Here is a 142976-nt window from a genome sequence, read left to right as displayed (position 1 = left end):
GGTAGGTCAGCTGGGGAGGAATCAGGGAAAGGAAGGATAATATAATATAAAATAACATAAAAATTAGGAAGCATCAAATAAAGCTAACAGAGCAGGTTCAAAGCAAAAAATAGTTCACACGACCTGGCATCTGTGGTACTCCTTACTGCAGGACTCCGTAGATCCTAAAAGTATTGAAGTGTTAAAAAAAGCACTCCAACAAATTTGTTGGTGAAAAGCCTCTCAAAAGCTATAAAATATATATGTTAAAGACAAAAGCTTCCCTTCTTTGGCTCTAGAATTTCTTGAGCTGCAAATTATTAGTGTCTGGGGGAGTATTACAGAGTAGTGCCACTAAATCTTCACCCTGCTTTTACACTGCTCCCTAGGCACCCTCTGTTGTTCACTGTCAGAGAAATACAATAGATGGGGAGCCCACAAGCTGGATCCAGCATGGGCTTTTTTTATACAGAGCTCATGCTTCCACTCATCAAGACTTGTTCATGCCCTGAGATCCTCCTTGAAATAATTCTTCTGAGATATTTGCCTTGCTGCACTTCTTAGTTGTCTTGGAGAAGATAAGGTGTCAGCCTCATCACTTTAGTAGCAGTGCCATGTATCCATGTATCGTGTGGGTCAAGGAGAATAAAGCCTGTTCTCTTCCTTTTTCATTGAAAATACTTTCATGCTGGCAAATACAGAGAGGAGCTTAATGGGATTTCTTACAGGTTCTGTATCACATCTCTTGTAGGGAATTGCCACAAAGCTGGTGATCAGCTAGATCACTGCTAGAAAGGCTGGGGTTTGTGGGCAGTTTCCTGTGAATCCCAGAGCTGACCCATGCTGCTGTTAGGCTGAGGTTTGCTTTGCAAATCAGCAAGATGGTTTTCCGTGTGCCCAGTGTGTGTTGGTGTGGGGGAGTTTAAATTCACGCCGACGGGAGAGGCTGGGAGAAGAAAATGCTTTGCCTCTTGGTGACACTGAGTTCCCAGTCTGGGCAAAGGTCCCGCTGAGCTCATGTGGGACCAAAGAGCTTCACAATAACAGTGGGGCTGAAAGGGAAGCGCGGGAGCACCCACAAACCATAACACCTCCTGTCATCGGGAATAGGGTCCCCTTGCCTGGCAGAGGCTGTCGGAAGGACATGCAAACCTCCTGCATTAGGACAGAGGGGTACACCAAGTGCGTGTTGTAGTGAGCTGGAAGGAGCCCTGCAAGTCTAGCTAGAGTGCATCAAACTTGTGCCTCCTATGTCTGAGCCTTTGGGTGTTTTCCAGCATCAGTGGTGGTTGCCATTACGTTGTGCTGCCCCAGCTATTTCTGTCCTGCTTCCTCTCATCCCTCAGCTTTGCTGGATCAGCGCCATCAAGCCCGGCAGATTTACCCTGGGCTGAGACGAACTCTAGAAACCACACGCACACTGGGTTTGTCTCTTCTACAGCCTGCAGAAGGTTTCGATCTGGAGAAATAAAGGGGGTGGTTATTTAATCTGTAACCTCTGTGCAAGAGCCTGCCTCGAGCCCATTGAGAAGCTGCACGCAGAGGGCTGTCAGAGTGAGCAAGATGATCCCTGCTTGCTCTTCAGCTCCTCTGCTCAGCTTCTTGGCTGCCTTTAATCCTGGTGGAACAACGGAGCCAGGATAACCTGGACTTCTGTGGTTTGTCTTTGGAAGTAAAGCCCAGGAAAAGGCCAGGCATAGCTGGCTTTATGCAGGGTTTTTTGTATGCTGGAGAGCTGCAAGGGCCCAGAGTGGTCTTTGGCACAGACATGAAAAAATATTGTATTGCTGGAACTACTGAAAGTCTCCATGAGCTGTCAACGGTGTTACCGATACACCTCCCAAACATGCCCCCATGCCAGGCTGGTGGTGCTACAGCATCCTTGATCCAAAAAAAGGATGGACAAAACTCTCCAACAGTCCTTTAGGATTTTCTTTCATTTCTACAGGCTTTCAGAGCTACCAACTATCTCAGAGCACTTGGGGTGCCAAGACACAGCCACCCATGGGTCAGGATCCATAGCAGGAACTATTAGACCTTTTATGTAATTCAGTAAAGCGGTTCGCAGAGACTTATAAACAATTAATGAGCAGGTCAGCCCAATCTGCTGTCACGCCAGGGAGGTCTCAGAGCAGGTATACTGCAAGGACACCATCCCTCCCATGTAAGAAATTGCTCCTCTCCAGCACAATATGGGGGAAGCTTTGCCTGGTGATGCCACCAGTGCTTGTGGGTGATGGGGCAGGTCCTTGTCCCACGGTGAGGAGAGTTTCTGAGAGTGCAGCTGTGTTACTCCAGCAAGGCACTGAGATGCTGCTTTCTCCACTGCTAAATGTCATGCCTGCACCCAAAGCATCAGGGGGGAGACAAGAGAGCACCCAGTGATCTTGGCCAAATTGCTGTGAGAGCCATGTCAGCTTGGGATACCGTGATGGGGCAAATCAGGACTTCTGTTCTTTCAGGTTAATTGTACCAGTACAGATTAGGGTGGTGGGTAACAGAGGGTGAAAGCTGTTTGGGCAACCTTACTGCTCTCAGAAATAACCTCTGGATCTCCCCTAGTGCCCTGTTCTATCTGGTTTTTGCACACAGCAGACTACTGTTTGGAGTAGCAAACCAGGTCCTGTCCTCCCAGTGCTGAGCTCAGCAATCAGGGAAGATATTAAATAAAAAGGGCTGGAACAAAAGTCAAGCTTTTCAGGTGAGGCTGTGATGTTGAACTCAGCCCAGGGAGTGAGACTTGTCTCCAGAAAACACCCATTTCTTATGTGTAGCTGAGAGCAAATCACAAATAGCAACAGCCACCCCTTTCCTCGGAGGAATATCTCAAAATACTGCAAACACGGGTGGGAGCAGAGCAGCTTGTTAAAACTGGAATAAATTAAGTACCTGATTAAAGCTGACTTGCTCATCTAGTCTGATTTCCATAGGAAACAAAGTTTGTGTGGTCACACTGCCTGTCTCTTTAGATGTGTCACCTAATCATGGTAGTTTGTTAAGCAAGTTCACTCCAAATTTGACAGAGCTGTAGCAAGGAAATGAAGTTCCTAGGCACTTCATAAAAATAAGCAGGTGGGCGTGGGAGAAAACTAGCACCCTGCAGCATGATGCCAGCTCCCTTCAGAGAGCCCAGGTAGGGTGAGACACTGTCCTGGATGCCCTACCTGCAGGAAAGGCTTCTTGGGGGGACTATGACCTATTGACTGCCAAGAAATCTTATTGTTTGGAGTTTCATGTTTGTAAATGAGGCTTTTGTTAGCTCTGCTGCTTGCAGAGGGACTTCTATCATTATTTTTGGCTCTGCTCTTCACCAGGTGGAAACTTGGCATGGAGCAAAGTCACTTCACCTTCTGGAGCCTCCAGTTCTTTTGCCCATCCAGGCTGCTTGGGGATGCACTGACTTTTACTTTATGCCTGTGCAACACCTAACATATCATAGAATCATAGAATGGTTTGGGTTGGAAGGGACCTTAAAGATCATCGAGTTCCAACCCCCCTGCCATGGGCAGGGATACCGTCACTAGACCAGGTTGCTCAAAGCCCCATCCAGCATGGCCTTGAACACTTCCAGGGATGGAGCATCCCCAATTTCCCTGGGCAACCTGTTCCAGTGTCTCACCACCCTCACTGTAAAGAATTTCTTCCTAATATCTAATCTAAATCTACCCTCTCATATGCACTTTAGTCTAACTCTGGTTTGGCAAAGACCTATAAGCATGACTTCAGCTCAGCCAGGTGATGCCCTTGAGAGCATGGAGCTGAAGACCATGTGCTGAAGCACACCTAGCGACTCACTACACCACCAAAACGTGAAGAGCAGTAGATGGAGCAGTAAACAGCCCCCGTGACTCAGTTGCCCCAGCTGCAAAATTAGTATAACATTTTGCATGTGCAGCCAATGAGTCAGGGACCGTCTGTCCCCCTTTCATCCGGGCTATTACAGAGCTGATGTCTCCCAGCACTGCCTCATGCTCCCCTGAGGGATGCGATGGTGATTGCACCAAAGGCACCCTGGAAGGGCAGAGCAGAGTCTCTACTTAATTTGTACAGTCCCTGTTCAAGCAAAACACCCTCTGGAGTCATCAGGAGGCTCAGCAGGATAAAACAGGGCTGGTATCTTCTGATTTGAACCCACTTAATCCTACTAGTCCCTGCATTTCGAGGTTGACCCCGGCCTCTCTGAAGGGCCGTCCTGAATTTCTCCAGGACCACGAGAGATAAGAGGATAGTGTCGGGGCAGGCGGAGGGAGGATTTCACCGAAAATCCCAGCAAAGGGGTTCCTGCTGAGAAAAAACCTTGCAGGATTATAACAGCTTGCAGAAGCCCTGCTCCAGCCAGCACTAATAGCACTGAAAGGAGAGAGATCGCACAGCTGAGGCCAGACCATTAGGGACCAGCAAGAGTAGAGGGTGAGACAGCCGCTTATTAGGACAATTTAAGGACAGAGAAGAGCAGGGGAGCTGCCTTTATTAAAGGCGTTTTGATCTGGAGTCATAGGCACAGACTTGGGTGTCTGCAAGAGGCACATCGCACCTTCCTAGTTCTCCTGTGTGACCTTGGGGAAAGTCACGTCTTCCCTGCATGCCTCAGTTTCCCTCTGTGTGAAATGAGGATAGCATCATCCCCTCCTCCATAAATAGGCTGGGATTTGTGAGGGAATAACACAGCATAATAGCTTCCTGGAGTGATTACTAAAATGGTGGCTGCAGTAAAAATTCTCTTTAACAAACCTTTCTATAGCAAAAAAAGCAGCAGTGGGTTAGTAATTAAGTTATTGGACTGACATTAGTCTGGCGTTCAGATCTTACCTCTGCCATACGTTGGCTGGGTGGTGGCAGATCATCTAGAAACTGTTTTAAATGGGAGCACTTCATGGGACTTAGAAAGAGCCCAAGTACCTAAAGCCCTCTGAAACCACTTCAGGAACAAGGTCCAGTGTGCCATGGGACAAATCACCTGATACCCCATAAATTGCATTTTGGGGTCCTGGTCCAAGCCTGCAATGGGTGCAGTGCTCCTTCTCCTGCCTTCTGTCTTGGAGCAAGGCCTGTGGTCTGGTAGATTCATGAGATAGAAAGCTTGGAGGGCCAAGGAGATGATCCAGTCCAATCTCCTTCACAACATGTCCCAGTTATTCCTAACTGGAGCCAGTAACATAGGATTGGCCAGAGTGTATATCTAGGGGATATATATATCATTCTATAAAGGGTATGTATACATGTATACACATCTTCCCTTGGATCTTCATGATGCTGTTCTCAGATTATAGATGCAGTCTTTGTAGCTGCCTGAGCAATACAACCAAAGGATTAAACCTGCATCTGAGCTAAGGGCTACTGGCTGTGGTTCAACTGCAGGGCTGGCAGAGCCCGGATGGCTGAGAAGGTCGCTGCCTCCTGAACCTGGCCCAAAACAGGACATGCCACACAGGAATCTCCTGCCAAATTCATGCATTCATTGTAAAACATATCAGCCTGAAGTCAACCACCGCATCTGTGTGTATACTTTGCTCTGTCAGTTGCAGGGGTTGAGCAGCCCATGAAGGAGCAGGTCCATGGTGACCCCACCAACACTTGTTGGTCTGCTCAGCCCCGGCTAGTTGGGGTTCCCTGAGCATGGGTGGGCAGGATCTGAGCTCTGATCTTGGCACAGTGGTGCGCAGAGGTCTTGGTGTGCTCAAGACCAGCAAGGGGGCTTCCAGTACAGCCCAGCAGTGTGCAGGACAGCCCTGCTCCAAGGAGGAGAGTCTTGAGAGCATGTTCATGTGCTAAATCACCCTCAATTTCAAATACAGACTTCATTTCTAATTTGTTCTTGTCATGTGCCAGGCCCTATGTGTAGACACTAGCAAAACTGGAAGTTCATCTATGGATAAAGATGAGATGAAAACAGATTGCAAACACTGTTTGGCCAACCTGCAAGTGCAGCATTTTGCCTAGATCAGCTCAGCCTCCTAGGTCTAGATTATGCTGAAATTACACCTGACCGCTTTGCAAAAGGATACTTTATTTGATTAATTATTGTGGCTGCTGAAAAATACTCAGTCGTTGGTAGAGGCTGGTGCACAAAGGGAAATTGCCCTCCTCGGGAGGCTGTGCTAAGCACTCTGCGGCGAGCAGGGATCGGATGCCACCGTAGTCCATTGTTCTGCTCTGGCTACATGAAAGCACAGGGAAGGAGAAAAGGTCAGGTCTTTTGTTCAGCTTCTCTACCTGCTGGGCTTTTTGGAGGGATTGAATGCAGGGCAGATCTATTGAACTTCCTGCTGGAGGCTTAAAAAATTGATGTCCGTTTCCTGACTATCAGATGAACAGAGGCTACATATTGATTCTGTGACTTTCCAGAGGAGGGAGTTTTCTGTGGTTTTTTGCTCTAATGTAGCCTTTTTGGCTGGGACTCATTCAGATGAGGTGTCTCTCTTGGTGGCACTGCTACCAAGACCCTTCAAATGGTGGTTTGAGGGCCAAACCAGTCCCGCAGAGTCGGCTAAGTGGTCTTTTGACATATTCCCAGCTGCTCAGGGAGCAGAGGGAAGGGAGAGAGGAGGGGACATCCAAATGTAACCAGTCATCTCAGGCTTCCTTGGTAGTCAACGGGGAGTAATAATGCTGACTTCTCCAACAGACTGAGTGAATGGGTTCTTGGAAGCACCTGTTAGTCCCCATAGTCATGGAGGTGATCTTGATTGATTTGATCAAATGCTGTGTCCACATCTGAACAGCTCCGTCCCAATTTGGGTGTCAGATGGGACTTAGAGCACAAAAAAAAAGATCGAGAGCCACAAAGTCACCTAAATGACAACACTATCACTGGTGCGAGGACAATGTGTGCCGATTTGGCGCAGAAAGCCACATAGAGATGTGTAATAATGAACTCCCATTCTAGGATTTGCATGCTTCTGTCTTACTCCATGGTCCCCAGGCTCATGTGGATAAACACCAGTGACACTGATACTAGCTCCCAGCTCTCTTTTGATCCATGCACATGGCCAGGAGGAGGCAAGGAAATGCTCAGGCATTGCTTTGAACCATTCTTAGGTAGTAAGTGCATCACACAACGTGCTCTTGGCTTTGTTGGAAGCTTTAGCTTGTGTCTTGAGCTCTGTTTAAAATCTCATCCTGATGTCTGCAGTATTTTGGCGTTAGTTTTGTTTCCTTTAATATTGTGAGGCATGTCCTGTGAAGACATCATGTCAACGCAGAGTGTTGCACTCTTGCACCCTCAGTATAGCTAAACACACATGCGGTGTCAGCCTCACTGGGGAATTGTCTATCTTGTCCTAATCCGAAATATGAAGGAGTTTGGGTAACTCTGTTAGGAGATTGGTACTGGCATGCAGAGGACTAAACAAGCTCTGAGATCCTGCAGCTGGAGTTGAGTCTCCATGGTCCTTTCACTCACCGATGCGGTGCTTAGCAAAGGCGAATAGGATGGCACAGCCTGGAGCTGTCATTGCAGGCTGTGATTAATGCCTGCAGCTCCTGGTGGAGGAAGGCACAGAGGATCACATTCCTTTCACTTGCTGTCTTTTAAAACCCTTCACACCCAGTCTCCGGAGAGATCACCACCTCAGCATTTCGTGGCACCCGGATTCTCAGCATGTGGAAATCAGCACGGTTGCACTGAAGTCAGTTGTAGCTCAATCATTTCATGCTGCTGGGGGTCTGGCCAGTAAGTTGTTTTAGCTGGGTCCAAAGAAACAACAGTGTTTACGTTTTTAGCTGATGCATAGTCAACCTGACCAATGAGGAGAGCTCAGGACATGGTTTAACTGCTCAGTTTTCAGGGAGAAGCCAGATATTTCAGAAGCTTTCTGTTCTACCTGAGATCTGTTGAAAATCATGCCCTGATTTTGGGTACTGAAGTCTTTGGCTGGAAACTCTACCTACTGCACAACCCTGACACCTCTCTGTCACTCATGTTGAGTAGATTACACCCTATTTATTGGTGGTTTCTGTTACAAGCATCATTTCCCTGGGTTTCAGTTGCACTTGCAGAATGACAGACTGCAGTGTGCATTAGCACTGCAGTTTCTTCCTTGAGCTACTTGCACAAAGAAAACCCTAGTGTACAGAAAGGCAAAGTATCTGTGTATCTAATGCATCAAGACTACTCCCACCCTGGCCTGTTTTACTACAGTAAGCCACCTTGGCATCTGCAGTCTTTTCTCCCTATAGTTCTTCGGCTAATTGATTAGCAGGTTGGCTGTGTTCTTCTGTCTAGGAAAGGCTGTTTTTACTTTGAGTAGCTGGAAGTTTCTGGGTTTGGAGATCCCAGATCTGCAGGATAACTGGAACATCCCTTTTTGTAAAAAAAACCCCAACAAACAAACAAACAAAAAACCACCAAGCAAACAAACCCCCCAAAAACCAACAACAAACTACCAGGTCTTCCCTGCGAACAGCATCCGCCCACCAGAAGGAGTAGCCCGACGGGAGTACCCTCAAATCTAATTAGTACCTAATCCTGTGGCTCTCATCACCGTAAGGCTGAACACTGCAGGAATAGCTAGAGAAAAATCTGCATGTTCCCTAAAACAGCCCTTGCAGGCTGTTGTGTAGCTGCCTGGTGTTGCATCCATGACTGGACACCGAGGAGCCTTTCTGAGGATCCAGGGCTTCACAATGGATCTTTACCCCCACTATCACCTACACCTTTTTGCGTCAGCTTGCAGCTCCGCTTGAATCTCTCTTTTTCCCTCAGTTGTCCAGGCAGCCGGACCCACAGCTGACAGGGAGGTAATTCTTTACACCAAAACATACCTCTTGTTCAAAGCAGCTATTCCTCTGTCTCCTGATACCAGCACTGGCTGGAAATCCGTTGGCCACCCAAGGTCTGATCCAAAGGCTTTTCTTGACTTTCAGTGAACTTGGATCAGAGTTTTTCCAGGAAAACACGCTCTGTGCTGATCACGTCCCAGGACATGCAGAGCCAGCCAGGTAGGCTGTGTCACGGATGCACCGGTCACATGAGAAATGGTAATTCTAATGTTTTCTGCAGCTTATTGCTGTTGTGACCTGCCTTGCTGAGGTGACAGCTTCCTCGCATTCCTCACGTCACCTGTCAGCACGACCTCAAGCTGATCCGTCCATGCGGAGGTGGCAATTAAGACATAAACAAGGGAACTTTCTCAGCATGGTGGCAGGCAGCGTGCTGGCCAGGTGGTGCTCACCGTGTCCCCACATCTCCATCACAAGAGTCTCATACTTGTAAAAACTCAGGGAGTGCCTTCCTCTGTGTGGAAAAATCAGCACATCCTCTGGGTGAATTCCTGTTGCCATTGCATTCAGCGCAATACTGTTGCTTTTAATGGGAATGCATCTTTTCCCCACATGAAAAGAGATGATGGGTAACAAAATCAGGACACTGGATTTTACTCTCCATGTAATCTGCACTGGAGGAGTTAGAAATTATTATTTCTTCTTGCGAGGATGAAGATATTCGTGCCACGGGAAGGGAAGGTGTAAGTGAATGGCCATTACCAGGAACGTTTCAGTCCAAAGCTCAGGAGGGAGATGCTCATGTTTTAAGCAACACCCCAGTAGCTAAAGCACTCTTCTAGCAAGATCCAAAATCTGGGCTCTCCTCCACCAAGGTGGGGGTTTAACTCGAGTTACCTACGTCTCAGCAAGTCCTGGACAGCCAACCTTCACATAGGCTTTGAGGGCAAACCTGAGCAGATGGGAGAACTCACCCTTATTGCAGAAAAGGAAGCAAAATGGGAGGCTGCAGCCCAAGGAGACAGGGGTGTCCCAGTCAGCACTGGATGGCAGGAGATCAGATGTATCTATCTAAGATTTATCCAAGATGGGCTCAGAAACCATGGCAGGTGGTCTGAAGTTCTTACTGTTGAGAGCCTGAATGTTCAGTTCATTGAAAAGCAGAGAACTGATGGGAGCAGGCTGTAAGTGCCTTCACAGGCAGCAGATACCAGGTGCTCAAGCTCTGACAAACCAGTAGACACAGGTCATACCATGAAGAGGGCCCAGCCTGATGTCAAAGCAAGGGCACATGCCTCTTGCAAAGAGTTTCCCAGACATGGCATATCATCCTGGCCTCCCTCTGCTCCATGCCCTGGTCAGCGCTCCAAGCCAAGTGGGGCATGAGACCTTGGCACGAGGGAAGTGGAGGTGCAGCAGTGGGTCAAAACCCCAGTTGGGAAGCTGAAGGCAAATGCAGTTGAGGAGAAGATACTTACCTCATTTTAAACACTAAGGATGATTTGACCTTTGACCTAGAGAAGTAGTGGGTTGTCTCTGTTGAGAGCTTGCTTGTTGATCAAGCTAGAAGGGAAGAGACTTGTTAGCCAAGAAGAAGATGGATGGCTGCCATATTCAGACTAATATCTTCTGACCTCAAAGCCCTGGTTCTGATTCAGGGCTCTAGGAAGAATGGGAAAATGCAAACTGTCATAGCTTCCCAAGCATGCCAGCTTCCACCAGGACAAAGAGTAGAAGGAGTGGTACCGTGACATTGCCTTCTTCCTCTCTGCTCGCTGTCATGCACATTCAATGTTTAGAGATGCCAAGGATGGGTTTGTTAGTTTAACCTCATTCAAGAGCCATTGTTTTTCTTCCTGAGCTGTATCGTGGTTTTGGTAAGGACAAAGGCTCTTGTCTCCAAGGGTGTAGGTCTGAGCTTTCTAGTCACCATTTCTCAGATGAACAGTAAAATACATTGCAACATCTTTAGTTCTTCCCAGGTCCCCTGCTGGAGGGCAGGAGGTGAAAGCAGCAGCGTGCAGAGAGCATTGGTGTGTTAAATCTCTTTGTTCAGCTAAGGTGATGCATTACGTGTCTGCCAGTCAAGTGAAGTAGACATAAGGCAGTGAGTGAACAGCCACCTCTCTTGTTTTTTCACACTATTAAGTGCCCAGGGTGTTCTCCAAAAGACAGGCTCTACACCAAGCTGGGTGTGGAGTGGGACTGGCTGTCATTGAATGTGAATGCACACACCCCCGTAAATTAATTATTCATTTTCTTTGCTGCATTTGCAGACAGGAAAATCACGTGGGATGTGGAACTAAAGGAGAAAGGAACAGAATTTGCATTTAGAATGAAATACCTGAATTTCTCCTAACCAATGCTTAATGAGCACATGCTCTGGAGGATTAGCACTGTGGAGCGATCCCCCAGGCAGTACGGCCAGTCATGCGGTTGGACTCTGGTCCTGAAGTGCCAACAAGGAGCACAAAAATTAAACAGATTAGGGTAGCAACCCCCTTCTTTGCTGTTGCAGGATAATGGCTTCATCCAGGCTCCTCAGGCTTTCTCCCTCCAAAGTCGAGCTCTATTGGCTTCCTCTTGCATTTGGGGTCTCTTCAGAATCAGCAAGAAAGCCATGGGGTAGGTCACCGTGGTGGAGACCTTGTACTGAAGCACTCCTTGACTTCTGTTGACTGCTTCTTGCAAGCCAGTGGCACGTATAGTTCCGTGTCACACATCTCTGCATCCACAAGTAGTTTAAAGGATTTTTTAGCCCCTTCAGCTTTACCCCACTGACTCCCTCAGATGCTCTGTTCAGAGGATGCTCAGCTAGTGATGCCCAGAAAGCTGCAAAATGAACCAAATTTACAAAAAATACGCTTTCCAGAGGAGTGCCTTTGTGCTCTTGTGTGACATGTGAGTGATTTGGGAGAGGTGCTGGGTACATTTTGTTTAGTTCAGCTCGTTTCCTATAGCACAAGCAGCTGTAGAGCTTCACATAGGAGATGAAGGTGGGAATGGAGTCCCCTACGCTCACCAGCCAGGAAGGACTGGAGGGTCCAGATGGCCAGTTCATTCTACCAGGGCTCCCGTGAATTAGCGGGCAGCTGATCTCCCTGGTGCTCAGACAAGCCCAATCCTTCTTACTGATCCCTGTGGGAAGAACAGAGGGCAGTCTACTGCTCCCCTGCCCTTCCGTTTTGGGGTTTTCCCTGCTGAGCAAGCAGTGGGGAAAGCTGGCTGCCCGTTGTGTACAACCTCCCTTGCAACAGCATCACAAGGGGACTTACAAAGCACTGAACAAGAGCAAGCCTAGTGACTTGGGCTGAAGGATAGACCTTCAGAAAAGTTAAAAAAAAACCACAACAGGCTCCGGGTACCAAAGTCCTCTTTAAAAGCAGACTGTGCTGGGTATGTAGATGCTCTTCCAAGTCTGGCACAACACCTATTCAGCATCACCACAGGCTGGGCTGAGCAGGATGCCCGTGCACAGGGCAGTTTTTATGCTGGGAGCCAGGCCAACAATGTGGCAGTGCTTTGCTTCAGCAGCAGGAGGATGAACGGCTGAAGGAGCAGTTCAGAGACCTGAACCTGGTGCTCTAGCCCAGTCTGTGGGAAGAGATCCCCCATGCATGGCTTTTGCAACACGGACACCCAATGGTACAAGCTCACCGAGGCCATTTGGCTGATTAGCATGCAAATCAATAATGACTGGAATACTTAGGAGCTCCCCTGTTGGGTGAGATCTCTGTTTTTCAGAGAGGGAAACTGAGGCAAGAAATTATAAGATGACCTGTCCATTGCAGATGTCCTTCAACCAAGGAACTCAGACTGCTACCCAACCCAGTATTCATCACTGCCCCTATGATCATCATGTGACAGATCTGGGAAGGACCTCTGGACAACCTCACCCAGTGCCTGCTCTGAGCCAAGCCAAGATTTCACTGACTATTCCCGATGGAGGAGACTCGTTAGCATCCCTAGGCAGTCTGTCTCAGGGCTCATTACTTGGCTGGGGTTAGAAACTTATTTTCAAGCCATATGAATTAAGGAGAAGAGGAATAATTTAATGTGCTACAGAGAAGACTCAAACTGAGAATTAGGAAAATTGCCTGACAGCCTTTCAGATATTAAAGTGGGCACATGATTTTCCACCAGTCATCTATCTTCTAGGAAAAGCAAAATTAATTTATTAAATATGGTCCATGGCCAAAATTTGTGTAGTGAGTATTTCCTAATGAACAGTGATGCCTTGGCTGCTCTTAGGACACCAGTTCCTTTTCCGGGCAATGCAGAGGGACATGTAGATGGTTTCAACAGCTGGATGTTTTCATTAAGGTGGTGAAGGCACTTAGATGGCAAACTCCTACAGCTTTCAGTGGGGTAGTTCAAATATGTGGTCGATAAAATGTAGAGGTGGTGCAGGCAGTGTGGTGAGGAAAAGGGGAATAATTGGAAATGCTGTTGAGCCTTTGCAGTCCCTGCAGGAGCTAATAGAGATAAATAATGCCTTTCTAGCTAGGATGGGAACATCCATGTTTCCCACTGCAGCTGAGAAGCTACAGAAAATTCAGCCAGCAGGATCAGCACCAAAGGCTAAGTCCTACATTACTGAATGGGATGAGTGCAGTTGGTGCTGGCAGGGAAGAGAGATCACTCTCCTTGGCATGAGGAATGTGCGTTGGGACACTGGCACAGGGCATTATCACTCCTTTTTTTTTTTTGCAAGACTGAGCCTGTCCCATATTGTGTCTCTTTGGGTCATCTCATCTGAAGATGGTTGAGGGGGGGTGGAAAGACTTTACTCTTCCCTCCCATCCCCTCAAGAAATGTTCCCCTTTTTGAGGGGAAAGCACAAAAATAAAAATTATGGCTAAAACCTGAAATGAAATATTTAGGACTGTATGATGAGTCTGGACTGTTTTGTCACTGTGAAGGGAAGTGTCTTGCATCCTGCAAGACCATCTTTAATCAGCCTTCACATCCCCAGTGTCTCATGGGGGTTATACCTCTCAGATAGAGTGCCTTTTCACCTGCCTTTTAAGTCATGAGAGTTTTTACCATACTGGAAAATGTTCTACATCATAAATATAACAATTACTGATTGCCATGTAGCAAGGATGACTTGGAGATTAAAAGCTGCAGAAATTAAATTCTTTGAAAGCGTTTTTTTGCAACCCATTGAAAATACATCTGTAAATCACACAAAGATACAATTTGCACAACAGGCGGGAGTGGAGTGTGGAGATACTCAGTCCAACACAGGTATTAGTTGCAGGCTATGGTGGAGGGCTTGGTATTTTCTTTCCTCTCCTGAAAGCGGTTTTGATAGAAAGATGATAATCCATCCAGTCTTGTGGGCTCTAAGGACAGGGCTTCCCTTCTCCATGTGCTTTAATTCGTACCACGGGATCTGATGACACATGTAATAAATCAGCATCAGTCTGTTTGCTAGGTTAATCCTTGGATAACTTTCTAGGACTCAGTTTACAAAATATTACTTGCGTAAGCAACCTCCAGTCCCGGTCTCATTCACCACGGTGCAGGCATTAATCTGGATGTATTAGAGGATTGTCTCTCACTGTCTGGAATTAATATTATGAAAGCGTTGGGAGTTTAAGTGCTCCTAGCCCTCTTCCACACCTAGGGGCTGCATCTGTCCCTTTAGGGTTGGGACAGTCCCTGAGCTGGGGTCTATGAGTCAGGGTGTCAGCTCATTAATTGCCGATTTCTTTTGGTTTAGGTCCATTCCTGGTGATTGCTGATGTGTTTATACAGGAACCATGGTCATTCTACGACAGGTAAGTGAAGCATTCCTCTCTTCAGCATTTCTAATTTTACTGCATCACCCCAAGGACTAATAAAAGTCTTTTTTTTGAGGGGGAAGGGTCAAGTCAGGCTATTTTTATCCTATTCTATTTCCCTAAAAGGACTGTTACAAGATGCAGAGATACTCATTAGCCTTAATCCTTGATTGGCTTAGAGGAAATCATTGCTCTGTGTGTGTAGTCCAGATTAACCTCGTGCAATGTTCCACTTCTATTTTCTCATCTGGGATGGCCCAGAAGCTGCACGTGAGTCCTGGATATGCAGAAGAATAAAACAGCTTATTGCTTGCCTTGAAGAAGGATCTAGTCAAGAATTGATTTTCAACTTCCAGGAACAGTGCTGCTTTGGTTGTGTAAAAACGGAGTCCTTCTGCACATTTAAAAAGACATTGAATTGAAGAATGAAGTTGTATGGCAGGTCTCGTGTAGATTCTGAAATAACTTAGGGCTTCAAATTGTAGTGTTTTCCCTGTGTCTAGGCATAACATGTCTCTCACTCTCAGCTTCTGGGTTGTCTCATTGCCATGTCTCACCTGGGGAGGACTGACAGTACTGCCACATGTCCTGGGTTGGGGCTGCAGATTGAGACTCAAATATGTCAACACAGTCAGGCATTGAGGCAATGGAGCAAATCTACCCAACAGTTTTGATTCAACTCCGTGTCTGTCTTGGCAAATATGCTTTTGGCTGCAACTGGGCAGAAAGCTCTGGACCTTTGAAGCTGCATGTAGGAACTTACGTGGTACCGGTTTATACCACTGACAAGAAGAGCTGAGGATAGCTTTGGGGGTGGAAGGAATGCCAAAGATTTCATGGAGCAACTGAAATGCTCTTCACAGTGTCGCCCTGACCTGGGAGCTGTGGCCCAACAAAAACAGGCTGCACTTCGGTAGGGGAGATAAGGAGGTCAGTCCTCCTTCCAAAAGGCTCAGAGGTGTTGGCCCCATGTTGCAAGCTCTGACTGATGCGTTTTGCGGTACCAAGGAAAACAAGTGTGGAAATTAAAACAAAGTAAATTCGTATGCTAATCTGAAAGCTCAGAATAGCAGTTGTGGCTCTAAAAAATACCCTATAACAACTCTGTCTAGGATGGTATCACTCCAGGCTGCCTGTAATGTCTCTCTGCTGGAGGTTACCCCTCTGTGGTTCAGCTACTAGTTCATAGTCTTCTGTATTGGTCTGAATTCACCCTTTGCAGAGCTTTAATCATATAGACCATCTTCCTAGTTATCTAAAAACAAGGTGTCTCATCTAGGCAGGGAAGCAGGGTGCTTCCGAAGTCATTTCCTTCCCACCTGTCTTAGGGTAGGATGGATCTCCTTTCTGGAGATGTCTCTCTCCCTCGTCTACCTAAGCGCTAAGCAAGACTAGCTTAGGCATTTGCCATTTAGATGGACCCAACTGTGAATGGAGAGCTGTGGTGCAGGGACATCGTTCTTTTCTTCTGTCACCTCTGTTATCATGGAAGTAGCTTACAGCAAAGGGGACAAGTAGATGGCCCCAATAACATTATCAAGGATGGCACTTTATGCCATCCATCTAGACGCTAATTAGCCAGTCCCAGGACCTAGTCTGGGATTTGGGTCCTTATTAAAACTTCAGGATGTGGTTGGTCTGGTGTGAAAATGGGGCTGAATTCTTGGGCTTTTATCTCTCGTGTCTATAGTGTTACAGCAGTAAAGCTGGAGCAGAGCAGGAATGACGCTGCCCTTATGTTAGCAGATGAGGGGTTACTTCTAGAATGTTACAATGGAAGGAAAAACGTAGTGGTATTTCTGTACTGAAAGCTGGATGCTGGACAATAAACCTGGAGCCGTTTGTTATTGATTTGTTTGTATCACCCGAGTGTTCAAAGCCCATCACCTCCAGGCAGGTATTACAAGAACTCTTTAACAGCGAACCCTTAACATTCCATGTGCATGTTCAGTCTGCTATAGGCTTTTTTAGAGAAGATACTAATTTTTTTTCCATACAAACATCTTTTCGTTCATAAGGACTGGGTGTCAAAAGCGTATAAGGAATCTCCAAGTGGACTCCCAGAAGTTATCAACAATATTTGATACATTACTTTGGGATTAAAGCTTCTTATTATTAAACAAGAAAAACCCTAGCCCCCTAAAACAACCTGCAGTTTTCAAAAAGCTCTTCCATTTCTTGCTGTTCTCGATAGTTTTGAGAGAAACTCTTCCTGTGGGTTCAGATGCTGAGCAGGTGCTGACAAATATCAGGGAAATATGCTTGTCTAGAACTTGTTGCTTACTGCAAACATCTCTCTGCAGCATGGATAAGGTGAGCAAGGACCCCTCCGTAATGAAATGAGGGAAGTTGCCCGGTTGCTAGCAGATACAGGCTCTTTCTGAGGGCACTTCATACCAGTTTACCCCATCTAAAAGTCTAGTCTGAGTCACACTTGAATGACATTGCTCTCTGTGGTCCAAAGAGCTGCTGTTTATGGTGGTGCTTAGTTGCAAGTAGCCGCAATATATGTATTTTGCCTCCTCCAGTTTTGCTGAAAGATTTTAGAAATATGTCTATGCTGTTCCTGATCGGTATGACTTTCCAGAGAGCTTTCCCTCTGTCTTGTCTTTTTTTTTTTCATTCGTGAATGTGCACAACATGCTTACGGTCCTCCCATCTGACACCTTTTCCCCTGAAAACTTTCTCCAAGAAGATCAACCAAAATTGCAAACCATTGCTCAGGCTAGATCAGCGCAGAGCTTTTGGTCCCTACAGCTTGGTGTTCCTGTCTTTACCCAGCTATAAATCCAGGAATTTTGAAGATGAGCCCGTGGCATTGCACCCCTTCCACTCTCCCATCAAAATGGTTCCCACTAGGATCTCGCTTAGAGGTTGCCTCTGGGCAGCTGAGCATGGAGGGCAGTGCATGGCTCCGAGCAGGGAGGAAAAAATGCACAGAGCTCCTGCCCTGTGTCTTCCACCCAGTAATTCAGAAGAAAAGCCAATATTGTTCCCCAGCGGGAGCCTGCAGGGAGCCAAACTTATCAGCTTTAGTCGCTAGCAAATTACTCATGGCAAGTCCATTTCCATGCACAAAGAAGGGGAAGAAGAAAAAGAAGGGCTTCCTAAATTCCTGTCTCAGCAGCCTGACAAGTTCGTTTGGCTCCACAGCACAGCAGCAGCTCGTTCCTACGTGTTCTGTCTTTTATTTAAAGCAGAGATGTTTTTAGAGCTGGAGTGGAGATCAGGAGGGTGTGGTGGCCCCGGCTGCAGATGACCACACAGCCTGGCGAGGGGCATATCACTGCTCCAGGGAGAGGGCTTTGCTGAGGCCACCGCTGTCCTGGTGGCAAATAGCGAATGTTTGCTGCTTGCCACATGGCTGTTTTTGCCAACTCCATCTTTTCACTCATGTAAGCAACCCTCATATAACCTGATCTTAAAGCCAAGGTTTCCCAGTGCTGCAAATTTCCTGCTGCTGGGCCAGACTGGCAGAGATCAAAGCTATTTATCTGCTGGGGAATAAAGCATGCTCACAAAATTTAAGTATTTCATGCAGGACCAAATTCAGCATCCCACAAAGTTCATCCACTAAACTAGACTTGGCAGAAGATTATACCTGTAACCTGACCACGTCCAGACCATGTGAGGAGCACTGCTGCTGTTACGGGTTTCTCCCAGCCTTAGTGGCCTCCCAACTTGCTCTTGGGGTTATAGGGAGAGAAGTAGAAATAGGACTGAAAAGAAACAGTGGAGACCTAAGCTAAGCAGATAAAGGAGACCAAAGCTCAGCCAGCAATGAAGGTCCTGAGGGATCAAGTACTGTGGATGCCTCATGCTATAAAGCTCTTTTTAGTTCGACACAGGGCAAAGAAGGTGTCTCTAGCCTGAAGCTTTGCAGGAGCCAAGGCTTGGTCAGAGACCTCAGCTCTGCTCCCCTGGCTCGGCAGTGCTCCTGGTGGCGTGACTCTTGGGGGCAATGCCAAAACCTCACAGTTTCTCTGCAATCATGCATTCTGCAAAGTCTGTGCCACCTCTGGCATTTCTTTGAGCATAAAACCCCCAATACTGCTTCAGCTTTAAACCCCACAAAATGAGTCCTACACGAACAAGACTGTCCTTGATATGTTCACATCAGTGTTTTCTGAGGGTATTATTTGTGGCTTCCTGTTATTGTGCCAGGACTGGCTTTTAGCTAAAATTGTCCTTTCCCCTTCTTGCCATTTCTCAGGTGTTTGTATAGAGAGCAATCACTTTGCTTCCTAGCCTTGGTATTGACCAAAATCCTACAAAACCCTGTTTTTTCCCCTTGTAAAACAAGCTCTGCAGCCCTCTCATGATGGTGGCAGCCCTTTCTGCACCTGCTCCAGCTTAATTTCTTCTTGCTAAGACCAGAATTGCACATTGCACTGCAGGTGAAAGGGATTTGTGCAGTTCATTAACGAGCAGGAATAGATTTTGTGACCGCTGGCGCTTACAGAGACTCGTTTTGATGCTCCAGGAGATGTTTTCCCTTGGTGGGAGTAAGAATAACAGACACCACATTTTGAAATCTTTCAGTCCGTTCACAGACGTCTCCCAGCTGGGCCCCCAGCTCCAGTTTTACCTGGAGCTGACATACACTATTTTGGATGTTATTGGATAATATGCATTCAGCTTTGCTAAGTGATTCATTGTGCTATATATTTTGTTAGGAAAGAGGAAGGGGTGGGGGACAAAACCAACATTATTGTATGTCTTCTCAGGGCTGATCTGTCATCATGTTATTATAAAAAGCAAAGTGTAAGTCCACTGTTTGGATTCTCTTTCTCATAAACAGTGAATAATTTAAGTCTTCCCCCATTTATGTCTTGTATCTGTCTGATCTATGAGTCTGAGGCTTCCCTGGATAGCTGTAATGCAGCAATGAAAAGTCCAGCACAAGCCAACCAAAGGGCACATTTGCATATAGATTGAAACATGAATTGTTGGGAGCCATTCATTAGTTGCAGTGCTCAAGACATTTGGCATTTTCACAGCTCTCTGCATCAAATCCTTTCCATCAAATTTATGGGACAATTAAAGTGCTGGGGTAGCTGTGTGCAGAAAATGAAGCTGCAGGCTAGGGAGATGTACTTGCAGTGCTATGGCTACGGAATATAAATTGCATGATGTCAAATAAAGGCAGAGCGAGCAATCTCAGCCCTGGTGTGGAGATACCCTGCCTCTTAGAGAGCCTATCTGAAATGCGCTCGTTCCTGCTTTTTGATACCTTAGACAAGCTCTCAGGATCTATCTTCCCCAAAGTATATGCACCAAAAGCTTCATCTATTTGATCTCAAGATAGAGAAGTCTTGGAGTGAGACTTATTATATGTGTGGGTGAGTTTAGTTTTGCTTTTTTAAGAGGCAGTAGCAAAATACCCAGCCAATGGGACATTCATTTGAGGGTATAGGAAACTCCAAAGGACTCAATAACAAAATTTACCTTGAATTAATCTTGGAACCTTAGGTTTCCCCAGGGAAAATCTCCATCCTCAGGCACAGGTCTTACACAGCAGCTCTTGTCTTCTTGATGGTAACTTCTCCATATCTGTCAGAGCCCTTAAAGATGGGATTTAACTTGCTGAGACCTGAAGTCTGGAGCAAGAAGAGAGAAATTCAGCCCCTCAAACTGCCTCTTTCTCTTAAGTGCTCCAACTCCTCATGGCCTCAAGTTGCGCCAGGGGAGGTTTAGACTGGATATCAGGAAAAATTTCTTCACCAGAAGGATTGTCAGGCATTGGAACAGGCTGCCCAGGGAAGTGGTTGAGTCACCATCCCTGGAGGTATTTAAAAGACGTGTAGATGTGGTGCTTAGAAAACATGGTTTGGTGGTGGACTTGGCAGTGCTAGGTTAATGGTTGGACTTGATGATCTTAAGGGTCCTTTCCAACCTAAATGATTCCATGATTCTATGATTCTACACCCTGATTCTGAAGAAGTCTTGCTGTTTGTATATGCTTTCTGTAAAGAGAAAGTAATGAATCTTGAATGTCACATGGCCATTGTGCACCCCAGCAGCTGGGGCTGCTGGCCCTTCTATCAACCCCTTTGCAAGAGTGAGGTTCAGGGAGGGAGGTCAGAAATCCTTCACTCGCACCCACCCCCATCCCACCCCACATCTTATCCTGCTGCTAGGGATCAACACAAGGGTTGATTTCCCTTGGTCCTCACTCCAGCCATTGAGCCTCTGATTACTCTTCATAATGGGAGGAAGCATCTTCATCCCAGCTGTGCAAACAGAGCAGAGCAAAGGATCTCCTGTCCTGTCCCACCCCCATCCCCACACTCCCACCTTCCTCTGTCTGCCTTCCACTCCCTTCCAGATGTGTGATACAGCTGTTGGCTGGACCACGTTGTCCGTAATTTCACCAAAATCATAGGACTTACGAGTACTTTAAAAAACCTTCAACATAATTTATTATTTCTTACTTATTGCTGTTATTTTTACTCAGATCAGCTCTCAGATGGGATATAGGGAGTGACAGTTGGAGGGGTTTGCGTAAAAGGTAGACATTTAAGCCAGCTTGGCTGCTGTAAGAAATGTTTGTGGTATGACATCCTTAATGGAGTGTGGGACCATGCTTTTAATCTGCTCCTTGTACAGCAGGCTGTGCAGCAGGCAGGCGGCTCTCCCTGTTCGAGGTGACCTTCCTCTTCATCAAATTCCTCTTGCAAAATAGGAAAACATTCAACTGCAAGGCATTAAAAAGGAAGCCCTCAACATTTCATGGATTTGGGGTCACAGGCACATCTGTGGAATGACCCTGAGGTATACTTGTGAAAGATTTGGCCCTCATGGTGTAAAATTCATTCCTTTCAAGCCACAGCATCATTTGCCAGTGTAGATTTGACAGCTGTTTTCCTAAAAAAAACCCTTAGCTCTGGCTTTCTGCAATCAGGTTCAAGAAGCTGTGCGCAGTTCCTGGGGCCCAGGGGAAGGAAAGCAGTAACAGACCTTTTCAATAGCACAAATTGAAAAATGGCATTTCTTTCTCAGGAAAAAGTTGAGCTGGGAGCACAGAGACTGTCTGCTGAGATGTCATTGCCTGGTCAATAAATAAAACAATTTTATTGGAATTAAAAGCTGACTTTGAAGACAGAAGTCCATGTCAAAATGATACACTCCATGTCAGTCTTTAGCCAAACTCAAGTGTTTTCATGAAAAGCTTTGTTTCTATGTTTTTCCTGTTGCATTTTAGGTTTTGGTGAAATGGCATTCTCTAAGGAAGATTTCCAGTAAGAATTTTGGAGAAGTAAATCTATTTTTAGTTGTTTTATAAATGCAACCAAAACAGAAGGAGGATTTGGATGTTTGCTAGAATACACATAAGGAGACTGTTCTGAAAAAAAAATCTGTTTAAAAGCAGAGAAAATTCAATACTGTGAGTGAAATAGCCCAAGACATGCTGGTAAGCCAGCTGGCACTTTAGATACCTCTACTGGGGCTTTCAACAGTGGGGAAATGAGATTAATTAGTGTGGACTGGGACTTGGGAATTTGTACGCTGATGCTTTTGCATTTCCATTTTGCCACTCCTGGGTATATTTACAGATATTGCTCTAGTGGTCAGCCGTACTGACTGGCTCATGCAGGGGTTATGCATGAGACTGTTGCAATGTAAGGGAATTGCCTTTTCCCTGTTGACCACATCTACGGGGATCTGAGTTTTGCAAATGTGAGAAGGTGATACAGTGGATCAGTCCTCCTCTCCTTCCCAAATCACCCTTGCTGCTATCTGCACAAGGGAGGTGGCGTTGGCCGAGGAATGCAGCTGCTTTCTTGCACTGGGAAAAGGTCAATCTTAAAAGTTTACAAGGATTTCATCCTCCATTAGGCAATTTTGTGAAAGGAGAAAACTTCACCAGATATAAATTATGAGTTCTGTTCCTGAACAGAAATTATTATAAAATTCTGAACAGAGTTACAGTGTGCTGAAGTTGGGAACATACCCAGGTCTGTCCCAGCTGGTATTCTGAATCCAAACAGACTGTTGATGAAAACCAAGGGACGAGTAAGCATACAGTGTAATTTCCTCACAATATTTTCCCATCCTTCAGCTAATTCCTGGCCTCCACCTATGAACTTTCAGCTCTGGGATTTCCCAAGCCTGATGTGATTTATTTTGTTAGTAGTCCCTAATGCATCTTCCTTCCAAGCACTTGTCCAGCTTCTTTACTTCTCCAGGTATCCTACCCACCTCCATTGCTTTTTGTTGAACCTAGTCCCTACTGACTTCAGTTGGTGTCCCCTTATTTTTGGACTGGAAGAGTATTTTAAAGAAGTATCTCTACAGAATTGTCCACTCTGCTCTAGGCATCCACATGGGCAACTGGTGAAGATAAGATGCTAGCCTAGATGGTCCTTTGGTGCACCTTAACCTTGCACACCCATTTTCATGTCCTGCCTGAGGCAATTCCACTTACCAGCTGAAAGTATTGCTCCCTCCCCACTCTTTTACCAAGAAGCAGATGCCCTTCACCCTTTCCCCAGAGTCACTTTAGCAGAACCCAGGAGAAAAAGAGGTTGGCTTATTTTGCATGCTGAAGAAGAAAGAGCCAAATGCTGCTTGCTTTTAAGATTGGGAAGAATGCCTGTCTGGGACAGAGCCTTGCTGGTGATTTGCACACTACAACTTGGAAGCCTTTTGTGCAGCCAGTGTGAATGCAATGTGAGCAATTTATGTGTATCTCCTACCACCCAGCCAGACATTTTATTGCCAGCACCATTGCTGGCAAATGACTCTTAAGGTCACACACTGCATTTTCATGATCTGCAAATCACTTTGTAAAGGCATTTTACTGCCCTTTAACCCCATAAAATTGCTAGAGTCAGTGCAAGGCAGACAGGCAACCCTTTCCCATTAAGTAGATGCTTGAAGTTAAACAGCATTTGCATCCAACAAAATGCAATGGAGGCATTAACCATATTTCCATGCTGATACTCTCTCAGCCCATTCCTTACAGAAACACAGGCATAATTAATACATCTATGTGATAATACTCTTGCAGTCTCAAAATCAAGGCTATATGGCAGTTATTGAGTTTCTCAAAACAAGTATAAAATTGATGAGCATTCTTCACATGAATTAATTTCCCTTTACATGATTTTCACACAAGCACCAACCAGCTGCCTGTTGCTGGACCAGGATCTCTGCCATGCTAGGCACCTTGCAAACCCGCAACAAAACCCAAAGTTTGGTTCCAGGAGTAACATTTAACAAACCCCATTTGTAATGTAACCCTTTTCATCATAAAGCAGATAAAATGTGAAATAAAACTGCTTTGGAGGCCACATCCCCCCTACGCAGACTGTGCAGTGTATGCAGAATGGACTGTCCATGTAATAAAATCCCCAGGAGGAAAATAAGAAGTCCGAAGAATACAGGAATTAGTTGCTGTCCCAAAAGCATGCAGAACTTATTTCTTTTATGGTTTTATTCTTCTAGCTACTGGAGTTCTTATCAGCTACTGGCAATCTTATCAGCTACCATTCCTTGATATTTTCATGTAAGAAATAGGTCCAACTTGCTTTTTCAACCTGTGGCTACTGCTTTGTTTTTAATGGCTGGTGATTATTTAGTGGGACTTGGATTTTGAAGCAGGTTTCTCTGTGTGTGTGCTCATAAAGGACTGGTGTTCAGGGTCTGGCTTCTGATTGCTCTCTGAAAGCCGAGTCTCTTCAATATGTGCCCAACGAGCTATAAACCATTAGCTGTAAAACTGTCCCAAGCTCACAGTTTGAAGGCATCCACAGTGCACATCTGTACACGTACTGATGCAACAAGGCAACCATCCTGGGTCTGCCAACTACAACTGATTTGAATAGTGATGATTTTCCCTATCTCTATCATCTTGTGCCAACCTAGAAACTCCACTCTTTCTCTGCAACCTCTAGGTTAGGGTTTGTCTAGCTGGACTTGCTGACTGGTTCCTTCAGACCCTTAATTTACGTGGTTGGCCTCTGTGGTCCCTACCTTCTTCCAGAGCCTTCTGGAATTTCACACCTTCCACAGCCCAGCTATGATGGTGTGAAATTTGGGATTAAAATGCACACTCTATCACTTCTCGTTCTGCTTAGGGTACTATTAGCATGAAAGTTGAATTAAAACCCATGGAGAAATCATCAGAAACAAACCTCCTGCTGCACTTGGTAATTCCAGAGAGTTACAGCAGATGGGGCTGGTATTGTGCTGCCGGGAGCTCACCGCACAGCTCTGCAGCTGGTCCACCTCCTCCCTCAGAGGGACCCACCACCAGCAGTTTGGGAAGTTTTCCAAACACGATAGGCAGAGGGGCTTGAAGAATCCAGGCAAGTGGCTGCAATTACCAACCTGCTCTGGGTTTCTGTTTCAAGGGTGGTCTTGCATGGAGCCAACCCTGGAGTCTCCAAACCCATGAAGCAAGCAATGAAATATGGATGATTTTGCTGGGTTTTAATAAATGCGAGTAGGATTTTTTGTTATCTGTTTCCTGATGACAAAAAAGTCCAGGTGCTTCATGTTCTCAAGATTTTTTTGACATCTGGGAGTATCTTTTCTCCTTTTGGAAGGACGCTACTTGTATTGCAGCATCTCTGCCTCCTTGTGGCTGGCACCTAAGGAACAAAAACCAGTATCAAGATGTTTTAGATTGCATCACAAGCATTGCCAGCATGATTTTTTTTTTGTTTTCCATTATGCTTTCTCCTGCCATTCATTCCTCTCAGGAACTGGCTTTTCAAACACACCCCTGGAGCAATCCACTTCTCCCTTAAGCAGTCTCACAAATGCCCTCAAGATGCTATTGACTGAGCTGCAAACTAACCTTCCTCCAGACCCCCTCACTCTCCTCAGTAACCAAGACAACCTTCATAGATAAGCACAGGGACTGTGTAAAAAGGGCAGCGCTGCTCAGATCCGGCATGGCAGTGAAGGAAAAGCAGCATTACTCCCCTTTCATTCAATATTTCCGAAGATGAGACATGATATTTTAAATGATAGGGCTTGTCTAGACATATCAGTGCCGCTTTGGCTAATGCAGACCCTTAGCACAGACACGTTTCTGGTGGGAAAACTGCATTTACATGAGTATAGATTACTCCTATATGGGAAAAGAATACATTTTTACTAGGAATAAGCACTTCTTTGCACTATGTCTACATTTCTGTTTATGCAGGAATACCCATGCAGATTACAATAGTCCCACATCTATTTGGTACACAGGAACTAATAGCAGACTAGGTCTCAGTGAGGTTACAAAAAGGCAGGAGGAGGGACAGAGGAGCCTGAAGTAAAGAAATGAAGGAGAAAGGATCTTTCCAGGACATGAAGATGAAGCTGCCTCCACCAGCTGAAACTCTGAAAGAGAATTTGACAGATTGCATATGAAAAGTAAAAGAGATTTTTATCTCAGATGGTGGAAAAATCCTGTTTTGTTTCCCCAGGAATAAAATCAGGTAAAACAATTGAATTCATATGGTCGCTTTTAGGCTTCTTTGAACAGCCTTTCTGAGACAGGATGAAAAACATCCCTTCCAATTTACATTTCTGTGTATGACTTTTTTTTTATTTTTCCCCTTCATCAGTACTGTACGTTGGAATTCAAACTGTGTCCTGTTTGTGAATCATTGTGAACTTGAAAAGGCTGTATGCCTCAGAGGCAGAAAAATGTTGGGTGGAAATACCTGATTACCTCCATCTGTTGCATAGTTCTGCAGCTCTCATGCTCATCAGCTGGGACTCTTCTTTCATTAATCAAATCAAACAGCTCTCTGCCTTCACCCGGGGAATACAGCTCATCCGTGAGCGAGGCAGAGCCTCCATCAGCACCACTCAGTGATGCCACAGCAGATACCTGCGCAGGCAGCAGCTCTGCTCCCCCGGCCATGCGGCCAGCTGCACATTCCTGCTGCTCTCCCTGCTCCTTCACCAGGGCTTTGCTGATGAGCCAGTTTGGGGGCTAAACCAACAAAACATTTTGCAAAAACACATGAAAATGTTGCTGCTGGGTTAACTCCCTAAGCCAGTTCGCTATGGGATCAAATCAAATAAATGGTTGGGAGCATGCAACTCAGTTGTGTTGTCCAGCTGTAGGGACCTGCTGGAACTAGCATCCCTCCCAAACTGTGTTCAGAGAAGGAGATGGCATTCCCTTAATTCCATCTTCCTAAAGCTTGACATACAGAACAATATGCCTTTAAAGGAAAATGTCCAAAATCTTTGCTTATGGGTGGCTAAGGGCAAGTGGTTTCCCATCATGCCTCCTATTGCAAACTAGGGAGCTCTTAGCCGCACCCTCGGTGTCTGGGCGACAGGGGTGACTGTTGTTGGCAGATTTAGGGTGGATTTGAGAGCTCCCAGTGTGGTACCAGTGCAACCTCTCTACTCCTAGGACCTGATGGAGTATGTCTCGGTCTAACAGTACTAAATTACATGTTCCCATCCTAAAGTGCTCTGATTCCTCCTGGTTTTATTTTTCCCCTCTCCAGTTTTCCAGATTTGTATGTCTTATGATTGCTCTGTCATTTTCTTTTGGATTTCTTCCATTTCATTTAGGACAGGACCCAGCCATGGGGCTAAAAGGCTTATTCTTCATTTCCTGTTCCACTTCTGCGTCTTAGCAGATTTTTCAATCACATCCCAAGCGGTGGCCATCAGCTTTTTGTGTGAGACCTGATACGCAGTGCTCTGGCACGGCATTTGGGTGGGTGACGCCCGGGGCCAGCTTAATCTGCTTGTAACGTCAATGGATTGCCAGATTCTTCACTTTGCCCGCGACGGTAATGCCGTAGGAGTCACAGATTAAATCGTCTATCTCCGTGTTTGTCTCCATGCTTAAAATCCAATCCTGAGCCGAGAGGTCCCAAACAGTCAGCAACAAGCTTCTTGCCAAAAGCCTGGGATGAGGTCAGACATCACTGGGAGCTGAGCCTTGTTGCAGCACGCTGGATTGTACCCCTGAAAACCTGATTAAATCCATCATTTTTGCTGCCGGAATCTTTGATTATCCCTCAGCACTAAATGGGAAAATGCTGGGATGGGTGCCATGTTTGTGGGTTCTTTTTTCCCTCCTGTCAGTATTGAAGTTACAGGATGAGCGAGCGGTGCATTGATTATTGAATTATTTAACGATTCCTCTTGCATCTCTTCCTTTGCTTCAGAAAGCCTTTGTGTGTAGCACGTTACCTTGGCTGACAGCTGGTGCCTGATATGCTATGAGAAACTGGGAAAAGAATCTTATTTATGTATGAAACAGGAAAATTACTAGGGTTACCAACTACCAGCATGTGTGTTTCTTGCACTACAGTTTGTTGTTAAGTAGAAATTCAAGCTTTTTCTTCCTTTCCCACCTTTTATTGATGCTGGTCGCAACTGCGCAGATAAAGATGAGTGCAAATAGAGATGAGCAGTCCTCATTCTCCCCTGGGTTGCACAGCTGTGGATCTGGGAGAAGCTCCATTAAACTGAGCAGGGTACATCCATGTAATCGAGAGCTGAATTGAATCAGATAGGTGATATCTAAGGTGATATGTGTTTTTAGTCGAGCACAGACATTATACTGCCCAAAGGATTCAGGTAGCTGTTGGAAGTCTGCACTGGCATAATATGTTGCAATGCGCCAGTACATTTAGATTTCAGCCTGCTCTCCAAATGGCATTGAAATTTGGAGCTGGGGGAATGCCTATGTTTGCACTTGTGTCTGTGTGCACTAAGGGTTTTCTGCTTCAAAGACGAGCAGTAAGGAAGTAAAGGACTTAGCTTGGCTCTAGCTCTCCAGAGACCTAGGTATGTGATTGTGCCTGTTTCCAAAAAAAAAAAAAAAAGCTGCATAAACAGTTTGTTTTACATCAATTGTCAGAGGCCACACGGTGCATCAACAGCCATTCAGCAGGGTATCATCTTTCCTATTTTAGAAAAGTAAGTTTAGTGCTGCAGGGAGTAATCTGTGGAGCACAGATGACCTGAGTCCACAGACAGCCTCTGATAACCAGTAATGTTCCATATCCTTCAGCAATTTACCTGAATATCAGCCCTTAGGACCCCCCATGCTAGAGGTGGGAGTCACCTTAGCTGGCTTTGGACACCTGTACTGTACATTTTCTACCTCCAAAGTGTCCTGTTCACACACCCCTTTAGGTCAGTATCATCTGACCTAGTTTAAATACCTGCTTTATGCAGAGGTGACTGTAGAAGTGCCTCTTTCTTTCCCTTGAATGTAGAATAGAACAAAATAGAGTATTTCAGTTGGAAGGGACCTACAGTGATCATCTAGCAAAGATCTGGATGTCTTGCTCAGAGGTGGACACATGCACTGGGTTAGTTGAGTCCCACCTGACCTGTTTCACTGAATAACTCAGCTTTTCAGTGATAGCTGCAAAACAACCAGCTCATGAACACCTCTTCAGTCCTGGCAGTGTCTGGTGCATTTTCTTTGGGTCTGAAAAACAGGCTGGGGCAAAGAAACCCAAGCTTTCATTAAATTAGGTGGTTTGCCTGCTGTAAGGGTGGTTCCTGCAGGTGGTATTTCCCTTTTTTCTCCAGCAGTGAGGTCTACACCACCACAGTAGCAGTTAATGGGAGCTCAGGTCTCAGCAGCAGCATAAACCTATTGCCTGGGTCATATCAGTTCCTTAGGATAAGCATTTGCCCCTTACTATGCAAGTGCACAAAGTCTGTCACAGCAGGACCTTGATCTCAGCTGTGCCTGCTGCTGCAGAGGTATAGTAAATCATCACATCAGGGTCCAGCATGGCTCTTTGGGCTCATACTTCTATCTCTACAGTGAAGAGTCTAATGTTACCCCAGAGAGCTGTAATCTAAACCGGATGGCATTGCTGACGGGCTGCCAGCCAGCTAAAGGTTTGTTTTCCTCCATCGTGTCCCTCATTTATTGTCCTAAGTGTGTTTATTTGTTTCCCACATAAGGCATAGCACGTTCCCTTAGGAAAAGCATGCTGATAGGAGGCTTAGTGCTGTTGCTCTGCCCCTTGATGCATAAAGAAGGGAGGCTGATTTCCAAGCCAGGTCATCTTTCGGAAGGATGGGATTTCCCGTTTCCAGGAGGCAGCATACTTAGGCCATTCAGACAGACAGCCCTGCAAATGCCAAGTACCTCTGGCTGACACACGTGACTCCATCTAACGAGTCCCCAGAAAATCTCCTGCTAGCAGAGGAGCAATGCAAAAAATATGCACTGGAAATGTGTGAAATTACAGACCTTCAGCAGCCCCAGCGTCAGGGAAAAAATAAGCACGCTCATGTAATAGGACTGCAGAGACTGGATTCAGCCCTCTGGGCTCCCATCTCTACTTTGCTTCCAGGATAACCTAGGGCAAATCATTCCACTCCTCTGCTCCTTAGTTTACTCTTTGGCAGCATATAGAGATACACAGCCTCAGAAATATGGTATAGGGTGTAGCTGAGCAATGATTGTAATGTCTGCTCCAGGGCAAAGTGAGATAAATACATTGGTGGCTCTTTCTCAGATCTGCTGCTCCCACACTGCTCCAGTTACAGTGGCATGGCAGTGAGGAAAGGTGTGCTGATGAGCAAAGGGCATCTGTAGGACCCAGCTCAAATGCAGAGAGTCTATCCTATGGATCCTTTTATACACATTTATTTGGTCCTTCCTTCCACATGCATCCTCTCATTGATTATTAGCTTTGATTGGACATCTATCTTGTACTTTCCAAGGGAGCAAGAATGTAGTAATTTACAGCACTGTGTGTTCAGATCATGCTGGAGGTAGACGTCTCCCATGAGATTGCTACATTCAATCTACGTCTCCTTCTCCCCGCATTACTATTGCATCTCATACATTTTTGCCTGCTCCTTTGGTAGACATCCATCTCATTAATCTCTCACCTGGCTTCTATCCATGAGACTCGACCTCTTCCTTACATCACCTGCACAGCTACAAGAATTAGACACCTTATTGTTTCAGGGCTTTGTTAATATAGCTTAAGCCTACAAAATTATCTGTCCTTTGGGCAAGGATTGCCTCACTGTTGTCACTGCTGTTCGCTGATGAGCAGAAGTAGCTCAGTATGAGTTTGATGTACCCATCATCTACTATTGTCCGTGGTGACTGTGTCCCATCAAGGGCACCTATAAAGCCTTCCTTCATCTAGAAAGCTTTCCACCAAGAATATGCCCTCTTCATCATGGACAAATGGATTCAAAACCCCGTGGAATCAAAGCATCAGTTGAATTTTGCATTAAAATAGTGATAAATGAGAATGGCATGGAAAGCTTAGCAGCTGCACCACTATGTAGTCATGCATTGCTCTGGTCTGTACAAATGATGCCGAGTTAGATTAAAAATTTCCATGGAAGAGACTGAGGCCCAACTAGAGTGGTCTTAAATTCTCTAAATGAGCAGAATAGCTTGATGAAAATGAGAAATCTCAAGTGTATCTAAGATAAGAAAGGAAAAAGCAAATCTGGGGTGACTGTAAAATGTCTTGTGCTCTTCTGGTTGGGCCAGCAGTCCTCATTAGTCCTTACAAAAACGGTCCTCCCTACATAGAAGGAGAGATTGCAGAAGAGGGTCTGTAGAGCAGCCAGGTGTAGAGTCAGTGCGACCTCGTTATCTCTGTGGTCCTCATGTTCAGCACATTTTCATCCACAGCCCAGGTGCTCCTCTCACCTATAGGCACAGAGGCTGTGCTGCTCTGAACACCTTACACTCAATTATTTAAAATTCAGTTGCTATGGATCTACTCAAGGTGATCAGTTTAAAGAAAATGCAGATGGCCTCTGGTTTTGAGTTCCCACTGCGCTTTGGTTAATTTGGTATGTAAAGGTATTAGGTTAATTAAATGCCATGTGTTGCATGGGGACTGACTGCATTTGTGGATTAATAAGCACCCGAGTGTGTTCTGTGCTGAAAGTCCTCAAGCTGGCAGACGGTTATTTCACTAAGAAAGGAAGGTAACGGAGAGAAGTGATGGGGAAATGAAGAGGTTTCCTGTTAATCCTACAGTTGTTTTTCCAGAATGAGTAGTTGCAGTGTCCTTCAGGTCCCTGACCAAGTATCACCCCTTACTGGAGAGACTGGAAGAATTTAAGTGAAGAGAAGCAAAGTTGTTCAGTTTGCTTTGAGACTTCTGCAGCACCAGTTCTGTGGAGCAAGCGTGCTAGCTGCCCCGTGGAGGACCATGGCTGGTGTGTGGAAATTTTTCTGCTAGAAGATCTTTACCAAGAGCCATATTGTGGATCAGGTCAGAGGGTGCCCTGCAAGCAGCAGGCATGGTCATGCTGGAGGTCTAAAGCAAACTGGCCACAGCTTTCTGGCATTCATGGTGGAATACACATAGAAAGCAGAGAGAGGGACAAATACCACTACAAGATTTTGGAGATGTTGAAGAGGAAGAAAGTGGTTTTCATGCAGCCATGCCCTGAGGTGGTGGAAGATCAGGAGAGAGACCAGGGCAAATGGACACTACTCCGCAATGTCAACCAGGCCCTGAAGCCCACAACCATTTTAGCGGTAAGACAGGGGGTCCCAAGCTCTGATCATGGCTGGGAGCTTTCAGGCTACTTTGAAATAGGTCTTGCTGTTTGATGGGATCCTCGTACTGCTTGTGCCAGCTTCTCTCACCCTCCTCCTGAGTCTTTGTTCTCCCCCCCAAGTGCTGCAGCTCTCCTGTGGTGCAACCTTCTTGCTCCTTGCATTTGGAAGCTCCTCCTAAAGATTCTCTTAATGAATTGTGTTGATCTGTGTGTGAACCCATCATGGTGTTTCCTCCTCTTGCACCGCTGTTTGGTTGTCACTGCCCGTAGCTTGTGAGGTGCTGAGGGTCTGCTCCAGAGTGTTTGGAAGGACACTAGTGCCCAGCGGCTGTGTTGAGGAGGAAGAGTTGGACCATGTTGATACTGTAAAGTGACTGGTGGTATTCTCACTTCTCCAGTACTTTGTCGTGTGTTGGAAAATAAACTGCATCAGTCTAAGCATGAGGCAGGTTACGCAATTTATAAGCCAGTCTGCCCAAGCTGGTAAATGCATGAATCACCCCGATTTGCCCTGAAATCCCCAATATATCTGCTGCTTTTTGGGCTGATCCGAAGGTGATTGCATCAGCGGAAGGAGTGTAACTGACTTCCATGGGTTTTATATCAAATTGATTAAAGTTAGGGAAGGAAATAGGTCGGCACTCTTAATAAGTGATGTTGTTTTTTACCCCCCCAGACCTTTCTGAGCTTACCAGCTTAGCCCATCCCATAAGACTTGCTTTTTTCACTAGTATTAAGAACTGCACTTTAATGTGTTTAGAAAGAGCATTTTGAGGGGACAAGCACTCTGTGCATTAGGCAGGCAAAGCATAGGAGTTGTCTTAGTGGTAGTGCAGTATCAATTGACCTTGGGGAGAGCAGACTGCCTTTTTATCTCAGCTGTGTGGTAACAGAACGTATGAAGCAGGCTGCTTTTACAGCTATTCAAAATTAGAGATTAAAAAAACCCCAGCATTGCAATTCTCGTTTTCTTGATCGAGAGCAATTTTTATTCAGCTGCTGAGGTGTCAGAAGGGCTTTCTGCTGAGAAGGGACTGAGAAACCTGGCTCTTCTCTTGCTGACACCTTGATCAAGTTACCCACCCTGTGCATGAATTTGTCCAGCTATGCAGCGAGGATAACAGTGCTGAGCACTCTGAAATGCTTTGAGAGTCTTGGATCAAAGGAGCTAAGAAATAAATATTAATATAAGGGGATTTATAATGTATTTGTGCATGACTTACTGCATTCATTAGTTGTTTTTTTTTCCTTTTTAACTGAGTTATGAGATGTGAGGGTAAGGCAGTTAATGAGACAAACATCTGAATATTATATTTTTATGAGCTAGGTAAAGATACATCTAACAGTGCTGTAGCACAACCCTCTGAGGAAAAGAAAACCCAGGCTAAGGGCTGGATCCTCAGGTCCATGTAAGCAAAATGACTTTGTTGATATCCTAGGTGAAACTTAGCAAGCAGCTGCCAAGGGTGGAGTCTACCACAAAATGGCTGGAGACTCCTCGTGTGTAGTGTTTCTCCATGTGTGGGTCCCTGGGTATAGCGTTACATCCCTGCGGCACTCACGGGTTAGTATCTCTCAGAAGTCCTGGTGAGCAATGACTTGGATGATGAACGTTTTACCATGTTTTATATTGCTGGATGTCTCCCGTTCCCACTGCCCAGAGTGGAGCTGAAGGTTGTTCGTCAGTCCACTGGGTCAAACCAAATCTATAAATACTCTGTCCACAGAAATGGTTGATAGTGGATGCTCAGGAAAGGGGTTATATGAGAGCACATGCAAAATGATCCCTCCTATTTTTCACTTTCCCTTCTCCCAGCAGTTTTTCAGGACTTCAAAAGGTAGATAATGCATTTGCATTTGTGCTTAATAGGTACAAGTGGAGCTGGCCCCTGGGAATGTGGCATTAGGTGGGGCTACAAGTTCACAATATTAAACTCAGATGCATGAAAAAGTACATTTGCTGCTTGATGGAAACATGCCTGGCAATAATTTAACTAAGTGGCTCCCAATTTTAGCACCTCTTCACATTGAGATTAGGGGTGGGAAATAATTCTGCCTTGTTTCAAAGAGTGTGGGTCCCGCTTGGGAGTTTAGGTTTGGGTTATTTTGGGGTTTGCTTTTGTATTGAGGAAAACAGCTTCTTTAAAAGCCTTTTTGCATTCGAGTAATTTAATATCCACAGAGCTGATGAGCAGATAGTCCCTGCCCAGCAGGACTGACAAGAGGTCTATAGGATCACCAGTGACATGGAGTGAGTGGATAGGGGTCAACTGCTTGCTGTGTCTTCCAAAGCGAAAACAAAGAGGTCTCAAATGAAAGAGGTGACACATTTGAAACATGCAAAAGGACACAGCTTTTCATACTATTTGTAGCTAAACTCTTCCTTTGAGATTATGGGTGCTAAAACTTTGCACAGCTTCAGGAAGCAATTGGACATGCTCATAGTAGATAAAAATCCACTGAGAAGTATTAAATGCAAAGACCCCACCTACAAATCACTGTAGCTGGGAGACCTCTTGAAGAAGTAGATATATCTACCACTCTGGTATGTTCTTAACCCTTCTTTAGTCATCCCCTTTTCAGCAGGCTCTGAGTTAGGGGAATGTATATTTCATAGTGGTTATCTGCAAGGAAAAAATGTGCCACAAGCATCCAGGCAAGGCTTTCCAGGGCTCAAAACCATCTCCTAAGCGTGAATTTCTAGGCTTGTATGTTGCACTGAGGGAAACCTCTACCTGGGTGGGTTTTTCTGCCTGTATCACTGCTCTGTAACCTGCTTGCTGGATGCAGTCTGTGACTGACAACCACCCACGAGCTCATGAAATGGAGAGATAGTGCAGTGGTTGTATGCTGTGTGGAGCATGCCCTTACTGCTATTACCTTGCAGGGGGTTTCCTGAGTGTCTGTGAAAAAGGGATGGTTTGTGGTTTACAAAGAAGTAATTTGACTTGTACCAATGATTTGGGTCCAAAACATTAGCATCTTATATCCCAGGGGATGCTGAACCTTCTGCAGCTCTGGGTGTAACTGTCCTCTCTTTGGTTCCAGGGGGATTATGTATGGATGGACCTCAAAACCGGACGGGAATTCGATGTCCCCATTGGAGCGGTGGTTAAACTGTGTGACTCTGGACAGATCCAGGTTGTGGATGATGAAGGCAATGTATGTACAAAAGGTTGTGATGGCCCTTCTTCAGCTCTATGGGCCTGGCTAGGCCAGGGGTCATAGGATCATGAATACTGACTTTGTCACGGGCTTCTCATATGTCCTTGGGAATCAGCTGTGCCATAGGTTTCTATTTGTAAGGACAAGATAATGTTGTATCCCTACTTTTGTGGCGGTACTGGGAGTGAAAAGTTGAGAAGTTTCATGAGTACAATGATAACAGAGGCCTCCAAAACACATTTAGATAGTGCTTTGAGCAAACCCACCTCAACCTGCTGTTCCTCTGCTGTTATCCAGTCCTTCCTGACCTCCTACCAATACAGGATATGCCCAAACGCTGGTTCTCCTTCAATTTCCCACCTCTACTTCTGTGCAGTGGTGGCTGTTTTAGAGGAACATCTATATCACAGAGGGTGACCAGAGGAGGTTCTCTGTCTTTTATAACTTTTTTTCTAGCCTGAGATAATTGTGAATGCTTTCATTGCCTTCAAGGATGGCAGAAAGAGATTTGGTTCAGCAGGGTCCTTGTGCCCCACTTGTAGTGGCTTTTGAAGCTCTTTAGAAGTGATCAGTCTAAATGACACTCTGCCAATAAAAGTGTGATTTCGCCACCCCTGTGCATCCCTCTCTCCTCTTCTAAATCATCTTCTCTCTGCTTAATGGTATTTTGTGGCAGAGGGTTAACCATGTAGTTGTGTGAAGGGAAGAACAAACCTGCTATTTGTTAAAAACACCCTTTATGTGCTGGGTGTCCATGCTGCCCTGGATGACACTTCTGCCAGGATGGCTCATGGCTCATGTCTCTTGCTGCTCCATTAAACCAAAAGATGTTTTCCTTCTTCTGCTAGGAATCTTTCAAATTAGCCACTGCCATGCACCAGGAATAGAAGCTGTGGCCTGTGTGCTAATGCTCTCCTGTGTATGTTCTTCCATCTGGTCCTTCTGTCCGGGGTGGGCCGTTTCTGTCTCTCGTCCCAGTGGTATGTAATTTCATTTATCTTTCTCTGCTCTCGCTCTCTTCCCAGGAGCACTGGATTTCCCCGCAGAATGCCAGCCACATCAAACCCATGCACCCCACCTCCATCCATGGAGTGGAGGACATGATCCGCCTGGGGGACCTGAACGAGGCGGGAATCCTCAGGAACCTGCTGATCCGCTATCGGGAGCACCTCATCTATGTGAGTGTCCTCCCCACCTCCACCTCTTGCTCTGCAATGCACCTCCCGCTCTCCTTAGCTCTAGGAAACCCACATGTGGGAAACCCTGATCGAACTGAGCATCACAAAGGCCACCTCCCCAGCAGGACAAGATCAGCATTCAAGTCTCTGCGCTGGTTTTATCAGTGTGCTATCTGCTGTGTAGTCTGGTGCACATTCTTGGGACAGAAGTGAGGAGCGTGTGTGTGTTTCCCACTAGCTAACGTACTCAAACAGCCTATGCAAATATGGAAAATTGGGTATTGCTCTCAAATCCTACAGTTTTCAGATACTCAGATAAGTGCCTGCTGTGCCTTTGAAGGCCTTTTCAAAGCCACCTGGGAATCTAATTTTTAAAAGGCTCTAGAGACTACTAGATTTTCATGCCAGAGGGAATTGCAGTACAGTCTGACTTCCCAGATAGCGTAAGCTAGCAGACCATATCCAGGATTTTATCTATCAAGTCTGCTTGTTCTGCTTGATGTCCAGTGCCTTTTGAAAGGACGGTTTTGGATTAGAGCTGGGCAGTGACGGAGAGCACACCAGTCTGTTACATAGGCTGTTCATACGATTGACAGCCCCCTGCCCCCAACTCTGGAAGATGTCAATCTCTTCTTTCAGAGATGAATTTCAATCCTAGAAAAAGGGGATATGGCTGCTGAAAAGGCACGCTTAATTCCTCAAAGCTTGAAGGAGAATAGAGACCCCCAAATTCATCTCTCACCAAGGCACCTTATTTGTTGTGCATGATGTCTAGGTCCCCTGTATTGTCCGTTTAGAGAAAAAGGCATGACCAGAAAATGATTCACACATTAGATGAACTGAGTTACTCCCTGGAGCTCTCTTCAGGGAGCCACAGCCATTTATAATTATAAACTAGCAAAAGTTAGCAGGCCAAATTCATACTTGAGGTGGTGTCTCCACATGCACTAAGCACCCATGGCAGTCACCAGAGAGATCAAGAGAGCCAACAGAGCCAAGACTGCCTTTCAGCTGTGCAAACATAGGTGCCTGTTGGATGAGATGATTGCTTTAGAGCTGGCTGGAGCTTGGGTATTGTAGAAGAGTTTCTGTTGGAAGGAAAGTTCAGGTTGGAGGTCTACAGTACAACTTCCTCTGGCTCAGAGCATGTCCGTCTTCAAGGTTAGGTGTAGTACTCATGTGGATAACTAAATGCAAGCAACCTGAATGCCACCTGAGAAGTACAGATAGCCAATAATTTGCAGCTGATTGCCTCATTCAGGGAACATGTATTTGAGCAATCCATTGAGCATTGCCCCTTTTTCCCCTGTTTGAGGGCACCTTGCAGTGGTACCAAGTGGATTCCTGCAGCTCTCTCTTGCTCTCGGAGAAAGTTGGGATCACGTTGGATATTTTTTCAGTGGTGTCCATGCGGCTCTCCTGGGGTCTCTATGTCATCAGGCAAGCTCCTGTTGCCTCACTAAGTGAACAGAGGTCCTCAGATAAGATTTCATGTGTGCAATATCAGATTGCCTATGAATACACCCAGCTCCTTCAAGAAAGCTCTGCCTCTGAGTTCCCTCACCAAGCTATTCACAGGCATCCAGGGAGATTATGAACACAGACGAGCACTGGGCAAAGAGTTGTTTGGCAGCATCACACTAATAAGGGCTAATGCAAAGGGCAGCTGCTAACCTGGAGGTAAGCGTGGGTTGAAGCGACTCAGTAACAACGTGGTTTCTCTGCGAGTTCTTCGGGTCTGATGGTGCCAGGGCCATGTGTCCTACAAAGCTGGTGCGTAAGGGGTGGCCACATCCCACAAAGGGATTTGCATCACAGAAGTTCCAGGTTACTGTGCCTTGATTGCTCCACACCACTAATGGCTTTGGAGTGCCAGCCCACGACCCTGGGCACAACACAGCAATTAGTGCAATCTCAAAATCAGAATGACACTCTCAAAATGACATAGAGTGCATAGCTTGATAGAGAGGCACGTAAACCACCCTGGTCCACACGTCTGTTGCTGGAGGCTCAAGAACCCCACGTCAGATCTCATCTTTTAAGAGTGGTGGCAGTAGGAGGAGTAGATTTGTGTTGAATGTGGTAAATATTGATGGCAGTTTGGCAAAGCCAAGGTACCATATGGATGCCATGTAGGTAGGGGATGCCCAGTCCCTGGAAGTGTTTTTTTCTGGGGTATAATTTGCTCTGTCTTAAAGATGGTGAAGCTCAGTGTGGTGTTACCTTCACTGTTTGAAAGGATTTCTGAGCCTGCTGAGTAAAGGATGACTTTTCCGATGGGAATTCAATCTCTTTTGTTTCCTCATCTTCCTCCTTCCTAAGGAGCTTTGTGGAGGGTGTAATTCTGCTCTAATAAAATATAATTTTCCTTTTTCTCCTCCCTCACATTTTACTCATAAGACAAACTGCGGCGGGAGGGTAAGTATGACTCTTGGCACCGTCATTTGCAATCGCTGTCATGCCTTCCACTGGATCACTTGTTTCTGTTCACCATTGTGACATTCCCATTTACTTTGCACCACCATTGCTGCTGCTTCACAAATGCACTGAGAGCATCATCCCCTTTGCTGCAGAGCCTGGCCCTCATGGTAAAGTTGTGACACCTTCCCAGAGCTGGAAAGTCCCCAACCTGTGAATGTGGTTAAAGTTGTAAGTGCTTCTCAGTAATGACCTCAGCTTGAAGGAAAGAAAATTTTGCAGCAAAATGAGAAAAACTTCAACAAGGGCTTGTTGCCCATGGTTTGGCTTGTATGCACTAAGAGAAACTGTGCTGAATAGCAAGAGCATCTAGTGGGGAGTTTGGACTCCTGAGTAAGGTTAAATCTCTTTATCTGGAGATGAAAGCAATGCCTGCTGCTGGTCTCTAAGGGTTGCCAAAATGCAGTAATGTTTGGTAGAGCTTTAACCCCATAAAAATCCAGATGAAGTCAGCCATGGTGTTCTGTGTAGTGAGGGAAGCAGGCTCAGAAAGGATTTGTTTGGGGCTAATTAAAGTGTAGGTCATGCAGACAGTAATGAATTTGCCCCGAGACGTGGTTCCTGTTGTCAGCTATGGCAGTCCCTGCCTATCAGTAAAGCTTTATTTTCCCAAGACAGGAGGGCTTTGCCTTCAGCCAGCAATAGAAACCAGAGAGACAATATTTCCTTGGAGGTACCCTTTGGCCCCTCATCAGCAAAGCAGACAAAGTTTTGCATGCCATCAGCTGTGAGAATTGGGCAAATTGTGAGTATTTATCAACTAGGAATGACCTACAAAAACAAGCAATAGTACAAGAGTTCATGCTGACAAAGTATTTTGTGGATCACGAGGGAAGGGTCAGTGAGAACATCCAGAAAGCATTCCTGCAACTAATGGTTAACTCCTTTAAAAGTCCTGCTGGCTGCATTTGGGGCAGGGCAGACCAGCATCGCTGAAACACGGGGTTTTCAGACACCTCTGCAAAGAGTCATTCTTTTTGAGAAGAGGCTCAAAGAAGATTAGAGATGTCCCTAAAATTAACCTGGTAATAAATTATGAAGAGGAAAACAGTCTTCCAAGTATCTCACCCAGGACTGGAAGGAGTCTTGGGGTTCATTGGGGATCTTGGTGATATAATCCCATTCAGAAATTGAGCTCACTCCTTCTCTGAGCACTAAGCTTACCTGCTCTGTTCCTGTGGAAGGCTGTTCTGGGACTTATCTGCTCCCTTATTTCAATGCCTTCTTCTTCTAACATCTAGTCTAGATGATTTCACAGCCAATTTCTACCCTTTGGATTTGTGACAACTTTGTTCTTGAGCTTAAAAAGCTTTTTTCCTTTACTGGCACGTAACCCCCTATTACAGGGAAGACTATTGTATCCTTTCTCAGTTACCACTGTAAATTCAAAACCTCACCTGGGACTGGACAGAAAGTTGCTGTCTGGTGTTGGCCATGAGGCTAGAAAGTGATGAGTCCCTAAGGGCTTTCAGCATCCCTACTATAGGACGTAATTGCCACCTACTGGCTGCCTTTCAGGAAGCCTGAGCTGGTTGGAAGTGTTGCATAGACGGTGGCAAACAAATTATCATCTCACTGCACTCAAACCCTTTCCATCATGATTGAGGAATACTGGGCTTGATGGGAGAAACTTGACCTGGGGCTTTTGTCTCCAAGTCTCCCTTTCCACTCCTCTCACTGGCAGTGATAGTTATTTTGCTGCCTTCAGAAATGAGGAACAGCTCAGACATTTTTTACTCATCAGCCAATTTGCAATGTTCACAAAAAGAGGAGCAGCCAGCAGAGCACAGAGAGATTTTCTTCTCAGTTCACAAGCATCCTTGCCTGTGCTGCTTTGTGCCAAAGGCTTATTGTTGGTTTTAGGCCACACAGATAAAAACCCATAAGGGTTATTTTTATGTTGAAATCATTTTTTTCCTGAAAATAATATATGCAGCACTGGGGGCACTTTCACAGCTGGCCCCACCAGGTAAGAAAGGTGAGATTAATCTTGTAACTTTACTTTCCAAAAGTTAACCTAGAGAAGGCGACTTGGCTCCTTTGAAGTCATGGAGTGAAACAAGCCTTCATGTCATGGCCCATGGTTAGTCCAAGATGGAGCCCCCTTGACTCACTTGCTCTAGACACTAACTTTTAGACAGCTGAAGTAGGGGAAGGAGGTCCTTATTCTCTGCCTTGAGCTTGGGATGTGGCCAAACCTCCTAACCTCAGAGCTGCATCTGAGCAAAATGACAAAGGTCATGAGTCCTTTGGTGAGAGGCTTGAGAGAAACGGCTCCTGGAAGGGCAGAAATGAAAGAGCAAGGAGTTTGATGCCCAAGGCCCAGGACAGCTTTGCTCATTTGAGTGCCACAGAGAGCATGGGATGGACCAAAGGCCATTTCCAGAATTTCAGAAATAGCTGAGAAGGGGTATGTCAGGACTTTGTGGGTCATATCCATGTGCACAGGACAAGGTTTAAACTGCAGCATGGAGAGGTTTGGTTAGGCAGAGCTGGTAGAGAGGAACGTATTGCAGAGGGAGGCTTAGCAGCTCTGTTGTGGATTTATAAAAACAGGTTAGACAGACGTCTGTCAGGAATGATTTGGATCCAGCTGGTCCTGCTTTGAGATATGGCAGTGGTCTTCAGGTTTCTTTTGTCTCTAGTTTCTCATAATTTGTGCAATGCAATAGGTATGTATGGATATGTGCTAGCTCTGGTGATATTTTTGCAAACATGAGCTTGACTTGAAACTCTGAATCTTAACTGAGGAGCATCCAGAATATGAATTAAGGCTTGAATCCATGCTGTGCATGAGCAGGGCTGAGTATGAACTGATTTAGATAGTTTGGGACTTTTGTTCCAATTTTGCTGAAGGCCCCACCCTGCAAGCATCTTTGACTTGAACATCATCTTTCATCCAGCTTTTGAAAAGCCTTGATTTTCCTGGCCTCCACACTCCATCCAAGCTGCCAAAGCCTCTCAGCTACATCTCACTGTCCCCATAAACCTCCATGTGCTTTTCCTCCAGACGTACACTGGTTCAATACTGGTGGCAGTAAACCCCTACCAGCTCCTACCCATCTACTCACCTGAGCAGATACGCCTGTACACCAACAAAAAGATTGGTGAGATGCCACCACACATCTTCGCAATTGCTGACAACTGCTACTTCAACATGCAGCGCAACAACAAGGACCAGTGTTGTATCATAAGGTGAGTTGGTGAATTTCCAAATGAGCCATATCCTGAAAATGGATTCTGAGCACCTGCAACGTGGTTGATAGGGAACAGCTTATCAAATAGAAACAGAAATTTGAACAACCTATTAGGTCTTCCATCCACATATTCCCAGTGCAGAGGTGGTCTCTGTTAGCAGTCACTGTTCCTAGTAAAGATGCTTTATCATTCCTTCGGTACTTACCCTACAACCCAATAGATCTCATAATCATCTTTAATCTCCCTTTTTGAATTTAAACTCAATACTCCTACAGACATCAAAGATGCGAAGATCTATACATTTTGCACAAGGAAGGGCCAGGGACAAGCTTGATCACTGGACCTGTGGTTGTTCACACTGCTGAACTGGTGTCTCCCTGCATGGCTCTGCTCTGGACTGGTCAACCTTGGGCACCAAGAAATGCCTGGTCACAGTTATAGGTATAGTTCACTCCAGTGTCTGTCCCAAATGGTGGTATGGACCAGATTTGGTTCCCTCAGCCCTCCAACGCTATCCTATCAAGTATTGCACCCTCAGACAGTCTTCGTGCTTTCAGGGTACCACCTGTCTCCAAGGCTTGCCTACCCTAAGTTTCGTTGCATAAAAACATAACTCTGGAACATCCTGTGCACAGTATTTCAGATATGTGGGACCGAAAAGGCCATGCAGTAATGATTACTTTGCAGGGCTAAAAAAGCATCATATGGGGCCCAGAGGAGAGCCAAGGCCAGGCGTGATGCAGTGTGCCAGTGGCCAGCCAACCCTGACAAGTGAGGCGATTTGGCCATGGGGCCAGGGCTGGTTACTGAACACCAGGAAGGTCCATTTCAATCACTTATATTGGCTACCCCATATATCAGACAGGCCACAGACTCACACCAAGGGATTTCTGCCCAGCCCTTCCTCTTGTACCATTGCAAGATAACACAAGTCATCTTTCAGTGGAGAGAAAGCTTTGAGGAAAGCTTTGAGAAAGCTTTGACTGTTGCTTCCTGCCCTGTGATCCTCTCTCCTGCCTGCCACTTGGTAGGACAAGCCTAGGGGACCTGTGAAAGTGCCTGCCACTAAAAGGCAGTATTTCACAGTCTGCCTTCTAGTGCATTTTGGCAGCTCAAGACTGGTGATTAAGATGCCCCATGGGACCAGCTAGCCCCTGGACCACAGGCTCATGGTCTGGGGATCATACCTGGAAAAGCACTGTCTGAAGTGCTTCATGACCTTCTTAGTGCTGATTGAATGATGGTATTTGCTGGAGAGACCCAAACCCAAGCAACAGCTTGGGCCAAATGGACTGTAAAGCAAATCTGGATCTTGGCTGGAAACTGTCTGGTACTGTGTCCTACCATTTGTCCCACAACCAGTCCTTGGGATGCTGGAAACCCATCCTTAGTGGCCTCATCCTACCTGTGCTAATCAAAGAGGCACAGAGACAGCAGGCTCTTTGGAGACAGAGAGAGGGACATTGGCAGGGATGCAGCAGGGCTTTCACTGACCTCGATTCTTGTTGTCTTTGCAGTGGTGAATCCGGAGCAGGGAAGACAGAAAGCACAAAACTGATTCTGCAGTTCCTGGCGGCGATCAGTGGTCAGCACTCCTGGATTGAGCAACAGGTCCTGGAGGCAAATCCCATTTTGGAAGGTGAGGCCTCAGATAATGGAGGCATTTTTTTGCTGGCAAAAAAAAATCAGATTCAGGAGACACAAAATATGGACAAATGTAAGTCACTTCTGTTGCATTTTGAGTTTCAAAAAGTGACAAAATTTTAAAAAATATCAAAAGCAATGATGTCAACATTTGTTAAACAGCAGATTCAGTTCCTTTCCATCTGAATTTATTTTTCACAAGACTAATATTCTCTGATTTGGGCTCTCAAATTTTCCATTAATATTTTTGACAACTATTGTTGAAAGTGAAACATTTCAGCTGGCCTGAAAAATTTTTCAATTGTTTTATTCACTTAAAATTGAAAAATGTGTTTTTTCCACTTAAATCAGTGCTTTTTTCCCCAAAATTTCAAAACAGAAACCTGAATTTTACTTAATTTCTCTGTGTAGCCTGGGATTTCAAAAATGCTGGTCACCAAATACACAAAGCTCTTCTGAAAAACCTCGCCGCTTCTTCCAGTGCTGGAATTATAACTGTATGCAGAGCACCAATATCCTGTAAAGGCTGCATTCAACTAAATAATTTTTTGTTTTATTTGACCATAGTTGCAAAAATCCTATTCCTATTCTTTGCTGGTTCAGCAGAACAAGAGATTAATTTGACCAGAGCATCACAGACTAAACACCTTGTGCTGGCAATACACAATAGCAAATCCCACCTTTTCCTTCCAAGATCAGTGAATGGCAGCAGAATGCAGAAAAAGAAATAAAGGCAGTTCAAGAAAGAACCAGATAACAAGAATCAACTCGTGGCCTTAATAGGTTCATTGGCAAGCTGTTACTGTGATCAGCCCCACTGTTTTAATCGGATGTCTGTAAATTAAATAAGTGATCTGACCCTCTGGCCCCAACATGATGCCAGATGGACCTTTTACACTTATGCAGAAAAATAGCATTTTCCTTAAAGCATAAAATTTTTACCTCCCCTGCTACTCACAGAGAGCAGTGTTTTGCTTGGTAAATAGCCCCCTAGGAATCAGTGGAAATATGGATATCCTAACTGCTTTCCATGCATAATGGTAGCAGAGCGGACAAGAAAGTCACTGGCTGAGCTTTCCTTCTCTATGCTCTGTTGGAGTTTCCTTCAGTCATGGCATGAAGATGCAACGAGGCCCTCAGGGCACTGCAGGGCTGCCTGACCACTGGCGTAAAGCATCATGGTGCATGGCATGCACACGGTGTTTTTGACCATGCACTTCATCACTGCTAGGACTGAGGGGAAGAGAGGCTCTGTATTTCAAATGCATCTCCATCACCTGCCAGGAATCCTGGAGCATAAATTCCAGGGCATACTGGCCAGGGCACTCATGCCAGCCATCCACACCCACACAGAGGATGGCCACGGGTACCTTTCTCTGCACAGTCTGTTTCCAGGGAGAAGTCTCCCGCTGGAGGGTAGCTTAGTCCTCTGTATTTCCCTAAAAGATGAGCTCTTTCCTTTCCCTCTCAGTCACCAAATCACTCACCAGCAGCTCTGTCATTTCCCGCACAGCGTCACCTCGCACGCTGCAGCGTCCTCCTGCCAGCCTTGCTCAACCCTCTTGTATTTCATCGGCTGCTGCCAAAATCCTGCTGTCCTACCCCTTCTTCCTGGACAAGGTCATCCTGTTCCCATGCCTCCTTCTCTGTGGTCCTCTCTGTATTTCCAAGGACAGTTGTCTGCGATGTATCCTGTTTCCTCACACTGAGATGAAATTGAGCCAGCCAAACTTAAGGGAAAGGGTTTGGGGCTGCTTTTTACCCAATCAGCCTCGCTCTTTTGATTTTTTTTTTTGCCTGTGAGACCAGATCCATGATCCTCCCTGCATCAGGTCCTCTCTAACCCACTGCAATTCTTCCCCGCAGCTTTCGGGAACGCAAAGACCATCCGAAACGACAACTCCAGCCGATTTGGGAAGTACATCGACATCCATTTCAACAAAAGGGGAGCCATTGAGGGGGCAAAGATTGAGCAGTACCTGCTGGAGAAGTCCCGGGTCTGCAGGCAGGTAAGGCGATATATCTGCAAGATGTGGGAGCTGGCATTCGGTCAGTCAACCTTTGCAGTGCCATTCTCCTCCCAGAGCTGATGCTTGCTCTTCTACTGCAGGCCCAGGACGAGAGGAATTACCACGTGTTTTACTGCATGCTGAGAGGAATGACGATGGAGCAGAAGAAGAAGCTGGGTCTTGGGAAAGCCACGGACTACAACTACCTTGCGATGGTGAGAGAACAGTGAAGCAAAGGTTTGGTGGGGTGATGTGGTGAGAGCTTGTTAGCAAGGGAGAAAGAAGAGAGAGGTGCTTTCTCTGCAGCCAAGAGCTGCTTTGCTGGTTAGGACCTTCCCGAGTCTTAGCCACAGGGTTTGTGGGACTTCTTTGTCCCACCACCGCAAGCCTCGTAGTCTTAGTGCAAACCCTTAAATCCCTGTGTATAGACAGGTTATTTCCACTCTTGCTTTGGAGCAGGACACAAGCTTGGATGGTTTTGGTGTTTGGTGCCCAGGCCACTTGTTTGGAAATAACCAGGGTGTTAGATATAACCCGATGCTCTTGCAGCAGCAATGGATGGGGAGGAGTGCATGGCTGGATGGCACATTCTCAGCAGCATACGGTGCCGAGCTGTCTTTGCTCCACGTGTCTGACCAAGCCAGCAATCTCCAGCCCCAATCCCTATCTACCAGTGTTGCAATCCAGAAGAGCTGGTAGAAGCAGGTGTAATTAAGTCTGGCCCATCATCAGCAAGGCTCGGACCCAGCTTTCTAGCTGGATCAGTGGGACCCTCCGGCATGTTTCCTTCTCGCTCTTTATCCCCATCTCAGGGAGCTTTTTCTCCTCTGCTGATTGCAGCCAGACACAGGGTAGCTGGGGACAGCAGGGTAAGTGCGGGACACAAGGCTGAGCACTGAATCATAGTATACACCAAAGGGCAGAGCCAGATCCACAGGTTCAACATCATCTTTTGCTTATTCATCCCTTAAACAAAATGTCTACTGATTTAGGGGGAAGCCCTGGATAGCTTAGGGTTACACCCAGATGCTCTCTGCTTTACCCCATGCACTGTGTGACCTCTTCGCCTCCCCAGGGTAACTGCACAACCTGCGATGGCAGAGACGATAGCAAGGAGTACGCCAACATCCGCTCCGCAATGAAGGTCCTTATGTTCACCGACACAGAGAACTGGGAGATCTCCAAGCTGCTGGCTTCCATCCTGCACATGGGGAACCTTCAGTACGAAGGTAAAATACAGGGACCTGGTCCAGTGCACTTCTACTCTTTGTTCTGCATGGTGAGAGGGAGCCAAGCTTAGGGACGGAGGGCTGTATCCAGACCACCTGCCATGGTGCCATGCCAAGTACTCAGGTGCTTATTGTGGCGTGTAAGGACAAGAAAGGAGGAATAAGTCCACTTGCCCACTCTGCACGGTCGCCATACTCCAGTATGCTCAGTGACATCCACTTTTTCTGAATGTAGGGAGGTTGAATATGGCTACAGGCCATTCAGTAGACTCAGGTTTTGCAAGGGGAGACTAATGGAATGTTTGACAAGTGCCTGTATGATTGGATATACCTTTGTAAAGGTACCAAACCACCCTGCTGTCACAAATGACACAGTGATTTGAAAAGCCTCTTTGGAAGAGAGAAGCCTAGAGCACTTACATGCTAGAAATGTTTTTACCCCATCAGTCATTTAGGGTGGCTGGCAGAGCAGAGTACAGGTCCTTTGCAGCCAGCAGCAGGACTCCAGCGGCTGCATTAACTTTTCTCTCCCTTCTGATGGCCACATTTTGCCTGGCCATCACACGGAGGCAGTGGAGAAAGACCCTTTCCTTCACCCCATCTACCTTCTGCAGAGCCACATCCCTTGCTGATGGCTTTCCTTCTGCCTTTCTTCCCCCAGCTCGGACCTATGACAACCTGGATGCCTGCGAGGTTGTTCAGTCGGCATCACTAATCACTGCAGCATCGTTGCTGGAGGTCAGTGGCTCTGTGGTGCCGCTGTCCCCTTTCTGGCTTGTTCCCATATTTCTAGTATTGTGGCAAAGCTTCATCTGAGCCAGGCTCTCCTTGCACCACCAGCTCTAGGAGGCTGAAGAGGCCCCGGTAAGCCATACTTTGCCCTGCACTGGCAGCATGAAGGTGGGTGTCTCCATCTGAGCTGGGTATCTGAGCTCCCCTTCACACCGGTGGAGAGAAACAGACACTTTGGTGGCATGTCATCCTAAAAAGGATATCCAAAATAGTTCAGTCTCTAAAATAGAGTGTTTCCTTCATTGATGTAAAGAGAGTTCATTACAGTAGCTGAGATGGAGATGTCACCTATACTGTGTGTATCTGAAATTAGGTGAGGTGACCCTCACCCAAACCATCCATGCAGTGGCTGGACCATTCTTCAGTGGCCTCCCCAGCAGGTAACAGGGCTCCCTCAGGGACACCTCATCTCCATAGGCACCAGTGGTCCCAAAGTGTGATCCACAGCTGTCTGTAGGCTGTTTTCATGTACTTTAGGAGGTGGACATTTTCCTGGCTTGATCTCAGAAGTATGAAAAGGGGTCAAAAGGATGCAAAGCTACGTTCGTGATGGTGGGATACAGCTTTGCAGGCTTTGCTTTGTCATATTCTCTCCCTACACCTCATCAACATCTCACACTAAGTCACAGTTTCTACTTTCCATAGTAAAACACTGTGTAAATGTGTTAATTACTCTCTCTGAAAATGCTTGTGACATCATTTGAGGTATTTGCCCTGTACAGCTAAGAAAAGTCAATTATCTCCAGCCATAGGTGGCTGCAGTGTTCCTCTCTGGCCATGCACATTCATGCCAGTAGCCCAGGCCATTGTAAGGACACCTTGTGTTGTAAAGTCAATAGGTGTGTTTGGTGCTGTCTTTGCCAGGTTGACCCTCAGGATGTGATGAACTGCCTTACCAGCCGGACTATAATCACCAGGGGTGAGACCGTCTCCACCCCTCTCAGCATGGAACAAGCGCTGGATGTGAGGGACGCTTTTGTAAAGGTAAGTCTTAGGGCAGTCCCTTCTGCTCCTGTTGATAAGCTGAAGAAATCAGCCACTTTTGAGACCTGAGCGTCCACTGCACAGGAAAGGTGTCTCACTTGGTGTCCATGTGAGCTCAGATCAGCAGATGGCCTTGAAACTATGTTCTCAATGGGATGCACAAAGAGTTGAGATGGAAGGAGTCTAGATAGCCTGGTCTTCAGGGAATTTGCAGTCTGGACTTGAGACTGTCTATGCTCAAAGGTGACCTATGGAACGAGCCAGCATTCTGAAATTACTTCACCTCAGCTTCAGGAAAACATCTCAGCTTGAGCCCCAGGGTTAGATCCTCAGCTGCTATAAATCAGAGCAGCTCTATCAACACCTGTAACACCCACACGTGAATTTCAGGATTTGGGCATGTCTGCAGCAGTAAATAAAGCCAAATGTCGCCAGAACAGGGATAGAGCAGTTCAGCAGCCATCAGAGCACTTAGAGAGAGCATCACTTGAGGCTTTGGGCTGATGAAGGTTGATGGGGTGGGTGTGCATCACTGCTGTGCTATTGGCAGCTCCATGTTAGGTTGCAAAACAAGCACTGGTGGCATACTTTGGCCAACTTGGGCCCCCCACTCTATCTGTGGGGAACTGTTAGATCAAACTAGCTGGTTTGATACCTAACTAGTCTGCAAATCCAGACAGTGACTTCTCTAGTGGTGATGGGCCTTTGAATCAGGCTCCCCTCCTGGTAGCACTGCTGTAGCTTATACAAAAGAAGTTAATAACATCGTAAAACATGGAGTTCTGGAATTCCTGAAGCAGCAATAGCTGCTTCAGTAAGTCAGCAAACTGTTCAGCCAGTACTGCAACATTTAAGTCAGCACCTTGTCCAGGCGAGATGTCCTTGGCTTGTCTAGCAGTGTAACATGGCTCTGCTGATCTGTAGAGAGAGATCTTTAGAAACCAAGGAAAGGACTGTCTGGCTTTAGAGCAAGCCCATAGATCCAAAATTTAGGGATTTTGCTTTCAGTTGTCTTTTACCTAGGCTTTCAGACCCATTTTCCTTGATCTACATAACAGCTCTTGAAGCTTTAAATCATGCCAAGAGTCTGGCATAAATGTTGGTGAGCGTGTCCTCAGGGACTGTCCAGTTGCTGGCCATGCTTTAGGGGAGCCTGTGCCATCTGAATGGTGCTGCAGACTAGCAGGGTGAACTGCTAACCTGTCTCAGTGAGCTCCCTCTTTGGGATGTTGCAGGGAATTTATGGGCGGCTTTTCGTGTGGATCGTGGAGAAGATCAACGCTGCAATTTACAGACCTCCTTCCCAGGAACTCAAAAGTGTCAGGAGATCCATTGGCCTCCTTGATATCTTTGGCTTTGAGAACTTCACTGTGAACAGGTATGGAGTCTGCAAAAGGAGAACCAGGTCTTAACTCTCCTTCACTGCCCCAAGCTCAAGGTCTTGCTGTCCTTTCACCTCTCCTGAGAGGAACAGGACTGGACTGGGCGAAGCTTTTTTCTACATGAGAGATTATCAGAACTAATCATTTTTGTGTTGCAGCAGATATTTCCTTTAGTTGTTCAAGTATTGGCTACATAGTAGCCATAGGAGATAACCTCCAACTGATTGGTGTAGACTACACACGTATAATGGCTATAACATTGTTTTGGGGGAGAAAAACTGTTTATCTGAACCAATAAGGAAATTCTCAGCCAGCAGCAACCTTACTGAGTCGTTGATGAGGTCTGACAGTATTGCTTCAAGCATGGAGAGAGATGGAGAAAGATAGAGCATGGTGGATCTAAAATGGCCTTTCCTTGACCTTCCCTCCACAGTTTTGAGCAGCTTTGCATTAACTTTGCGAATGAGAACCTGCAGCAGTTCTTTGTGCGCCACGTCTTCAAACTAGAGCAGGAGGAGTACAACCTGGAGAACATCAACTGGCAGCACATCGAGTTCACTGATAACCAGGATGCCTTGGACATGATTGCCATCAAACCCATGAACATCATCTCCCTCATTGACGAGGAGAGCAAGTTCCCCAAGGTGCGTTTTGGGCTCAGCCCTGTCAGTGACGCTCCTGTTTTCACCCCATTTGCACTTTGCATGCTGGCACCCTATGAGAGGGCTGATCACCCCCAAACACACATTCACCAGTGGGTTACCTATTCGTAGCTTTTATTGCTTTGTCACATTTTCTTCCATGAGTACCACAACCATGCTTAAAACAAGTTACCACTTCTGGTGGAATAATATGCCTGCAAGACGCTCAAGAATAGCCTTTGACAAAGTTTAAGAGAAAATAATATTAAATATACTTCCTTTGGAGCACTGTCTTGAATATAGCACAACATACCAGCAATATTTAATCCATTTCTTTAATTCCTGCATTTGAGATATCCGCTCCAACACAACTCTTCTCAAAATAAATGCACAGTGTCATCCGAGACAAAAAAGAAATGCACTGTTGATTGGAAAATTATTTTAATGGGACAAACCCTGGTTAAATGTCAGATCTTTTCCTGCGTGCACAGGGTACAGATGCCACCATGTTACACAAGCTGAACTCCCAGCACAAGCTTAACACCAACTATATTCCTCCGAAGAATAACTATGAAACTCAGTTTGGTATTAATCACTTTGCTGGAATTGTTTACTACGAAACAAAAGGTATGGGGCAGCTCCTGGGGCACTGCAGGTGTGAGGGGATGCTTGGGGGAAGGTGAGCTGCTGCTGCATTGGAGCAGAGCAGGATGGTAGCCCATAGTAGTGTCCGTGTACTCCTTTTCTGAGCTGCAGATGCTGGTGCTCTTTCACTCGTGCGTGCCCACGACAGAATTGCAGTGCTTTGCACAATATGCATCCTTGATCCAGTCTCAAGATGCATCTCTGTCTTCCTTCTCTTGATCCCCCTTTCTCTGCCCACTCATTACCTCCCCAAGAACAGCCAGTAGTTCAGCAACCCAGAAGCTGCTTGCAGGGCACATCCTGGCCGTGTTGCACTGTGTCATCTATTTATGTGTTGTCCCATTATTCCTCTAGGTTTCTTGGAGAAAAACAGGGACACTCTGCATGGAGACATCATTCAGCTGGTGCATTCCTCAAAAAACAAATTCATCAAGCAGATCTTCCAAGCAGATGTGGCAATGGTAATGCAGGCGAGAGAAGATCTTTATTCACGGGGGGTGTTCCTGGAAGGGGCAGAAGATTTGCAAAGAGTCATATTGCTCTGATGCCGTTTGGGGTGTTTCAAACCTGTTAGTGTGAGCCAGCCAGCAGAAAGTGTTCATGCAGTGTCATGGGTACATCCACGCTCACAGTCCCAGTTCAGTGCATTCAGTTCATCAAATATTATTTTATGCTGTGATTGCTCCTCTCCTAATTGTGTAGGGATGGGACCAATAAGGTTTGTGACTGTAGAAATCTGAGAGAGAAAGAGCTAGCCCCTCCAGCTGAGTAGTCCAGATCTGCGTATAATAGAGTGAGAAGTGAAAACCAAATAACTGTAGACCAGCGCAGAACGAAGGGACAATCCGGCTGGCCTTTAAGCACTGCAGCAGGACTGGGAGGGACCATCCAACAGTTGTGTTTTACTGCTACGACAGCAGAGAGGGGGGACACCAGTTACAAAAGCTAAACTTTAAAGCTCCTCTTTCCAGATCCCAGTCCTCCAGGAGGGTGTGTGCTTACTCCATTCTCAGTGCAGGAGAAGACCATGTGTGCTGAAGCTTTGGAGAAAGGCACAGTTATTGCTTTAACTCTTCCCACCCCATTTGAGCATTTATTACTAGGATACCAGCTTAAATGCTGAGATTAGTGACTATTTCACCATTAATAACTCAAATATATGATGTTTTCTTGAGTAAGTTGAACATCTACATCTCCCTACTAAGACATCATCAGCCCTGTTCCCAAAATTAAAGTAGAAACTGTTTTAAAATATCAGCCTTGCAGAACCTGAAAGTCTATACAGATGGGTCGCTGACCAAATCCCCCAGTCTTTCCCTAGGCAAAACAATGGGACTGCAGAGGGTGGAGATAAAATTTTCCAAAGCAACCAAGTGTTTTAGAAGTCAGGGTCCTGTTTCGAAATGCCAGCCAATGCCACTGATGGTCCAAGGGACTTAGAGACTTTCAGGAGTGCCAAACAGATATAAGTGCTGAATTCCTTTGCCTACTAAGGGAAAGAAGTGTTTAAATTCCCAAGAAATTTCTTTAAATAGACTACAGACACTTTTGCAAGCCTTGTTCATAACCCTTAGTCACTCAGTTTTGCTCCTGCTGAAATGAATGATCAATATCCTTTTGACTTCATTAGGAATAAAATAACATTTATCAGCCCCAATTCAGCTACCAATTGGCACGACACTCCCAGTGGGTTCAGAGCTATCCCCAGATGTGGATAATCCTGCTGAACTAGACACTAACTCCCGTAGCATCAGTGCCGCCATTTACTTTGCTTTTTATTGCTTGTTCCTCACTGCATTTATTTTTGGTGCAAGCTTTGCAGTTCACCTTGGAAGTGATTTCTTGCTTGTTTGTGCAGAGCAGAGATGCACTCCGAGGAATCAATGAGAGGGAGCTCTCAGCTTTACATAGTCATGCAGACTTCTTCACAGGAACACCTACCAAGCATCTTTAAAAGATGCTGGAAGTATATGACAGCAAAATTGAGATGTCCACCTGGGCATTGTCTAGGACCTGAGAGCTGAGACCTTTTAAAGCATCAGAGCACTTTTTTTGAAATAAACCTTTTCTTTATAGTCCCATTAAACATCTTCAGAATCTGTCCCAGGCAGTGGTCCCTGTGCTTTGATACTTTAATGATGTCTGCTTTTCTTATTTGAATGAGAGATTAGTAACCTGACTGGCATGGAACTGGAAGAGGAGCAAACATTGTGTACCAGCTCCCCTAATCATGCATAATGTTCGTGTGAACTGGGAGAGCACAAATCCCCTAAACACCACACAAACAAAACTGCACAGACAAGCAGGATCCAACATGAGGCTGAGATGATTTTGCCATTGCTTTCCACCAAAATTCGATAATCTTTGCAGCCCCTTTCTTAAAACACATTCCCCAAAAGAAGGAGCAGGTGAGCATGGGTCATGGGAATTGACTGCATGTAGCAAAGAGCTGGGGTAAAGGCTCTTCTTGGAAGTGTGCACACCTTCCCCGAGCATCAGTGAGACAATCCGTGGGGAAATCTTCCAGAGACACTCGGGCCAGGTCAATCAAATCTAACATCTTCCCTTAAAAAGAGACAACTGGCCGCTTTGCTAAGGGCTAAATCAAATAATGAGGCATTTTGCTCAACATCTTCCACCCTTTGGTGCTCAGGAGCTTATCGATGAGTTTGTGGTATTTTGTGAGTCAGGGAAAAGCAAGTCCATATCTGCTTTGCATTCAGTCTTTCAAATAGGATCCTTATATGCCAGAAACTTGAGAAAGCCACAGATCAGAGAAGTCTGAAAACTGGTTGAGAGTATATATTTGAATATTATAGAAACTGTTTGGTCCCTGAAAGACCTAATATTTGTGCACAATGAAACCTGTGTGGTGAACTGGGTATTGCTGGAGCACACGGGGTTGTGAAGCCTGATTTATGCATGCCCGTCATGGAGGAGGTCTATCTGCATGTGTTTGCTGAGTCAGAACATTGCTTTGAGCGGTGCCAGGTGAAATGATGGATTCAGTGGGAATTGTACACCATTCCTTTGAGGAATCAGCCAGTACGGTCTGACAGCACTGCTTGCTTGAGGAACCGGTAGAAGGAGCAATAGCGGATGGAAAATGGTGAAAGGAAAAACAAATAGGGGGCTTTCCCCTTGGCAAAAAATTCAATTCTGTAGAAACTACCTCATTAGTTGGATTAAAATTAGGGAGGAAGGGAGAGATTTCTTTAGAATGTTTGCAAAAATTTGCTTTTCCCTGGCATCTTCCCAATAGCTGTCTATTGAGAGCACCGGTCACAGGAGATCAGGGATGTGTGAGGGAGTGGAGCGGGGGTGGCTGAAACTGGATGGATAATGATTGAGATTAAAAGATGTAGAAGAGTTGTTTCCAAGAGGCAAGAGCTGGACAGTGGTGGTTCCCTCAGCTTCAGGGGTGTGAATGTGGACATGAAGGGGAAAAGCCAGGAGGGGGATAGGCAAAAATCTAATAATTATGCATTTTGCTCGTGAGATATTTTAACAGCTGGACCTCCAAGACTAATAATGTCAGGCTCCCATTTCAGTTATTCTTTCTTTTCACTATTTGCTCTTCTCTGTCTCTGTTTGTTTTTTGTTTTTTTTTTTCACCTGTGCTTCATGTAGTTTCTCTGTGGCTATGCATCCAGCACCTTTGGCCAGTCGCCCTCACCCACACCAAAGGTAAACTGAATACATGAGTTCCTCTGTTGTATGTTCATCTCTCCTTGGCAAGGATTGTGCTTTGCTCTTGCCGGTTTATTCCTCTTCCTACACTATCTATAGAGGATCCATTTCAAGTGACCAATGTGACGGAGAGCATTTTTATGGCTTGTTGAATAGATGCAGGTGTATGACTGTGTCATTTATTTCTAGCATTCAACTCAGAAGAGCTTTGTAATGATGGGAATTCAGTTTGGATAAAATCAGAACCAGCCCGGGCCAAAGTTTTGGGGTTTTTTCCTGGTATTTGGATCATTTTAATTAACTTCAGATGGACCATCTGTGGGATTTAGCTGTTGTTTATCATGGTGCCACCATTGGCTTCAGTGGGACATTATTCCTCCATGCAACTGCAAATCTGGCCCTGTTTTGCCTTTTTTTGGGCAGGAAGTTGACAGTTCATGTGTGAAGAGAGACTCCCGGATTGCATTTCTGAGTTGCTTGGAAATGCCATCATTCTCGGGGGGGGGGGGGGGGGGGGAGATTAGGTCTTGTTCAGGGGAGAGCTCAAATCCAAGCTTTCAAAGACACAGTTAATATTGAACTTTGCCATGATCCAAACAGGCTCTTGGCACCTTTTTTAGGTCTTTTCTGTTGCATCTCATCTCCTGACTGGTTCTGATGGCTTCCCAAACCTTTCTTGCTAGGTATTTGGTCATGGGGTAGTACACCGTGTGCTAAAGGTTTTGTGACGTTAGCTTTGCAACTCTGCTCACATTTCCATGACAATCTTTCGATAGCCAGAGGATTATGTTAGAGATGGACCTGACTTTCAAAATTCAAATCCTTGCATGGGGCTGAATTTCAACCCTTCTTACCTCTGCAGTGTCTCGGGGTGTTTGGACTTGGAATTCCGATGAGGGGGATCTGACCCAAAATGACCCAAAGTCATTCATTCCAGAGCTGGACTCCTTCCCCTCCATATCATGATTGCAAATTGTTTGGATGGTGACATCTCATTGGGCCCTGCTCTAGAGTTGTAGCAGTGCTACACGCACACACACAAAAAATCCATCCTGAGTTAGGATATGGTGGGATTAAATCCAGGAGAGAACTGTTATGCAAAATCTGTCAGAAATGCCCAGGCCAGTCTTTTTCTCTGAAGACAACCACAGGAGATACAGGGAAATGGGAGACAGAATACTGATGATTTCTATGAGTTTTGTTGTTGTCATAGTTGTTCTCATAATACAGCCTCGTGTTTTGTAGGTTTTCTAATGAATAATAATTGATTGTGTTTGTTAGGCACTGAGACAAGGGTGGAACAGCCAAGCCAAAAAAGATTTTCCAAATATATCAACATCAGTAAGTTTTATAAAATGGGGGTGTAGTTCAAAATAGTGATACTCGGCACTGTTATGTAGCCTATGTCAACTTTGCATCTGAAGGCACTTTCCAGACTGCACAGCCTTTAGGAGAGAGACTGTCTCTTCACTATATGTCACTGCAGAACCTGCTGTGAGGGGCCTCAACTTTCAGTGGTCACCTGGAGGCCACTCCAGTGACATTTCATGTAACCAAATAACAAATGAAAAGCATCATTTTTCTCAGACTTCAGAAAAAAGGCTGAGAAACAGCATGTCATATTGGCATGGCCCATTTTAGTGACCTTATAATCCTAAAGAGATGGGACGACAGTCCTTTGTCCAGAACCTTTCCCCAAAGTATTGCTGGTGGTACATGCTTTTCTCTCCTTTCCTAACTCACCTTAAGTAATTAATCTTTCTGCATTTCCACTGAAGCAGGTCGCCATCTCCCTGGCAGACCTAGTGCTGAGCATGGCAATCCCGGTGCACCATCAGCCTTCTCCTGAAAGTAGCAGGAGAAGGTGCAGAGGGACAGCAGGAGTAACTCCTACCATTTCTTGCTCAGTGAAGTTTCTCTTTGTCCCTGCCTTTCTCATTGCTTCTGTTTACTTGGTTTGAATGCTACAAAGAGAAAAACCTGATGATTGCCCTAGCTGGAACTCTGGGTCTGTATTAAGACCATCCTACTTAACATAACTTTGTGTCCACCTTAACCCACTGAACCCACAGGGTGCAGATAGGCTGAACTGGTTATTGCTTTCTCAGCCCTGGACACATGATAAGTACCTAGATGTGTCCAAGATGCCAAAGGAAGGAGTCTGAATAGGTCCCTAGAGATTTTATAGCTTCACAGAGATGCTGGGAAATGTCCTGATGCTCCAGCTGTGCCACTGGGAATCTTGGGCATCCCATGCTGGAGGAACATCCCCTTGTGTCCTGATGATGATATTCTGCCTTGACTTTTGTCTTTATGTTACCGCAAGCAGCCATGCACGTCTCTGCACCTCTAAAGCCAGACTGGCTTGAGGTGTCAGAAAGAGGTGGCATTGAAGCATGTCTGAATGTCATGCTGGTCTGCACATCTTTCTGAACTTCTCTTTTGAGATGGTGCTTCTCTGTAAATCATGTAATTCTCTTCTTATTCCTGTTTTTCTCTTCTGCTTTTTTTCCTTTGATGCTGAGCACAGGCTGAGTGATTACTCAGTGCCCCAGTCTGGGCTACAGCACCTGTGAATCCTGCTCATCCTTCCCCATGACACACAGGTCACATCCTCCTGTGTGCTAGACTCTGTATGGCCACCAGTGAAGAGATAGTCTGTGTCCCAAAGACGCTACAGTCTCAGTTTGGACACTACAGTCTTGGTTTGAAAGCTAAGACATGTCTGGCCAGGAGAAAAGCAGAATATATTCAGCTCTTTCTTCTTCAGGCTATGGGGACTGGGTCTGTTTTTGAGCTAAAAAAAATGCTCCTTGCCTGCAGTAAAACCTGTATTTTCAGTGCCTTGCTAGGCTGTGTTGGCAGGCTGCTCCACTCATTTTTTGGGGGCCATTTTGTTGGAATAAGGGAAGTGGTGTGATTCTCCCCACACTGGTGCTGAGGTGAGGCGGGAGGAACCACGATGACTTCAGTGGTGTCACCCTGTCCCTGCAGGAGGAGGCTGATGCAAAGCACCCACCTGAGGTTTTGTTGTGTAGCTGAGAGCCTGGTTAGTGCCCATGTGGCTGGTGCCCACCATCGAGGGGTCTGTGCACAAACATCAGGCCCAGGAAGCACGTGAATGGCTGGGATGGTGCAGTCTTGACAGGAGGAGCCCAGACCGCTCTGACAATTTGGATAGGAAAACAAGCTGCTTTCTGGCAGCCCCTCCCAGCAAAAAGCTCTCAGGTGTAAGGATGGAAATGGCACCACTGCTTTTTACCAGAGCTGGATGCATGCAAGGAGGAAATGCAAGGCATCAGCAACCTAGAGAGGGAGGTCTGGGAGCAAACCACTCATGCATTCCCTTGTAGACCCTTGTACAAACTCTTGCACCCTTCCTACCACCACAGCTGAAAAATGACCTCTCCCAGCCAAGCCCAAATTGACAAACCTGGCTAACATGCAGTTGCTTCCAACTTCCAGCCCTGCTCCTGCATCTATTGCTGCTTCTGACCCCTGTGGCTATCCTTTCACATTTCACAGAGGTGACCTCTTGCACATAATTAGCAAAGTGATAAGAAAACATTAATCAAAGCTACCCAAACCAGGATTCTTGCTGAAACAGCCTATTCCTCATCAAATCTGTGACAGAGTGTGAGAACCAGACTCTACAGTGCTCTGCAGGTAGCAGCTGCATCCGTTAATTACTCTAGATTTGTTAATAGTTTGTCCTTCAGGGGAGGATTTTGCTGGGAGAGATCACTGATATCCCCCCTTGCTCTTCTCGACAAGCAGGCCAGTTTTTTCTGGTGTGTGCATGAGCTGGGTTTTCTCTTGCTGGAATTCTGTGATGACTTTGTGTTTGTGTTGAACGGTTTTGTCTCAACATCATATCCAACCTGAGCTGTGCAAATTCCCTGCCCATGGCAAGAGAGTTGGACTAGATGATATTTATACTCTCTTCCAACCCAAACTATTCTGTGATTCTATGAAATTCCTCAGTTTTGGAGGGTGGGAATGTTATCTGACAGGTTATACTGACAGTTATGTTATCTGACAGTGCTATACGATGAAGCACACATAAAGATTTTAGCAAAAGTAGAAATAAAACTCACCACCTTGCAAAACATAGCAGCAAGGCCAGTGCAAATGGGGACTTCATGACACCATGCATGGCTTGACCACCTGCAAAGAAGAGGATGTTTGGAGGAAATGTGCATTAAAATCCTGCTGGAATCCTCCCTTTGGGAAATCCCTGTCCATCACGTCATGTCACAGTTTGCCCTGTTTTTGATTTGGAGGGAGTTACATCCTGGTGCCCAATTCTTCCTCCAACCCACCAGCAGTACTCACTGCCCCACAAAGGCTCTCTCACCAGACCCTACGAGACACACAGCACCACTGCGGCTGATGTGTAATGAGCTCGAGTAATAGTGATTGACACGTAAAATGAGCTGAGGACCTTCATTTCATTTGAAGCTGGTTTAACAAGGTTCTCCCAGGGCAGGGAGAAGGGGCTATTAAGAGAAACGACTCCATTCTGCTTTAGAAACACTTGCCCCAAACTGGAGATTGGATTATTAATTTAACCAAGGGAGCTAAAACAAGCAAAATACTCAAAATCATCCTGATTCACCCTAAATACCCACCTCATTTGGTCTAGTTAATATTCTTTTCCAAACATAACTCGAATCTTCCCTCTAGTACAGGCTGAGGGATATAGACCCTACCAGCAGTTTCTGGAGCTGTTGCAGAGTCGCCCCTCAGTGAACGTGCCCCTAGGGTTTTTTTCACCCTACGTGGGTCTCTGTTCCTACACCCCAGGGAGCAGGAAAGGCTCAGCCTGACATGAGGAACCATGACAGAGGGTTGGCATGACCATGCTACGATGCATGGGGACAGGGAAGCCCAAGCCATTCCCAAGGAGCATCCCTGGGCAAATGCATCGCCCCAAGCTGCAATATAGAGACTTTTGATGGCCCAGAAAGGACTGTTTGCTCTCATGGGCAGATCTTCCTCATGGCTCTGCATAGGGCAGTTGGGTTTGCCAGTCACACAGGGAGGTTTTAGCAGGAGAAATTAAATTATGGCACTTTTCCTCCCTGGGTAGAGGCATATGGAGCAGGTTGCCAGAGTCTGGCCATTGCAAGCTTGCCGGCTCTGCCCTGCCCCTCTCCTGCCACAACACTCAACCACCTCTGGCCCTGCTCCCTCCTCCGCCTCCGGCTGTCGCGGGAAGTTCCCAGGGACGCGGCCAGAGGGAAAGGCACTGTTATCCTTTCATTTCCTGAGCCCGCTCCGCTGCGGTTTTGCAGGGAGCGGAGACAAGGAAGCGCTCGCCGACGCTCAGCAGCCAGTTCAAGCGGTCCCTGGAGCTGTTGATGAGGACTCTCAGCGTGTGCCAGCCCTTTTTTGTCCGCTGCATCAAGCCCAATGAGTACAAGAAGCCCATGGTAAGTCCTGCTTTTCTCTCCTTGTTGATTTTCGTACAGGACTGTCTGCAGGGTCACTCTGCCCTGGAGCTAACAGCAAAAATCCTTTGGGCTTCAGTGGAGTCAGGATTGACCTTGGGTGCTTAGAAAACCAACCCACAGCCTGTTCTGCAAGCAAGGGAGTCACCAAAGGGCTGGCAAAATCAGGCACTTGCTTTGCAATCCAACAGCACCCCAAAACTTTTTGCAGAGGGGAGCTCCTGCCCCACCCCTGCCTCTCTTCCCAAGGACAACCTTGAGGAATTCACCCTACAGCCCTTTCTCCTATAGGAAATGCCTCTGAATTTCCATAAGGGGTAGGCACCTCCCTACCAGAGACTTAGACTGAGCTGTAGGGCCCTGGGTTTAGTCCTATGGCAGGGTTCAATGTTTCCTAAAAGTGATTCCCCTTCCCATAGGTGTTTTCTATAAAATCTTTGCTCCCAAGGGATCTCACTCGGTTTTACCTGTGTGATCCTTTCAACTGCCTTTTTTTTTGCACCAATTGCAAAAGCACGATTCTAAAAGCAGAGAAAAAAGAGGCAGAATAGCACAGAGGAAAGGTGAGAGGAATTATTTTGCTCCGATTCCCAAGGACTTGCTTCAAAAGCAATGAACACTCTGGAGACAAACTTTAAGGAGCAAATGAAAGGGAAGGAGATGGCTGTAAATCCCCCTGACCACAAACTGCTCACAGAGGGGACTCCGAGTTTTGCAGCGAAAGGTGGACGATAAGGCAGGTGCTGAACGCCCCAATCCCACTGTCAGCACCTTGCAGGATCGGGCCCTGGTGCTGTTAGCAATCGCTGTTAGCTGCTCACCACTCTTAATAGTGATACTGCTTGGGGAGGAAGAGCTTTATTTAATAATAATTTCAGCTATTTGTTTCTGTGAGTCACTTTGCCCATGCCTTTGCACTTCAGTAGCAGTTAATCTAGCCACAGCTGGAGCTTTATCTAAAGTCAGTGTCTGTTAGCAAAGCTCAACTGAGTGCTAAAAAGCATAAAATACTGAATTTCAGAGCTGTTGCGTACAAGCAGTGTTTGTTTGAAACTTATTTTTGCTGTTAGGTGAACCTAATATGATGCAGGGCAAAAGGTTTGGTGGCTGTCTCAGAGCAGTTTACTGTGCCCTTAGCCTGGTCTTGGTGAGCATAAAAAGGCACCTAATAGCACGTCAATGGAATACTTTGGGTTAATATTTAACAATATGTGTGATCTGAGATTATCATGTGAGCTGAGATCAAAACAAGACCTTCTTTGAAAACATGGGTGATGTTGAGAAATAGATGTACATTCTGAACTGATGTTAACAAATTATTCCCCATGTCCTAACTTTGAGCTGCTTTTACACCTGCATGTCTGGGATTCAGTCTGGCATTTTGTGTCCTGCGTTGGAAGTCTGTATTTCATCAGCTCTTGCAAGTGCTAAGCCAGAAGTCTCTGTCCAACCCATTTATCTACAAAACTTTCAGTGCGACATAAAAACAGCTATAAGTTTGAAAGAATCGGACAAAGAGAAATTAGTCTCCCCATTAAAGTAATGAGTGGATGAGCTAACACTGAGTCAGAGACTGTAGTGCTATATGATATGAAATGTGATTTCTTGCTAAATTTATTTTTGGCCTTGGTTTAATAATACAAAGGAAAAAAAATCCCAGATAATGGTACACAGAGCTGTGCGGGGCGACTGCAAAAGAGAACGTTTTTCTGGGAGTTCATGTTCTGTCCCTGGCTTTGAAGGAAAGTGTACTGATAGTGATAGGAAATGGGATAGTGGGAAGTGAAAGGTCAATGGAAAGTCCTGACTGTTTGTTACTTTATGTTATTTTAAAAACTTTTGCTTCCTTCTAAAATGTGCTTTGGGGGAAAAAAAATTGTTTGCATTGGGATGCTGGCTGGAGTTCTCTGGGTCTGTACATCGTCCCACGTTGCCGTTTCTGCAGAGCATTGCTCTGTTGTTCTGGTTAGTCTGAGAGAAATGCATGGGATGAATTAGGTAACAAACCACACAAAGAAAGTCAAAACTGTCTCCAGCAGTCTGTGCCTCTTCAGGCCCTGATGCCAGGAGCATATAGGTGCCCATATGTGCAATGAACTAGTCCTACAAACTCTGGAGGGTTATTTGCAAGCCCACAACCGCTCACATACCCTTCTGCTTCATGGCAGGGTGAGACGAAGGAACACACACCTCTTTCCTCTGCACCCTTCTTGTCCCCAATACCCACTTTAGATAGGGACAGCTTGAGACCAAATCTGGATGATGCTACTTTCTGCCTTTTCCTTGCTCATCTGTTGTCTTCTCCTGGGATCAGGATCTGTGTCACTTCACTCCAGCCCTTTCATGGTTAAGTGGCTGCTATGAGCTAGTCAAAAAGCTCCCTCCAGGGATGGGGAGACGGGTGCATCCATAGGGACCCAGGAGATGCACCTGAGATACAGGGATATCCGAGATACAGGCAAGTACCTATCTCTCCTCACTCACTTCAGGGAGAGGCTAGGTGACTCACATTTTAGATGCCCATATCTGTACACGCACAGGTGCTCACATTCTAGACAGCTGAAGGAAGGGCAGATGAATAACACACTCTTTGGCCCACGGTGGGATTTACTGTCCCAACTTTCTGTGGTGTGCCAGCACCACACCACGTCTGCCTTTATTTTACACTTGGGTTGAACGCTTTTTGGATGCTCCCAGCAGACAACATCGGGCTGCAAGAGGGTGCTCTCAGGGGCTCCAGGATCCTCCTCAATGCACTAAAACGTGGCACAGATTTTCCTGAACCTCCCTTTGCTTCAGCAGATCTGCCCATCTAGCAGCACCGCTCATCCACCCTGAGGCACCCAAAGCAAGGGAGAGCAGCCGGGTTTATTAGCAAACATCTGCAAGGACTGGGTTACCTGTGTCTGCTGTCTGGCCTTGAAACTGTCCATTGCTTGTCAGAAGCAGCCACGGATGCGGTCTGAGATTTGTCCTTTCCCTAAAACCCTCAGCTGGTCTCAGTTCTGACCTCTGGTCTCATTTTAAGCTCCTGGGTACATGGTGGTTTGATGATAACAGGCTTATCTCAGGGCCTCGGCAGCTCCAAGGCTGCACTCTTCCTTTGTGTGACTTCAGGGTGTCACCTACCCTAAGGTCAACTGGTGTAGGCACCCTAAGACCTTTGAATGTCTGAGCCTTCGCTGATATGGTCCTCTGCTTCCTCTGCTGCCTGAAAAATGGTACTGGCCTGCCCATACAGCAGTGCTGTGATCACGCTGGTAAAGCTCAGAGCAGCAGTCAGAAGTTAATGACCATGAGTGGTCATTGCGAGGGTGACTGTATGGTTTGAGCCTTGTAGATGCAGCATCGTTGCCCGTTTTCCCAATGTGATGTTCACTGTTGCATTGTGCTCTCCAGTCCTCCTTTCAGTCCTTTGTATAATGTGTAGGGGACATCCAGTCTTGCAAGCGGGAATTAAAGAAATGGTGTGAGTCAAAAACTCTTAGCAGTTCATAGGATCAGGCCCGTAACAGCCAACATTCCTACGGCCTTGGGTCCACCATGTGAAGGATTTGGCTGGAAGCCTGACTTGCTTGCCCCACACATCTTCAGAGTCCCCAGTCTCTTATGGCCAATCCAGGCCAAGATGTGCAATCAAACTATGTCTTGTAACCTCCCCAGCTGTTTGACCGGGAGCTGTGCGTCCGTCAGCTGAGGTACTCAGGGATGATGGAGACCATCCGGATCCGCCGAGCCGGCTACCCCATCCGCTACACGTTTGTGGAGTTCGTGGACAGGTACCGGGTGCTCATGCCTGGGGTGAAGCCAGCATACAAGCAGGTGAGCATCTTCTTCCACGGGTAACGATTGCTCTCTGCTGGGCTCTCCAGACGTATTTATGGGGTGTACATCCCTCCAAAAGCAATCATGCAACATTTGATCCCCAGATGTTACAGTGGTGCTCTGGGCTTTCCAAGTGAAGGAAAAATGGTTACGGGGCTGGCAGGGACAGGTAGCCATATTCAGCCAGTCCCTCTCACTCACCTTAACTGTGGTGACAGTAAAGCCCTGGGAACCTCTTTAGCAGATAACTGCTGGAATTGGGACCAGAAAAGGTCCCCACTGGGCTTGGGAGGAGCAATGGGTGAGGCTGGTCCTGGTGAATCCCACCCCCTCTTCTACCAGGGCGACCTGCGTGGGACGTGCCAGCGCATTGCCGAAGCGGTGCTCGGGAAGGATGATGACTGGCAGATCGGCAAGACAAAGATATTCCTGAAGGTGGGTGGTTCTCCACGCCCCCCCTGCCATCTGGGACCCTTGCCTGTGAAGGGGTCTCCTACCATTCGCTTTCCATCACAAGACGTGACCCTTTCCCATGGTCTCTGGGCTGGTGTGGCAGTGGATAGAACCTGGGCCAAGGCAGGATATTTGGGGCCAGTTTAGGAAGCGGTGGGCAGGAGGAAGTCCTGACACTCTGCCAGCACTGATGCATGCACATACGGACGCAGAAATAGTCACATACAGCGCACGGCCTTTTACCTCCTGGGCTGAGCCGCTCAAACTCATCTCCTGCCTTCACCTAAAAAGCACAGCAGCAGGAGGGATGTCCATGCAGACCCCTGCAGAGAGAGGGACCGAGAGCACAATAGGCTCACTTTGCTTTCAGCACGTCCTTGTGCAACCCAAGATGTGGGTACAGCTTCCCTTCCTGCATCGGTCCAGCTGACACAGAGCCGCCCAATGTTGCAGGTCCCCTTCAGCCCCATTCACACTCCTCTCTCCTTACAAACTGTCGTGGTTTAGCCCCAGCCAGCAACTAAGCACCACGCAGCCACTCGCTCACTCCCCCCTGGTGGGATGTGGGAGAGAATCGGAAGAGCAAAAGTAAGAAAACTCGTGGGTTGAGATAAAGACAGTTTAATAGGTAAAGCAAAAGCCGCGCACGCAAGCAAAGCAAAGCAAGGAATTCATTCACTACTTCCCATGGGCAGGCAGGTGTTCAGCCATCTCCAGGAAAGCAGGGCTCCATCATGCGTAATGGTTACTTGGGAAGACAAACGCCATCACTCCAAATGTCCCCCCTTCCTTCTTCTTCCCCAGCTTTATATACTGAGCATGATGTCATGTGGTATGGAATAGCCCTTTGGTCAGTTTGGATCAACTATCCTGGCTGTGTCCCCTCCCAGCTTCTTCTGCACCTGGCAGAGCATGGGAAGCTGAAAAGTCCTTGGCTAGTGCAGCAACAACTAAAACATCTCTGTATTATCAACACTGTTTTCAGCACAAATCCAAAACATAGCCCCATACCAGCCACTCTAAAGAAAATTAACTCAACCTCAGCTGAAACCAGGACACAAACCCATTCATGCGTTGCTCTGAGAAGATGCGGCCGAGCTGGCCAGGAACCGGGCTGGAAGCAAAGGCTTCTCTCGAGCAAAAATCTCAGTGGTAAACCCTGACCACTTATATCTAAATTCACTCCCAACCCCATCACCAGCGCGAACACCCCCATCTCTTCCCTAGAAGCTGTTCCCACTAGTCGCTCTTTCCAGAGCCTGTTATCAAGATCTCACAGCTGTCAGGGCAGGAAACAGAGAAATTGGGAGGCCCCGAGGGGCCGCGTGAGGTCGAGCAAAGCAGGAAACGTGTGGAGCTGCTTCTGCTGCACCCAGCGCGGCAGGGCTCACCGTCCCACAACCGGGAAAGAAAGCCGAGTTACAAACAGCATGGGAGGAATCAATAGAAAGCTTGGACTGGTGCATCTGAAAACCTCAGGACAAGGAAATTCAGTGTTTTGGGGAGCTGTTTTGTCCTTAAGGTATGGAGGTGTTGCAGCCTTGGCTAGAGGGAGCGATGGGACCCAGGCAGCCTGGAGTTTGTTCCCAAACCTCTCCAGTGCTCTCGGGAACTGCTCCCATGGCTGACAGCACTAGCAGGGAGCTCTGCATGGAAGTGCCATGTAATTTGGTTGTTTTCAGACTATAAAGTATTGCACATGCAGCTTTCGGGTGCTCTGGTTCATTTGGGAATGAAGGCAGTAGATCACTAGGATTTATGTTAGGATGTCCCCAGTGAGTAGGTGGGGTGATACTTGGGATGTAAAATGTCCTAAGAGTTTATTTTGGACATGTCCTCTGGGGAAGGGCCTCGTACCACCCCTTCTGCCACGTCAGGCAGATGGAGAGCTAGAGACATGGGTGCTGTGTTGCTTCCTCCCACAGGACCACCACGACATGCTGCTGGAGATTGAGAGAGACAAGGCCATCACAGACAAAGTCATCCTCATCCAGAAGGTGGTCCGTGGGTTTAAAGACAGGTAGGTGTGAGCCCCACTGCCAGATGGGAGGTGGGCTATGTGGGGTGCTTCACCCAGCAAGTGGCTCCTGGGGGATGCGTCACTCCTTTGGTGCCCATCTGACCTGCCCTGCCTGCAGGCAGGGAGAGGGGAGCCCTGATGTGTTGGCATTCAGGTGCAGCAAGTATTGGAGGAAAACAGTAGAGGAAACAAGAGGAAAACTGTGTTATCTGCCTCAAACATGGACAGAATAGGACCTGCTGTGCCTGTTCAGTGCTGTTTCCAGAGGAGTTGATGTTTGCTATGACATTGCAGCAGTGTGAATGTTTGCTATGACAATGATTCTATGCAGCAGTGGGACTTTGAGCCTGCTGAAGGCAACACTAAGCCTCCAGTCTATGGGGATCCCCACAAGACTGCAATGGGACCACTTGGTCATCCACTGTGACTAATGTTGCTCTCCCCAGAGCCCAAGGGGCTCAGGACTCTTCCCTTTGCAACCCAGTTGCCAGGCTTGGGAGGAGGGCAGGTAGCCCATGGGGAGCTCATGGCACAGTTGTGGAAGGAAAGGGGGAGCCACAGCCAAGGACAAGCTTCACCCATGGAGGAGGGACAGTTCTTGGGGCTTTGTGCTCTTTGACTGCCCAAGCCATGGCTGTGACTCAGGTTGTGCCTTAGGCTTTGCAGAAAGGGCACATGCTAAATAACTCAGCAATCTTTCCCACAGTAATCCTAGCGAGACTCCCAAGCCCTTCCAACACAATTGTCTCTGAAGTGTCTACAGGGAGAATCAGGCCAGGCTAAGAAGGATGGGAGGAGCAGATGGGGGCAGCAGGGTGGTGTTGCTGAAGTTCGCTCTTCGTCATTTGGGTGAGATTGAATCCATTCTCAGGTGCTACGATGGAAGTGGGGAGAGCAGGCAGGGAAGAGATTTCAGATGCGAGAGGAGGGTGCAAGGCGGGGGGACGGAGGGGACCATTCTCAGCATCTCCTGCTCTGCCCATTCCCATAACCTGGCAGAATCTGCCTGCAGAGATGTATCAGAGAGAGCCCCTACAGATTTTTTATGAAAGCAAGGAGAGCTGGGGGAGGAGACTTTTTCAGGCCAAAAATGCAATGTTTACTCCACTTGGCTGCTCGGTTTCAAATCTCCAAAGAATGAGGCCTAGGAGATGATGATAACTTGTGGCCAAACCACAGATGCAAGTGATTGAAATGCCTTTGCAGGTCCAATTTCCTGAAAGTGAGAAATTCAGTCCTGATGATTCAGAGATACTGGCGTGGACATAACTGCAGGAAGAACTATGGTGCTGTAAGTACGGGGGTGCTTCCTCACACCTCTGCCTTCCTGCCTCTTTCACCTGGGACATACGTAAGAATTTCCTGGCTCAAAATGCCCCACTGATTGTAGGAGGGGGTGGGATTGGCTTCTATCAGTTGGAACAATGAGTGGAGGTTTGCTCTTGCTGCTTTGCCTTCTCATTGAAGAGAGCACCTGACCACCTTCTAGTTATCCTTTTCCCGGTGAGTTAGATGTCCATTGCACCAACTGGTTTTAAAAGTCTTCCCCTAGTTTCCACGTGACTGAAAACTCAAGAGCAGCTTCCTCTGTAAAACAGACTCCATCTCCAGGTGCAACTGTATCTGGATTTCTCCCCAGCCCAGTCCATGGCCGTCTTCTCTGCCTGTCCCAGCTGTCTCTGACCCAACAGCAGGTCATTTGGGAAGTGTGTTGGGGTCTAAAGTGTCTCAATATCATCCTCCAAGCCTGCAACTTGATAGGAATAGCCACTTCCAGGCTGATCAGGATGCTGCCTCCTTCCATGGAACAGCACCTTGGCTGTCAGCCAGGAGGTCTGCAGATGCTGGACCTCCATGGGAGCAACCCTCATGCCTTGTGGCTACCTTGAGATGACCAACCAGACCTCCTGAGGCCTCTCAAGGGCAGAAACTCTGTAGGACTCAGTGGCAAAGAAACTACCTTTGTCCTTCCTGGGCTTTGAATCAGTGCAGCAGCTAGAGGGCTTCATTTCTCCACCCTCTTGGAGAACCTCCCTCCCAAAGGCTTGTCCTGGTGGGGGCTGATTTCAGTGGCTCTTATTTACAGCCATGCAAGAAGGAGATTAGCGATGGAAATCTGCTTATGGTGGGCAAGTCCCTGGGTGGTGGGGTGGTTTCATCCTGCTCCCTCTTGCAGATGCGGATTGGCTTCCTGAGACTGCAGGCTCTCTACCGATCCCGTAAGCTCCACAAGCAGTACCACATGGCTCGCCGGCGGATCATCGAGTTTCAGGCACGATGCCGGGGCTACCTGGTCCGTAGGGCTTTCCGCCACCGCCTCTGGGCTGTCCTCACCGTCCAGGCATACGCCCGGGGCATGATCGCCCGAAGGCTGTATAAGCGTCTCCGAGGGGAAGTAAGTACCACAGAAGAGAGGTCGGTCATGGGAAACGGAGGTGGGGAGAGGGGGAATAACACACTTGTGCACCATGTGCTCATGGGATTGGTTTTTAAAGAGCAAAAAAGAATTTCAAAAATAAGTAGATGCCTATTCAGAAGGGATCTTGTGTTTATTCCCCCAGTATCATCGACGCCTGGAAGCAGAGAAACTTCGGCTGGCAGAAGAGGAACGACTCCGAAAGGAGATGAGTGCCAAGAAAGCCAAAGAGGAAGCAGAAAAGAAGCACCAGGTACGTGGGGACTGATCTCTTTCTGGGGCTCTGTCTCTGTTTTCCAGGGACTGCTTTTGCTCCTTTGAGGGGGAATGCCAAAAACATCTAAGGGATTTCTGCCCTGCTTGAGCGGTTTGTATTTAATTCACTAAAGTACTCTGTGCTCTAACTAGTTTGAAGCTGCTCCAGAATTTCTGATCTGCTGCACAGGAATGCCAGAGATTATGGTTATTATTCACTTGCTTTTGCTATTGTATAAAGGCTGAAGGGGGAACTGGGACATTCTGTGTGTGTGTGCACACCCACGGTTGTTGTATAAAAGAAAAAAAATAGGGTCAGTGAGAGTCTCTATGCATGGACCAAACCCGCTAAACAGGCACTAAGGAAGGAGAAAATGCTATTGCTTTGTCCTTCTGCAGTTAGGAAACTGAGGCATGGACATCTCACTGATTTGCTCCAAGTCACGATGCTGGAATAGTGCCCCAAGCACCGGGCAGTCTGCCTTTCTAAAGCCAGTCCCTGTAGAATTTAGTGCCAACTCTTTGGAGGGAGCAGTTCAGTTATTGTACTTGTCCTCTTGCAGGTACGCCTGGCCCAGCTGGCACGGGAAGATGCAGAGAGAGAAGTAAAGGAGAAGGAGGAAGCGCGTCGGAAGAAAGAGCTCTTAGAAAAAATGGAGAAAGCTCGCAATGAGCCAGTGAACGACTCGGAAATGGTGGACAAAATGTTTGGATTCCTGGGGACGACCTCCTCCCTGCCTGGCCAGGAAGGACAGGCACCCAATGGCTTCGAGGTACTGGAGACATACATGAGCCTGGCTATCACATGAAAGGCTTTAGCAACACATTAATGAATCAGGGGAGAGTACGGCAATACAAAAGTGGGTCTCTGAAGGCTTCCTTCAAGACCAGGCTCTTCTGTGTGGCTCCAGAGGGTTGCTGTGCTGTGGCTGGGGACAGGCAGGCAGTCTGCAGGCTTTCTCTGGGGCTGCCAAATGGAGGAGAGCAGTATCACTATAAGATCATTGAGGACCTATGGCCTTTGAGATCTTTTCCTTTGTGGTTCATCACAGCTCACAGCATTTAGCTCTTGGATGCTAGGAGTGGGGCCATGCTCGTTGCTTCTCCTACTGCTCTGGGGACATTCCTGGGCATAGGCATGTCCTTCAGGACTTGGGCTTTGCATGGGCTCCAGAGTTATATTTCATGGTTTTCCCTCCAGCTGGCTTTTCCTTTTGGGATGGCAATCAGACGGACAGAAAAGTCAGGCCCAAAGGTAGTTCAGTATCCAAAGTCATGCTGAGCGCCTGCCATGTCCTTCCCCACCAGGATCTTGAGCGAGCCCAGAAGGAGCTGGAGGAAGAGGACCTGGATGCAGCATTGCCTCTCCCTGAGGAAGAGGAGGAAGATCTCTCGGAGTACAAATTTGCCAAGTTTGCCGCCACGTATTTCCAGGGCACAACGACACATACCTACATCCGCCGGCCTCTCAAGCAGCCTCTCTTGTACCATGAAGATGAAGGAGACCAGTTGGTGAGGCAGGGGATGAAAAACCTTGAGCAGGGCAGGGTGGGTTTGAGCAAGCCTGGGGAACCCTTCAGCCAAAGGGCACCAACAGTTTCCCTTTGGGATAGATACACTGGCGCGCTCATGGTTTGGTGGAGAGCACAGCCCTCATCTGCTGCACATATGTCAGTAGACACTGTCCCACCAGCATGCTTTGAGCACTGACAAGACAACGAGCATTAGAGGGATGTAGCATTAGAGGGGTGAGTCCGTGTCTGTACCTTGGTATTTGTGTTAAGACAATTAATGAAGTGCTCTGGGCTCAGGAGACAGGTGATGAAAATTGTTGAGCAAGTACCGCTTGTAAAGCTGCTACTTGGCAGCTGGGAAAGTTGCTTCTTACCTTGTCGTATGCACCAGTGCAGAGCTAGCAGAGAAAAAACACTTGTGCTATAGCCAGCAGTACAAGAGCAGAACTGTATTGAACCTGCATGGCTGTAATGAACTTTACATTGGCCATGGACTTGCCTTCACTGTGGTTCTCTTCCCCTCTGCAGTGGGCTAGGAGCTGCCAGTCACTGCCTCTCTATAAGGCTGGCATCTCCTAGCCAAGAAGCAAACCCCTTGTAGGGTGCACAAACACACTCATGATGGCATGAACACAGAGCCTGAATTTGTGGTCCCAGCCACCAGCCTGCCTGGCTTCTCAGATGGGATCTATGCTGCAGGCAAAACTGTTATGTGTGACGCAGGAAGGTGTTTTATCTGCTGCAGATGTTCAGAGAGACCACAGTGGCAATCCTGATGGATTCAACATGGCTTGACCACCCCTTCCACTGCCCTGGTGCAAGCTAATGGAGTTAATCTTTCCTTTCAAATAGGCAGCACTTGCTGTATGGATCACTATCCTCCGTTTCATGGGAGACCTCCCTGAGCCAAAATATCATACAGCCATGAGTGATGGTGGTGAGAAGATACCAGTGATGACAAAAATCTATGAGACTCTCGGGAAAAAGACCTATAAGAAAGAACTGCAGGCTTTGCAGGGAGAAGGAGAGGTAACTGCTGTGGCTGTAAAAGAGACATTATAATTAGGTGTTGGATATTGAAAGGTGTTGGAAAGAAATGACTTCTCGGGTTTGCTGCAGGCAATCAGTTTGTTGAATTTATTTGCAATTATGCTACAAAGGGAGAATTGCCTGTGTGTCAGGTGTTGATCCTGTCCCTTCTTCTTCACAGGGATAACTGAATGTCCCCCAGCAAAGTAAGGAAAGTGCCCTGATATCTCTCATGGGGCTTTGATCTCTCTCCTCCTCCTTGTAGGGCAGAAACACATGGGGGGAGTGCAATGTCCTGTGCCATCGGTCTCTCATTTGTGGATTTCTTTTTGATCTGCCCTGGGTCAGAAGAGACTAGATTAAAAATGTGCCCTTAATCTTGGAGCAGGAAGTAAAGAGTTACCAGGGGATTAAGCTGTGGAAATTGCATTCTCAGTGCATTCTGGAATGTCAATGGAGGACTTCTCCCAGATAAGACATTGTTCTGAATAAATCGCTGTCCATAGCGCTGATATGCTTTCATCTTTGGCAATCTCCTTATTCAGTAGGACAAGATATTACCTGGTATTGGGATTTTCTAGGTGGCACTGTTGCATTTTCATGAAGTTTTCTGTAGTATCCTCTGGACAAGCCCCTGCATCATTTGCAGATGTAAATTAACAAATTTCCTAGTTTTTAGAGACGATGATATCATTCAGCACTTTCAGTGACTTACCTGAGAAGGAGAGTAGCCTCATCTGGATTGGAATTCTGTAAAAATATACACCAAGAATAACCTTTCATTCCTTCTACCTATCATTTCTTGCTTGTTTATTACAAAAAGGCATATTTTGGCCAATTGAGACATCAGGTAGTGCAGAAGATAAGGAAAATTTAAGCTGTCATTTTTGTCTGTGGTAACATCTGCTCTGCAGCGTGCACAACTGACCCTGATGACCCTGAGCGTGATGATATGCAAAGCCAGGTTTACATTACCAACTTGGCTTTATAATGGATATAAACCATCACAGCTGCAGGACTCAAAGTGTTGACCTGGGGTAAAATGACAGTCTTTTCAAAGCTGTTTAAATGGGGAGAGGTTAACTGGGTCAAAAAATGAAGTGATTATCCATGCCATTTTAATTCCACAGCTGGCATAATGTTGGTATAAAAGTAGAAAGCCAACAGTAACTTGATGAAATGTAGTCAGTGCTGGGTCTGTCCCACACTAATATCATTCTTCTGGGAAATCTGCTAGAGCACAGAGCTGGTTAACGGTGATGAAATGACAGTGGGTAACTACGTGTCCAGGAATCCCTGGCTAGATGAATTCCAGCTCACAAACCTGCCGTGCAAATGGTTCATCTCAGAGTGGTCCTGCTCATCTCATTTGCAATGTAGGAACAAGCCTGAATAGCATACAGCAGAACTGGGTGGACCTCGGTTGACTAGGAGTCAGCCATGTATTCAACATAACTTTTTTCAGGCATCCCCAATATGTAATTTTGATCTGGGGGAGGCTCATTTATTAGAGAGTATCTGCAAAATTCAGAGCCAGACCTGGGTTATCAGGGGGCAGGGGAATATGGGTCTGCACTTCTGGTTCCCACCAGCCTCTGAAATATCTCACTCTCTGCCCAGAATTAAAGGTCTTCTGCAGGAGCCCGGGGGAGGCAGGGAGAGCACGTACTCAGCAGGGCTCTGTGTCTAACCGCATTGCATCCACGCCTCTTGCTTTGCAGAGTACTCACATTGACGGGCACAAGAAGAACAGTGTGCGGCACAAACTGGTCTCCTTAACACTCAAGAAGAAATCCAAACTGACGGAGGAGGTGAGAGGAGACTCTTGGCCGCCTGGCAGCACAAGTGCCGTTGGATTGTCTGCAGCCCTCTCTGACTCTCTTCTGCTTTTCCCTAGACAACATAGAACCAGCCCTCCTCTGGGTTTGGCGCTACCTGTCTCTCTGCCTGAAAGATTTAAGGAGTGTTTAAGGGGAAAGGTTGGCTTCCCGTGTCTCCTTGAGTCATTCTGCACCTCGCGCCGGCCTCCCCTCGGCTCCTGTTCTCCATCCATCCAGCATCTTCCCTCCCCTCTTTCACAGCCCTCCATCCAGCTGCCGATACCTCCCACCACTCTGTGATGGTCTGAATGTTATCCCTGCTTTTAGCTTCCTGCCCTCCACTGTGGTGTAGGTAGCAGAGGTGGGGTCTCCAAAAGCGCTCACCCATCCTCTGCTCCTCTCCAGTGCCAGGGGCAAAAATCCCCATGGGAGCAGTTAGCCCAAGCTGAGAGCTTTTGAAAATCCCATCCCAAAAGAGTGAGGAGCAATAAATCTTTTGGGTGGGGGGGATGAAAGCAATGCAAAGACATGGATTCAGTCTTCTTTTACACACTACTTTGTCCACTTCCAGAGCAGGCACCACCTCACCTGGCTGTAGCTACTTGAGAGCGTGAAGATTGCTCTCTAAGATAGTCACCCTCCTTCCCTTTAGCGTCAGTGGGGAGAAATAGGACCCAATCAATCCAGCTTACCCTAATGTGGCTCTGAACGCACTCTAGAAATGCCCGTCTTTCTCCAGTGGCTCTAAATGGAGACTGGGTTGACTAGCTGAGAAAGAGAGCTGGTAGGTGGATGAACGCCATCCCTGTTTTCACAAACAGCACCATGCTTATGTGCTTTTGGCTGCATCATTAGCATGGCGAGCGGGTCCATTCTGTCAGTGTTTTAATAATTTTTTTAATATAACTGAGTTAAAGGGACAGGCCTTCCTTGGCGATAAGCTGGGGTTATTCCAAAGATCCTTGGTGGCCCTTTCCTGGCTGCAGGACCAGCTCAGAGCTGGGATGCAAGGGTGCCATTGTAGAAACCCTGGGCAAAGACCAAGCAGGTGGGAGTGTGACTAGACAGGACCATTTTCAGCTTCACCCGTATGTGATTAAAGCCAACAAAGTCTCACCCTCCCATCACTGATAAAGTGCTAGATTGAAGAACTCCTCCTGGCTGGTGGAGGAGTCCTCCTGGGGGAGCACCACACATTTGGGATGGGGTGGGGGGGACCCGTAGTAACTGGATGTACTGAAAGAGAGCAATGTGTCTGGTTGGCAGGTGACAAAGAGACTTCACGATGGTGAGTCCACGCTCCAGGGTAATAGCATGCTTGAAGACCGACCCACCTCCAACCTGGAGAAGCTCCATTTCATTATTGGTAATGGCATCCTCAGGCCAGCCTTAAGGTTAGAAATCAAGACAAAGGCATAAACATGCTATTTTTTCATTCCTTCTTCCTTGAGCTATTCTTGTCCAAATGATTTTGCTATTGTGTGCAGCTCTACGAAGCTCTCATTATATCATTTTTCTGGTTGTGTTGTATAATATGGCCTGGGCTGGATCATGTTCCTTACTGTCTGTATTAAGCCTAACAGAAAGACCACGCAGAGGGACTAAAATGCTTTTGAAAGTGCTAGTGGCTACTGGATTGGGTTTTTTAATGCTCACTCTTTTTGTTCACTACCCTTTGTTTTCTACTAGACCATTTAGATCTCTTTTGTTTGTGTGAATATTTTAATGGTATACATATACTAATGAAAAACTCAAAATCATTTCAGTTGCTGAATTAAGCATTCAAAAATTGGGAAGTGCCAAATTAAGGCCAACTGCACATCTTTGGTTTAGCCCATTGATGTGTGTGTGTGTGATATAATACAGTCCTTGTTTATGTAGTCTCACGATCTTTTCACTCACGCCTATCTGCTCACTCCAGGAACAGGGTGGGCATCCTCATCTGATGACCAGCTTCTATAATTTCCATTTTATCCTCCCAGTTCACCATGAAACCCTTAGCCTTACTTTTCTGCACAAAGTCTGCTCTGAAGGCAGACCTGGTAGTGTCCCATGGGCTTTCCCATGGGGTTTGTCAGTGTAACAGCTTGGCTAACATTTTTGTTGCCTCCCATGTAGATGAGGAAGTACTGTTAGCCCTCATTTTGCACATAGAGAACTAAGGTTAAAGTCAGAAGTGGACATTAAATCGCAAATTGAGGTAGCTATCAATGTACGTGCTTGTTTGGACGTAAGAGCTGGACAAACCTTGACCTCTGCTGGAGCTGATAGTTCCCAGCATTTCCACAAAGCCAATTTAGGTGCCTCAAGAGGAACAGCCAGCATATGAGGACTCCCAGCTGATGGCCCTCTATGAAAGTTAGTTTAGGACACTCTCTTGGTATTACTGGGAAATCTTTGTAAGAAGCCAGAACAGACTCCATCATCCAGAGGTGACATTGAGCTTCCTTGAACCTTGAGACTCCTTCTCTAAGCAGTGTCAGTCAGCTGTCGGAAATCTCAGCTGAAGCACAGGGAAGACTCGGCAGACGTTACAGGACTGGTGATGGATGGCATTCTAGAGGCACTGCAACGATCAGGGTGACCATCATTAGGGCAGTTAAATTAATATCCTTGTGATGCTAAAATGAACTTTTAACTATCATCAATCACATGCAGAAAGGGTCTGCCTCTCTCTCTCTGTTCGTGTTGAAAACCACCACCTTGTTAGCTCTAATGCTTTTTTCATTCCTGTTGCAGGGATGAAATCTATTGTCAAATCTGCAAGCAGCTGACCCAGAACCCATCCAAAAGCAGCCACGCCAGGGGCTGGATCCTGATGTCCCTCTGCGTGGGATGTTTCGCGCCTTCTGAGAAGTTTGTGAAGGTAAATTATAGATTATATTTGTGTCATGAATTATCTGCCAATACATTTTATTTTCCATCCGTGGGACCAGCTTTTCTCTTGGGTTTCACGCTAGAGGGAATCCTGGTCTTTATCTTTGCCAGGAATGAAAATGAGATAAAGTTCCTAAGAAAAGCATGCATGATCCCAAGTTCAATGTCTAAAGTGGATCAGATGAGTCGCTCCTGAGAAGCGACTCTCTCTTTCCTGTGACTTTAAAGGGAGTGTAGACAGCCAGTTCAGATGATGCCTCCTGAAAATATGTGAAGACGTGATTAAGTGAATTCTGGCAGGAAAGTTGATTGTGGGAGGCTGCAAGTGGAATTTGCACACCCAGAATAGCCCACTTTTCTCCCCTATTTCTCACATGCAAAGGTCTACGCATTCATTCAAGCATCTACTGGCTCTGACAGTATGACCTCAGGCATGTACTCTAATAAAATTGGCAAGGAATAGTACTACACGGCTAATTATAAATATAACTTAATATTAAAAAATACACATAGAAGGGGAAGCGTTTAATTTACCTGGAAGTATGTTTGCATAGTTGCCCTCTGCATGCTACAACTTGCCCCACCATGTGTCATACTGAAAACGTTCAACTCTACACAGCCACGTGAGAGATGACATGTAACATATCCAGCAGCACTGTGGATCAGAAGGATTGAAGTCAGTGGGAGAAGCTAAGTGGCTGACACTTTTGAAAATCAGGTTGTTCTTAAGGATTTTCTTTTTTTCTGGGCAAAGTTTTGTTGCCTAGGTTTGGACAGTCTGCCTTCCAAATGAGTTACACACCTAGAGTCTGACTAACACCCACTGAACTGCTCAAGTTAATCCCATGCCTAAGAGTTTGGCTGGCTCAGGGAAAAGGGCTCAGCACTGTGTCTTTGCTTTGCCATGATATACGACCTCCTTTGTCCCTCTCAGATCTTTGAATGTTGGAGCCTAGACCTGCTCCCAAGCCTGCTGGACGTAAAGATGCTCCATTAATTTCCATAGATATCAGATCAGGTCCTGGGTCCTCAGCACTGAAAGAGCTGAAGCCAAGAATAGAAATCCCTCCTTCATCCCCAGGCCTTGCCACTATGAAATCTAATAAAGCAGATAAATCACTGGCAAAGTGGCAGAAAATTAAATTATGTCTGTGTTGTGGTTTAACCCCAGCTAGCAGCTAAGCCCCACAGAGCTGCTCACTCACTCCCCAATGGGATGGGTGAGAGAATTGGAAGGGTGAAAGTGAGAAAACTCGTGGGTTGAGATAAAGACGGTTTAATAGGTAAAGCAAAAGCCGCACATGCAAGCAAAGCAAAACAAGGAATTCATTCACTGCTTCCCATGGGCAGGCAGGTGTTCAGCCATCTCCAGGAAAGCAGGGCTCCATCGCACGTAATGGTGACTTGGGAAGACAAACGCCATCACTCCAAATGTCCCCCCCCTTCCTTCTTCTTCCCCAGCTTTATATGCTGAGCATGACTCTTATGCTATGGAATATCCCTTTGGTCAGTTGGGGTCAGCTGTCCCAGCTGTGTCCCCTCCCAACGCCTTGTGCACCCCCAGCCTACTCGCTGGTGGGGTGGGTGAGAAGCAGCAAAGGCCTTGACTCTGTGTAAGCCCTGCTCAGCAGTAACTAAAACATCCCTGTATTACCAACTGTTCCCAGCACAAATCCAAACCATAGCCCCATAGTAGCTACTCTGAAGAAAATTAACTCTATCCCAGCCAAAATCAGCACATTCTGGAAATGAGATCTGAGAAAGTATGCCACAAGAGGTCGTGTGGGTTTAAATCTTTAATAGCGGAATATTATTTTAGGTGAGTGAAGCACTTCTCAGAAATAATTTATGGGTAGCACTGGGGACCCAGACGTAGAATCACAGAATCATAGAATAGTTTGGGTTGGAAGGGACCTTTAAAGGTCATCTAGTCCAACCCCCCTGCAATGAGCAGGGACATCTTCCACTAGATCAGGTTGCTCAGAGCCCCGTCCAACCTGACCTTGAATGTTTCCAGGGATGGGGCATCTACAACCTCTCTGGGCAACCTGGGCCAGTGTTTCACATGTACTTCTGTCCAAAGTTATGATCCATGCTGAAATACACGGCAATATTCCCAACAGCTTCAGAGAGGGTTTATACTAATTCTGCCCTTATTCATCACCCTTTTGCACCTTGGGCTGTTGGAGGTGATAGGCAGCCTGTGGTGACTGAAGCTCCTCGCATATGAGTGCAAACACCACTTGCAGCAGCCCACACTGTGGTTACGTTTCAAGACCCCAGTCTTGCAAACAGCAACACACAGGCAGTGACTTGGGCAATGTCTCAGAGCTCCTCTGAAGCCACTGAAATTATCCATGGGGATATCATTGACACCTTCCAGCTTAAAATGTTATGTTTTGAGATAAAGCATTCTCATAATGAAATGTTAACTCTGCCGCCAAACCACATAGGTTCCCATCCAGCCTCACTTTTTTATTTTGTGAAAAGCAGAGGAATATTCAAAGATTGCTGAAGTTCAGTGAACTTGTGATTGAAACAGTGAACTGTTTCGAAGCTACATTAACCCAGGCTACCTAGTCCAGTCTGTTCTGGGCTGGGAGACAAACTCCATGTCACTGCCAGACCTTACTCTCAGATTCTTAATCTATTAGTACCATGTTTTCGGGAGTTAGTAGTCAGCCAAAATCTGATTTATGAGTTCACTGACTACTGTTTTAACCATGCAATAGCTACCATTGAATGTATGATAGCCATGCATTGGCTATCAGCCAGTTAGCTAGATGGCATTTTATAAATCTCACGTCTTTTTCAATTGATGCCCTAACTTCTTATTTAGCAGTAATTATCCACTATGTTAGTAGAAGGAAAAGCATATAAGGGTAAATATCTCTTAGCATTTCTTTCCTATACTCTACCATGCAGTGAATGCTGTATCAGACTCCTGGTTACTTTTCTCCTGAAACCTCTAGGCTCTAACTTTAATAGCAGCAATATTATGGAAAAAACATGAGGAATTTCAGGAAACCGTTGTGCCTGGAAGTTGTTCCACAACCTTCAAAAGTGTCAGTTAGAACTGAACATTCTGAGAAGGATTTAGCTGATAATGAGGCAGCCTTCGATATGTTTTCCTGCTCCCAAATATGAAGGTCACACTTTGGATCCCATTAGACACCTTTATCACATCATATGCTAAGCATGGGTCAAGACACATTAGCACTCCTGTTCTTTGTACCTTTCTTTCAACTAATAATGGACTTTGGTGGGAAGGTTCAATCACAAGGAAGGAGAAATACAAAAAATATGTAATTACATAGTTCATTATTAATAGCATAATTAAAACTACACTTGTACACAGCATCAGCTGCTTGCAATCATTTGCAACAGCTCCCATCCATATAACCTGGCTGTATTACCTCGTTATTTCAGAGTATCTCTATAAGTTACGATTGACAGAGATATCTATCTCTCTACCCATGTTATTTATGGACTGACAGTGTTATAGAGCAGTCTGTGTTACTGAAGGAACAGCTATGTGTTATCATTCAGAGAAGTCTTTATCTATCTGTAAAGTCTCTCTGAAAAATATGATTTACAGAACTATTAGTCTTAGCTACCTTTTTGGCCAAGATATTTACGTAATATTTTAAGTGTATTAACTTTCATATTGTGGAAGTCACTGGATTTAATTTACTCTACAATAATGTGGTTTTATTTTTAACATACTGTGAAGTGCTTCAAATTCTGGTTTAGGATCTTCTAAAATGCCACTTAAAATCTGACTAAAGAAGCATCTGTTTAATGTAGTTGTGAAAGATCTTTTCTACTGGCAGCTAAATGTTCTGAGTGGCATTTGCTTACAGTTCTCCTGGATCATTACTTATAGGCCTTTTTCATTCACTCCCAGCTTTTTGGCCAACACTCAACAACGTTTTATAATACATCTTTAAAATACAGAGATAGAAATCAGTGGCAGCAATAGTAGGAACAGAAAAGCTCCTGCACTGGCTTCAATCAAAGCTCTGTCTAGGCTGGTATCTTATCTCCACCAAGGCCAGAAACGCACAGTATAAGAACAAGGAAGGGTGCAGACTGTCCGGCTCTCTCTCAGCTTCCAGCAATGTGATGTAGGAACATCCTGAGCCTGAGCGGTATCACTGCCTTTAGTCCCAGAGGGCTTTTCTCCAATAAAACATTGCTTTTTAGCCTTTGCAAGTGCTTGGCTTCTAGAGCTGATGGTCTAACCAATGTGTTCCCTGCTGCTAACAGTATTTAAGGAACTTTATCAATGGAGGCCCCCCGGGTTATGCTCCCTATTGCGAAGAGAGGCTGAGACGGACGTTTGCCAACGGGACAAGGACACAGCCACCCAGCTGGCTGGAACTGCAGGTATGAGCCCCTCCATCCCCTCCCCAGGCAGCTGGGGCTCAGGGTTTAAGCCTTTCACTATCACAGGAACCACATATCTGGCATGACAGAAAGTAGGGCAACAAAATGCCTATTTTTCTCAAGAATTTTCAGGTATTTCCAAGATATTGCATTCCCTGTGCATACTGGCTTTGCTCCAGAGTATGTTGAAGATCAATCCCTTTGGCTACATCAATACTTGTAAATTAAATGTGCTTGAGAGTGCTCTCGGGCATTGAGGCCAGCTGGCACGGAGTAAGCCCCCATGTATTCTAGGAAGCTATCTTCCAGATGAAGATGGCTGCAGGCAAACTGCCTACTGAGAATGGTCCCTGGGACTTGCTGAGGGATAGCCGTAGCTGGAACAGGCACAGTTTGTGCAATAATTGCTCATTTTCTATGCTGGTTTGCTAGCATAAACAGCTGTGCTCCAGTGCCCAGAAGCATTCCCAGGCATGCTTGGATTTACTGGATTAGGCACTTTGATGACTGAATGTATTAAATAAAAAATCTGTGACTTCGAAGTGCTTCCAGTGGCTGACCGTACATTATCCTGTTGAGAAGTATGTTACGGTAGTATTGAAAAGCAGCCAGTCAGTGGGATCAGGAATTACAAAATGGTTACCACAGTTGGGTGGAAGAGTATGTAGGTAAATAGTCTCAATGGGATTGAAATACACATGTCTTTATAAAGTTTGACTTTAATCCATTAGGCAACCAAATCCAAGAAACCGATCATGCTGCCTGTCACATTTATGGACGGGACAACAAAAACACTGTTGACCGACTCTGCAACAACCGCTAAAGAGCTCTGTAATTCTTTGGCCGACAAAATCAGCCTGAAGGATCGATTTGGCTTTTCACTTTACATTGCACTTTTTGACAAGGTATGTCTTAAATTATGTTCCTGAATAACCCTATAAAAGAAGAGGGAGGTTCTCCTTGCCGTCACATGTCTTACAGAGGTCAGAAGGATCTTGTGCTCTGAGCAAATGGCCAGCCTTGAGGTCAGGAAGGAAGATTTCTACAGTGCAAGTGCCAGCATGATTTTCACAATAAGAGTAGTCAAACACTGGATCAGGGTTGCAGAGACACACCAATTTCCCTCCCTCCTTGGAGACACTCACAATTTAACAGGATAAGGCACGGAGCAACCTGATCAAAGATGGACCTGCTCTGACGAGTGGGCTGGACAAGAAACCTCCAGAAATGCCTTTCCACCTACATTATTCTGTCATGCTGTCCTTTACTCTCAGTCAAGCTACTTGGAATTGAATTTCCAGTAAAACAAACAGCCTGGGTTTTTATGCAAGGGAGCAACTACATTTCATTGGAAAGATGATGGTTGAAATTAAGCTTCCAAAATGAGCTAAAATCCAAACTGCCATACCTGCATTAGCATTTAACCTCGTTTATTTAACCTAAAAACATCTTTTTTCAGAAATTCCATAAAAATAAAGGTGAGCGTAAATGAGAAGGGAAAACAGACCTAGGATAAAACTTAATCATGTGAGAGACAACACCTGCCAGCCAATGAAACAGAATTATTCTTATAGCTGCTGTGTAAGAGGATGAAGTATATTCTCACCTCCAGATGTGGCCACCTCTGCCTGTGGGTGGAGAAGAAAATGGTTTATACTCCATCTTCTTGGTCTTTTTTGAGGAGACATTCATCCAGGGTTGTTCACTCTGAGGAGACATAGTGCTTTAGGGCCTCGTGCCAGACCACAGTGAGAAGAGAGAGGTAATAAATCTTCTGGAACAGGACAGGCTTTTTATTCTGGGTTTGTCTGATGCTTAGCATGGTTGGATCCAAGTCCACGACTTTGAAACAGGGTGTTTCAAAGCACAGTATGAATAAACAATACTTTATAATGGGACTGTTGGCTTTGCTAATTCATGCTGATGTTCTCCATTCATTCTGGATGGGAAATTGTGTCTCAAAAAAAAAAGGCTCACTCTGCTATGCTGTAGACCTATTCAGTCTTGACTGGCTAGTGGAGATAGATACTTTGATTTATTTTTATTATAAAGGAAGCCTGGATGAGTAACTCAGAGATAGATATCTCTACCTAGGGAGGTCAACATTTAGTTGGGTGAATGCCACATTTGCTTCTGCCCTGACTAGGTCTCCTCGCTGGGGAGTGGCAATGACCACGTGATGGATGCTGTGTCTCAGTGCGAGCAGTACGCCAAAGAGCAGGGAGCGCAGGAGCGCAACGCGCCGTGGCGGCTCTTCTTCAGGAAGGAGATCTTCACTCCTTGGCACAACCCGAGTGAGGACAATGTGGCCACCAATCTCATTTACCAACAGATCGTGCGAGGGGTGAAGTTTGGGGAGTACCGGTGTGACAAGGTATGTGACCTCAGCAGCTACTGGTCTGGTCCAACATGTATCCTCGACATGGTGAAACAGGTTTCACCAAAGGGGATGAGAAATCTTCCTCCCTGAACACCTGCTAGCTTGGGGATTATGGTATTCACTTGGGAAACAGTAGCTACAGGAATCAGATCCTCTTGCCTGGGGACAGACCAGATGCTCCCATGTGGTGTATGAGCACTTTCCCCTGGTGAATTTTGGATGGGAGAGTGAACAGCCACTTCATCCATCAGCCTCAGTTTGGAGGGCCACAGGTAGTCTGTAACCAGATCACCAGATCAAGAGTACACAGCAGTATCCTGTTTGGTGAATCCTCCTAAGCCTTAAAAATGAGAGATGCTTTTCAGGATACCCAGGCCTCTGCCATGCAAAACAAACCAAATAATCATAGAATCATAGAATCAGTAAGGTTGGAAAAGACCTCTAAGATCATCTAGTCCAACCATCAACCCAACACCTCCATGCCTACTAAACCATGTCTCTAGGTGCTACCCCTACACGTCTTTTGAACTCCTCCAGGAATGGTGACTCAACCACTTCACTGGGCAGCCTCTTCCAATGCTTGACAACCCTTTCAGTAAATAAATTTTTCCTAATATCCAATCTAAACCTCCCCTGGTGCAACTTAAGGCCATTTCCTCTCATCCTATCACTTGTTACCTGGGAGAAGAGACCGACCCCACCTCTCTACAACCTCCTTTCAGGCAGCTGTAGAGAGCAATAAGGTCTCCCCTCAGCCTCCTTTTCTCCAGCCTAAACAACCCCAGTTCCCTCAGCCGCTCCCCATCAGCCTTGTGCTCCAGACCCTTCCCCAGCTCCGTTGCCCTTCTCTGGACATGCTCCAACCCCTCAATGTCTCTCTTGTAGTGAGGGGCCCAAAACTGAACACAGTATTCGAGGTGCGGCCTCACTAGCGTCGAGTACAGGGGGACAATCACTTCCCTAGTCCTGCTGGCCACGCTATTCCTGATACAAGCCAGGATGCCATTGGCTTTCGTGGCCACCTGAGCACACTGCTGGCTCATGTTCAGCCAGCTATCAACCAGCACCCCCAGGTCCTGTTCCGCCAGGCAGCTTTCCAGCCACTTTCCCCCAAGCCTGTAGCGTTGCATGGGGTTGTTGTGACCCAAGTGCAGGACCCAACACTTGGCCTTGTTGAACCTCATACAATTGACCTCGGCCCATCGATCCAGCCTGTGCAGGTCCCTCTGTAGAGCCTTCCTACCCTCAAGCAGGTCAACACTCCCGCACAACTTGGTGTCATCTTCAAACTTACTGAGGGCGCACTCAATCTCCTCATCCAGATCATTGATAAAGATATTAAACAAGACTGAGCCCTGGGGAACACCACTTGTGATAATGCTGCCATATGCTGAAGGGCCATTGGCAGCAGAAACCTGTGCTGCTAGAGTCTCTGGGAGCTTACTGAATTATTCCAGTGTCACTGAAACAAGCATCTCAAGAAACATCAAAATCTCTGACAATGTCCATCACATTTTTTTTTTTGCTTGTGTTCAAAATTATCCAGGTGTCAAATTGAAGATATCTCTCTTCCCCAACACCTAATCATTCTCCTGTGGTCCGGTAGAGTTCAGTCACCTTGGGAACTAAATCATTTTTCCCATCTACATTGCATTAACAGCAGCTCTCTTATCCTATCAGAAGTCCTGTCATTTCTTCCTCCCCTTCTCTTCCTCGTGGCCTCCTTGTGCTATTATCATCTCAGTAGCTCTATTATTTCACCCCAAAGTGCTTGGAATGTAGCTGCACTGAAGGACATTTTACAGTTCTGCATTATGCACAGGTGCTTCAGTTGCTGGGCTTCTCAAGTATGAGAAATGATTGATACATGCAGTTTTCAATCATTAAAATCCATCTATCATAGCAAAATCACCCACTGCTGACTGCAAGCATCAGAAGCAGACTGAACTGCAAGGAAAGACTGGGACAAACATGTTTTTACGGTTGGACTCAATGATCTTAAAGGTCTTTTCCAACCTAAATGATTCTATGATTCTACGTTCACACACAGTACAGGGTTGCATGGTGCTGGTCACTGACCATGTTAAGGCTTAATCATAGCTTTTAGTAGTCAGTCTCCTGAACTTTAGATGTGCATAAAGCACTGGTGAAGTTCTGCTGAAAGGAAGCATCCCCACGCCAATCTGAAGCAACAGTGCATTGCTCCTTGAGTGATGGAGGATGGATGTTGAGGTGATGGCCTGGTAACAGCATTAACTTGGCTTGTTTGGCTCCCACAGGAAGAAGATCTGGCAGAATTGGCTTCCCAGCAGTACTATGTGGACTACGGGTCAGAGATGGTACTGGAAAGGCTGCTAAATCTAATTCCATCCTACATCCCGGACAGAGAGATCACAGCTTCGAAAACAGTGGAAAAATGGGCTCAGCTCATTATAGCTGCACATAAAAAGGTGGGGACAATAGATCACCTGGCAAGGACCAAGGCATGCTTCAGTAGCTTTGTGTGCCTTTTAAACATACATCAGACAGCATAGCTCAGCTATTAGCCTGGCCTGAAGCTAAATCAGAGAGAAAGGGCAGGTTTTGTACTGGTCGAATTCAGCTTTACCACTGGTTTTGAGGCAAGATCTGACAGAAGATGACCTGCAGAGATTCACTATGAGAAGCAAAATGCCATCTGTGGGGTTTCGTTCCTAGTACACAGGATTGTGGTGTTATTGGTTGTATTACAGTGGCAGTTCATGTCTCCAGGCAATGTCAGGACCTTATTGTGCCAGGCATTGTATAAAACCTCCCTGACTTCCACAAGAACATTTGTGACACCCTCCCACAGCAACATCTTCCATAACTCATTACCCATAACTCATGACCAGCCATGAGGGTTGGTCATCTAGGCATGAGACTTGGCATTCATTTAACAGCAGGAGCCAGCTTCAGATTAAGACCCCTAAAATATAAGCATCTCCATGTGTGTTAGGAGTCTCACCTCCCCATTACTGTCAATAAAGACCCAGGGATGCAATTCAGTTGGATCTTGCAGGTCCTCCATCAGCCTGTCAGCTACACGCAGAAGTATCAGGTATCTGAGGATGTCCTAAATGAAGCTAGATGTCTGTGCTTAAGGGTTGTTGAGTGTCTGTTTCCAGCTGAAGGACTGTCAAGCTGAAAGGTAGACTTACCTTAGGGAAACCCAAAGTTAGCTGAGATGAATGCCACTCAGACTGGTCACTCTAGATGCTTGCCCAGCCTTCTCAGAGTTGAATTATTCACTGAAGGGGGAACCAAAATTTTGCTAGGACTTTGTCCAACCTATTACTTGTTCCTGTAGGACTTTGGCCCTTAGCTTCATTGAGACCTAAATTAATATTAGTTTCAAGATCTTCAGCTGACACGAATTCTCTCTTCAATGATTCTCCCAGGTAACAAGTGATAGGACAAGAGGAAATGGCCTCAAGTTGCACCAGGGGAGGTTTAGACTGGATATTAGGAAATTTTACTTCACTGAAAGGGTTGTCAAGCATTGGAAGAGGCTGCCCAGGGAAGTGGTTGAGTCACCATCCCTGGAAGTATTTAAAAGATGTTTGGATGAGGTCCTTAGGGACATGGTATAGTGGTGGTCTTGGTAGCATTACGTTTACGGTTGGACTCAATGATCTTAAAGGTCTTTTCCAACCTATACGATTCTCTGTGTGATTCTGTGGAATTGGTTTTGTTTGCTCTCTTCCTGGCTATAACTGGATTTGTGCTTCATGTTGGTTGTAATTTGCTTTGTCTGTAGGGAATTTATACTCAGAAGAGGGCAGACCCCAAAAAAGTCAAGGAAGAGGTAGTGGATTTTGCACGTTTCAAGTGGCCTTTGCTGTTTTCTCGGTTTTATGAAGCCTTCAAGTTCTCAGGTGAGTCAGTAGAGCACATCCCCGGAGCACAGGATGCTCCAAAGGAAAAGGAAGGAGAGATAGGGACTCCACAGACCAGAAGACGTAATGAACCATCTAGCTGGTCTTTTTTAGATACTTTATTTTTTGGTGCATCCTGATTAGCAATGGCTTAAGCTATGAGTCTGCCACTATTTCTCTTACTAAAAATAACACTGAGTTTCTTAACCTTTGCATTCTCCTTTGCAATGCACACATTTTCTATATCCTAAGACCCTTAATGAACAGATTGTATGTCTTGTCTTCAATCCAGGGCCAAGCCTGCCTAAAAATGATGTGATTGTAGCTGTCAACTGGACAGGGGTGTACTTTGTGGATGAACAGGAGCAGGTTCTCTTAGAGCTCTCTTTCCCAGAGATCACAGCTGTGTCAAGCAGCAGGTAAGACTTATCTGGTGATCTCACCGTAAAACAGTCTTTTTCCAGGCTTTTCCTCTTGATGCCATTATCTTTCCTGTTTATGTCTCCTATAAAAATATATCCCAGGGGGGGAAAGCTGCAAGGGCAGAGTTTCACCTTGGCCACCATTAAAGGTGATGAATACACTTTCACCTCCAACAATGCAGAGGATATCCGGGACCTGGTGGTGACCTTCCTTGAAGGACTAAGGAAAAGATCCAAGTATGTGGTCACTCTCCAAGATAACCCAAACCCTGGTAAGTAAATGGCCCAGCGGCAAACATATAGATAGATTAATTGCTCCAAAGGGATTTGGAAAAAAAAATCAAACTAATGGTTGTTCTTGCAGTGGGAGAAGAATCTGGGTTCCTCAGCTTCCTCAAAGGAGACCTTATAGTTCTGGACCAGGACACAGGAGAACACGTGATGAACTCGGGGTGGGCTAACGGGTTCAATGAACGGACCAAGCAGAGAGGGGATTTCCCAACTGATTCTGTCTACGTCTTGCCTACAGTCACCATGCCTCCACTGGAGATTGTGGTAAGTTGTCTTACAGAATGGCACAACTTGATACAAAGCCCAAGGAAGTCAAAGCCTTTCTGAAGAGCTTAGATCTGACCAGAGTCTCCCTGACAATAAGGTGGATGCCAGAGTGGCTGAGATGTGACAAGTTGTCCAAGGCAGAACTGATCTCAGCCTTTTCTCTGGTCTTTGAACACTACAAGCTTGTGACTTGGAATATCCATGAACCCTGCTACATCCCTCTAGCTGACCTGATTACTTGTACGTGTATTTGGGGTTGGTGGGCACATTCACATACAGAGCTGTAGGACCAAAAGCACATTATCTTCATTAGGAAATGATCCACACTATGGAAACATTTGTTATTCCTTGTGACTATTCCTTACTGACTATTAACTGGAATTAATGGGTTATTCTTACTCACTCACTGTTCTTCTTTTCATTTTGTATCTGCTTCCTCTCTCTGAATACATCAGATGTATATTATATCAAATATACCAGGTGACAGAGACCTTTTCATCTCACAGGCACTGGTCACGATGACCCCTGACCAACGACAAGATGTTATCAGAACCTCTCAGCTGGCAATTTCAGACAGTGAAGAGAGGGTGAAGCCATACACCTTGGAGGAATTTTCCTATGATTATTTTAGGTGATTTTTTAAACCATCTTCAAAAATTATAGGAGTAGGAATACATGTCCTGGTAGCTTGGGAATCAGGAAATGTTTGGCTACTGGAAAAGACTCTAAATGTCCCTTTGTGTGACTTTGTACAACTGCAACCTCCAGTTTAGGTCATGGCATTTGAGCTGTAAGTTTTCCACAGAGAAGGTTTCATGAAGAATTTCTTCAGATTGGCTCAGCACAGGTGTTAACAGTGTGAAATTTAGTATTATGTAGGAGGCTGTGCTTAGTGGTCTGATATTCCTTTTCTGTGATCCCATACACAGCCTCAGACCATATAGGCAGCACTTGAATTAAGTGTGGGCATTTTCATCTCAGCTCCAAAGATTTAAATGTGCACCACTGCTGACCAGACTGATCCCAAAACTCCCACTCCTGTTCAGATGGGCTGGCAATCCAAACAGGCAGACCAGATCAGAGGATCTGGGAAGTCTTCAGCCTGGTAGGCTTGTTCTGCTAGGCAATATTCTTTCAGTGTTGCTGCCCTGACCATCCATCGCCATCATCCTTCCTCTTACGTTTTTTTTGGGGCAGAGAAGGTTGTCTTGGTGTCAGTACTTGGGCAGGGTCCGTAAGGGACTTTTCTGAGCCCTAGGAAAGTACAAATGGTATCTTTGGGCAGAACTGGAGCTGGATACTTGCTAAACTGTGAATTTCCATTTGGTGTAAGAGTTCATTAACCAGGTGCTGTGAACAACCTTCCCAGGTGAAACATTGGCCACAAGCTGTCCCTTTTATGTCTGTAACCTTTCCACCTTTCCTCTTGCTTTGCCTTTGCCACCAGGCCACCTCCCAAGCACACCCTGAGCCGGGTCATGATCACCAAGAGCCGCGGAAAGGACAAGCTGTGGTGTTACACCCGTGAGCCCATCAAACAGCCATTGCTGAAGAAGATCCTGGGCAGTGAGGAGCTGTCCCAAGAAGCCTGCATGGCCTTCATTGATATCCTTTCACTGTCTGGGGAAGCCCTTTTCCTCTTGCTGTGTTACACATGTTAATTCAGAAAACTGTGGCCTGTTCTCAAGCAAAATAGTTGCAATATGGCATGATGGTGAAGGTTGTCATGTGGTTTATGTTACTGCAGCTCCACTGGTATCTGACACAGCTGAAAATCTTGTCTTTTACAGTGGTACCTGTATGCGTGGTCAGGTAACACATGATCACACGCAGCTTTCTTAGGTCTACGCATCCTGACCCCAAAGCAATTCTTTCAACCTGAAATGACGCATAATAAAAGGAGAGAGCTCACTGGATATCTCCTAAAGTAATTTAAAGTTTTTACCATACACTGTGTCCACTCCACCAAATTGCAACCAGTTTTGTAGTCATGTGTAGGATGGCTTTAATCACATCATCAACAGAAGGGTTTCTCCAAACATCCCGGTTAGCTCATCCTTGACTCCTGCCTCCCACCAGTGCTGAAGTATATGGGTGACTACCCATCCAAAAGGACCCGCTCAGTCAATGAGCTGACAGACCAAATATTTGAAGGTGCCTTGAAAGCCGAACCCCTGAAGGATGAAATCTACTGCCAGACCCTCAAGCAGCTCACGGACAACCACATCAAGTAAGAATCATTCGTTATTCTTGGCCCAAATGCACTAGCCTGTGTTGGGCAAAGCAGATCTGAAGTGTCCATGCCGTGAGTAATTTTTTTCCTCCTGGGTCTCTCCTCGTGTAGGTACAGTGAAGAGAAAGGCTGGGAGCTGTTGTGGTTGTGTACAGGCCTTTTCCCTCCAAGTAACATCCTCCTGCCCCATGTCCAGAGGTTCCTGCAGTCCCGGAAACATCACCCCTTGGCAGCAGACTGCATCCAGAGACTCCAGAAGGCCCTGAGGTACGGCACCAAAAGACCTCCTAGTCCTGACCATGCCACAGCATCCAAATATGTATGAGAAAATATGAGTAGGGGATATAGGGGTGGTTGGGGGGACAGTGAAAGCTCACAGCTTCTCTTTGCATTCAACCAAGCTGAGCGAAAAGGACACCAGGTGGAAAATGTCACCAGTGAACTGTGTGGGGAAAAATAGAGATTAAGTTGCCTTTGTCCTGCCAGCTCCATTTAAGTCACCTACAACCTAAGCAAATACACATTACCCATTACATTTTTTCTTTCTTCTTTATAGCAGGGGGAAAACCTAATACTAAGAAAGTAGCCGAAGTTACTCATAAAAGAATATGTATAAAAATGGAAGATTTAAACAAAGGATTCTTGCTTTGATGCTGTGGCACTTGCCACCTCCTGTTTTGCAGGAATGGATCCAGAAAGTACCCACCTCATCTGGTAGAAGTGGAAGCCATTCAACACAAAACCACCCAAATTTTCCACAAGGTCTACTTCCCTGATGACACCGATGAGGTAAATGGGGGAGAAGGAATTCTTCTTTTCTGACAGGACGGATGTAAATTTTCTTATGAAAATCTCAGAAGAGGCTAATATTGGTTCTGGTTCAGAAAAACTCAGCCTTCCCAGAAGACTCTGGACAAGAGCAGTATAAGGAAAACCCATCCTTACCTACCCTGACCAGCTCAGGGGTTTGATTTACTGCAGTTCCCCTTTTTCATGATGTGGGTGCTGTGCTGGTCTTCACTGGAGACTTTATAGTATGACCCCAGAAAGAAGAAAACCGGGTGGGTTCATCTCCATTCACTCTCAGTGGTTCACAAGCCTTGGATATCAGTTATTTACAGCCTAGACCAGCAGATATTGTCCACCCGATTATACCCAGTGGGGTACCATGATGGGGCTACCCGGAGACTGGGCAGACTGGTAGCACTGGCAAGTAGGTAACTGAAATTATACCTTCTGACCTGAGGTGACACAGAAATCATACCTGCACTCAGGAACCTCTCATTAAACATCTTACACGCTAATAAGCCAGCTAGTTATATCAATGCCAGGGCAGATATGCATGTCCTTGCAGATACTGCTGTCTCATGCTACTGATTAGTCTTCCTGTGAGGCTCGCATCTCTCTTTCCCCTTGTGCCCTTGGGCACAACTAAGTTCCTGTATTTCCAAGTGGGTTTATGCGTAAAGCAGTGCACACCCATGGAAGGAAAAGGATGATTCCTCTGCAGCAGCTGTGCGTGCCCTTGTTTATCTGTAACGGAGAGTTGAGAGAACTGCTGGGATTTCTCATCACTTTGAGCATTTTTTCTACGTGACCAGCAATAAGCATGACACTGCTTTATACACATGCATCTGTGTGAGAGCCAGTAGAAAGAGGCAGTGGGGACTTCTGCAGTTGAATGAGTTTGCTGTGATCCTTTTGGCCATGGCAGCCACATGGGTGGACTGGCAGAGGAGCATCAACCCTGGTACAACATGCATCTGCACCAAAGGGCTGCTGAACAGCAGCAGCACTGAGCTCCAGACTGGTCTCTTGCAGGATATGGAATATGGGTCCTGGTGGTCTGGTGGTTCAGGCTAACACAGTCATGCATGTGGTGGTCAGAAGCTTAAATTCCTTAAACTGTTATGAACTGAATCTCTTTAAGTGGGCAGAGCAAAAATGGAGCAATGTAAATGCTGAGCGCAGCTCAAAAGGCAAAGCAGGGGCTGGGACCTGCATGCAGGTGGGACAGTCCTTTAGATATCCCATCCACACATAAAGCAGGAGTCATCTCCCCTCTCTTCAGCTATCCACAAGTCAGGCATTTGGTCTAAGCCAGGCATCTGACCTCCTCCTCATCAGTGGAGAGACAGTTGGGACAAATCAGCCTGGAGGTATCTCTCTCTCTTCCCCCCTCCCCCGACAAATAGCTCTGAGATCTAACTGTTAGATCAGAAAAATCTCTTGCGTTGCCGGGGGATCCCTGGATAAACCAGCACAGGGTATAGATAGAGCATCACAAAGCACAACAGTACAGCAGTAGCATGGCTGAGCATCTGCAAACGTCCCTTCCCATGCCCAGAGCCACAATCTACAATGTCACTGATTTCATTGGTGGTGGGCACCTAAATCCCTTCATGTGTCTGAGTTCCTCAAAGAGAGCATAAAGTGGAAATTAACCTTGGGGTAGTGGTGGTGAGGATCTTCCTTTCTTTGTAGGCATTTGAGGTGGAGTCCAGCACGAAAGCCAAGGACTTCTGCCAGAACATCTCCAACAGGCTGCTCCTAAAGTCCTCTGAGGGCTTCAGCCTCTTTGTCAAAATCTCCGACAAGGTGAGTGACCCACCCAGAGGCTGGGGTAGCTCCGAGGCACTTGGGGTGACCCACCTGCCAGTGGGTACACATTGGTGGAGCCAGAGCTATCTGCACCCTCACAGGTGAGATGCATTTCTCTGCAAGCAGTGTGGTGTTTCTAAGTCAGATCGAACCTGCTACAGGTGAGATTTGCAGTCCCACAGCCCTGACTTACAGCAATCATCCCAAAGGATGGCAGGCAAAGCTCTCCTAGCCTGTTGCTGAGTCGGGTTTATAAGAAAGGCCTAAGTAAGAAAAACGTGCAGCTTAGAGCTGCCTCAGGCAACTGGGAGAAATCTATGGAGATAGTCATAATGAAGGGAAATTAATTGCTCTGGTGAAGCAGGAAGCTGCAATGAGGAGTAATGGGTGAAATTAGAGCCAGAGCCTGCAGCAAGGTGCTGGCAGTGGCTTTCTCACGTCAGCAGTTTGTAACACATCAGTGCAACTGGGACAAAGCAGTGAGCAACAACTACAGGAGATGGGGTAATGGCCAACCCTGCCTGTGGCCTCTTGCCACTTGCTCAGCCTTTGTAACCATGTGCTGTGTCCCCCAGGTCATCAGTGTGCCCGAGGGAGATTTCTTCTTTGACTTTGTGAGACACCTGACAGACTGGATAAAGAAAGCAAGGCCAGCAAAAGATGGTAACTGTCTTTTCTCTATTGTGGGTCACACAGAGCCCTCCTAGAGCTCTCCAGCCTTTTCAAACAAGATTGACCACACAGTCTGCCACGTCTGTTGGGCCACACTACTGTGGGTGTGCTATCTGCACCAGCCCCGCAGACAGCATCTGGGGGATGACCTGTCCCGGAGCAGCAAGACCTCTGCTCCAGGGCTAGACCTGGCCCCTGCAAGGAGCACCTGCTGGTGGGCAGCTCCCCAGGGCTGGCCCATGGGGAGGTTTCAGTGGTGGGATTCATCTCGCCTTGCTGCCCACGTCCGCAGCAGAGCTGGCTGTGGCTCTGCCAAATGTATCAGTGGCTGCAAGACCCAGGTGACTCCAGGGTGCAATTCCTCTGCATTAGACGTGAGCTTTACCATTGAAGTACAGCCATGCAAATGAATCCAGACACTCTTTCCATTTTATGAAAGCTTTGCAAGGGAAAGATGTGGTTTTCTCTGCAAGGTCAGAGTCTTGCCAGTGCCTCTGTCCCTGCAGGTTGTGACGGCACATGGGCACCACTGGCTTGCAGGGACAGCGATCGATTGCCAGCTGATGCTCACAGCATTGCTTTGACATATCCACTCCCTGCTTCCTTTGCACAGGTATAGTGCCTTCCCTCACCTACCAAGTGTTCTTCATGAAGAAGCTATGGACCAACACAACGCCTGGAAAGGACTCGATGGCAGACTCAATCTTCCACTATTACCAGGTACTCTGGGAGCCTGCAATAGTAGTGGAGACTTGGGAGGAATTAGGAATGGGTTAGAAAGACTCTGCAGATGGATGAAGTCTTGCATTAAATAAAAAGAAGTCCTGCCTTAAATAGAGCACTACAAAGAGCGCTGTTGGGTTGCATGGTGAGGAGCAGCCTTCATGCACTTTACGGTAACCAGCTCAGCTGGGATTTGGGCCAGCTGTTCTTGGGTGAGCAGCAAGAAATGGGAGAAACTGAATGCAGAAGCATCCTGAGGGTTTTCAGCCACCTCCATTCATGGAGATGAGCTGTGACAGTCCCAGCAGTCAGGTAAGAAGTTACAGTTCTTCTGCCCTTGTTTCTTCTGGGATGGAAGAGACACCTTCATGTCCCAAAGTGCTCTCTCACGCACACACACACTCCCTGTGTTCTTGCCTGCATAAAGTGGTTATCCCAATATGACGGTATCCCTTAGTGCTTGAGTTAGTCACTTGACACATTTTCAGACGCTTTGGGTAATGAGGGAATAGATTTTTAAAATTGTAAAAAAAGCAGAAAAACCATTCAATTCCAAGTGACCATTACTAGGGGTGGATTTCCTAGGATGAGGGAGGGTGAACAAGCCTGTAGGTTCACACACTTGATAGCTAACACAGGAACCTCCCTGTTCCACATAACAGGAAACTGTTTTAGACCAGAGAGGATCTTTAAACATCTGGTGTGGTCTCAGCTGAGCAGCTGCCTCTCCACCACACTCAGCACAACTGCTACACATGTTCCCAGGGCAGAGCATCTTAGCCAGGGGCTGGAGACCTCCACAAACTCCGTTTAACATCTAAGGATGAAGGTCTGTGGTCATCCCCTCTATCTCTGAATTGTTCTTTCCTCCATGCAGGAGTTACCGAAGTACCTGCGTGGCTACCACAAGTGCACACGGGAAGAGGTCCTGCAGCTAGCGGCTCTCATCTACCGGGTGAAGTTTGAGGATGACAAGTCCTATTTTCCCAGCATTCCCAAGCTCTTGAAGGAGCTGGTGCCTCAGGACCTCATCCGGCAGCTCTCTCCAGATGACTGGAAAAGGGTAAAACCACAGCTTGAGTCACATGCCAGGCCTGGCTGGGGGAAGCCCAGCCTCCTGGGTGGCTTGTCTGATGTTCAGTGTTGAAGTGGGGCTGCCAGAATGGGTGGCCCATGTTCCTCTTGAGCCTTAGCAAGCTGCAGCCTCCCCAACATCACCAAGAGGAGGAAGTGTACATGCGTGTTCATACACGCATGCCTTGCAGTGGGTTTTGTTTGCGCTGCACGTGGCTGTGGCTGTGGTGGTGGATGCAGCACCATACGGACACATGCTGGGAGACGGTCTCATGTAAAGGTCTGTTGTTTAAGGCAGACTGCTGAGTAGAGGCATAATTCTCCCTGCTTTACACAGGGAGAGCTGTGGCACAGGTACAGACAGGTCTAAAGCCATAAAATAACATAGGTGGCTCACTGCCAAGAAATAGTCTTACAAGTCCTTTCTGTTTCCTGGGACTTGAACTCAGCCATATGCCTAACTAGTGAGCTATCGGCTTCTCTGGGTTGAAGGTCTCTCAGTCTCCTCTGTTGCATAAATTGGAGGATCAAAACTGACAATCCTTTTAATGGAGTCACCAGCACAGCTCATCTAAAGAAAGAAGGACTTGCCTTGGTTCTAGGCCCTGCTCCAGTGACCAGCCAGCATTTTTGTGAAGTATTCACTGGAGCAGAGACCGTCTTTGTGGGACTGATGCTCCTTCCCTGCAAACACCCCTAGTGCTAGGCAGTGCAAGCCCTCCAGCTATGTTGTGTTCTCTGTTGCAGTCCATCGTGGCATACTACAATAAGCACGCGGGCAAAACAAGAGAAGAAGCCAAACTTGCCTTCCTAAAGATTATCTTCAAGTGGCCTACGTTTGGATCAGCATTCTTTGAAGTGAAGGTACCTGCCCTTCTTGGGGGTTCTCTGGCAGCTTTGAGCCAAGGTCAGGAGCCCTGTATCACAGAGGAGTTCCAGGTATACAGGGTTGTCCCAGTGTCTGGATCAGACTGGGATGACCCTGATGAAGCAGGGAAAGGGTGTGAGACTCTCCGTCCGTAAAGGGCCGATATGCTCATTTATTGCTGCCCTGAGTCTTTACACAGACAGAGGAACTGTAGTTTCAGCATATCTCAGTCATTGGGTCTATAGTCACAGCTGTGCAGATGAAGAGCCAAGAGCAATTCTCTGTTTTGTCAAGGCAAAGGGGAACGTGCAGTTTTCCAAGGGACATGTCCGCATGCACACGAACCAAATCCAGACCACCCACCATGGCACCAGGCATCAAAGACAGAAGAGGCCAGTAGTCATGAAGTCTGTCCAAGTACTCTGGACATCTTATTGCAAATCCCTCTTCTCAGTGACCACACAGTGAGCCTGGGCTGGAAACAAGTTGCTGAAATGACTCATCAGTTCCTTGAACTTGGGCATCTCATATTCTGCCATGTCCATATTAGATGGCATAAGGGATCTGATTATATCCTGTGATTTTTCCACCACAAGTGACTTGGTAGCCAAGAAATCTGTGGCAGGGCCAGGAGCTGAGCCCCCATCCCCTGTGCCCTACCTCAACAATGGAACAAATTGAAGGTCCTCCTGGCACAGGGCTGGGAGAAGTGTTTACCAGCAGCAACAAAACTGAATGTAAAGATCAGAAGGGGACAGAGCAGTGTAGTCTTGGCCTGGAGGTCCACAGCAGCAGGCATGAGGAGGAGCAGAGGGACTGGAGGGTAAAGGAGATGTCTGGGGTTTGCCAGCCTGTCACAGCTCTTCCTTGCCAATGGCAAGGAACTAAATGCTGTCAGCGACTCACCTACTGGTTATCATGCATTTAGGAGACCTGTACTTAACTCGACAGCCCTGACTATTGCTGGTACCTTAATGAGCTCGATGTTTATCTTTAAAGGATAAAGCAGTTAATGGGCCACCAAATGCTGGCAGGTGAAGATAGGGAGAGAGGAAATAGGAGGGGGTCTGATTTTGCATGACACATCCCCTAACCAGTTCATCTCATCTCCAACAGCAAACTACAGAGCCAAATTATCCAGAAATCCTTCTAATTGCCATCAATAAGCATGGAGTCAGCCTCATCGATCCCAAAACCAAGGTAAGCAAAACTGAGGTCTTCACCAGATGCTCCTGAGCCCACTCCCCAACCCCTCACAGAGGTCATCCCAAAGAGCGTGTTCTTCAGAACTTCAGGAGTTCTCATTAAACCTAGTTAGAAAGGCTGGATAGCCAGAAAAGTTTCTGGAGGCAGAAATTCATTGTTGCACAGAGCCAGCCCAGCCTTTTTCAAGAGGAGATGGACTGGGAGCATCCACTGTTAGGGCCCTGTAACTGGAGGATACACACACTCCTTCCTTAATACTTTCACAGACATTAGGACAGGAGCTGGAGTAAATGAGCTCCTAGTAGTTACTTCCACCAGCCACATGGTCATTCTAGTACAGCAGTCCTCCACAAGCACTGGAGGATCCAGAGTCTTGTATCTCACTGCCATTCCCATGAGGCCATGGTACAGTCTCATCTCAGTAGACATCCTTGGTCTGCTTTGATGGAAAGTGAACAAGGATATGAGAGGTCCCCGCAGCCCTTCATGAAAGTTGAGGCTCTCGCGTGTTGAGTGTCAGTCTTGTGTTCCCACCAGGATATTCTCATCACTCACCCCTTCACCAAGATCTCCAACTGGAGCAGTGGCAACACATACTTCCATATAACCATTGGCAACCTGGTGAGAGGAAGCAAGCTGCTCTGCGAGACCTCCCTGGTAAGGAGTGTTAAAGATTATTGGGCACAGTTAAACCAAATCCTGACTTTGGCAGGCAAAATTAAATGCTTCCAGCAAATTGTGTCTCAGGGATTCTCGGGGCTGAAAGTGGTCTATTAAAAGAGTCCCAGATGTGTTTTTTCCTTCTGGATTTTCCATGGCTCTGCTCAATGGATCAGGGCTCTCACCTGGTCCATCATCCAACTTACGAGCAAGCCTGAGGTGCTTGGGACATTGCCATCTCAGGAGCATATGAGGCAGTGCTCCGTGTCACTGGACTGAAAAGCATATTAAAGCAGATGTGGGCTCAGGGTGTACTCGAGCCCTTTTACCAAGATCCTTTGCCCAGCTTGTCCCTAGTAACAGTCACAGCATCAAACCTCCTCCTAGACTACCTTAAACCCAAAGCATGAAGGATAAAAATTCCTGCTGGATTGTTATTAATTTGAGGCATACAGGATTTTGTTGGCCATTTGAAAAACCAGTTCCCATCCAAAGCTCCCTACGTCCTTAGCCTCAACAGCATCCTGGGACAGTGAGTTCCTCCATCTCAACACTGCAAATTATGTTTGGACTGTGTTCCTTGTGGTGGTATCATTTCACCCAAGGAGAATGGTGGAACAGGTCAAAATCTACCTGAAAACTTGAAAGTCAACAACTGGTAGCCAGTGTGTTCAGGAGGCACGAGCCAGAGACTGTAAACTGTGCTCTAAAGCAGGTAACGTCTTCTCTCTCCTCCTCAGGGGTACAAGATGGATGATCTTTTGACCTCATACATCAGCCAGATGCTAACAGCTATGAGCAAACAGAGGAGTGCAAAGGGTGGCAAGTGAACTGCAAGAAGCCACTGGCAGGTGGCCATGGGGCTAATTCACCAGCTGAGGCCTGTGGGATACCCGTGCAGTTGGGGGAGAACCTTTGCCTCCCAGATGTGGAAGATGAGCCGAACGCCATCAGGGAGTTCGCTGGACTCTGACTTTGAGGGCTCAAATCCCACCTCCCCTTCCAGCGAAGACGACTATCTCTGACCTCCCGTTCTCCTTCCCCACCCTGCACCCCGACTCCATCGTACACCTCCAAGGTTTCCAGGGGACACCACTGCTCTCAGACAGTGACTGAGCAAAGACACTCCGGCAGGAGGTTTGCCTGAACCCAATGGTTGGCATCGCAAAGGCTCTTGAAAGAGGATTTGTGTGTGTGTGTGCGTGTGGCTTGTTTTCTTTTGGTTTGGTTTTTTCTTAAGTAAGAGAGAGCTATCGGGATGCTAACAGCTTTTGGTGAGGTTATGGGCATTTCAGGTTTGAAGAGCAGTAACAGAGCCCCGATCCATGCTGGGAAGCTATCCAATGAACACTGCAGGGCTTGGTTTTTGACATTAGAAAAGAATACGTCGTGTTCTTAAGAAGGACAGAAAGAAAAAGCAGGCTGGGAGGAGCACATTTTAACTAGGAATCAGAATAAACAAACTACTGATCAAACAGGCTAGAGTGCAATGCTGGAAATATTTAAAGAACAAATTTTAAAGTTTTGTTTCTTCTTCTATTTATTTTTTAAAATATTAAAAAGGAAAAAAAAATCCTGCATTTCGTGCCGGTATCTGGACACTGACTCGGGGCTGAGGGCAACCTGCAGGACAATCCCTCGCCCGGGGATTCCCCCAGAGCCGTGACTGCTGGAGGCTGCGTAAGGCACATCTTTCCCAACGTATGGGCTCAGCTGGAAGTGAAGCTTGGAAGATGCATTATCTCCTTTTGCCCCCTGTGTCTAGGCAAATTAACCCTGGGAGGATCTTTACTGCAAGCTTCAGTATGGATGTAGGGGTTTTGAAGTCCCCACACTTGGAAGACTGAGGCCGAGCCTGTGTTGAGCTGTTATTCAAACACGGCCTTGGCCATCAGGGTTGGAAACAGCTAATGATTTTATTATGCTTTTATGTGTGTTGCTGTATAAAATGTCTCTGAGTCCCAGCTGGACCTGAACCACTCACAGCGAGGGCAGGCCCTTGATTTCAGTGGGCTTTTCTCCATCTTTGGTTGGCTGTACTAATCTGCTGGCTGGTTGTCCCGTCTTCTGCCCAATGCCACACAGTGCGGACCAGCCTGCTTTGGAGCACAGATGGGACCTGCCAGCAGAGAGGAGACTGAAGCCATGTTGTGACTGGGGGGGATGCAGAGGAAGGAGCCTGGGGTGCCTTTCCAAAATCCAGGCTTCAAAGGAGCACGTGCCTGGGTGTGTGGCAACAGGAGGGGTGAGAATTGTCCACCAAGACCTGGTGCTGGCATCACTAACACTGAATGGATGTGGGAGACCTCTCTTGGTCCTGTGCATTGGGCTGAGTGTGGCTGCTTTCATAAAAGTCCATATTGTATGGTGTTGTGTGTTGTTCTGTTAAGCTCACTGGGCTCTGTCACCCAACACCATGGCGTGCCAGGCAGAGTCGGCAGCACTGCCTACCAGACCTCAAGGACCATGACATCTGACTGGGATGCAGCAGTGACTTGGGACCTCGGTTCCTCCACCAAAGCAAATGAGATGCTGCACAGAGACATCCACCAGCCAGACAGGGCTGCTAGGAGATCACCTTCCTCCACTGTCCCCCTACGCAAGGCACTCTGGTGATGGGAGCATGGTTACACCAGCCAAGGCTACATTGGGAGCCAAGCTGCCTTCTCACCATCCATCTCTGATGCTTCTCTCCCCTCCCCAGCTGCCATGATCCAGCTGTCCCAGGGATCCTACCTGTCCTTAGACACGTGCCCATCATCCCCACCACCACCACTGCTTTCGTGAGTTTCCAGCCAACCCTACCTCCCACAGCACGCTCGGTAGATGATGCAGCATAGCAATGTTTTCCAGCACTGTCCTGGGCCAACTTTCCCCTGCCACCACCCTCGTCCCTCCACTCACAGTTCTGTCAGCCTCCCACGCACCCCACCATTTTGGGGGGTTCCGGGACTCTGTGTGCGTGTGCCTGTGTGTCATATGTATTAGCATCTGCTGGCCTCTTTGTATTCAAACCAAACGATGTAACATGAAAAACATATGTCCAAGTGAAATACTCTAATTAAAAAGCATCAAGTGTTTTGTGGGAGGCTGTTCTGCACTGCGCGGTTGTGGTGGTGTCTCCATGGGGAAGGGTAGGCTCAGGGCTCCCAGGTCCTTGTTGGGCACAAGACTTCTCCTTGCAGAGTGGGACTCCTGGTGAGAGTACCCAGCAATGGGGAGCAAATCATCAGTATGCCCGGACTGGAAATTAAGTGAAATCTTTTCTTTTTGGGTAAAAACCACTGGGGCCTGGGGAGTCTCCATTGCTTATCCTCTAAGACAAGGGCTAGTTCCTCCACAAAGGCCAGTTTTGAGCTGAATCACTGGATGTAGGAAGTATTGGGTGAACAGTTTGCATGTGGGAGTCAGACTACCAGCCACGTGCTTAACGGTGTTGCCAGACCCTGCTAGCTGTGAAGCAGCAAAAATAGTAGCTGAGATGTTGCAGGAGACCACAGGTCTAATTGGCCAGGCTCTACTGGACAAGGCTGCTGAGGATGAGGAAGGTAAGTACGGGCAGACATAACTGCATAATGACCAAGCAGCAGCTAGATACATGGATGAAGGCGCATTGAGATGGCTTTTCCTAATACATATTAAAAGTCATGACTGGAAGACCACAGCTTGCGCCAGCCAAGTCCCTCACCTGGACACCAGGGGACAGGCTGAGGACCCCATGGTGCATACCACTGCTCAACCCACACCCTCTCCACCTCCTATTTTTGCTGCTCACATACCTCCACATGAGTGGTACCCACAAAAAACTGTGAACCAGCTATGGATGCGGGGCATGGGGAGGAGGTTTAACACCATCAGTAGCATCCTATCCCCATGCTTCATAGATCTGGAGCTGTTCTACACCAATCCACCAGCCCTTTAGCCCTTTTCCAAAGGCAGATGCTGCCTTTTTGTGTTTCTAGCCTCCAAAATACTCCAACATTGCAACTTGGAAAGGTTTGAGTGCTTCTCAGCACAGCTAACTCTGAAACCTAATGCTTCCCTGTCACAATTCACTTGTGATAGCTTTATTTAGCAAAAACACTGACCTGCATGAGGCTCATGTATGAGAAAATGTCTGTACCCTGATTCAGGTAAAGACTACTGTTTTCTTCCCCTTTCCCAGTTTGCTGAAATAAGAACAAAACAGGATAGGAGAGCTAAAATGTATTTAAAACAGCACTTGCAATTTACAAAAAAATGTGTTCTTCTTATCTGTTCAAGTAGAAATTTATGGCTTAAACCTGGGAGATGCTCACATCTCCCTTGTAGAGCAGGGCATAGACCCCCTTCCCCCTGTGTGCCAGGAGCCACTGGGAGAAATGAAAATCAGAATAAATCCTAGGGTGCAGAGCAGGTATACAGATCTTTCCAAGGGAAAAGCAAACAGGACACTTGGTTGGACCAATTCACATGCAGCTCAATCCTTCTGAAGAAAAGTGGTGTGCTCCTCGCCATAGTCCCAGTAGCTACATGGCCAAGGCACGAAAAAGTCCTTCAGCACCCATGGGAAGATATGCCCTTGCCCACAGCCAAGGGGAAAAGACTGTCCTGTTAGGGTCTATAGCAGGGCAAGAGTGGGGAAAAGAAAAACCTAAGCTGCCCCTGCCTGCCTTATATAAAGGTATGGGCCCTAGTGACCCAGCCAGCAGCACCTGACCATCGTGGTGGGGCTTGTGTGGAGGGGAGGAGACCTGCAAGGAGGGAGGGAGTGTGTGGAGAAGAGGCTGGTCTGACAGGAGACATGTGGGCAGCTGAGAACGAGGAGGACTGGAGGATGCTCAGATGTTTGCAGCATGTGTAAAACATAGCTGTGGAAACAGAGGGCTTACGCACGGCAGGAGGGATTGCAGGATGATTGCCCTGTGGGATGCCAATGGTCTCAGAGGTAAATAGTGGCTCCCATGTGGTTGCTGCATTTCACCATGATGCACAGCTTCTTCATGGCTGCAACTCCATCTGTGCTCCCCTACACTCCAGGGATCCCTGCCAGGCGTGAGATTGTGAGAAAAACTGGAGGAGAGGTGCTCGGTGCTCATCTCTGGCAGGGTCACAGAGGCAAATGGCTCCTCCTCACCAGGAGGATCTGAGCCCCCCAGCTGGCCCCCTTGGCAGGTTGGTGTTTGCATTGCAGGGAAGGGTCTGCTCTCCAGTCCTCATCAAGATGGCAGGTCTGCGTCCCCTCCCTGCCTGTCAGGTCATGACGGCAGGCATGTCGCTGAGCTCTGGAAAAGGGGACACACAGTGAGCTACCAAAACATCTGCAGTTGTTTTGCCAGCCGTGGTGAGCAAACAGAACCTGGCTGAAAATGTGTGCAGCCCAAGCTGGGTCATTTTGTCTCGATGATAGAGCTCCACGGGTGGAGAAACCTCGTGTGTGGGAGGGTCCCCAGCCGATCCCACCTGCCTTGCAGACCCAAGAGTGCTCAGCACCTCTGGGCTTTTTTCACAGCATCGCAGAGTAAGGCATGTTGGAGGGGATGTCTGGAGGTCTCTGCCGCAACCTCTGCTTGAAGCAGGGCCAATTAGATCGGGCTGCTCAGGGCTTTGAACATCTCTGAGCGTGGATATTCCCCACCTTTCTGGGCTGCTGTTCCAGTATCTGACCACCCTCACAGGGAAGATTTCTTTTTTTTCTCTCTATATCTAGTCAAAATTTCCAAGGTTGCAGCTTGTGCTGTTGTCACTGTGCATCCAAGAAGCATCGGGCTCCATCTTCTCTACATCTTCCCATTAGATGGTTGCAGTGATAAGATGCCCCTTGACTTTCTGTCCCACTGTGCGAGCCCAGATCTCAAATGCCCCATCCTCCAGCTTAGTGGCCCCACTGAGCTCGCTCCCATCTGTCACCATCTGTTTGGTACTGGGGAGCCTGAACTGGACCCAGTGCCTAGACGTGGCCTCACCAGTGCTGAACAAAGGGGAAGAACCACTGCCACCTGCACCCTTACTGAGACAACCCTGGATGCCTCTATCCTTCACTACAACATGGGCACTGATCACCAACCCATCCATCAGGACCCTGGTGCCCCCATGGAGATGACCTGAGCAGGATGAGGCTCCCAGCTCTCCTTGCCCTACTCACCTGTCCTGAACTTGTTGTAGGTGCCGCTCTCCAGCATCGGGCCACCATCATGGGCACAGCAGGAGAAACTCCGCTCTCGCCACCTGCATGGGGTAAAGCACCTGGGTGAGGCCACCGTTTGCTGTGGTTCCTCTCGCAGCTCCCTGGTGCCCTGGACACCTTTTTTCTACTTTGTCAGGGCAGGAACTGCCTTGGTATTTTGGGATTTCCTCAGGTCCTTACTGAGAAGGGACTCCAGTGCATGCCTGTGATGTCTCATCGTTCACACTTCATATGTGCAACAGCATTTTGAAGGCAACTTTGTGACTAAGCCCTGTTTTCTAAGAAATATTTAAGAGCTCAAAAGCCCCAGAAAGGTTTGCAGCCACTAGTTCCTAAGCAGCCAGGGAAATTTAAAAATTGTGATTTCGGTGCATTCATAAACCCAGCAAACAAGACCACAGAGGGCTCTCAGGCACTGCTGAGGAGGGCTTGAATGCCCTTGCTGCAATGCCAGCCCAGAAGAGGTTGTTATTTGACTGGATCAGAAGCATCTGCAGGGCCTTGGGAAACGCACAAACAACATGAACAGGACCCTGGAGGAGACAGGCATGGGAAGGTCTGATGGTGGTGGGGTGATTGCGAACGACCCTGCAACCTGCAGCCTTGAAAGCAAGGTGAAAGCTGCTAAAGTAGGACCTGAGGAAGGACTGCTGAGAGCAGGGCAGGGAGACAGAGGAAGAAAGGGAAGGAGCTACTTTGCCTTGGGAAGGGAAAAGCCTGGAGGCCCAGCAAACATGCCTGTACAGCTGCTAGGTCATCACCTGGCCGTACTGCTACTAATTCATTTCTCTGCCACCCCAGAGCAAAATCAGAGCTGCTACCCTTTCCTATGCCAAAGCAAATCATGGTTACAAGCAATCCAGACTGCTCACCCAGCAGCTTCCTGAAGTTTCCCCTTGCTGTCACCTGCAGCACCCCTGCAGAAAACACCCCTGGGCTGGCTGGTCTGGTCCTTCCACCCATCCACAGCTGGCCAGCTGAAGAGCTGAGCCCAGCACCTCCTGCTTTCCTTGGTCACCACTGGGATAAGAACACAGGCAAGTTCCTCATCCAACCGTGGCAGAGCAGAGCATCCAGCAGCCCGACCCGACCTGCTGGAGTGAGCCTCTCCTGTGAACTCCAGATTTCCCAATTATTAAACAGAGGCAATATCTTTGATGGCATGACAGGAAACAAAATGTGGTGTCTGTGACACACTCGGATATTTTGATCTGAGAGGATGAATTTCCTCAGGGGCTCTGGCATCTGCAGACAGAGGGACACGGGGTGCTCAAATATTGACATTGAGAGCTTTCCTCCTAAGTCAGTCCAATGCAACAGTGTCTAAATAGTAATAATAGAAAAATCATTCCCTTTCTCAGCCCATCAGCTTTGATAACTGGTTTATGTTGCTACTGTAAATCCACCAGGTCTCCACTGAATCCTGACAAGAGACAATGCCTGAGCTACCAAAACGGAAAGGGAAAATGAGAGCAAGCAGGAGCAGCAGAGAAGCTTTTGGAGACTTTCAGTGCTTTCTTCTAGTTTCTGAAGGGAAAAGAAATGTCCTCAAAAGTAGTTTTAACCCTTCAGATCACCTGAAAGTATCCCTTCTTCCCTCCACCTGGTGCAAAAGATCAGGTTAGCATGGCCATTAGCAACTTGGTAGTTACCAGTGCAGAGCAAAGATGAGTGAGATGAGGAGCACAGAGGTCAGATCTGTCAGGATCCACATGATGTTGTACTGCTGCGGAGTCTGGAAGAGAACAACAGAGTATATGTCCACCACCAAGGACCCCGAGATATGCAAAAAAGTTCCTCAAACTTTCTTGCTGCTTGACTACAGCAATTCTGCTGTCTGGTGTGCATATGCAGTAACATCTCCCAGGTGCTTAAAGCATTTGGTGGCATTTCAAACTGGCCACCCCACCAGTGGGTGTTGGTGCCAAATCATCACCTCTCATAAAAGCAGATCTGCTGGGTGGCCAAGAAGATTGGACCACATCACAGTGAATATAACAGGGACCTCTTGTTTGAACAGGCAGGCCCTTTAGTTCTCTCTGCTTCCCTCCAACGTTAACGTCAACTGGTGGCATCTCATTTTCCCTGGTAAAATTGTCCTATAGTGAACACCACAAAGGATCTGGTGTGGCTCCTGCTTTAAATCTAAGAGCATCTGAAGATTCATCCTTAGACTGGACCTCCACCCACCCTCAGAATGGACAGAAACACTGCAGTTCTCTGGATGGGAGCATCATAAAAATCTACTTCAAGAGTGTGAAGCCAGTTATTCAAAGTAGTAACCTTCAGGCTGCAGGGACCCTGGTGGGATCAGTGCCCCAGGTGCTCCTTAGCCCTAGAGGTTGTCCAAGGCAGAATAGGAAATATACAAATTATGTGAAAAAAATTCCTCCCAGCAAGGAAGGGTTATTTCTATGGTTTTTTTCCCTTGGGCTTGTGGCACCAGACCAAGTCTGAGAAGGGTGGTGGGAGGCCCTGGGAAATGAGGAACTTCTGATATCAATAAAGTGCTTCAAAAACCTAGAAATGGAAATTCTCTTGCATCAGCTACATGTACCCTCAAAGGCCCTTCCTTTCTCCCCACACAAGTCTCAATATGACTTCTTTTCCCTCATCTCAAGGTTTAAGTTGCAAATCCTAACAAGCAGGGCACTTCTACCTGGGCCAAGAGAAAAGAGGAGAAGGGTATGGTGATACCTGGAGTGGCTCACAGGTGCCAGGTAAGCCAGGTTTCAACTCAACTCCTTTTCACGCAAAGAGTCATCTCCTTTATCCATGCATGAACTGGCCCATAGTCTCCAAAGGTAACCATGAACATCCCAACCCTACCTCCTCTCCCTGGGAGGGGGAGGATTTTCACTTACCATGAGGAAGAGTGGCTGGTTGAGATTCTTCAGTGTGTGGACGGCATTGGTGGTCACAGAGTGTGCCCCAGAGCACCACGCCAGGGAGAAAAGCCATGGCTCATTGACCACATAGAAGTTGGTGGTGATGTTTGCCTCAGCGTATTTCCTTTAAAAGATCAAAAGGCAATAGCTTTCGTTAAGAAAAGCAAGGAGGTTAGTACTTCCTTTCAGCTGAATCAAGGAGAAACGACAATTGTCTGTAGGAAAAGCTTGCTTTAGGACCTAAATAAAGAATAGAAATGAAGGCCAACCAGCCAATAATTAATCATTCACAATTGGCCAATACAGAATACCTGATCCACTGGAGGCAAATGCAGTTAAAATGTCCAAAAGGTCAAACCTTTGCTCGCCCCTCTGCCATATGGATCAATGTAATGATGTGTTTGTAATCTCTCAATAGTGTGTTTGAAACCACCTTGAAGCTGGCTACTCATATTTGTTATGTTCGCAGCATCAGCTGGTCACTTGTCAAGTTCTTCTAAGCTATTAAGACTTAACATGAAGTGAGACCGTTCTCTGTATAATGATAAGGGAACGTATCGTCAGTATCAGTATTTGTAAATCTACCTAGGATCTACCCAGGATTTACCTAAATGGATCTACTTCGGATTTTAAATTCTGTGAAAATTATCACTGAGAAAACATGAACATTACTCTCAGCTAAAGGATTAAATGTTTTTTTCCTTCTTTTTTTTTAAATTAGATTTCAGTGTTTTTGTGCACAGGAAAGAGCAAAAAAAATCTTATTTACAAAAGGAGAGCTGGACAGGTAAGACTGTTTTTTTCCTTTTTTTTCTTTTTTTCTTTTTTCTTTTTTTCTGTTTTTTTTCTTTTTAATATGAGAGAACCATTTTGGAAGCTCCTGCAATGAATGTGGACCCTTCCATTGCAGAGGTGACATTTTCAGTGTGTCACAAGCAATGGAGTACTGGTAGCAACAGAGACAAGACATGAAGTCTCCAAAACACCAGCTACAAGAGGGTGATGGTCTCTCAACACAGCATTTCACACACACACTGATGTTTGTGGAAGAACCACGGGAGGTTAGATGATAGTTGTTCATTCTCCATGACTCAGTGTTGGTAGGACTGGGGATGGCATGAAGAGAAAGACAAGAAATCAGGAGACAGCTGTGTTATTCTACTCAGAAGATCCTCAGATCCTGGTCAAGTAAATATGGACTTGGGGGCAGAGGGGTGTAATTACATATGCCACCTCTTGGCCACACACAGGGTCAACAGTAGGAGTGAACTGCAGTCCTTCACCTCCAAAATGCAACAGAGATTGTCTCTTGATCTAAAGGAGCTCTTCCCAGAATGCTATAGATCCTGGAGCTGGTCACTGGAGGGAGACATTGCCACACGCATGAGGCAAATGCACACCAGACGCAGTCCACCGGCTCTACTTGGGGCTGAAACTGCAACCTACCGGATATCTTCACTGGACATTTCAGTATAGGCCAGATTCAGTTTGACAATATTGTCCATCAATAGGTCTTCAACCGGGGCCTTACTGCCCATTGTCTGCTGAAACCCAGGAGCAACAGACTGAACAAAGGACCTCATGTCGTTCTCCAGCCATAGGACCTGCAGGCAACAAGAGGACCCAGTGAATTCCCAATGGACTTACTCATATGCCTTGCCCTTCACAGAAACCCAGTAAAGATAAGGTCTTGAGGAGTTTAACCCAGCCTGTCAAATGATGCATTTCTTTCAACAATCAAAGAACATTGGGATGCAGGGTTAAAACGTGCAAGTCGCTTTCATCAAGAAATAAGCATTCACTGTTCCTTGCTTATCAACTTGAAATCAGTGAGTACGTTTCACACAGCCCAACAAAAGATGTGGTGTTTGAAATGGATGAAAAGACAGCTTTGGTTTATGGGAAAGGCAACAGAAAATATTCTGTTCTCCCGTTCTCCCCGCATGGGAGAAGAGAACTTCAGCAGATACAAATCGGCATAACTCCCCAGACATCAATGGATACGTAACCTGATCCATATGGATTTAGCGTCCATCCCAAGCAGGGAATTGCCTGGGGAAGGAGGAAGGCAATGAAGGCTCCCAGCTCCATAGATTTTAATTTAAGCCAGGAGTTTCTATGCAATATATAAAATAAGCATGGGCGGCAGGGAGTAGGCTGCCAATTATTGCAATGATGAAAGGGTGCCGTCTGGGGACTGAGGCATTAGCTGGTATATACACTGCCTTATTTCCCTGTGCTGCTGTAGGGTTACACCGTTTTGTACCCAGTGACTATACTCCAAATGATGCCTCTTACAACAAGTGAAATACAAGGGGCCGGACTCTATGCAAGCGAAATCATGCAGGGTATGACCCCAAAGTACCAATCTGGAGAGCAAGAAAGGGGATACAGAGGAGTGAGGCCACCCTACCAGATGGGGTCTAATCCCCGACTCGTTGAGGATGACTTCCAGGGTTCTGTTGATCCACGAGTTCCTGTAAGGATGTTTCTCTGGAGGGCGGTAGAGATCAAATATCACAACTTTATTCTGACTGTCTGCGAGGCGCAAGAAATTACTTAGCTTGTAAATTGACTGATTCATTGCCTGGTTTTTATCTGCCCTTGACAGTGAGCCCATGCATGAAAATGGTTTGTCCTAGAAATAAACAGATATAAAAAAGGAAATCAATCAGGCAGTCACCTCTGGGAGTCAGCTGCATGCAAAAAACTCATATCTCTAAGAGGGAAAAAGTCTGACTTTTAGGTGACTCAGTAGATGAGGACATTTTATTTTACTTAGCTCTTCTACCTGAGAAACAAGGGAAATTAACCCAGGCTGTGATGACACTGCTTCTGGGACCTAAATTGTGTAGTTCACAGCTAGCTCTGCTGTGCTTCTCTGTCCCACCATGTTAGCTGTGACTGTTATACACAGCACCTTGCACAAGTAGCTGTCATCTTTTTCCTCCAGACCATGTGTTCTGCTGCTGCCATGATAAGGAGCCACAAGAACACCCACCAGCCAATTGTTATACGTCTCCTAAGCCTAAAGGCCAACTGGACAAAGCAAGGAGACCCCAAATGAAGGATTTCTACTGACTTCTTTGAGCTTTGGCTCAACCAGTAGTTCCTCTCCTAACATTCATGCTATTAAGTAGCAGCCAGCTGGTGTCTCTTCTACATTGAGTTGATGATAGTCCTTTATGGCGCTTACCTTAAGGAACCATGTTCCAGCATTCAACTCCTGCAGGGTATCCCAGGAGAATAACGCAGCATTTTGAGCAGTGTCATTGGGGTAGACCTCCTTGATGTTTGTTGTCCTCCTCAAGGTGCTGTCATGCATGAGGAAAGGAATCCCATCATAGCTGTTGGAGAGCAAGCGTTCAGGTCACCTGGGGTGTGGGTTCATTCATGGCATGAGCAGACTCATGCTAGGTCAGAAGAATATGTGGCCCACTGTGAATGCAGCAGTACAGCCTCCCTCAGTGCAGAGGGTGGGATAGGGAGGAAGGCTGAGGCTCAAGACACCGGGTTATTTCCAGCTTAAATACTGTTGGGTGATCTTGGAGAAGTCATGCTTGTCTGTGCCTCAGTTTCCTCAGGGGCAAAGTGGAGATGGTGGCATTTATGCCTGCCAGCCCCCCAAAAAATGGATAGTAACTTATACTTGAAATCTCTTTTTGCTGACACCAAAGTGTTTCTGTGTGTTTCAGAGGACTGAAGTCTAAATGGACAGTGATGGAAAGGCAAAATTTTCTCTTATAGAAAGGTCTACATTAGTAGAACATCTAAGCATTAGTATTTTTCTCATTCAGTGCCTCAAAACTGCACATCCTGCACAGCATGTTAGCAATTCATGGCAATGGGTCCCCAAACAAAGGCAATTACAGATTTAATAATTAGGACAATGCTGTCACAAGTCTGAACACAATTTTCTGTTGGTTTGTAGGCCTGATACAACCCTCACTGTGGCCTGGAAGTCAGACTAGGGTAGGGACTTGTCTTTATACTCTGCAAAGCATTTAAAATATACTGTAGAAACAATGATTGTTAAACTAATAGCTACAGCTTATTGACTTGCCTGAGAATAACCATGTCCTACAGCCCCTATCATCATGCACCAACTGAGGGACCCTGTCCCAGTCATCAGTAAAACCTAATTGCCTGGAGTTGCACGTCTCCAAAGGCAACTCTTAGAAGAAGAAGCGTATATTTTGTGAGATGCGATGTTTTCCCCTTACCTAATAGTGACATCGGTTTCAAGACCATCCCCACCATGTTCAATTGTCTTCTGAAATGACATCTCAGTGTTTTCTGGTGCCAGCTGAAAAAAAAAAAGCACATGAGCAGATAATTTTCAAACACACTCTGGGGGACGCTATAAGTACTTCCTGTCCCTTTGTAACACCTCTGGGTTTTATTAAGGGACCATCATTATCTTGTTAAAGTCTAATGTTAGTTTTCTTCCATTTTAGCCACCAAACCCATCTTGTCCCTCAGGAACAGTGTTATCCTTGTTAGCAAACCCATGCAGTGATGCCTTTGGCATGCAGTTCCAAATGAAAATGTCTGCCCTTCCACCCTCCACAGATTTAATGGAAAAAAAACAGGAGATGATGATGAAGGTAACATGACACAGGATGAAGAAATGATGTAAAATAACTTCTCCAGACCTACCATTGGTGCTCCACGGTGTCCAATGAGGGCTGGCTTTGGTCCAAGTGTCCCCATCTCTCTGATGCAAGGAGAGTACATCCCCAGAGGTATCAAGAAAAGAAAGAGAAGGATAGCCAGGTATGGACCAACAATTATCACCTGAACAACTGAAAGAATTTGAAGGAGGAAGGCTAGAGTTAATCCATGTGGTAACATACGGGTTTGCCTTGCGGCTTGACTTTTAATACAGCCCTCCAGCTGAGTAGCTGTTGGGCTTTGTCCCATCCCTGATTCCATTCCTTCTTCCCCTAATTTTCACTTTCTCTCCAAACAATGCAACCCAGGAAAACAAACTGGTCAAAGCAAGGATGTGGGCTAAGTCAGGACTGCAGGTTTTGTGCTTTAATTACATCTCACTATGCCTTACAACAAGACATGGCCTTAATTTCTTTTTCTTGAGAGGTGGTGCAATGAAATATCCCCTATCTGTAGAAAAACAATCCCCAACAGAAGGATGCTAATTTTTTTCTTACTCAGATAAGAACAAGCAACATTTTGAAGTTTCATTCACAGTGAAGAAGAGGAGGAACCTTTCTCCTTCATCTATGTTACATCCCCTTAAGGTGAATACTTCCCTGGTTCATTCAGATTGCTGTCAGTGACCTTCTGTGTGTGACCTACAGAACCCTCTGCAGACTCTGACTGCACGGGTATGGCATGTCAGAAACTTGCCAACTCATTACCTATGGTCTTCTCTGGAGTCTGTTGGCAATTGCCCGAGAGCCCCAGCGAGCCTTCACCTCATGGAACAAAACAGTTCCTCTGAGAAATGAGCACCTATGCACCAATATCTCTTTCTTGAATGGGTACCGCCACCCCTCTGTGCTTTGTACCGGTGGCTCTGAAGGAACTTGGGCTTACACCAAGCTGATGTATTGAGCTGAGAGTCCGTTAGGCATGGTGGACTGTAATGTTTAGGGTCCCAGCATATTCCCCCAGCTGTAGTTCAATAAGAAAAATCCTGGTCAGGGAAAAAAAACGCTTTCACCAGCCCATTCTGTCTTTGATTTTTGTTACAAATCAACATCTGCAGATGGATGTCACGTAGATAATTTTGGCTATATGGAGAGACTAGCTCAGAGAAAAACAGCCAGTCCCAGAGCCAGGCTCTTCTGCAGTTGTTCCTGGCATCTGGCCTTGTCCTTTACACTACTTGGTCACTCTTCTCAGAGGTAGACAGAACTTGCCATGGGATAACACTAGGAACTGACCAAAAAGCTCTTTCCATTGTCTCAGCTGGCTTCTCCTGAGATGCACTAGTCTGAAGTGGATTGACTGGACTGGAGATCCCTTCTGAGACAGCGAAGCTGAGTATTGCAAGCAAAGGTCAGCCAAGAGATCTGCTACTGGCTGCTTTCTCCCGCAGAGAGCTGACCAAATTTCCATGCCTGACTCAGAATGTGGGTACTTCTGCTAATCTCCTCCATCTCAAGGCAGGTCACTGCCTTGGTATAGGCCAAAACTGTGCAAGGAAGCATGCAAACCAGTACTGCATCTGGACAGCCACAGGACAGCCCAAGCCCCAGCCCCCCTAATTTCCTTGGGATACACAGAGGCTAAAAGCCACCTCCAGCTGGAGCGCAGGTGTGGGAGGAAAGGGCTCCTGCACGCCTGTTTTCCCACATTGATATATGCCTTTTGTCATATAGGGAGCAGGAAGCAGAGCTACTGTACCTTTCTTATCTGCTCTGATGGCATGAAGAGCCACGGGCCAGGACAGGAGGACCATGATGGCTATTGCCCCTATGTGGAGATAAGGAGCTGTGATCTGACAAGGAGAGAAAAGGATTTTAGTCAAAGGATGAAGTGTGGAGACAGATGGAAACAAACCCCAACATGGCTACAGCCTTCCACCTGGATGGGCTCCTGCTGCAGATAGATACCAGCAGTTCAACCTCTCTCCCTCACCTGTGTTGGATCCACCAAACACCTCTGGAGTCAAGGGAGAGATATGTGCCCACAGTCAGGCCAGCTCCTTGGGCCAAGGAGTGCTCCTCACTGCAGTATGCAGCTCTCCTTTCTCCTAAGTCAGCTGAAGGGGACAAGGCTGTCCTCGTCCATGAGGATGCAATCGCCATTACTGCTATGCCATAATTCATGAGCATCTTCCAGACAGCAGACAGTTTAATCCAATCTAACCCAATCCAATCCCATGCAGGTAATAGTCATCTCCATAACCCACTGCAGCTAAGTCATTAAACTGATGTCAACAAGCCTGAGTGATAAAATGTGGTATTTACACCTGTACAGAACTAACTATTGTGGTATAAGAGAAGTTGTTAATCTGGTGCATCTCTGATCATGGACATTGTTAGACTCATATGCACCCTGCAGCACCTAGTTTCACGTATTATCAACATATTCCAGAAAAATAATTAATTTTCATTTATTTCAAAGCATTTAATTCACTTGTATTAGGGTTAATTGCATTTTTTTCTCTTTTTTTTTACTTTTAACTCAACATGTAGATATTTTTCTTGATTTACTAACACAAAACAATACATTCATTTAATGCTGATGCTATATTAGATAATACCTATTGCTGGACAGAAAAAGTAATTTGACTTGATTTCTTTGGTCCTAAAGATTAAACAAGAAGATCAGAAGTGAAGAATCACTTCTGTGCTTATCATGAATGCATGAGCAGAGCTGAAAACAAAGCAGAAATAGTTTGGCACTGAATGGATGCTCTTCACTCAAGTAATGTTGATATGACACACCTTTCATAAAATTAGGGAAATCTGTCAAAGAAACCAATCCATCATTTTGTCATGCTCGTCAGAGCCCCGTGGTTTCTGTTCCAGCTAGAACTGAGAGTTTTTAAGATAAGTGCTAGGTGTTGTGGTTTAGCCCCAGCCAGCAACCAGGCACCACACAGCCCCTCGCTCACCCTCCCCCCCGCCATGGGATGGGGGAGAGAATTGGAAGAGCAAAAGAAAACTTGTGGGTTGAGATAAGAACAGTTTAATAATTGAAATAAAATAAAGCATAATAATAATAATAATAATAATAATAATAATAATAATAATAATAAAATTGTAATGAAAAGGAAAACAATGAGAGAGAGAGATAAACAAAACACAAGAAAAGTAAACAAGTGATGCAACCGCTCACCACCCACCGACTGACACCCAGCCAGTCTTCAAGCAGCAATCACTGCCCTCCGGCCAACGCCCCCCAGTTTCTATACTGAGCATGACGTCATATGGTATGGAACAGCCCTTTGGCCAGTTTGGCTATGCCCCCTCCCAGCTTCTTGTGCGCCTGGCAGAGCATGGGAAGCTGAAGAGTCCTTGACTAGTGTAAGCACTGCTTAGCAACAAGTAAAACATCAGCGTGTGATCAACATTATTCTCATGCTAAATCCAAAACACAGCACTGTACCAGCTACTAGAAAGAAAAGTAACTCTATCCCAGCCGAAAGCAGGACACTAAGAAAAAAAATCTATTCAGATGCAAGCCTTAGTTAATGCCTGAGTCTCTAAGCTGGAAAGGTTGAAGAAAGCAGCAGTCACTGAGGGATGTTATTGCTTGTGACACTGTCTGCCCTGGACACTTGATACCAACATCTTTTGATTAGAAGCAGGATTCAGTTGCGTAAACAGAGGTGCCATCTCAGATGTCCAGGATATTTGAGATAGCTTTGCAGGGCTAATGGACATGACACAGGATCTACAAGAGATTCATATCCTTTGGGAACAGCAGCAGGAGGCCATGTGAAGCATCTCAAAGGGCATGAACACCTACAATAAACAGCACCTGTGAGGAACCCAAAGACTCTTGTGTCTCCTTCTCCTTATCCACCTCCCCTGGAGTCTGTAAGGGAGAGGAGAAGCTGATGGTTTCTCATTACCTTTGCCACTGCACAGCCCAATAGTTACCAAACTCTGTAGAGCAGGGATGTGCAATTAACCACACCCTGCAAACACCACATCTCAAAGAGACTTCCATAACTCTGGAGCTACCAATTGATTCCTCTTCCCATTCATATGCATTGTTCTCCCAATGTTCACAAGCAGTAAGCTACCTGGTCATATGCCCAAATAACATCTGCAAGGCAGCTATGTAGTCAAAGGCTTACATACTTCTTCCTGCCCAATACATGTGGGGACCTGGATGCTCAGACACTAAACAGCACTGGGCAGCTCTAGCCTCCATCTTCAGATCTGCTGAGAGCTGAAGAGGCCAGCAGATCATGCACTCTGACCTCCTGCATAGAATCATAGAATCATTTAGGTTGGAAAAGACCTTTAAGATCATCGAGTCCAACCATTAACCTAACACTGCCAAGTCCTCCACTAAACCATGTCCCTAAGCACCACATCTACATGTCTTTTAAATACCTCCAGGGATGGTGACTCAACCACTTCCCTGGGCAGCCTCTTCCAATGCTTGGTAACCCTTTTAATGAAGAAATTTTTCCTGATAGCCAATCTAAACCTCCCCTGGTGCAACTTGAGCCATTTCCTCTTGTCCTATCACTTGTTACTTAGGAGAAGAGATAAAACCCACCTCTCTACACCCTCCTTTCAGGCAGTTGTAGAGAGCGATGAGGTCTCCCCTCAGCCTCCTTTTCTCCAGACTGAACAACCCCAGTTCCCTCAGCCGCTCCCCATCAGCCTTGTGCTCCAGACCCTTCACCAGCTTCATTGCCCTTCTCTGGACACGCTCCAGACCCTCAATGTCTTTCTTGTAGTGAGGGGCCCAAAACTGAACACAGTATCCCACAGGTTGTCCCACCTGACACCAGCGTTCCCCACCTGCTCCCAAAAAACTCAGTGCTGTCCTGCCCTCAGGAGATGAAGCTCTTCTGAGTCACAGAAGACTGAAATTGTGCTAATGCTAAAGCTGCTGAACTGGCAGGAGCTGATTATGGAGAAAGTTCTTGCTCCAGGAATGCTGCCAGCCAAAGAGGTCTGATTTACCTGCCCTGGGCACCTGGAAATTAACAGTACACCTACAATTTTGCCAAAAAAAAAACCCAACAGGATGTGACTTCCCAAACTGAGACATGTTACATCAGATAGCTTGAAACTCAACCTCAGGTCTTGGCTTCCTTTCTCCCGACAGGAAATGTTAAGTCATAATAAAAGTTTACTCAAAACCACATACTCTGCCAGGAAAACCCATGTGAAAAACACTCACCGTATGGAATATTTTCTACCAATTACCACAAAATACTTCTATAAACAAGTTGTTCTTTCAAACAGACCTCCCAGCCCCTCTTACCTGGAATGACAGGCGGACAGTTTTCCATTGATCTCCCCAGAGTACGGATAATATGAAGAGGGCTGTGACAGAGAAGCCCAGGACAAGAAAAGTCCCAATCTAGGGAGGCAAAGAGGACATAAATCAGCTTCAGCATTTCTGCACAGGGTGTGCCATCCATTTGACTCACAGGCTTATTTAAGCAGCTTGGACTTGGTAAGTTTGGGATGCATGAGCTTGACTATGCCAGTTCAGAGACAGAGAGATGCAATGGGACTAAAACCAGACCAACAGTGCTGTCGATTGGCTTTTCTGTATGGCAAGGCTGATCTTAAGAGTTGGGTACCCGACTAAGTCAGCCCTCAAGGCTCCCTCTATAATCATGGGAGAAAGAGAGGAATTTCCAGAGGTGATCCATTCCCACTTGCTTTATGATGGGAGATGCCTCTCTCTTTCTGTTGATGTACGTGGAGCCTAGATGATCAGCTTACATTAAATCCCTAACCTGCAGATGGCTACATTCAGAAGTGACTAATTCCACCCAATAGAGACAGCAACACAGCTTCCTTATGCTATGAGCTGCTTTGCAACGGGCTTTAGCAACAGCAAACACTCCCATAATTAAGAGATGAGAGTTCACTTTTCAACCAAAAAAAGCAAGGACGTAGCCCAGTCTATTCTTTGGCTTCTTGCACAGTTTGGTCCCAGCACAGTTGTGATGGCAGGTTCTTCTTGGTACATCATCTACCTGCTGAGAACTAAGTGCAAGTAGAAATTGGACCAAGGCCCTAACCATTCTTCAGGGGGATCCTACAGATCAACAGCTTAATCTGTCCCTAGTCTCTTCCACCCAAGGATGCAGTCTCAATTTTTTTTACAAATTGTTCTACATCTTTCTGGTTCTTCTGGAAGCCAATTTTCAATAGCAAAGATGACTGTGTTTCTATTACTTAAATGACGCAACACAGGATCAGGTATCTGCACATTCAGCTACTCCCTTCCACTGCAAGATTTGCAATCACATTATATTCTCCCCTAACCTGCATGACTAGAAACTAATTTTTTAAATGCTCTACATAACCTCAAGAATTTATTAAGGAGGATGATTCTAATGTATCCTTTTGCAGCAACAGGCCTCTGAGGATTTGTTTCTGTACCTTCAAAACTCCAGGTGGCATTTCCCAAACTACCCAAAGACCAAAAGGCATAAGGCAGATTTCTCTTCTGCAGAGATAGCAGCCACTTTTTTCACTGCTGCTGGAGCCTGCTACAGAAAATTACACTGTGCTTCTCATGGAAGCTTTGCTTTTGTCTTCATGTTACCACATGTAGACATGTCAAATATAGACATCTTCACCTGAATGAGTCACCACAAGCTCCTTTTGGAAGTCAGTGGGGGAAAAAGGTACTTTAGGTGTGATTCATCTCATCTTAATTTAGATGTCTATGACCAGCTGGATGAATTGTATCCTCAGAGAATTCATTTCCCTCCACTGAAAGGGAGTTTAGGTGATCAGCTCAGGTGGAGATATAATTCTTATGGGTATCTAAAGTCTCCTAAGATTAACCTCTTCCCTCTCTTCCCTCTCTCCCATAATCTAAGATGTTTTTCATGCAGAGAAACACCACAGACTCAATTGGTTTAAAGCACAGAGTTACCAGAAAGCCCTGACTCTCCTCACCTTGTGACTCCAGTGTAGGTACAGCTGCTGACCTTCTGCAAGCAAACACATCGCTAGGACCTGGGAAATCAAGAAGAGACTGTTTGCATCCTGGTAGAAGATGGTGAAGTGTGTTCAGTGAGGTGCTTCTGGAATTATTTTTGCATTGGGAAGTCACTTTACACTAGGTCTTCCTGCACAATGTCAAGGCTGTTAGCAAGATGGGTGTATGGAGAGAAGTGTTTATTGCTACAGTAAAAATGATTCTGAAATGGCCGAGTACATATCAAGGCTGCCCTGCAGGATCAAAACTCTTTCATGAGTAACAAATAATTGAGCACTTTGGGGTACACATTTTTAATGACTTTTCTTTGTGAGTACAAATTCTGAAAGAGAAATGATGGCCAGGATCAGTTGCTATGGTATGAATCAATACAGCACTAACCTTGCGTATTTTCTGTGCGTTTGTTGTGATTAGAGGCACATCAACTGTGGGAGAGAGAGGTCAGGGACTAAAAAATGCCTCCAAAGCACCACAAAAATACAGAGCAGACAGCAAAGGAGACAATGCTTTCACAGTAATCACAGGAAATGCAAGAGACAGGCACATTTCAGAACAGGGAAAACTGCCTTGGAGATTGAAAGACTGGTTTTGGGTGTCTGGCACGTTCCTTCCCTCAGATGGCAAATTGGAGCCCTTGGGAAGGGTTCTGTGAGGCATGGAGCAAACCCCTGCCAGGGCAGGGGACAACCCGAGAAGCCTTGAACACCAAGAAGCAAAGGATGAGGAAAGCCAGTCCACAGCTCTGATGGAGAGGTTCTTCAAGTTGTCCCAGACCTAAGCAACCGATGAACCTGGTGATGAATCTCACCAGGAGATGTACCTTGCTGCCGTGAAAACACACAGGTCTATGCTCAGGAATCTGAGAACCTGAGGCAAGCTTCCCGACCACTGTAAGGGACAGTCTGGGGACCAGTGTCACCAGATATCAGGGTTTAAAGAAAAGTATCTGTTAGCAGACATCAGTCTTCCACTGAGAAGGATCATTTATGATCCACGTCCCTCCAGACCGTAACACGGTGAGATTGTGTGAAAGCAGGACATACAGATACAGGGGAAGGGGCTTTGCTCTCCCAAAACACAACTACAAAGGAATGTAAGCTGTTTCCCATCCAGCTACAAATACGATCTCTTTCCAGGATCATGACGATTTTAAGAGAGATATAAGCTCAGCAGAGAATACAGATCAGCTTTTAAGTGCTTCTTGACATGTTAGCCTCCTTTAATCGAATCCTATACCCAGTACATGATGAGTAACCATGGGAGCAGTTCAGAGAGAACTGAATTACTGCTGAAGATCTTAAGCCAGCCCCATTTAAATAAGCCATTTCAGAAAAAGGAAGAAAAAAAGACACTTTCAAAATTGCCCCTTTTCTGCAAGCAATGTTACAAAGACCTGGTCCTTGCCTAAGGTGCAGCCAAACACATATTTCACAGGCCATGCTCAACAGGACTCTCCCCTGCTACTGCAGTACAACTTTTGTATGAATGATGTAGCACATCTGGGAATGCCATCGGAGGGTGAGCTCATTTTTATGGATGGAAACAACATCTCATTATCAGCTTACAAGAAGAATAATCACCAGGTTTCATTCTCAGAGGGTGAAGAAGGAATTCTTGCAGTTGCACCGCTGGTCACTGTAGGAGAACACATCTTGATGGACCAGTGAGCTGATGTGATGTGGACAAGGTTTATCCTCTGGCACAGTCAGCTTGAGTTTTCTTTGCTTTCCATGTACCCCTGAAGCTTAACATCTCAAGCCACAATAACCTAGCTTCATCCTACTCCTCAAAAGCTGCTTCAGGACCTGTCCAATATGCTCTTCCAATATGCAGCTGCCTTTAGCAATGTCCCACACGCTTGCACCTAGAGCAGGACTTCCTCAGGCAAAGGGACAACCAGCATCAGCAGGTCTGGCTCTTCCAAACTGCGTCCATACATATCCTGGGATTGTCTAATACAAGTACACAGACATGTGGGTTTAGGTGACCGATATGTGTCTGACCATTACTGCTGAGGCTAGAGCCAAGATCCCTCTTGCCAGCCGTATCATCTCCCTGAATCTTACAGACTCCAACACTTGCTTCTTCTCTTCTTTAGTATGAGGTGTGGAAGTGTCTCCCCTCCACCATCTACCTGCAAAGTGGTAATTAAGGGATGTTTTCCAGTGGCAAGAGAGACGGAATCACTGCAAGGGGGATTGCACCTCTGTCTCCCTCTTTTTGAGTGGACTCAGAAAAAGCACTCACCATAAGGTTATGCTGCAAAAGGATGGACAATAGACCCTTAATCCCACTCTGCTTCAGCATGGGAATGACCTTGTGCTGATTTCAATACCACTGGTGAGGTTTAGGCAGGCTCTGAACCTACCACCACAAGGACGTGGAGGCAGGCACTTAGACACCCAGCTCACCTAAAACATCTGCTCACTTAGATGTTCACAACAGCAGAATTCAGGTCCCTACATTCAGTTTCTAGCAAAAATGCAGCAACTCAGAACTTCTCTGGTACCCTAGTCTCTTAGGGATGGAGGTTTGAGATCACTTTTTGAACTTCAGTGCCAATATGCTATTTTGAGTTCTTTCTTAGCCTACAAATGCAGAGGCCACAACACACCTGAACCTCTTTATATTGAACAGCCACGAGTCACCTCCTCAAAACTCTTGGAACAAACATGGTTGAACTGCAGAGAGGAAAATATACGTTGGTGTTTAAAGACTGAACAAGAAAAATTTTTTCTTCTCCACTGAGCATGAACTGTTCTGCAATTAGACTCCTCAGCTTAACCTTTGAGCTCTAACGGGGATGAGAAAATTGTCTTGTGGAGTAATAACAATTGAATTAATTGAAACTGATTGTCTGAAAAAATTACAATGATGCATGCAGATGGAGAGCGTCTTTGCACAGACAGCAAGTGCTTTGTTGCGCAGCGTTTTGTTCAGCTGCTGGTAGCCAGTGGGCAGAAGTGTGTTTGCTTCAGTGGTTCACAATAAGGTCATGGAAGCAGGCTTGCAGGCTTCAGTTGGGTGCCATCATTAAGGAAGACGGTATGGTGCTCACAAACAAAACCAGACCTGCTACTGGTTGCTATAAAATCTCTCTACTCCAACAAGGGCATCAGTGTGCTCAGTTTTCTGATGTGATGGGCTGCTGATGCAAAACATCACAAGGAAACATTGCCTGGGTGAAGGTCTCCAGTCCTTCCTGCAACACATGCAGCGATAGTCTCCATCCAACACTGTGCAACCAGAACATGGGATGTAATTCATCATGGGGGCAACCTCTTTGGCCATCAGTTGTCCAAAACGTATTAGAGCGATCCAGATATCGTACAGTACCAACAATGGTAGATTTATTTAGATCTGGAAGGGCTGAGTTGCACCTATTAGCCTGTGAGGCTGTTAATGTTTTGCTGGGTGGTTCATCAAAGGCTACAGTGAAAGGCCAGACACTGTGACAGGGAAGCTCTGCGAACAGCAATGAAGGGGTGATTCCTGGCAGAGTCCTTCTCTGAAAGGAGCCCTGCTGGGATGAGCAAGGACAAGCCACAGTTGTCATCAGACGACCCTGCATGCTGGCGTGTGACCGTCGTATGACCTGCATGCTTTGAGATAGTGGGAGCATGAATGGTGGTGTTGATTACTTTCCTCACTCCCCTTTCCTTCAAGACCTAATCCTATTTAGGTAACAGCTCTGATGGTGCAGGGCCTCATGCCTCCCAAAGTGCACTGCTCAACATAGATGCATGCAGCAATCTTGCCAAATGAGACACGATGATGTGGTGATGCAATCAAGCAGGGCAAGTGCCCTTAGAAATACCCAATAGCTTTGGGTGGGTTGCTTAACAGCTTAATGAAAGCAAGGAGCAAATGGACCCTCACTGCAGGGGCTGTTCCCAGAGCAAAGGCATCTCTGAAGTGTTTCTCTTATAGGACTTGCCTGACAGTATCCAAACTCCTCGTATTCTTTCAGGTTTATCTGTGTTTCACCCTCCTGAGGAAGGCAAGTGCTGTTAGCCTCATTAGATAGAACTGAGATGCTGAGAGAAGGAGGATATGTCTACACAACAAAGAGTGGGACCAAGACTGAACTGAACCATATAGGACACCAATTTTGCCTCATATTTTCCATCTACCTTTCTGGCTTCACTTTGCCCACCACCTGCCCTGATAGATTCCAGCCATCACATCCGTGCTGCCAAAGACAAAAAACTCCTCTAAGAAAGTCCACTGCCTGGACACTGGCTGATGTTTGGATCCAGACAGGGCTTGACCGAGCTGACACACCAGCCCCAGGGGTATTCAGGCTCCTCAAGCCCAGGAAATCATGTAAAGTCCATTTCTAGCATGTGCTATGATGGGTTAGTCTAATCCTGAGGTTGACTCCAGATCCACAGCCTGCTGAGGTATGATCTCAGAGGTATCCATGTCACAGGGGCATCTCCAGCAAAGCTCTGACTTGCCCAAAGTAGCATTGTAACTGCCAAACCACCCACACTGTCCCATGGCCACTGGGAAAGCCAGGCTTTGCTGAATAAGAGACATTGAGCCCTAGAGCCACCAGGGTGTCACAAAATCGTTGTAATTAAATATTGTTATTTGTCCTACTCAGAGGTCAGTTAGTCCACAGTATTTATGATGCTATTGATCGCTGTGGGCATGGCCAAGCAGCTGTCCTATTTATCACTTTGGTATTTTATTGCTAGCACTACAAGAAAATCACTATTTATTTGTACTTCAGCAGGGACAAAGGACCCCAGAAACCTATTGTGTTAGGCACTGCATGAACAAAGCAAAAAGAGATTCCCTGCCATGAGCAATTTACAGACTGACTACATGATGACACGTCAGGGAATGGGTAAGAACAGAAGGAATTGATGATAAAAGCTGGTTGTCTTGGTCACAGAGGTGAGTCAAAGCCATAACTTCATCCTCAGCACCTGGCATTTCAAAATGAAAGTTGGAGCAGGCATGAGACTGAACATGGACTCGTCCCTGGAGTTAAAGTGATTTCATAGCCTATAGCTCTGGATGCAGAGGGTGGAAACACAGATGCAGATCTATCTTTTATTTAGGGGGTCCCTATGAGAGAATGGACAGGGACAAAGGATGACTAGGTAGAAATTTTAGGAAATGCTTGCTTTTGGTATGTTTTCAGTAACCAAAGCAGAGAGCAGATCAGAAGTCTCGAGAAAATTTCACAGGATTTGGAAAAGTGAAGATTTCAGGAACATTGCCTCTTTGGGCATAAACTTCAGGAGCATTTTGTGACCACGTCAGCAGTCTCTACCTGTAGAGAAACCCTCCAGCAAAGCGGAGAGTCAAGGCAGCTTCAGTGATAATGTTCCCCTTCTTCTAATGAGCATTTTTCTTCAGGACTAGAGGAATAACTCAGCTTTGACGACATATCACCACCGCTACATGACTCAGAGCCCCATACTTCCCTGCTGTCAGAACAATCTTTAGTTTCCCCTAAATCTGGATCCAGCCACTGCTGGCATATCTTCACTTGGGTTCAAGGACACACTGGACACATTCATCGAAGGGAAATCATTGAGAGAAATCACAGAAACTCCATCTGGCTCAGAGACCCCCAAGCTGAAATTGGTCATCCACCGGTGGACATGGGGAGAAAGTACCATAAACACTCGTGTTCCCAATCTTCCCCAGGTATCCACTGTCTAGGGATCATCTGCAGGGCTAGGCTGAGCTTTGGTCCGACACATTAAAGCCATCTCTATGTTTACTTTTTAGAGCTATAAGTCACGGTCAGCTTACAAGGAGCATTACTTACCAATAACAGCGCGATGTACATGAACAAGATTGCAGCCACAATCAGGAGAACAAGAGACCAGAGAAACCAGAAGCCCAGGTTCCCATAGTTATACCTAAAAAGCAATAAAATATGATGATAGCATTTGTGGTTAGCATATGGACTAGAGGGGAACAACAGTTCCTTGAAATTTTGCACTTTTCAAAGCAATAAAACAAAGAGCGAGGGAGGAATAACCTGCCCTGTAACATGCAAAAGTGGTTAAGAGCCTCCTTCCCCAAATCCGTGATTGCATTAGCCACCAGACTAATACCCAAATGCGCTGGGGTGATAAATACAGGACCATATTGATGGCCTTGCTCCAGAGAGCTCGCAGTCTGACTGTAAGATACAGCACCTCGCTGCAGACAAGGCAGCCTGGGGAAACAGTAAGATGACATGACTCAGGCCAACAGCCCACCTTGTCTGCCTGCGGTTGTGTAGGGCACCGCAGCAAAAAGGGGATTTGAGTCAGGTTTTGAAGGAGAAAACACCAGAAAGCTGGAGGAGCTGCAGAGGAATTGCCCAAGGAGAGACAGAGGGAAGCTTTACTTTGTACCCAAAGGCTCGATAAGGATGAATAATATAATTACACCTTTCCTCCCCATAATATCTGAGCTGTTTTCATTTAATTTTAGGGCCCAGATTTGCATAACTGTTACCTACATACTGCAGAAGGAAAGGATTTGCATAAATCCCTGCTGGTTATTTCTTCCTTTCGAGCCTGGTAACATGCAATTCTCTTTGCAGTGAGATAGCTGGTGCAATGCCTCCGATGTCAGCCACTACATTTCTTCAGAGGGAACAGGGAGGAGGGGAAGGGGAGACTCAGACAAGGTAAGGAAAGAGCTATTTAGTCCCCTTCACTCACAATGTTTGTGATGATGATTCTCCCCTTTCTCCCAAATTCGCACTTACACCTCTAAACTGTAGCCAAGCAGAGGGCAGAGCCTCAGCACCTCTGAAGTCACTGGACATTCAATTTGGATGCTGTAACCAAGAGTTTAAGAAGCCAAATCTTTGTCTCATGGCTAAAGTGCCCTGCTGCAGCCCAGCACCTGGGGAGGGTGCTCATATCTTCCCAGCCACCCTGGGGACCTGCCCGAGGAGCGGGAGAGAGGAAAAAGATGGTACTTACCAGTCAAAGTTATTGTAGTCATTTTTAGCTTCACCCCACATGTACAGAAAGACCAGAGAAAAGCAGAAAGCTCCAACAAGCAATGGGAAAAACACACATTCCCGCTGGAGAGGGAGAGGAAGGGCAAGTGGTCAGAGCCTTATCTATCCCAAAGCAATGAGAGCAAATGGCAGATACTTTTAGGCTGTCCATAAGACATGTGGCTTGGTGCTGGACATCCAAGAAGCAGAGATGGAGATGACTCCCCCCTCCCGTCCTCTGTGACCAGGGGATGGCCTCAAAAGAGTACTCTGCAGTATTTATTTTCAGGGAAAACAGATCTCATGACTTCGCAAATAAACAGGATTTTAACCACTTCATGTGAGAGAGGAATTGCACTATGCAGCATCCCTCTTTACAATTTTTACTGCACACCCAGCCCAAATTTTCCTCCTTTAATTTGATCCTATGGTTTTGAGATGCTTCACTGGCCTGGAGGGTTTGCTGCAAGGTCCTTTCCTGCCACCACACATTTGTTAGCTGCATGGCGGCACAAACAAACTGAGCCTGCCATGGAAACACAGCAATACATCAATCGCTTAGAACCAAAATCTAACAACCCAACAGATCTCAGTGGGTTCCAAATGACGTTGGGCAGGGATGGCTTTGGCCCACGACATCAACCACTTGTCAGCTTGGACCGACCTGTCCCTACGCAGAAACCAATGTCTGTGTTGATTCTGAGATAATTTACCGTCTTGCAGCAGCATTTCCCAGGCTCGGTCCTTCTGCGCTGGTACCGTTTCCATCGGCAGCTGTAGAAACCAGCCAGGCAGGAGATGAAGGGCTGATGCTCATACCTCTGTAGCAAGTGCCGACGTACCACCTTCAGCTTCCCAAACTTGATCCTCTTGAGGCTGGTGGAACTGGCCTCCATCTGAGTGGCTTTATCTCATCTTCCTCCTGAAACGAGACCACAAGTTTTATGGGGAGACTGTAACCCTCCTTTCCTTTTGGGTAAGCTTTTCATATCAGTAAAAAGAGAGGAAGTTTTCTCAAGAGGATGCTGCAACCAACAGGGAAGGGTGCTGAGAACACCTCACCTAATTTTATATACCTAAGTGAGATGTCTAACAGAAAAGCATGGTCATCGCAAGTCCCCTCAGCAGTCAGTGGTGCTCCTGGTTGTAACTTAGGTGCTCTGAATCACCTCTGAGGGAACCTCTGCCTCCTTTTGACTACAGGGAGCTCTGGGAAATGAAATCACCAACTTAAGCACTCTGTGCAGATTCTCAAATTATGTCAGATGTACCTGAGCCTAGGCTTAGCCATGGGAATTAATTCAACATCACTGTGACTTCTCTGCAACCTGCTATCAATTTAACTAGCCCTTGTAGGAAAGGGACTAAAACTCTCCAGGTACACAGGTCTCTTGCACTGGCAAAACTGCAGCACTGCAGAGATTGATCCCTTAAGAAAAAATTATTTCCTGACTGAAATACCTTTACTTGGCACAGTTTTTCAAGGGTAGAAAGAGTAGCTGTGAAGATGCACACATGGGAGATCTGTTCATAATCAAAATTTTAAACAAAGACCTTGGTGGTAAATTGCGACTGATGTAGTTAACAGTGAAGCAAATAGCACAGGCGTTTGTGCCAGCAAAGAGCGGTTCACCCAGCAGGGCACTATCAAGACCGCAAGGAAAGATTTAGAAAAAGAAGTCTTGCGATGGCATACAAACAAGCACCATTATCCAGCACTTCTTCAGAGTACAGAGATAGCCAGAGATGTTTTTCTGTTGCATTAAAAAGTGCCATGTCCAAATCCAGGCATGTCTGCTGCAGAGTCCCAGCCTAGAACTCCAATTTCCCTGATTTATCTGATGCAATAACAGTCTTTTAAGAACAAAAGTGAACAATTTGCTGCACTGTACACATGGAAGAAATGTACATGTAAATTGTTTGCAAGTAACTCAGAGCCCAGTGTGTCTTTGCAGAAATCAGTGGATAAATCCTTGCAAATTGACACTTCCAAAAAACTGATCAGTTTGCAGAAGGCACGAATAAAACAGAGACACAAGATACAAGTTAAAATTGAAATGACACATCCCCGGTACCCTTTCCAAATGTCCCGGTCTATTGGCAGCTGGCGTGCAAGGAGAGAGGATGGAAATGAAAGAAAACGGGTTTCAGTTTGAACTACTACTAACTGAACAATACCCAAGCATGCCATGCCCTGAATGCTTTCCTGAGACAGACATGTCTGCCCATCCAGGACAGTCACAGGGAATCAAACGCTCTTGGATGTGGTGGGGTCAAGGCATTCCTAGAAGCTCAGCAGTATCAGATCTGGGCACCAGTAGGTCACCCCATAGTAAAAAATTGATGCCAATCTCATGTGGCAAGATGGTGATCCTGCTCTTGAATTACCCAGAGCACAGACGGGGGGTGTGGGCATTATGCCACCGGCAAGTGGTGCAGACGGCAGCTGATCCTGGTGTCTTTCATCAGCCATCCTCAAGTACACCTGGCATAAACCCAGCAATTACCAAGTTACCCCAGCCACATCTTTTGAATATATTTGAACCTTCAGAGCTCTTACCAGAAGGGTGTCATGTACCATGGGGTTGCAGTATTTGTTACCTCCTATGAGGATCCCTAAACCATGTGTTTCCCTGTCACTGAACCACAGCATCTGTTCTTCCCCAGCCCTTCTCCTGCAGCAGTAGGAATTCAGGACACTGGATCGAAATCAGCAGTTTTGCTGGCAGGGGCCATGAGGCTTGTTACTCACATTCCTGGTGTGGGCATGAGGCTCACACATCAATATTTACCTATGAGCACATAGGATTTGACAGGAAAACAGAGATAACAGAGACCTCAAAACACTGTTCGCTCCATCTGGCTGGCTACAGCAGCATGTCAGGTGTTAAACATAGGTGTTCGTCTACCCCTCAGTGCTGGAGATCCCACCAGCTCCCAGGACAGGCTAATCCAGTCCAAACTAGCTTTAACATTAAAAGGTTTTTTTGTTTTTTTTTTTTTTTCCCAAAGTCTAGTCTCCTGTGGTACAGTTTAAACCCACTACTTCATGCCCTGTTCATGGTGGATATAAGGAACAGTTTAAACTTTTCCTCTGTTACATATTTCACAACTGTTTGGATGTCTTCCCACAAGCCCTCTCTAGACTGAACAACCCCAGCTTTTCTAGTCTTTCCTCGTAGTTCATGTTTTCTCCACCTCAGAGCATCCTTGTATGGATTCTCCTTGCATTTCCCATGGTTTTGGCACATGGTAGCCATAACAGGACGTGGTGAAAAACCCACAGCCCCTCCAGGGCAGACCTGTGCACCCATAGCACAGGCTACCCAATGCTGGCAGCATCCAGTTTCTCCCATGTATCAAACACATCATCCGGCCTTGGTCATCTGAATGCTTAAATAATTCACCCTGAACTCACTCCCAGTCGCAAGGGACAGGTGTTTTCAGCTTTATGCACCAGAGCACTTAAGAACATCTCTATAATTAAGAATTTAATGAAGTCCTGCCTTAGTCTTCCCACATAAGCAATCTCTCCAAGCTCAGGGGTTGTTGGGGAAGGGACCCTTCATTGCAGGGGAGGCTGGGGAGGGAGGAAGAGAGGAACACAGCCTCCTTTCCACAACCACCTCCATCAATCCCTAGCCCTTCCAAAAACATCAGTCTGGCCAAAGAAGAACAAACACCTTTCTGTCTCACATCCCCTCAATCCCCATAGACCCTGTTGTCCAAGATGTTTAGCAGGACCACTATAGCAATAACACCTTTCAGTATCAAGAGATTCAAAGAGCTGAGCGCAGGCACCTCAAACAAGGTCCTCAGGGCACGGTGGCACCCAGCCCTTGCCAAATTTTGGGAAGCAGCGCTTACGAGGCTTAATTTTAGGCATCTGCGTTTGCAAATTCTGCGCCCAGTAAAACCATTTTTGGAGCTGTTTATAAGAAGGAGTGCACCACTCTCTCCCATCCTTTGCCAGCATCTGTTCTTCCTAGGGGATGAGAGCTACTGTGGCTGAAATCCTCCTCTGCTCAAAAGAGAAATGGTTATGCACAGAAGACCTTGCAGTCACCTGCCAGACCCATCCAGAAGCAGAAGGAGAGACTGACAGAGGCTAGAGACCAGGGAAGTCAATATACCTGTTATATCACATCTAGTGGGATCAGCAAGCTCTCATCCAAAGCAGAAACCACTCTGCCAAGCCCCAGGTCATGACTTGACCCAGGGCTGCTCCTGCTCCGTCTAAGCATATGGGACTCACATAGGAAAAAACAAATGGGACTCTTGGAGCCACTCCGCCCCACAGCTGTAGGGGACTGCTGGGTCTTTGCTGAGGAACAAAGCACAGGAGATGCTTGAGACACCAGACAAAAGGCAATGCTTGTGTGTAGATGCAAAGGAAAGAGTTGACAGGGATAAAAAATACCAGAGACCACTCACCAAATATTTGGGCTACTTCACTCTGAAGGCAGTGACCTCTAAGAAGAGCTAATCTCCCTCTCCAAGTCCGTGGGATGCAAGTATCTGCGATGCATTTACACTGTGCTGTTGCTGGTATCAGCAAATACTCCAGTGGCAACTCCAGGAGAAGTCCAGGAGAAACCCCTCTTAGTGGTGACAAGTCCCATGTGAGGATGAGGAAGGCAAAGGGAAACACAAGGGCAGCCAGAAAGGTCCTTCTCAGCTCAAAATGTACTCAGACCTCCAGGCACCCCTTTCTTCTCTTTATCTGTGTCCTTCCAGACAAGCATCACTCCTTCCGTTTTACCTCCACACCTTCTCCCAGGTTCAGGTGCACCTCCATATGCTCATATACTGTGTTTAATTTAATGCAAACTCCCTCCTTACACCTCAGACACTCTTCAGGTTCTCCATGACCCTCCATCCCACAGTTTCCTCCTTGATCACAAATTACCAGCCTGTTACAGCTGCGGTGGGGCATTCAGAAGCCATTAAAGCATCTCTCCCAAGGTCTGGCTGAATCTGCCATGCTTCAGACCACATTGAACGTTGAAGCATTTGAATTCACAAGCATCTGACCCTAACAAATATCCCAGCATCTGGACCCAGCAACCATCTAAGGGGCAAACAACCCCACAACATACAGTTGTGAGGCCAAAAGGAGGTCTGCATTAGGGTTTGGAGCAGTTCAGTCATTGCCAGGAAGCAGCAAGAGGCCTTACGTCTTGCTTTGCATCTAGATTCGAAGCAGAGTGCTCCTAAAATTTAGAGGTTGTCTGCAATCCCTACCCACCTCTGCCAGGCAAAGGTAAATGGACAGAGGAGGGAAACAGCAAACCCGAATCCATTCACTGGGAAAGCCACGGGAGCAAAGAGCAAGCAGGAAAACATGCATCAGTAGGAGAGCAAAGTTTAGGACTCCTTAGCAAGTGAGCCGTGAAAGCGGTAACATATGTTTTTCAGCTCCATAAACCCATGAGACCTCAGGTCTTTCCCTTGCAAACAGAGACTTTGTTTGCTTGCAGATAAGAGCCTCCGTAATTGCAGGCAGTTGAACGGGGCTGCTCGTTTCCCACTGCTTGACAGAGAGTGAGGAAAAGCATGAGAAATAGCTCCGGGGGGATGATGGAGGAAGGAGCAGGGGAGAAAAAGCAGGAAACATATTCAGCTGCACTGACTGAACACAAAACAGTACTGCAAGCAGAACTTGCTTGAGAGGCCAGTGCACAAGCAAGAGAGAGTGCCCTTGCCTTTTTTGGTGTTGTAAAGCTGGGGCATTCATCTTTCAATGGGTAAACAGGCACAGCAGCCAAATCTGTCATTGCCCCATAGCTTTTTCTTTGGATCTTTTAAGTCCATGCTTTCTACCTTTCTTTTCTCCTGCATCTACCTAGCTTTCTCCAACACAATATCCTACAACATGTGGGTAGTGGGTGCAGGGCTCTTTCCAGATATTACAGACACACTTCCCAGTCAGCTGCAGGTAGAGATTTGGAAAGAAAAATACATAGGTACCAGCAGCCAGATGAGGGACATGGTGATGGTTATTTCTCAGCACCTCAGCATGGTGAGCTTGCCCTGAGCATCTTGATGGTGTATGAAGCCTGATGCAGGCAGGAGATAGGCATGATGCCCACTTTGCCCATACCACCATGTCTGAGGGATTTGGAGAGAAAGTGAACCTCATGCTGGGCAGAAGAGGTGTCTTGAGCCTGAGCTGAGCCTCCCCAGCACCTGCAGCTCCCTTGTGTGGAGATTTCTGGTGCTATCCCACCACTCTCTGGGGCATCGTTTCCTGCCCTTCCACCTGGGAATCTTTCACAGCATCACACCAACAGATGCAAAGGAGTAAAATCAACCCCCTGGCAAGCTACTGGGTGGTCACCATCACCACAAGCTGCACACAGACCCTGCCACCAGTCAGAAAAACTCAGCAAAGAGCATCCCTTAAACCTGCCTTTCTACCCTATGGAGTCTGCCCAAGGATCTGGATCACAGCCTAGGATCCTTTTTATTTCACCATCATCTGCCTCCAGTTTCTTTTCAGGGAATTAATGAGGTTTAACACCGGAAATGAAAAAAGATCAAATAAAATAAAGCTAGTCATAATCTCTCTATGATAGGGAATAAACTCTATATGCTTTCCTTTCCCTGGCAGATGATAATTATAATCTATCACTAAGACTTTCAACAGTTTCTTTATAAGCCGTAATTATACCTTACTTCTGTGTGGGATCCCAGGCAGTATGTGCAGCCTGGGACAAACACGTGCAAAGTACATCTCATGAATTGCTTAGCTGTTGGCTTTGAGGTGGAAGATCACAGCCACCAGCAGAAAGAAACAATAGGGCTTAACACAAGAAACAACGAACAAATGTGGAAGTAGAAGGGGTTAACAGGGAATAACTGCTCCTGCAACTGCAGGGACAATATTTCTCCATTTCATTTGTTGTAGTACACCTCCAACATGCAATGGCTGTGGTTTTCAAAGCTACAGGGAGGTTTCCACCAAGGTTAATGTCCTGTATTTTGTAATATGCCACCACACTTTGAACAGACACAAATAATCAAGCCCATTTCAAACAAATTAACCTACAAATACAGCTGAAATCCTGCAACTATTAGGATTGCACAGGGACTTACCCCATCACAGAGGACTCTCTGCGCTACGGTCTAAAGGTCAGACACCCAGCAGGAGCTGTGCTGGAAATGGGTGGTGTGGTCTGCTCAACGGTCAGTCCCTCATCTGTGGTCGCATGCAAATGCTTTAAGGCAAGATCTTCTGAGGCAACCAATCAATTTTTTGGGGTCAGTTTGATGAGCCCTTGAGGAACCCCCATTGCTGGGGATGAGTGATATCGGTTTGGTAATGCTGCTGCCAGCCCCAAACTTCTACGCATACTCCTGCATGGTGAGGCAAGCCTCACTCCAAGGTGGGATCTATTCACCTTAAAACAAAATCAGACGCTGGCCATGGAAGTTTAGGGTAGAAAAGGCACCTTAATCCCTGGCTTTATTCCAAAATGACCATCATAGGAAATAAGGTCCAAAGTTGAACCACATTTTTGCACAGATCACTTTTTCCTCTCACCCAGCACCCCACCACCACCCCCGCCAAATTGTTCGGTGTCTTTCTATTCCCTCAAGGTACCTCTCTCAATAGCCTCTCACGCTCGGAGCATGTTTGTCCCCAGTGTCCAGTCCCCAGGGAAGACTCTTTATCCACAACCACTTGCAGAAACCTTGTTTAATCACGATCATCGTCATTAGAAATTACCGCTGTTTTTCTTCATCTTCAAAGCACTTTGAGGGCTACGTTAACAAATATGTGCCCAGGAAATTATTGGCCAAGCCTCAGACCATTTACAATGGATTTTATAGAAATGCTTTCAGTGTGGAAACAGGCAAGGGGAAATCATCGTGTTTGTAAAAGGGTCTCATGGCACTACAATAGATTTTCCCTCTCGCCTGCTAGGAGCAAAATGAGTGTTTTGAATAAAGCTGATGAATAGTAGCTTGGAAAAAAAAAAGAGAAGAAAAAGAAGGGGTGGAGAAAGACTTTTCACAAATGCCACAGCTTTGACTGGACTCAAGCATACTCCTGTCCATTATTGCTCCTCAGAAACCTCCCAAAAGGGCTGGGTGGTTTCAGTTCTGCAGAGGTTTACATGCCACTGGCATCCCTCCGTAGCCAGGAGCAAAGATGTAGGTCTGGCACAGATGAGGATGATTTCAGCTAGGGAAGCTTTCCTTTGAGGGCGAATGGGAGGATATTCCCAGCACAGCTGTTCAGTGGGGTCTAGGTTTAAATTATTTTTGACTGAGAGCTTCCTTCTAGAGAGGTCCACCTCACTTACCTTCTAAAGAGGTCCTCCCAGCCCACTCTGCTTTTCTTCTGGAAGGTCTTGCTCAGCCCAACCCTCCTTGTAGAATGTTGCACCTCCCCCTCTTCCTTCTAGAAAGTCCCAACAGCCCCAACTGTCCTTCTGGAAAATTCCACTGCACCACTCGAGCAAAGGTGGCTACCTGCAGCCACCAGCCCAGCATACTTGGTGGCCATCAGGCTATGCCAGCCCTGGGTCTCCATGGTCCCAAGGACTAAACCTGCAGCCGCTCCATCATGGTGGGTCCAGGTGATGAGTAGGCAGGAGGTGTGGCAGCCCTTGCTGCTCTGGGGAAGACGGGATGCTCCAGACCCAAGGGAGGAAAGGGTGACCTGTGTCCAACCCAAGGTGCTCTGCTAGCCCCAGGTGGCAGCAATTGCTGATGGCTTTATTGGTGGTAATGAGGGAGAGAAGATTCTGTCTGAGGATAGCAAAGAAGCCCCAAAATCCAGTATCAAATGCTGACCCAAACACAGCAGAATTTTGTACTTTCATGTCTGTTTTCCAAGTGTTCCTCTGTAGTAAAATGTGGATAGGGCCCACTTTGGCCATGGAAGGGCCTGAAAAACACTGGTACCTCAGAAATTAGCCTCAAAAGAGGTCAGGAACAGCAACCTTCCTGCTGTGACCACATGGAGACCTTCCACCACCCAGCCAGATGTTGGTCCCAGCTGGCAGCAGCAAGAAGTCCATGTCTAGATGTCATTTTTCTCACCTGAAGAGGGAATCGGGAGCATCAGTGAGCTCATACCTCCAGGTCAAGCCTGAAAGTGGAGACTCAGCATGACCAAATTGGGGTGAAACACTGCTCCCCACACTGCAGCGTGGTCAACAGGAGAAGGGAAGAGTTTTGTCCTCACAACGCTTGTGGCTGTGCAACATCACCAGCAGCGATGTGTGCAGCCGTGCTCAGCCCATCCCCGTGCAGCATATGGGGCACAGCCCCGGGCTTTGCCCCTGGGTGGCCTGCCGCTTTCTAAGAAGTCGCTCTTCCACCATTGAAAAGCCACCATGGGGAGGCAAAAAGTGCTTCCACAGCTCAAACCCTGCCTGAAGGGGAGGAGGAGGAGGAATAAATCCCTTGGAAAAAAAAAAAAAAGGAGCTCAGAAAGGGGGGAAATATTTCTTTGAAGATAAATCCTACTTTGTGCAGTTCAGCATGCCCTGGCTTCGGTCCCTCTCTGCTCCTGTGAATGCCTAAGCGGCTCTTTGTGCCCTGCTGTTAAGGGGAGACAAGGAGATTGGGACGCAGTGTGGGGGACCCTCTCCGGCCCCACAGCCCAACCGAGGGCAGCACACCGCCACGAGCATCGTCTCCGAGGGAAGACTTTGTCTGTCAGCGAAGAGGAGGGAAGAAAAGAGGTTTGCAGATCGCATACCTCTGCCCGGCAGCTCTGCAGAGCCCTATTCAGCCCAGACAAAGGACGGGGGCCCTGGACGGCCACTGCGCCGAAGCCCCCAGCGCTGGCCCTCCCCCAAGCTGCGGGTGTTAAAGTTCAGACCTTGGAGCAAAACACCCCTGCAAGGAGGGGAGGAAAAGGAAGGAAAGGATGCTTTCTCTGCCACCGGCCAGAAGTTTCTCTGTTTAGTTATCTACAGCATCCAAATGCATCAGGGCTGGCCCATTTTTGCACCGTAAGAATGTAGTTCTGCTGTTTCCAGAGGAAAAAATCCTTTCTAGCTAATTAAACACTACCACATTTTGGCATAAGCGGTCTCAGAAAACTTTTGAACCCACTTTAGAGCAAAAGGATAGTCTGACACACAAGATCCATGCTCAGATCCCCTGACCTAACGCCAGCCTACGGATGCAGCAGTGCCATCACCCAGAGCCTGTTTCCCAACTTAGGGTTGCACCAACAGCGCAACAAGAGCAGCAGATGAGGACTGTACAGCTCATTTGATTTTCATCCGTCTGCTGGTGTGAGCCATGGAGTCTGCTTAGCAAGGCAGGAAGATCAGTGGGTTTCATTGTGTGGGCATCACCCCATGCAGACAACCCGTGGGCAGAACCTCGATGGACCTCCTCAGGGCCCAGGACACCCAGCACAGTCAGCTCTGCTGGATCAGCACCCAGCAGCACTCACATCCCAGCAGCCTGGAGGAAGGGAACAATTTATTTAGGTGCAGAGCTTGGGGTGGGTGTTTACATTCCTCCCTTGGTCTTCCTGGAAGAGCGGTTGGACTCATCTCCTCTGTGTTTCAGTGGTCACCCTGAGCTCCTGGTACAGCCAGTGAAGACACAGGCACAACTCAACTCATCCAAGGGCAGATGTCTAAATAGGCCAGATGAACTGTGCCACACATGTCCAGAGTGCCAGGGCACAAACTCAGCCCAAGACGAAGAGGCGTTTGTCACTCAAACCCAGCGAGCCCAGTTCAGCCCTGTGCAGTCCAGCTCACCTTCAAGGATCTTCTGCATCCTGGGCTTCGCAAGCTGCCTTGGTATGGGCACCAAAGCCCATGGCTACCTGGAAGACGTCCCCATAGAAAAGCTCAGACCAGGCAGACGTCAGCTACTGGGATGAGGAAAGTGTTTACCAGGATCTGGGAGAGCCAGGCACTGCCAAGCACACAATGGACCTTGCCCTGCTCAGTTTTTCCCTGCTTGGTTTAGCTTCTCTGGTGCTGGGAGCCAGCCCTGGATGCCTGTGCCCGGGTCAAGGCACAAGGGCTCTGCGGTTACAGCTGGCAGTGACAAACATGCACCAGCTCGGTGCCAGGAGCCAGCAGGCAAGCCTCTGACATCCCATCCAGGGTCTCCTGACGCCAGCCATGGTGACGCTTCCAGATGCAACATTTTCTGGATCTTTGTTAAAGCCCTTCTCACCTATAAATCATGTTTCACTTCCTTCCAGCTCACCGAACACCTCTTTCCAAACAGCAGTTTCTGCCACTTGCATCTCACCCCCAGCTCCGCAGGGACAGAGGTGGACGGGGCCACCTGTTGTCACCCAACCAGCAGCATGGAGAGCCCCAGGACACCCCAATGCCAGGGGGTTCTCTCCCCATTGGCTGTGGGTCTATCCCTGCTGCCATACAAAGGGCAGCCACAGAAATTCTCCATGCGGGGTTACATGAAGCATGGGGACCACAGCTGGGTAGGACCACATGGAAGACACCAACAGGCTTATTGAGGGCAGTAGTTCCCAACCCTGTAGTTCCTCATTCTCACAGAAGGGCCAAAAAATCATTCCCAAAACCAGCATTCACCGTGAATTGCAGAGGAATACAGGACTGGCTCAGCTTGGTAGCAGGTTGCCAACGGGCAGCAGGGAGGGAAGGAGGAGGTTGCAGCAATAAAGCACTAAGATGGGGGCTGGATAATCTGGGAGACGGAGAAGGTAAAAGGGTTGGTGTCATTCATCTGAATTTCTTGCAAGAACTGAGTTTTGCGCAACCAAAAATTCTTAAAAGCTTTGCAGGGAAAGAGAGCACTTAGGAGAGAGCCACCATGACCCCACAGAACCTTTCTGACTGCTTTAAGGCATGAATCAATTAAAGCAATCACGGAGCAAAGGTTAATCAGTAGCAAGTACATCTTAAGAAATAAGTTGTCTTTTAAAAAGCATTTGCTCTTGCCAGTTTCCCCCCTCCCCCCTTTTCTAAAGTGTCTTTTATTCCTCCAACTCTGGAGACCTTCCAAAATAAGTTCAGTGATTAAGAGCAGCTGCCGAAAGGACTGGACTGAATCGGTGGTGGCAGTCTGGTCCGCAGGAGCAGAGAGGACTGGACCTGTTATTGTCACAGAGGCTCGGTGCTGTACAAAAGTCTCAGGGATTGAAAACCTTCCAGGGGCTTCCAGCCTAATTAGAGCAGATGGAGGCTGGAGAAACAAGTAATTGCTCACAGTTGCATTGGAGAACAGAGGAAATGAAATGGGAGAGTAAGGAAGGGACTGACCGCAAAGCATTTCTACACAAGTCATGAGACTCCAGCTTGAGCATGCAGGCATACAGTGATGCTTCGAGCTGCTCCCATGCTGTGGCCTACTTGCAGATATGTTCTTCCTTCTTCTTGCACCCAACAGTGGAGTTGATATCAAAACTGCACCCATGAGCAGCAGCCACAACCTCATTCACATATGTACACATTCCCCCACCCAACCCTGCCCTATCTCCCTGCCTGCTGCTGTTATAGTGCATTACCATCACGGTTAACTTCCTGGCAAGCGTTGACTGAAGAGCTGGCGTACTGTGGTGGCCCCAAGAGCCTTCCCTTGGCACCAGACCTGCAGAGGATGAGTCCCAGGACAGGGTTCCTCATCTCTCTCTTGCTACAGCATCATGTGCACTCACATAGACTACAACTGCCCAACCACCAGAAAGGACCTGGGCCAGGAGCATGGAGAGTCCATCCTGACGCTGAAAGCAGGTCCTCATCATGCTTAACATAGCACCTTCCCTGGGGACACCACAAAGACTTGCATGGCAAACAATGACAGGAGAATAGGACCAGTATGAGACCAGAATGTGGGCATGTTCAATCTCTTCAACCCTCTAAAGTATCACTCTTGCTTCTTCCCTCCTTTTTCCTGGAGAGGACAAGAAACGCAGCAGATGCCAATGTCCTGCTGGTGGGGAGAGTCACAGGGAATATGAGCCAAGGTGACCCTCTGTTTACTGGGATCTTATAAAATGCCAACCCCTCAGCCACCAAAAAGCAGCCAGCCATGGCTCCTCCTTGAATGCTGCTGGGAGAGCAGTGTCCAGCACATGAAGAATAGGATGAGGACAAGATGCTGAAGAGATGAGCACCTGCAGGCAGCTTGCTCAGCTCTCTCGCACAAGGTGTCCAGAGCTGGAGCAGAGGTTGCAATGTGAAGCCAAGCCCGTGCTGCCCTCCGGGCTCATCCTGCCATGAAGGCATGGTCCAGGGTGCATCACAGGTTGTGTGTCCAAGCTGCTCTACCCACACTGGCTCCCTTTCTTTCCTTCCAGTAAGATCTGGAGCTCAAAGGATTTTCCCAACTTCTTATCCTATCTGCTCTTCTAAAAAGTAGTCCAAGACCCCCATTTATCGCACACCACAGAGGTGTCTGGGGCAGTCCTACAAGCCAAACCATAGGTGGTCACTTCAAGATGAGGTACAGACCTCCTCTTTCAAAATATCCCAAGGTGTGGAGTTAGGTTTGGACCGAAGCCAGGGTATTGCTGCATGCATGCACAGCGTTGCAGTCTGCAGGGACCAACCATCGCAGAGCTCCCTCCAGCCTGTCCCACACACAAAGCCACCGAGCTGGGACTTTACCACTAGGCAGGATTTGCTCCACGCTGAGAGGAGGCAGGAGCAGAAGTGTCTCAGCTGATGGGTGATAACTTCTGAAGCCATTTGCACACAACGAGAAATGTTTGCTTGAAAGAGGGCTTCTGGGCTCTCACATGGGAAGGTAATGAAGAGCACATTGACAAAGGGCCACAAACTTAAAAAAAAATGCTTTCTCTTATAGTTTGGCTTAATCACTAAGCACGACTGTATGGTAACAACTTGCACAGAGGGACTTTGTAAGCTGCAGGTAGTCTCACAACAAGCTACCACCACCAAATTTAAAGAACTGCATTTTCATCACCAGAAATGACATGTAAAGCTCAAAAGACACCATTCGTTCATGTCCTCGGTCCAATGTCATGGCATAAGAAAGTCACAGGACTGGGTGTGAAACCCAGCTTTGTATTTCTCTGCAAAGTTTTCAAATTGCCCTGGAAATCTTGCACACCTTTTAAACATTTCAATAGCAAAGTTGGAAAGGAAGCAACAGCTTTGGCTCCCTTCACATTCAGAACATTTTTTTAATTAAAAACCAGCTGGTCCCATGGTACATTATGCTTTTTTTTGTTGCTGTTAAATGCAGCTTAAAAGCTGTAGGAATGTAAAATGCAGCTGAGCAGCTGTAGGAAATTATTCCTGTTCCCTCTTGCCCTTCCACCTGGTATCATGTGCTGGAGGATAAGTCCTGAGAGACACTACACTGTGAGATCAGGATTCCCAAAGAAAGTGTAGAAGTGAAGAGGAGGTGATGTACACCACGGGCTGGACCTCCAGCTAATCAAAGTTTGCACTATCCAACCCAAAGTTGGTCTGGTGCCAGTCCCCAGGTTCACATCAGCTGAGCGCCCGACCCTGAATTAAAATTCACTCTTTCCTGGAAGTGAAAATTCCCCCATTTCACTGCTAATTATGGTTATGGCTACAAATAATGTAATATTCAGACAACAACAGCAGACTAAAGCCAGGGCCAAATCCTGCTTTCACTTGCAAACCGAGCTGCTCTCCAAACAGTTGCCCATCAAAACTACCAGGGCGACATGCAGCGGTGGGGCAAATGTTGGACTAGAGGGTTGCTTCCAGCCTTTCCAACCACGTCCTGATTATTTACAGCTGTTTCCAGATGTTATCCTTTCACGGGTTATTTGTTCCCGAGTCAACCTCCCCGTTCACACGCTAGGCAAGCTCAGGGGAAGAAAGAGAGAGGCTCCTTTCTCCCTTTTACTATGGAAACAGCCCTTTATCCCAAGCATTGCAAATGCTTGGCTGCCGTTTCCCTCCCACCGTCGTCCCAGCTCCAGTAACCCCACCAGCCACCCACCGCTCACGTCTCATCCCAGCTCCCATTTCTCCCCTCAACAGGTCACTGCCAACTCATCCGGCACAGACCTCGAGAGCGAAGCTGGACTGCTGAGCACCTTCTCCTCCACAACCAGCCATCAGAACACCCCCCCCGCCCCGCTTGCAAATCACCCCCTTCACTCCCCTTTTGTTACTGGTTCTCCCCATTCTCTGGCTCTTTGGGCTTTGTTTCTCGCTGCAATCCAGGCAGGAGCTGGATCAATCGCCCGCTGTCGTATCTCAACCGATCCACTCAAAAGTCCAAAGAAAAAAAAAGGAAAGTCAAAGAAATCCCCCCCCAACGGTGCTAACTTTTAGGGCAGGCAGGAAAGAGCAGGCAGGGGTGTATTTCACCGGGCAGGAGCATCTTTAAGAGTTAGGAGAGAGAGGAGGTAACTTACCTTGCTGGGACGCACATGGAGAGATTATTTTTGCTTTCTGTCACACTTGGGTTGCTGTGTCCTTTCCTTGTGACACTCCAGGACCTGAATGGTGGCACCGCTGTGTGACACCCAGTATTAGAGAGGCTGCTGGAGCCGTCCCTCCCACGGTAGGAGGGGCCACACAGGGCTTAATAAATTCAGTCCCCAAGGCTGGAAAAATTAAAATCTCATCATGGGACGCAGGCAGCTGCTCACCGCATGGTTCTGGGAGACGCTGGGCACTCGCGAGTGAACCGGGGTTTGATTCATCCCTCGCCCACCCAGAACAGGAGAGGCTGGTATTCAAATCCCGCCTTGGCAGAATTAGGTGTCCAAAGGATGGGTTCCGAGGAAATATCCCAAAGGAGATTTGGGCAAGATGTGTCATCGCTGACCCTCAAAATTAAAACTACCATGAAACCTCCTCCGTGAAAATGTTTCCCACAGCTGTAAGCCTCAGGCAGGAATCCGCTGCACCAGATTTCTGAGCAACCCCGGATGCCAAAACTGCTTATTTTACTTATTTTTTGCATGGTTTTGGGCTTTAATATCTAAATCCTATTAGAGACATAACTTCCTTTGGAGGGGGAGAGAGGGCAGGTCAGCACAACAAAAGCAGTTTGTGCGGCTGTATTTTGTAATCTCCAATGTGCCCTGGACTTTCAGAGAGGCATCCGTAAAGTTTCTCAAGCTAGGAAGCTGCACAACCTCGTGGAGCTCTTCCTGCTCCTAAAAAGCTCTTTACTGCATGAGGGGCTAAAGAAACATCCCCTCCAGCCCCGGAGGGCTCTCTGAGACACCACCGGTGCAGTTTTTTCATCTCTGTCATCTCTCATGTTGGGATTTTTCTTGTTGGATGAAAAGACGGATCAGAGGGTCCCTCAAAAGCAAAATCAGCAAAAGCAAACTGCCCCTGCAAACAGAGAGGGGAAGAACAGGGCAGAAATGATGGCCCAGCAGTTTTGGGGGCAGCTCACATTACAAAGAGAAACTTTTAATTAGAAGATGAGCTACAGAGATGACAGCCTGGTTCACTCTGAAATCTAATGACGAGCAGAAGGCATGTAAGAGTTACACTTTAAAAGCAGTATTGCTAATCCTTACTTAGCACTAGGTCCTTGTCGTGGTTTTAGCCAAGCACCACACAGCCGCTTGCTCACCCTCCCTCCCAGTGGGATGGGGGACAGAATTGGAAGAGCAAAAGTAAGAAAACTCGTGGGTTGAGATAAGAACAGCTGAATAATTGAAATAAAATAAAATAAAATAATAATAACAACAATAATAATAATAAAAAATCGTAATGAAAAGGAAAGCCACGAGAGAGACAGAGAGGAACAAAACCCAAGAAAAGTAAACAAGTGATGCAACTGCTCACCACTTGCTCACTGATGCCCAGCCCGTCCCTGAGCAGCGATGGCTGCCTCCCAACCAACTCCCCCCAGTTTCTATACTGAGCATGACGTCATATGGTATGGAACAGCCCTTTGGCCAGTTTGGCTGTGCCCCCTCCCAGCTTCTTGTGCGCCTGGCAGAGCATGGGAAGCTGAAAAGCCCTTGACTAGTGTAAGCACTGCTTAGCAACAAGTAAAACAT

At 46.7% G+C, this 142976-nt stretch overlaps 2 protein-coding genes across 4 annotated transcripts; one reads left to right on the top strand and one right to left on the bottom strand.

The window, feature by feature from the left end:
- Positions 1 to 35036: 35036 nt before the first annotated feature.
- Positions 35037 to 99223, top strand: MYO7A (myosin VIIA). Of its 2 annotated transcripts, none has more exons than XM_072855327.1 (47): positions 35037 to 35147; positions 36176 to 36328; positions 41817 to 42001; positions 43522 to 43643; positions 45515 to 45657; positions 45759 to 45872; positions 46733 to 46886; positions 47548 to 47624; positions 48543 to 48662; positions 49898 to 50040; positions 50478 to 50688; positions 51177 to 51312; positions 51685 to 51791; positions 60318 to 60455; positions 64137 to 64295; positions 64641 to 64733; positions 66677 to 66771; positions 67978 to 68062; positions 68948 to 69166; positions 69333 to 69440; positions 70006 to 70215; positions 70751 to 70954; positions 71809 to 71985; positions 73707 to 73796; positions 75072 to 75199; positions 76545 to 76671; positions 80952 to 81071; positions 81803 to 81976; positions 83218 to 83445; positions 85731 to 85901; positions 87230 to 87347; positions 87640 to 87766; positions 87872 to 88041; positions 88134 to 88324; positions 88834 to 88958; positions 89775 to 89932; positions 90404 to 90557; positions 90672 to 90827; positions 91244 to 91349; positions 93045 to 93158; positions 93737 to 93824; positions 94447 to 94553; positions 95434 to 95619; positions 96378 to 96488; positions 97615 to 97698; positions 98242 to 98361; positions 99105 to 99223. In XM_072855327.1, exons 1-47 carry the CDS (start codon positions 35049 to 35051, stop codon positions 99192 to 99194), a joined length of 6495 nt encoding a protein of 2164 aa, XP_072711428.1. In that variant the 5' UTR covers positions 35037 to 35048; the 3' UTR covers positions 99195 to 99223. The 2 variants fall into 2 exon arrangements, with proteins under 2 accessions (XP_072711428.1, XP_072711418.1); XM_072855317.1 differs by having other exon boundaries at positions 96378 to 96494.
- A 3403-nt stretch (positions 99224 to 102626) lies between these two features.
- GDPD4 (glycerophosphodiester phosphodiesterase domain containing 4) lies at positions 102627 to 141436 on the bottom strand. Of its 2 annotated transcripts, XM_072855300.1 has the most exons (16): positions 141363 to 141436; positions 126730 to 126938; positions 125997 to 126100; positions 124841 to 124934; positions 119007 to 119066; positions 117346 to 117444; positions 113791 to 113884; positions 112078 to 112223; positions 111642 to 111724; positions 110615 to 110765; positions 109832 to 110056; positions 108865 to 109022; positions 107395 to 107542; positions 106183 to 106265; positions 104489 to 104571; positions 102627 to 103628 (listed from the first exon to the last, which is right to left on the bottom strand). In XM_072855300.1, exons 2-16 carry the CDS (start codon positions 126910 to 126912, stop codon positions 103597 to 103599), a joined length of 1743 nt encoding a protein of 580 aa, XP_072711401.1. In that variant the 5' UTR covers positions 126913 to 126938; positions 141363 to 141436; the 3' UTR covers positions 102627 to 103596. The 2 variants fall into 2 exon arrangements, with proteins under 2 accessions (XP_072711401.1, XP_072711402.1); XM_072855301.1 differs by lacking the exon at positions 106183 to 106265.
- Positions 141437 to 142976: the final 1540 nt, after the last annotated feature.

This window comes from Ciconia boyciana, chromosome 1 (assembly GCF_034638445.1).
Source record: "Ciconia boyciana chromosome 1, ASM3463844v1, whole genome shotgun sequence".
Lineage (NCBI taxonomy): Eukaryota > Metazoa > Chordata > Aves > Ciconiiformes > Ciconiidae > Ciconia > Ciconia boyciana.
Note: the sequence above shows the minus strand (reverse complement) of the source record. Positions and strands in the feature narration are given on the sequence as shown.

What these genes read in the sequence shown, in the direction of transcription:
- MYO7A (XM_072855317.1), top strand. Translation starts at nt 35,049, where the DNA reads ATGGACCTCAAAACCGGACGGGAATTCGATGTCCCCATTGGAGCGGTG. An exon ending in AGCAAGGCCAGCAAAAGATG is followed by an intron (nt 93,825 to 94,446) that starts GTAACTGTCTTT and finishes TCCTTTGCACAG; the next exon opens with GTATAGTGCCTTCCCTCACC. An exon ending in CAATCTTCCACTATTACCAG is followed by an intron (nt 94,554 to 95,433) that starts GTACTCTGGGAG and finishes TCCTCCATGCAG; the next exon opens with GAGTTACCGAAGTACCTGCG.
- GDPD4 (XM_072855300.1), bottom strand. Translation starts at nt 126,912, where the DNA reads ATGGAGGCCAGTTCCACCAGCCTCAAGAGGATCAAGTTTGGGAAGCTG. An exon ending in CTGTCCGCCTGTCATTCCAG is followed by an intron (nt 113,885 to 117,345) that starts GTAAGAGGGGCT and finishes TCTCCTTGTCAG; the next exon opens with ATCACAGCTCCTTATCTCCA. An exon ending in CTGGAACATGGTTCCTTAAG is followed by an intron (nt 110,057 to 110,614) that starts GTAAGCGCCATA and finishes GTTTATTTCTAG; the next exon opens with GACAAACCATTTTCATGCAT.